A 144,179-nucleotide genomic window follows, 5' to 3' on the forward strand; every position below is an offset into this window, starting at 1 on the left:
TTATATATTAGCATAAAATTAAGAAATCATACATAACAAATCTCTTTGTACATCTAATGCCTAATGTTTAATTAAGTATATTATGATCATTGTAACGATCAGATAAATTCTTTAAATTCCAATTTCACATCAGATCAAAAAATATGTGTGCTATTCATCTTCATCGTCTTCACTTAGTAAATTAAATAATTTTTCAGTCTCATGCTCATCTGATAAAGTTGCAGTTGAAGTAGAGGGTTGAATGTCGTCTAAAAACTGATATTGCTGTTCAACGGGTTTTGTTGTAAAAGAATAACTTTTGTTGGTTCCAATGAGTTGTAGCACTTCCGGCGGTATTTCAAACGATGTACAATGTTTATTTTGTTTTTTTAACTGATCTCTCAACAAAATTAGTGCATTAATTGTGTTTAACGACATTCTGTTGCGTTGTTTTGTTTTTATAATGTTCATAGAACTGAATCCTCTCTCGACTTCGGCATTTGAATGTGGCAAGGATAGAATAGTGATTGCCAGTTTTGAAATCAAAGAAAAAGTATTCTCTCATTTTTGTACTGTAAAACTTCACTCCAAAATTGAACAGTGTTTGTAGTGTTATTCCACTTAATGAAGTTGATATTATGCCATTCTTGCAGCATACCATCTCTGAAATCGTCATTAAAACCCAATTCTTTGGCTACATCGGCTATTGCATTATTTTTATTTACTTTTAATGTTTCTTCAACATTTAACAACGACATTTTTTTCAGAATAGCGACATTACTTGGTAGTCTTTGTTGAATCTCCTTCATGAGTTTCAGACTAAATTCAATGCATCTCTTCTTCAAATCATTTTTATTTTCTTGCGGCAAACTTGACTGGGACAATTTCTGTTCAAATGCAAAGCCAAGGTGGGGACTAGCGTACATACATTCGTTCGGAACTATTGTCGTCAACAAATCAACAGTTGGAAAAACTATGTTTTTTCCTAGCGATTGCATGAGAAACACAAGAGTGTCGAGTAATTTTATGGGGTCATTGTCTTCACCTTCAAATGCTTTTTGTGCTATTTGTACGTCTTTTAAAGTATGCTTAAGGTGAAACATGTAAAGTTAACTTAAGTCGTCACAATACATCTGGTACAAAAGATCAGCTGTGTGGCAATTGTCTTGAACTCTTGAAAGTGAAAAATGTAGCTTTAGTTCTTCCCATTGCTCCAGAATCCTGCGTACAGCTGGTTCAATTGAAATCCAACGAGTTGCACAGACTTTCAAAATTTTTAGCGGCTGTTTCCCGCAATTTATCGTTTCATAAATTTTTTTATATTCTCCTTGCCTTTTGAGAGAAATCGAAAACCAATTGTAGGTTTCCCGTACAAGAAATTCTATGTGTCTGGGTATAGTATTTACTGACGCGTGTGAAGCCGCAGGTTGTAGAGAATGACTTACGCAACGAATCAATACCAAATGTGATAAGCCATATTCTCTCTTGAGCAGTTCGAAAAGACCATTATTTACTCCGACCATTACAGAGGCATTATCAGTACAAATTCCTACCATATTAGCGATTGGGATTTTAAGATTTTTCAAGGAATTCACAAGAACAGCAGATAGGTTTTGAGCGTCTGCAGTTTCCACTGAGGCAAGCTTGAGAAATGCTGATCTAATGGTTTGGTTTTTTATACTATAGTACCTTATTTCGATTCCTAGTGTTTTTGAAACTGACACATCTGTGGATTCATCTATTAGTACACTGTATTTTATAATGTTAGCACACTTTGTACGATGTAATTGCATGTTTTTAGCGCTTTCATCAGTGGAAAACAACTTTTTACACAGTACGCCCAAATGATCTACAGTTGAAATGGAGCAATGTTCAGCAATGAATAGAGAAAGGGCACCTTCCGCTCTGCTTGATATTCTAACCGTAGTTTTCGGAGCAATTTTCACAGGTAAAATGGTTTGTGTTTTTTTTTTTAATCCAATTTTTGTTTGTGCTTATTAATTAGATTTTAAATGTTTTTTAACATCACTTAGTTTAGCATAAAATTCTGTTACACATATTTGACATCTTGCTTTAGTTGAATCTCCAAAGACTGGTTTCAGCCATCCCTTGAATTCAGGCTGTGTTTCCCATACATCTCGATACTTTTGAACGTACTGCTTTTTTTTCAGAGGTAAATCCATATTTTGTATTTACTTAAAATGAATTAAAAAGGACGCTAGATGATAGTAAACAATCAACTGAGCCGATATCAATTCAATTGCTTCACGTACAGAAGATAATAAAATCCGGGGATTCCCCGACCGCATTGCTCTTATGTGATCAGTGGTAAAAATAATTTGGTTACTCATTACAATTGTGTGAAACAAGGTCGATAATTTATCGACGATAACACACCAATAGGTAGTGCGTTATTTTATCTATAGTCAGTAAATTGTTACTGGGTATGGAAGGTAAAGGGCATTCACGGGTAATCAAGTTGACAGAAAAGTATCTAAAACGGTTTTGATTTGCTCTTCAAAAGTCGCCAGATAAGTCGCTAAATCATTTTTGTCGTCAAAACTTTTTTTTTGGTCGCCAAGACTCAAGCAAAAGTCGTCACTTCTAGCGACAAAGTCGCTAAATTGGCAACACTGGCACCAACGAATGAGTGTAGGTATCGATAAAAATAAAAGCACATTTACAGGCGAATAGCCACCGGCAAGCGGCAAATCCGTGGCGACCACTCACAAATGCCAGCAAACAAGCGGAGGCACCCGCACACACATTCGCATGTAAGCATAAAAAATATGTGGATCAAACTAAAAATGATTTTTATAGCTGTTATATGTGCATGCGTATGTGTGTGTGAATATATGTGCTTATACGCCACAAAGTATGCAACCTTTACGAGCATTATTAAAGTTGGTAACCCGTAACTGCTTAAACGGATTGAATTGAATTGGTAGACGGCGTAGTGGTAGTGGTAGTAGTAGGAGTTGGAGTAGTAGGTAGAGGAGCTGCGTTGGCGTTTGGAACAACTAACTGGCTAACGGACAAACTCCAACTTCTCTTGAAGTTGCCTGAGTGCAAGTAAATACCCAAGTATGCATGTTGGGCACGTGTGTGGCCAAGAATGTGTGGCAAATGTCTGCTTGTTATGGCTTTCTCTTCTTTCGATTGCCTACTTTTGCTTCGTTGCTTTTGCAGTTCACAGTCTCAAGACATTTTTACGACCCTTGATGGCTCTTGCTTGACTACTTGTGGGCATGCTTAAGTGGTAACAGAGGAGATTAATAAATTAAATGCGCACAAAAGAGAGCAAAATTTATATTTTATATAAGTTATATACATTGTGGAGGTATAGTGAGAGATTATGGGTGAATGGAAAAACGAGTCGGTGGTGAGTAAATAGGTCAATGGTATACTTTTGTATTTTTTATTTTTTTTCTATTATTTTTGTTTTCTATTTATTCTGTTTTTTTTATTTTTTTATTTTTTATCACTTAGTTGAGGTGTATAAACATCTAATCCGATTTAGTGCTGTGTTAGACTTAGCGTAAAAAGTATGAGCATCAAAAAAAAGTGCATTGGAAAAATATTATCTCTACATTAATAAATATTATGGCAACCGCAAAGTGGCTTATCGTCCATTAGAAGCAGCCATTTGTTGATTTCGTAGATTAGAATTTGATCGTTATTTTTTCAATGTTACCTCTATAATAACAAATCTGACTGGAATCACTTTCGATATTTAGTATCTTCAACAATAAATTTAAAACTCCCACTACAAACAGAAATTGATATTGCTAAAGCTGTTGAACATTTAAACTGCTGCTTACAGCAGCGTGGAATTTGACCCGCCTTTCTCGTTGCCCAAACACGCACTACAAATTTCTCTCAGTATTAAAAGTAACTACGAGAAAAACGGATTGCACGAAAACAGTGGCAGTAAACTAGACATCCGGCAGATAAAAAAACTTATATACACTCACAAGGCATCTCAAAGAAGTTTTTGTTAATGAACGAAGCACACAACTTAATTGCTGTCTCAGTAGTCTTAACGCTACAGCAGATTCCGAGTATTCACTCTGGAAGACTGCTAGAAATATAAAAAGACCTATACTCCAGCTGCCTGCCCTTCGAATGGAAAATAATGAATGGGCTAAAAGCGACTCCGAAAGAGCAGCACTTAAAAAGAGTATTTACCCCACACACAATGGCCTCTTCATCCGTTACGTTAGAAGACGTAAATTCTGTACTAACACAAACCTATCTAATGGACCTATCCATACGTAAATTTTCTAAAATTGAAATAAAATCTGCACTAAAAATCTGAACACAAATAAATCTCCCGGCTACGATCTTATTACAGCTAAAGTACTCAAAGAGCTCCCACAAACAGGAGTTACTCTGTTAATGTATTTATTTAATGCAATTATTATATATTAACTGGAAATGTTCCTGCTCAATGGAAAGTGGCTCAAATTAAAATAGTCCCCAAACCTGGCAAAAAACCAGGTTCAGTTGAATCGTATCGTCCAATCAGCTTGCTACCGATCACTTCCAAACTTATGGAATGTCTTATTCTTAAGAGACTGTTTGCAATCAACGAAGAACGAAAAATAATACCCAATTATCAGTTCTGATTTCAAAGAGAACACAGCACAATACAACAAGTTCATCGAATTGTTGAATACATTCCTATTGCATTCGAACAAAAAAAATACTGTGAGGCAGCGTTCCTCGATATTACCTAAGCTTCTGGCAGGGTAAAACCAGCCTCCTTATCTTTTTTGTTCAAAATTAGCTTTATTCATCAACGTAACAACGCAATCATTCCACTGTCGCTCTTACATTTCAATACCACTTGTGTAGAACGATTTATCTTTTGCCCCAAGATAGGACTCAGCGACAACCTCTTCATTCGAGCTTTTGTTAGGACTGCGAAAATCTCTGGTAGCCGCTGGGAGCCTAAACTGGCGAATACGGTGGATTAAGGGACCAATTTGAAGTACAATTCATATAGTTTTGCCATTATTTTGATTGACTTCTGACTGATTTGTTTTTGGTCAATAGTGAACAAACGCGCCACCCACTTTGAACAGAACTTTCCCATAGTCAAATGCTCATACAATATAAAGCATGTTGATGTTCTTTTTGTTCTATTTGCGACGTCAGCTAACTCACGCAACTTCACTTTTTGATCACTCAAAACGATTTTGTGGGTTATTTTGATTTTTTTTTTTTGCGCACCGCCTCATTTTGACGTCCACTGCGTTATTCATCATCGATGTTTCTACGACCATGTTTGAAGTCAGCAAACCATCATTTTAGTACTGTTTCTGATGCAGCGGAGTTCGTATAATACTTTTTAAGCCATTGCTTCACTTAAACGGTATTTTTTCTCATCAAGAAGCAACGTAAAATTAAAACACGAAACTATTTTTGATCCATTGTTTTCAAAATAACAAAAGTAGCGTCACTCTTAGCACAATAACTCACGAACTATTGAGAAGAATATCATGAAATTTTAACAGCGGTCTTTTTAAGTTCAGTACTAACTGAAAAAGTAAAACTAGTAAAATTAGTGACACCTCTGTGTTAGGTCCGAAACTTTTCAGCCCATGTGGTACTCAATCCAATTGCTTTCCGCCAATTTCTACGATTTTTTATTATTTCCAAATGTATTTGGCAATAAATGGTGTATGAGCTAAATCTACTATTTGGGCCTCAGCGCCATCTAGCGAGTATATTTTTACTTCTCATGCAACTAGTACCTGTATCTCTTTATAGTGATTTAAATCCATCTTTTACTACGATTTTTAAAATTATTGGCGTCACAGCGCCACCTAGCGGGTATTTTGATTCTTCTCATATACCCAATACCCATTCTGAATATGAGCTTAATCGGACCTTAAATGGGATTTTAAAAACATTTCGACAGGTATTTTCCTTAAATCATCCAGCGGCCCTGACAAATCCAGTCACTGGCTTTAAGTCAGTATCAGCCACCGAATTAGAATTGGCTAAAAATTATATTCCTTGAAGCCGAGATGTGAAATAATTTAATTTTTCTTACAGTTTTTTTCCGGTCAAGTGTCGCCGATGAGTGCTCTGAAATACGGCAACTAACCATTTCTTAAGTTTCTTCAAATCTTTATATTTTCTTTTTATTTGTTTTTAGCAATAAAAAGTGCCTTAACTAAAAATATTACATCACATTTCAGAGCACAAATATTTAAAGAAGACAATTATCATTTTTCAAAATCTTTGGCTAAGCTACATCAGCGTATTTAGGTAGACTTCAACTGGGTGTTTGTTTTTTTGAGAAACGTTTAGGCTGTTAAGAAAAACTTTTTGATATTTGATATTTACAGTGGGGATAAAACTCTGCAAATACTACCAGTTTATCCTGCACAAGCATACCCAGCTACTTCAGCGATGGTAGACATTATACAAGTTTCTACATAAAACTTGTTATTTCACGGTGTACGCCCTACATGATTACCTATAGTGGTGCGCTCATTTAAGAACTGAGCCATCGGCCAGGAAAACAACAAAAACACACAATTTTTGTAAAACCAAAAAGGTGCTTGTGTGAGCTCAACACGTATGAGAAAATAAAACAATGTGCATGTGAGTGTACACATCATAAACATAAACACTGTAGTGTGAAATTAAAGAGAGAAAATGTCAGCACTTGTACTTCTACACGTATGAATGAGCGTGCCATGTTCATGGGCCTGACATTGTTGCTGCATCCGTAAGTAACTCAGGTATACGTGGCAGACAGCATTTAATGGAGAAAGAGCGGAAATGAAATGAGGGCGCACACAATGCAGGTGTCGCTCGCTTTTGTTGGTGGTGATACAAGGCCAAATGATAAGATTTTAAGTGCCACACTTGGAAAAGATGAAAAAAAATTAATACACAGACATAGGCCACTACACTACTAAAGCGCACAGAAATTAGTTAAGGAGAAAAAAATTAAAAAAGTAGAAAAGAAAATAAAAATAGAAATAAAATAAAATAATAAGAAAATAAAAATATACAATAAGAAAATAAAATATTAGGGAAATAAAAAAACATGCAAAAAATAAGATAAAATGAATAAGAATCTAATTAAAAAATGAAGTAAAATAAAGCAAATTAAAAATAAAATTCACAAAAAATAAGCTAAAAAAATTGCAAAATAAATTAAAAAAAGAACAAAATTGAATTAAAATTAAATTGTATTGTTGAGCTAAATAAACATTTTATCGAAATGGTTGAGACATGAAGCGAGCCACTTAAGGGGTCGTAGAACTGTATAAAATTCAAAAATCGATTTTTCTGCTTTTTGCTTAAGACATGCGCTGATACTCTGAACATGACACACTTAGAGGACTAAGGTGAAAAATTTGTACATATTTGAATTTTAAATATTTGTGTAGCGGCTCTCTGTCCGAAAGTATAAGTATAAGTATAAGTATAAGTATAAGTATAAGTATAAGTATAAGTATAAGTATAAGTATAAGTATAAGTATAAGTATAAGTATAAGTATAAGTATAAGTATAAGTATAAGTATAAGTATAAGTATAAGTATAAGTATAAGTATAAGTATAAGTATAAGTATAAGTATAAGTATAAGTATAAGTATAAGTATAAGTATAAGTATAAGTATAAGTATAAGTATAAGTATAAGTATAAGTATAAGTATAAGTATAAGTATAAGTATAAGTATAAGTATAAGTATAAGTATAAGTATAAGTATAAGTATAAGTATAAGTATAAGTATAAGTATAAGTATAAGTATAAGTTTCAGTTTACCACTACCCTCTTCAATACCACCTCGATTTCCAGCATTGGATGATACCAACTAAATTCAAAGTAGCACAAAGTTTTATGAAATATTATTAAATAAATTACCATTTCAATAGCAGCTAACATTTCATCGCTCAACGGTAACGCTCGACTCTCGCGCATGCGAAAAATTTGCATAGTAAAAACATATTTATTTTGCGTTCCAATAAATTGTATGCACATTTTAGCAGTCCGCGTCAGCGAGTTCATGAATCAAGGTCATTGCCGTTCTGGCGCCAATTTGGCTGCGAGAACTTGACCCGCCTACTCCAAGTTCACAACCTCACCACCACGAAGACGAACAAACTAACTACCAACAATTTGTCTCCACTGACAATTTGTCTCTTTTTTCCGCTTCGCCTCATTGAACATCAAGCACAAGCATTAGGCGCACAAACTTTGTTGCCGCAAAACGCATTTATATGCTGGACTAGTCACAAAGTTAATTAACGCACTAAATTTTTAGTGCCAATGACCGTTAAAGTGTAGCTTTACGCAACTATTACTTGGCTTTAAAGTGTTGCCATGAAACAAGTTTTCTGGCATATTTCACTTTGCAATTTTCTTGCTTAACATTCTTTTAGGTAACCATCATTTCGCCTTATGACCTTGAATTCGCTTTTGCTGCATGGCTGGCTTAACATCGCTCTGACGGCTACAAAGTTTTCGGCCATTATATTTATTAGCCATCTAGCACCTAGTAGCTCTCTTATTATGAGGCGAGTCAGATAAATGGTCACATTTAGTCTTGCTTGGCTGCGTCCTTGCCACCTTCTTGATCCTGTCATTATTGTGCTTATTATTTGGCTTTCAGAGAGGCACTTATCGTTGTTTGCTTTGTGAATTTTCTACTAAGTGTGGATGTAGTTCTTTGTGGTTGAGAAATGTAATTTTACTTACGCAATTCTCTCTTACTATATATCGGCAGTAAAATTAATTCAATATTTTATGCAGTTGATAATTTTAAGGTACGACAAGCGTTGGCGGCCTGAGTTTGCTTTGCTTGTGACTCTGCAAATTATCAACTGTCATTATGCATTGAGTATTACAATATTAATTGACGAGATCGGCCTTTCAGATCTTGCGAAACTTTTCAAATATGATACTGATTTTCTTGAGAATAGGTGGTTAGCTAATGTCAGAGTCCAGATTACTCCAACCAGAGTCGGGAAGGCTCAATGACTCCTGCTTTTTTTTATGGTCCGCTTAATATTTTAGCTTTATTTTCACTACTTGAACTCTAAATTCTAAATCATGTGATATGTCACACAAGTCGAGTTCAGATATGAGCACGGAGTACATAGGAATGGTTTTAGAAATACATTTTCAGAGCGACCCAGGTTTTTCTTTTTTTTACGAGAAAGCAGCATCGAAAGCCTAGCACCGTCAAGTACATATTTCGTCGGAAGACGGTTCGAGTATTAAACTCAACGTCGACTAAGGTTTTGATGCAATATATGATAAGTTGCATCTACCTGATGCCCACGTTAATATCATTTAAGGTCCTCGACTCATTTGAAATGGTGTTTTTTGGGTGTTTCTTTAAAAGCGTGTAAAACGGAAACGCAAATATATTTTTATTTTTGTTTTGAGTATTTCTTACTTCTTTTATCTTGATCTATTAATAAACATTATAAATAAAAAAAATTTTGTGGTCATACGAGGTTTGTTTAAAAAATTGTCTGTCTTCAAAAAATTGTCTTTTAAAAAATGGTATGTCGCTGGCGACACGGATTCTGGCATTCAAAGGTGTCTGAAATCAAAAAAACAACAAGATTCTTGTTCGGTATGAATGTCGTTATCCTGTGAACTACGATGTTAAAAAAAACTTTGACAAAATGGCCGACGTTCAAAGATGAAACCTCGTTTTTTTATCCTTTTTTTTAAAAAGGTTAAAGGTTAAAAAAAAATACTAAAACATTCAGTTTCCAAATGGTCGTAGTTCACACGATAACGACATCAATTATACGCCATTTAAATTTTATTTCATCGAAATTGGTTCAGTAGAACCGGCTATATCTGTGGCGCCAACACGCAAAACATGATTTCGCCTTAAAAGATTTTGGTTCAAAGCTCAATTCATGCTTTGTTTTGCCTCGAAAATTTTTGTTTTTCAAATGAGGCGACGGCCTTAAGGAGAACGCCACGCCTGCCGGGTCTAAGAGCGAGCGATGTGGATAATGAGGTATGCGAGAAAAGCCTGGGGTTCTGAAGAAAAATAACCTTGTTTCGCTTTTTTTGCAGACCAACTAAACTTCAGGAGGAGGATGGTTCCATGTGTAGAAGTCCACGCAAGTGGGGAAAGTTACTGATCGCCATTCACTTGGGAGTGGCGAGGACGATTCTTCTACATATGGTTCAAGCAGGTCACAACGTCCGAGATTAGCCCACGTATTCTCTGGGTAGCTTCGGAACACCCGTTCGGGAGTGAGCTAACGTGAGAAGGCGAAGCATTCCAGGATAGTTGGTTGTGCGCTGGGTTTGGGACCCGCCACTTAAAAATCCCTCCCAATGAAAAGAACTGCAAAGCCTCGGATGAGAACTGCCTTTACTGATGACGACTCCTGCAAAGAAATAAGGAATATAATTTGAGGGCATGCACCTGGAATGTCCTGTCCCTTAATGGGGAAGGTGCCTCTGCCCGGCTGGTTGATGTCCTCGTGAGAGTAAAGGCTGACATCACTGCCCTCCAAGAGATGCGATGGACGGGGCAAGGTAAGAAAACCATAGGACCTTGCGACGTCTACTAAAGCTGCCATGTAAAGGAGCGCAAATTCGGTGTCGGATTTGTTGTGGGAGAGAGACTTCGTCGCCAAGTACTGTCGTTCACTCCGGTGGACGAGCGTCTCGCAACAATCCGCATCAAAGCGCGATTTTTTAACATCTCGCTAATTTGCGCCCACGCCCCGACGGAAGAGAAGGACGATGCGACCAAGGATTCTTTATATGAGCGCTTGGAACGTTCCTATGAGCGCTGCCCCCGCCACGACATAAAAATCGTGCTTGGCGACTTCAACGCCAGGGTGGGCAAGGAGGGAGTTTTTGGTCCCACAGTCGGAAAATTCAGCCTACACAACGAAACATCCGGTAACGGACAGAGGCTGATCGACTTCGCCGGGGCCCGAAACATGGTAGTCTGCAGCACCAGATTCCAGCATAAAAAGATACACCAAGCTACCTGGCTGTCTCCTGATCGAAAAACGCGAAACCAGATCGATCATGTTGTGATAGATGGAAGACACGCTTCTAGTGTATTAGGTGTACGTACGATCCGAGGACCCAACATCGACTCGGATCATTACCTTGTTGCAGCCAAACTGCGCACACGCCTCTGTGCAGCAAAAAAACGTACATCTACCTACGCAAAAAATGTTCAACCTCGAAATGCTGCAATCATAACAGACAGCCAGAAGATTCGCCACTCGACTCTCACTCCTGCTCTCAGAGACCACTGCCCAACAAACCGGCATTTCTCGTTCCCTATGTACCGCCGCCGAAGAAGAAATCGGATACCGGCGAGCCCGAAAAAACAGTTCATACGACGAGGAATGTCGCTGTCGCTGAAAGAAAGGATGCCGCCTATAGAGCCACGCTGCGATCAGGCGCAACGCGAGCAATGTGGGATCGCTACAGAGAGCTAAAAAAGGAAGAGAGGCGTATTGTCCGAAAGGAGAAACGAGGGGCCGAAATGCGAAGAGCTTGAGATGCTGGCTTTAGACTTGGAAAGTCTACCATCGACCAAATATTTACAATACACCAAATTTTGGAAAAGACCCATGAAAGGAGAATCGACACACACCAAGTTACTTGTATGCCGCGATGTCTGAATTTGGTAACCCCACAAAACTAATACGGCTTTGCAAGATGACGTTGCTAAACACCAGCAGCGCCGTCAGAATTTGGAAGGACCTCTCCGAGCCGTTTGACACCAAACGAGGTTTCAGACAGGATGACTTGCTGTCGCGTGACTTTTTTAACCTGATGTTGGGGAGCATCGTACGAGCCGCAGAACTTAATCACTCAGGCACACTATTTTATAAGAGCGTACAATTGTTGGCGTATGCCGATGATATCGATATCAGCGGTCTTAACAATCCCGCTGTTAGTTCTGCATTCTTCAAACGGGATAAAGAGGCAAAGCGAATGGGTTTGGTGGTGAACGAGGACAAAACGAAGTACTTCCTGTCATCAAACAAACAGTCGGCGCACTCACGTATCGGCACCCACGTCACTGTTGGCAGTTATAATTTCGAGGTTGTAAAAAACTTCGTTTATCTAAAGTCCTCTCTCGACAAACAAAACTAGCACTCTACAAGACTCTCATCATGCCCGTCCTAACGTATGGCGCAGAAGCTTGGACGATGACAACATCCGATGAAGCGACGCTTGGAGTGTTTGAGAGAAAAATTGGGCGTAAGAAATATAAAAAGTCACTTTAAAAAGCTCACGAGCTACACTGGAAGTATGGACCTAAAAGAGAGAACTCTCTTTTGGTTGTACCCTCCCAGTAAGGATTTCGCCTAGCGTAGCCCCATAGTTTGGTGTCAGCAAACCTCTCTTAGCTCTTCACTTCTGAGCTTCTCCTTGATGGTGTGTTGTTCCATAACAAGGAAGGGCTCGGGTTCTATTAAAGGCGAGGCCGTAGCCACTCTCGCCATTGCGTCTGTTATTACGTTCCCAGTTATGTCAGTTCCCTGTGTCATGGAACCCAAATAAGCCGGATGCAATTGTGCATTCTTAGTAGATTAAGTTTCTCGGTACACTCAAGTACCAGTGAGAATGAATACCATTTGACTGACTGTCACTCAGAATGGCAGTTCGCTCATTTCGGACATTTCTGTCTAAGTTTATCTCTGCACATAGACAAATGGCATACATCGCCGACGATGCTTGAGTTTCTTTTCAAATGCAGATCTACTTCAGCTTAACTTATTGTTCAATTCAATTCTGAACTTCATTTCGAATTTGATCACCTTAGTGATATCATCTCTGGGTGAGTATCTGGATGAGTGGGAGCTGCAGCCTTAGCATTTCCATGTTTTTAGATGGCATTACTACAGCCATCTCCCGAAAAAATAATCGATTTCTTTTTTACATACTATGTATTATCAATTTTTATATATAAAACTAAAATGCCTTCATTGCATAAGTATTTTATTTCAAGTTATATCGTACTGCGACAAATTACCAACAATTGCGTTGCCAACTTTATATTCCAAATATTTTTCAAAAACTGAAATAAAAATCTTTTTTTTTTGCATATTTACGTCATAGTTATTAAAATCAAAATTTAAATTGTGAATAAAAATATAAATTCACTAATAATTTCTTTTCTATCTCTCTGTGCCTTTCTCTCTTTCTTGTTCGCTCTTAAACTTTCAGGGGCTTTGGCAAACAAGGATTTCAATGTCAAGGTGAGTTCAAAACATTTATTGCAAAATGTTCTACTTGAATGACAGACACAAGCGATTACGAACAAACAAAAAAGTCACACAATTGAAATAGTTTCCTTGCAGAGGCATGTGCAGCTATCACTTAAACTTTTACCCAACTATCGCTGACAGTCTAATGCAATACACGCACAGTATAGCACATAATGGACTTATGAATTGAGATCTATCCGAAACGCATTTACACACAAAATTACTTAGACTGATATATATATATAGTGTAAATTTGTATGTAGTAGTTGCTCGCAACAGTTTAGGACATGTCACAGCAAACTGACTTTACTTTAGAAACGCCTGCGGCAAAACTTTTGTCCACAGTTTAATATTGACGAAGGACAGCAGGCACTGCAGCGTTTTCAACTTTTTATGTATCACTAACTTTTTGTGTCGTTTCCCCCTCTTTCTTCTTCTCTTCTTCTATTTTTGCAGTTTGCTCCTATGTTGTGCACAAGCGCTGTCATGAGTACGTCACATTCATATGCCCGGGCAAGGATAAAGGAATCGATTCCGTAAGTTTTTCTAAAAAAATAAGAAAAGAAATTGAAAAGTACGAAAACGAAGAAACTGAAATATATATAATTTATTTATTTGAACTTTTTTTGAGAAGCATTTAATAAATTACTAAATATACTATTTTTATTACTATACATACTTTTTATTAATAATAATTTCTTTTAATATTAAGCAAATATTTTCGCAATCATGAGCGCATTTTTAATCACTTAGAATCAATTTTATTTAATGCGCATTTCATTAGAGGCATTTTTTAGAGTCTCTTAGAGTCAGTAATTGAAAAGCTGTAGTTTTATGAGGAAAAGTAATAACAAAAGATTTAGCGCCATTTATACAACCATTTTGTGAGTAAAAATTTTGTAGGTAGTCATTTGTTATAGCAGCATTAGATGTAAAAAAAGTTGGCATATATAAAATAAAATCTCTTCTTGTGCTGCACACGCCGCTTTTGAAACTCCCACACACACAATTATACACTTGCACGCATACATGCAACTTCACAACATATACTTGTAGTACTCAAACATAGCACAAACATATGTACATACATACATACATACCGCCAGCGTCAAAATAAAGTGTACACCACATATTTTATTAACAAGTTTTGTTAATTTATCTACATATTTTTTAGTATCACTTTTTTTATATACAAATATATTTCATACCACAACAAAAGCAATAGAACGAAAAAAGTTCAAATTTTATACAAAATTTGGAAATATTTGGCAAATTTCCATAAAAAATTTCCCCTTTCTAATAAGAATTTTCGGAATTTTTTTTTTTATTTTTCTGGGTATGCAATTGTATAATCCATTAAATTTATGACAGAATTACACACTAGGCTGCTCAATAAATTTTGCAGTTCGATAAGAAAAACTCAAACTTATGGTTTGAAATACACTTTATTATTCAGTATTGTCTCCCTGAACATCAATAGACTTGTTCCAATGTGATTCCAATTTATCAAATCCATCCCTGAAGTGAGACTCTAGAAGGACTGCAAAATATGCTTCCGTAGCTGTTATGACCTCAGCATTCGTTAAAAATGTTGTCCACGCATAGATTTTTCTTTTAGTCAGGAAACAGATGAAAGTCACTGAGGGCTAAGTCTGGTGAATACAGTGGATGCTTTAACAATTCGAACTTTAATTCATGGCCATTGTCAAAATGCTCTTGTGAGATGATGCATTATCCTAATGAAAAAAAAATTTAGAATTTTTTTCCTTTGCAAACTGAGTATTTTTTCTCAGACATTCTTTCTTTCAGTTAAACTAAATGCTGCAATAATACTCAGAATTTATTGTGTTACCAGTTGGCAAGTAATTCCGAAACGAAATTCCTTTCACATCTCAAAAAACTTACGCCAACACCTTCTTGGCCGATTTCTGGACACGAACGCGTTTCGGAGCTAATGTATCAGGTTCATACCACTCTTTAGCCTCTTGTTTGGGTTTAGGATCATAGAATCGATGGACAAAATGTAGCTGAGAAAGTAGCCTTCGAATGGTATTTTATTCCATTATTAGCGAATGCGGCTTCCATTGTGCACACAGCTTTCTGAAACCCAATAAAATCAAAACCAATCAAAATATTGCTTACACTGCCCAATGATATGTTTAGGGCTTCTACTAAATCTCTTAAAGTCGCAAGAAAGGCAAGTGGGATAATCAAAAAGCCGATAAATGATGTCTAAACCAATTCTGTGGTTTCTTTCTTTCACACAACAACCTTTTACTTCTACGACAATGTTTGAGAACACCTTTTTAATAGCCGACCTGAGCGCTGAACGTCTTCACTAACTCAGTATTTTGACAGAATAGACTAAAAAAAATAGACTACAGCACTTAGAAATTACTGTATTTTCCGACCAAAAGTACATAGTAACAAAATATACTACTTTCGTAAGCATCTGTGGGGTTTTTCTTTGCGTGTGAGTGACAAATTTAAATAAGGTGCATAAGTAAATTTCTTCATAATTAAAATTTTTTCCTAATTGACTTATTTGTGCAGCTCCATAACTAAGGTATCAATCGATTTTACTGTAACCGAGTGTTTGTAGTTCTGGGGGGAGCAAAGTTCTGCTAAGGAACACCACATTCCTCTTCCTCTTTCAACGTTTTTGAACTCGTATCATAATTTTTCCCCCACTCCCCAAAATGGTATTTCGACAAAGACGACGAAAATCAAACCTGTCACTCTTTGCAGATACATTGGCCTTTAAATAGTCACTTGCAGTTTTGCAATCTCCACGTGTGACAATTTGGTTTGTTAGCATAGACGTTGAGCTATTGTAGAGAAATTACAACGGACAGAAAATTTTTTTTTTTCAGACGAAATTTAACGTTCATTTTGAGCGGCTCTAACACACAAAATCGCAGGCTAAAACGAAATAAAGGTTTACTTCCCGCAATTTCTAAGTCAGTTGGACTATTTTTATGTATTATTCGAGAACTTTGCTCAAGATTTTCATCAAATGCTGAATAATAAGGCTGAGCCCTATTCTTAGACTGCGGGTACAGTAGTGACCACAACAGCCATGATGAATCAGCAGCTGACATTCGATGAAAATTTCTTTCTCATCGAAATTAAAATTTGGGGTTACTCATTTCGTCCACAGAGGCATAGTACTGGCTGTCAATAAAGATTTTTAGTCTGCAAAAGTTCTCATTCTCAAATTGATTTCATCACTCAAAACCAATATCCGCATTTGACTCACCCTGTACAAATAGCATTTTTGTAGTTTTCCATTTGCAGTCCTTAAAAACAGAATGACACTTGAATGCCTACTACACTCTACCAACAAGTAAGAATACACACACACACGAATGCAGCAGACAATATAAATATCAACACACACAAATGTAGTAATTCGTCGAGTGCAGCGCATGAGAAAGCGTCAGCTGCGTGCAAAGTATAGATAATGGAAACGCAAAACTTCGCCAGTGCATTTTTTTCTTTACCGCACATGGGTACACAAATACATTTTTGATCAAAATAATATATACCCAATATTTTGGCCAGTTAAAAAAATGGCGAGTGTTTGTTATATGCAGAAAATGCGGAACACCGTCAAGGGAAAAAAGTATCAAAAATCAACTGGAATTTTGAGCCATAGAACTGGGTAGGAAATTTTTCTTTTAAGGGGTTACATACGTCCAAAATGCGCTAAAAAACTATTTTTAGAAATGATAACAATAAAAATAAATTTAAAAAATTGTGTAAATTGTTTATTAGTACTCAAACTTTTCAAAAAAATTTATTTTAATTTTTCTTTACAAAAATTAGTATATAAAAAATCTCGTGGCCCAAAGTACAATGAAAAAAATGTTGCTACACGGGCTGCATCATTTCTCTTTGAAATGTTGATGGATCTGTAAAAAGTAAAAAAAATCTTGTCAAATAAGGTTTTAGTTCTAGTTTGACGAGCCGAATTTTTGAATTCCGAAAAATTTTGCAATTTACGGAACTTTAAAAAATGTATGCGTTTTACGTCATAAATGTCACACTTTAATTATGTGTATACATTTTTTTTAATAAAAATATCAAAAATCCGGCTTGACAGATTATAGAGAAAACGCTTACGAATATGCAAAAAAAACCGCATCAAAAAATATTAAAAAATGTATGAATTATCATGCAGACCGTGCCGGAAAAATTAGTTTCGAAAAAAACTAGTTTAAACGGCCACATGCCTCAGACGAAGGACAGGTACCTGTGCGCATCAAGCTCTCGTCGGGCAGTTACATTTTCTGCCATAACTTTGTGTCTACACTTTTTGCAAACGACTTGCAAAAAAATACGCCTAAAACTAAAAATAATAGTAATATGTAAAAAAATCGATTTTTTGAAAATTCTGGACGTATGGAACCCCTTAATTCTGATTAAAAAATTCTAATTCTTGTGAAACTTTTTCGCATTTTTATAAATCTCTCAGAGGGCTGGAAATTTTAATTTATATTATAATTGTTGTAGAATGAACTATATGTTTATAAAACATTATTGAAAATTACAAAAGCAAAAAAGAGGAAGTCAAAACTGTTAAAAATATTGCGCCTATTATTTCGATTATGGGTGTAAATATGTCTCTATGATACACACTTATACATTCACAATAACTGTAGGTGTTTATGTCTATATTTAAACGAGTTTTTGTTTTTGCAAAAGTTTTACTTTATTCTAAACAGTATTGCTTTTTCCACGCAGCACTTATTTAAATTATCATCATGAATTGCGAAGGTTTCTTGCACCCTTATAGCCTACCCACAGGCGCAACGGCATGTGAGTCGACGCGAAAAGATGCAGGGAGAAGAGAAAAACTTTCTAGAGAAAATAAAACGCAGTGAAGTTATAAAACGGAAATGGCATGGCTTTATTTTAGGAAGCAAATGATAGCAAAAACAAAAACATATTTACCTTGCCAGGTACAACTTTATCTTTCCAATGCCGCACTTTCGCCTGAATTCGTTCATAATCTTTTTTTATTTATTTTTTTTATTTCTTACTTGAACGCGCAGTCGCTTGGAAAATGCGCATGTGTAGTGAAATATATTCGCACACACGCACACATACCCAAACATGCAGGTGCAGTGCAAAAACGTGTTGCATGCCACACAGAAGTTGAAAATTTCGTTCACATTTGGTTTTTTTTGTTTTGTTTTAAATTTTATTTTTACGACTTTTGTTTCCACAAAAGTTGCGCCAGCGTTCAGCTAGCATGTGTGATGCGCACACCGTCACATACACATACATACATATGCACAAGTGATGCGTTGGATGGCGCTGCGGCGCGCACGTGCAATTTTCAATTGCATGACACAAACAGTTGCCGAACAAAGTCAAATGTGAAGCGGCAAGCAAGAAGGCGGAAGTTGAGTCAAGAACGGTTGACGTAACTTCTTTTATTTAATTTTTATTTTTATTTCCATTTTAGAGAAAACTATAGAGCAAGTCATTTTAGTCTGTACTTAAGCTTTTTTAAGGCGACAGCAAGTATAAAGTGACTTGCACAGCGTTAGATATTCGCCTGTCATCAGCAGTTTGCTGCCTCTTCTTTTTGTCTTCTCTCAAATTCTGCGCCAAAAATTTAACCAGAGGACTACCTGAGGGAATACATATATTTGTGTGTACTCGTATGTGGCTCACTAACAATAATGGTGTCACATTTTTTATACATAATTTTCTACTTTTGCGCAAGAATACATTAACTGATATACACTCGAATACATAAATGTGCGAGAAAAAACGAAGCATTTTCCACCTCCCTCATAAGTGTTTTCGCAGCCTTTAAAAGCGTTTTATGTTTCATTTGGAACTTGAACTAAATACATACAAGACAGCTCACTTGATTTAAACAGCTAACTGAGTATTGAAATAGTTTTTTAGAAATAAAAATGAATTTCCACATAGACTCTACATACTGTGAGCGTGAAAAGAAATCATACATCACATATTGATAAGTTTTGACTATTTGTTTATTTATTTTGTAATTTCTGTTTATTTCTGTTATAAAAATATAGGAAATACTACAACAAAAACCAAACCAAAGCTTCGAACTTTGTAGAAAATGTATAAGAATCCGAGTAATTTTCATCAAAACTTCAAACTTTTTGCTCAGAATTTTATTAAGAACTATAAGAAAATATTCGGGCATGCAATTTTATAGATCATTGAATTTTGGTACAATAAAGTGCAAGTTTCAACTGACTCAAAATTTGCGTTGATTTTTGAAAATTTTTTTATGGACGGAGTTAGGTGTTTTCTTCCATATAAAAAATGCAGAGTAGGTGTCAAGTGGAAAAAATGGACAAAACGCAACCGAAAAAACTCTGAAAAATCACTGTGATTTTCCTTTTACTTGCAACTTGTACTTTATTTTACTTAACTATAAATCTGGATACGTGAAATTTTCCTATAAATTTTGATTAGAATTTACCGAATTCTGCCGGAAGGTCTTAGTAAAAGTTTGAAATTGTGATGAAAATTTACCGAATTTTTAGAAATTTTATACAAAGCTCGAAACTTAGTTTATATTTGGTTCGCTTGAAATCAAAAGGTCGATGCAGGGCTTAATGCCAGCTGGGTTAACCTAACCAAACCTATAAACTGCCACATCAGGCAAAATAAACAAGAAATGAGAGGAGCTTGTGATTTTCCTTTTACTTGCAACTTGTACTTTATTCTACTAAACTATAAATCTGGATAGGTGAAATTTTCCTATAAATTTTGATTAAAATGTACCGAATTTTGCCGGAAGGTCTTAGTAAAAGTTGGAAATTGTGATGAAAATTTACCGAATTTTCCGAAATTTTATACAAAGCTCGAAACTTAGTTTATATTTGGTTTGCTAGAAATCAAAAGGTTGATGCGCGGCTTAATGCCAGCTGGGTTAACCTAACCTAACCTACAAACTGCCACATCAGACAAAATAAACAAGAAATGAGAGGAGCTTGTGATCAGTTAAACGTCTTTAATTTCTTTTTTTTCTTTTTTCAGAAGATTATTGATTTTAAATACTTCAGCTATAATGCTATAAAATTTAAGTAATTATTACACAATCGCAGAAATGTTTTGGAATTATTAAATTTTAGGGAATCCCATATTTTTTTCCCAAGCACCAACTTTTTTCTACTTTGAGCGCACAGTGATGACTTGAAAAGTGGAAAATTTACTATTCACACTACAACAAAAACCATATAGCTTAAAGTCTTGAACTTTGTACAACGCATATTGTATGAAAATTCGGCAAATTTTAGTCACCATTTCGAGTTTTTTAGCCAGCGTATTTAGGATATTTCGAATTTTTTGTGGGAATTTTTGAACGTTATTTCTATGCGAAGGGGAATTAAACTTTTTAGTTGACTTGTCGCATTACGTGGCACTCAATTAAATTTATGTTCTAGTATGCATTTTCTTTGTAAAATAATAATAGTAATAATAAATGGTTAATAAGTAAGAAATATAGGTGTAAAGAAAAATAATAGTCTAATAAAAATATACGAAAACAAAATTTACAAATTAAAAAAATAAAAAAAAAACTAAATAAATAAATTTTTAATTCTTTTTCATGATAATTTTATTTCATTTGAAAAATCACTCCTTCATATGAAAATGCGCTGGTGAAGTATAAGAAAAGCTTAAAAATGTAATCAGAAATAAAAAAATTAAAAGAGCACTCAAGCGCTCAATCAGCATTGAAAATTTATTTTAAAGGTTCTCATTAAAAATTTAAAACTGGTATAGAATAAGCCTCTAATAGTTTTTTTTTTTCAAACATACAATTATATACGCTAGCGGAAATTTTAGAATTAAACTGAAGAATATCTCCTATATATAAAGCAAAAATATTTCATACTTGGCCGCTCACTCATTCATCTTCAGCTTTTAATGTATCTTTTATTATAATTATAAGTATTTATTATTTCAAAAGAAATTCTTAAACTCACTCATGTGTTTTTTCTTCTTCTTCTTTTTGTATTCGTTTTCCATACTTTTTCACAACAACATCTACAACAATTCAACATCAAAATCATCAACTACAACATGCTGCATGCAACTTGCAACATATCTTACGTGTCTTGTGTCGTCTTGTGCGTCACCACCAATCATCAACCAACTCACCAACGATAACATAAAAAAAATTTCAAATCAACTCAAACATCAACATCGCCTCGAAAAATGAAAACAAAAACTGACTACTTCAAATCTGAACAAAATTGCATTGCCAATTTAATTTACAACAACTCCGCGCAAAAACGTCACTTCAATCAACTAAAATGAATTTCAAAAATAAAAATGAAACCCAAAAAACAAATTTAAAAAAAAATATTATAAAACAAACTTCAAATTGTAAAATTTAATACGTAAATGATGCCAAAAAATGTTTAAAAAATATTACAAAAAACGAAACTTAATTTACTATTGACCAAAAATCTCACAAATCTAAATATTTGGCATTCAAAAAAATTTCGTCATCATACATGCGCATAAAACTACAATAAACGTCGAAGCCACCTCCACGCAATTGCAAACAATGCACCATCTTCACAACAAAAACTACAACAAATGCAATGTTTCATATTAACAACGATAACATTTCATGATAACATAATAAAAAAAAAATTTAATTCAATTTAATTGATATAAAAAAACAAAAATATTTTAATAATTTAAAAAAATTATTATTTAAAAAAAAATTTTGAAAATTTGAAAAATTTATATTTAAACATTTTTAACATTTTTTCAAAATGTTTACTTAATTTGCACTGCGTGAAATACCACCAAAACCAAAAAAATGTATGATGACGCTTTATATAAAAAATTTGCAAATAATATTTTCGAAACGCAAACCCGCAAAACAAAACTAAAAATATTTAAAAAAATTGTAAAAATTATTATTTAAAAAAAAATTTCAAAAATTTTTACTTAATTTCCACTTCGTGTAATAACAAAACAAAAAATTCATGGCAACGCTTTATACACAAAATTTTTAAAATTATGTTTCCGCAAAAAATGTATAAAAAATTTAAAAAAATTATTCAAAAATATTCTTGTGATTTTCTAAAACTCTAAACAAAACAAAATTACACAAAAATAAATGTCCAATCTATTTAAAATAATTCAAATGAAATTCATCACATCCAAAAAAAAAACAAAAAAACAAAAAAAAATCAAAATCAAATTGTCAAATTTTAATATGAAACAAACAAACTATGATCACTTGCACATCACAGGATTCACCACAAACAGTGCATCATTTCGAACCATTCACATTTGGTGGGCCAACTTTTTGCGACCACTGTGGCTCGCTACTCTACGGCATCTATCATCAGGGTCTCAAATGCTCAGGTAAACGCACGCGAATTGGAAATGTGTGAATGAGGAAAAAAATAATAAATGTAAGGAGCGCCAAGCGAGAGTGGAAAAAATGTTGAAGTATTTAATTTAAAAAATAGGAAATATTTGGTAATATTTTGGGCATGAATGACATAATTTAGAGGGCAGTTTGCATATTCTAATCGGCGTTTAGATACAAGAGTCCCAGCAGAACTCTAAATATTCATACATTGAACTGTTAAATTGCATACTCGTTGTGTGATACATTTGAATTTTACAAATAGCAACTTTTCTGGGGCTAGAAATATATGGGAAACCATAGAAGGAGTGTGTAAAAGAACTCTTCTTAAATTTTTCCGCAACGATTCAAATGTATGCCGTCAAATGCAGGAGCGTTTATGTCTTAGCATAAGCTTTTGTGAATTTTAAAAATTTTTTTTTTTCAAAACAACAAAAAAATACTTACAGATTTACATTGAAAGCAGATAATATTTTTTCTGTCACAAAAATTTTCTTCACATAACGAAACGGAAAACTTCCACTTGATCTCAACTGGGCTTATTCATCGAGGTCGAAATGCCCTCGATGTGACTGCCACTATGTATGCGGTATATTACCGTTATCCTAAAGGTCAAATATATATAATTTAATATATCTTGGTGCTATAGTTGCAAAGCAAAGTTATATGCCGTACGACATGGTGTACCCCAAATTATTCGTACTATAAAAATTATTATACCATACAATTTGAGCAAAAAATCCTGCATACATGCCAAATTGAAATGACCACAGCTACATTACATATCTTATTCTCAATTTGAATTATTTGCCTCAATATTTCTAGAAGCATCATTATATTAAGTTGGTGAAAAAATAAATCCATAATATTTTCACACCTCACGCTTTTTCTGTAGATTTATTATGTTTATGCTCAATTAAGTACCACAATTAATTAGTTTACCACCAAGCATACCAAATAAGTGCCAGTATGGTTTTGATAACCGCACTTTTTACATACTCATATACAAGATTGGTATGTATAACATCAATGGCTGAGAGGTGTTCCATTGTCGAATGCAAAATGCGTGAAGGCGACGAAGTGGAAAGCGAAGCGAGAAAATTGCACCAAGTGCCTTAATGCCGCTTAACAACACGTGTGACCTTAGACTTACGCCCACATACGTACATATTCGCGCGCACATACGCGCATTAGCGCTAGCAGGATTTTATGCACAATCCCTTTTTTATGCGACAGAAAGGGGAGCATTTAAATTAAATTACAGACAAAAAGGGCAGCTTGTATGTGCGCACGTACTCGTCTGTACTTGGATACACCTATGAGCGATAGCCAGGTGCGCAAAGTAGGGCTGAGCTCATGAAAAATATTTTTCACTTTTTTCGAGGAAAACACGGCGAATTCATAAAAGCCCTTTGGAAGGGTTAAAACTGTATTTCAATTAAATAATTTTATTAGTTAAGAACTCGCAATAAACGAGTGGATTTATGCAAGGCTCTCATTCAGGATAGTCTCGGTGCACGTTAAGAAAATGAATTGCTCAATAATGTTATAGAAAAAATAAATATAAACCAAATTCCAGTGATCGTGAATTCGTAGGTTTGCCCCATTTTGATGAATTTTTTTGGTACTATAGAGTCACATGGATTTATTTTTGCTTGTTAAGAGGAGTTGGAGTCGAGCTATAGAAAAACTATTGTATGTTTAACTTTTTAAAAAACAATGTTTTTATAAGACTAATGCTAGAAGGCTGACGCTAATCTCGAAATATTAAAAAAAAATCGTATATGTCTATGGTTTCAGAATACACATGCACATGCACTTTTCAACAAAAATATACACGATAGGTGGCGCTGAGTGCGAAATGTTCAAAACAAATCGTATATAGGATAGGGCATGGTTCAGTGGAAATATTTTTGGCAAAACCAGGCTCACCAGATGGCACTGGAGCAAAATATTGCAAAAAATTCTGGCCCGATTGGGTTCATATTTCGAATATAATAAAAAATATTTTCGCAGAAAATTGAGCTGCTAATTGTTTTGCTGTGAACATGTTTTACCCACCTAAACAATAGTTGGGAAGCAAGAGTATCCTCTCGATGGCGCTGAGATTAAAATATTCCGCAAAATCGTATTTTGATAACTTGGCTTCATATTCAGGGCATATCTACATATAGAAATTATATAAAAATATGAAAGTTTATTTTTCCTAAAAAATGTAGTCCATGAGTGACGCTCTAAATACTCTCTAAAACTGTATTAGTGGTGCGATTTTTGTTATGTTCCGGTTGTACAAAAATATGTTACATAAGCAAAAATATTTTTAAAGATGATATGATTTGGGCAGCGAATAGTTAACGACATACCTCGGAGTGACTAGATTAGAGAGCGTCGTACCATAAACGCATGTTTAAAAAAATATTGTTCTCGTAGTATTCTATCTAACGTTATGGAATATATTTTACACCTGCTTGAAAAGAATCAGAAACAAACATAATCAAAGGTGTATAAGAGAAATTTTTTCTGAGACCTCTTCACGCATACACCACCGATCAAATCTGGTTATTGCGAAAAAAATTTGAATTTTGTTGCACACTGTAATTAATTTATTTGATTAATTTATGATATTTTTTAGACCCCTTCTAAAATATGTCGTTGAGAATTTTGCTATTCTCAAAAAAGGTGAATTTTGTTATACAGTGTTATTAATTTATTTAGTAATTTATTTATTTCTTAAGCCACTTCTAACATATACCGTTAAGAATTTAGTGGTTTTAAAAAACCATTGAGATTTGTTGCACAGTGTAATTAATTTATATTATTTCTTAACCCCTTTTTAAAATATACCGTTGTTCTTTTCGATAAAAAGTTGAGTTTTGATGCACAGCGTTTTTAATTTATTTATATTAATTAATTTATGTAATTTCTTAGACCCCAACGACATGATTTTGCTATTTTCTATAGAAATGAATTTTGTTGCAGATTGCAATTAATTAAATTAGTAATTTATATGATAATATTTCTTAAGCCCCTTCTAGTATACATATGCCGTTGAGAATTTTGTTGTTTTAAAAAAAGTTGAGTTTTGTTGCACAGTGTTATTAGATTATTTTACTAATTTGTATTATTTCTTAAACCCCTTGTAATATGAGTCGTTGAGAATTTTGTTGTTTTTAAAACAAAGTTGAGTTTTGTTGAGCAGTGTTATGGATTTATTTTAAAAATGTATATTATTTCTAAAAACCCTACTAACATATGTATTCCGTTGAGAAAATTTTGTTAATTTGAAAAAGTTGAATTTTGTTGCACAGTGTTATTTATTTATTGTATTAATGTCGATTATTTCTGGTGAATGATGGAACTTTCTAGCATCTTAAGATTAAATCATTTTATGCTTTTCATGTTTCTTTCTTTTTTTTCTCTTTTACTTTTTTGTTTTTTTGCGTTTTCTTTATTATATTATATTTACTTTCGCATAAAATCCAATGATTAAACATTTGCGTACACATGGCAACAACTGAAAGATAAGGCAATAAAAACAGCAAACAGCAAACGGCAAATAAAATCATTTGTTTCACAATTGTAAATTGTCAGCAGCAACGAGGCAAACAAGCAATGCGAGCGAGAGAGAAAGAGAGACTTTGTTTACACACATGGCATTGTGTCTGCGCAAGGATATGCTACGACTGACATAAATATGCATACAATAAATGCTAAAACAATGTCTGGCTTGTATACATAGCCGCTCGCTCCACTTCCTCTCCATTTTTTATTTCTTACCTACTGAACGCCGCCAGCTGCTTGGTCTACAAAACGGCGTCGAGCATCTATGCGCAAATGAATAACATACCAACTCTTGTAAAGACATGTACATACATACATATGCATAGAGGTATGTAAGTAACAACAAACATGAAAAGCAACAGTCGACCATGCAGCCAGTTAGCCAACCACTGAAGCAGTCATCCAAACTACCAACCATCCACTCAGCCAGTACCACCACCGGAGGGTGTCCACAGTTAATTAAAGCCAAATTTATGCGTACACAAGTACTATAAAAGCAGAAACAACATTTTACGACTACATTGAAATCGCTTGCTTACACATGCATTTACATAGAGAGAGGTGCATGAAGTGAGGCTTTTACTTACTTACCTACTCGCTTAAATACCTATGATTCGCGGCTACTTTTGCTTTGGCAACATTTTTTTTACATATTTAATTTGAGTTTAATTGCGGCTGTGAATGCAAATGACTGCGAAAATTCCGCAATGAAAAATTTGTACTAGGCATGTTACATGCAAACATATGTACACACATACATGGATTGGATATGTGGAAAAAGTTGGTGTGAAAGAGCAAAACTGGAATTGAATGCATGGTGCATTTGTTACTTTATGACTACTAAAGCGTGGAAATTTAAGAGCTTAGCAGAAATTGGTTTAATACCTTTAGTGGCATGCTAAGTTCTTGGGCTGGACAAAAATAATTATTTAACCCGCTGAAAGGCAGGTTTACATAGGTTTAACGAGCTTTTTGCAGGGTGAATTTTTGAACTGAATGATGTAGCAGAAAAATTTCATTCTGAGATAACTAAAGGGAGAAACAGTTCGACATATTTCTATTTGGAATTTATTTGGCCCGGACCCTCTCAGTTTGCTGTGTGCCATACCATAAACTTTGAACTATTTTTCTAGTCGGCGAGATTAGTAACTCGAAAAATCAAAATCTTAAAGAAAATATTTACAAAAATGCTTTTTCATTCAAAAATCTTAAAAGAAACTTTTTAAATAAAATATTAAACAAAAATTTCAAAAATCTTAATCTTAAAAAACAATTTGTATTTTCAAAACCCTTAAGAGAAGAATTAAAAAAAGTTTAAACATGATTGATTCGAAAGCTTAACTTTATAATAACAACTATTTATTTATATTCTGCCTTAATTTTTTAACAATTTTTGACCTTTTTTTTGAAAAAAAAAGCATCGTTTTCGCAAAAATCAATGAATCAAAGGTGTTTCTCTATAGCTATTCGCATTTATGCTTGAAACATTTTTTTTATGCTTCGTAAATTAAGAATTACAAAAATAGCCGGTAATCGTTCCTCCAAAACAAGTCTGCTGAATAGTCGTATTGCCGATAGTTTCCTTGATATCGGGTGTTCTTTTAACTGCATAAAAACTATCGATATCAATAACCATCACTTCATAGCTGAGAATGGCAAACTGCATTGACTTTTCTGTTCAATAAGGTTTTACAAGTCATCATGATCGATAACTGTTTGCTTTCAAATTTGTTATAATTCTGTTCTGAGGTAGTTGACTATGACTGATCGTTCATTTTGCTATTACTTCATTATAGGGCTCTTTGTCATTAAAATTTATTTTATACTTTTTAGTTCGATTGGCAATAAAAGCGTGTTTTTTAGTTTTTTCAAACTATTTTTTATTTTCTACTTTTTAGTTCGATTAGCAAAAAAGCGTGTTTTTTAGTTTTTTTTTAAACTATTTTTTATTATTATTATGAATGAAAATTATTGTTATCATTGCAGTCAGTGAATAAATGATTCGATACATTCGTGTTATATTTAATTCCTTTCTTATCGACTGTGAGTCTAAAGCTATGCAGTTATCGGCCGTGATAAAGAAGTAATCGGGATGAAGAACTTATTTCGTGGAGGGAGCCTGAGAAACGGCTACCCCACTCCATTGGCCAGTTTTTTTCGATTTTCGTGGTGTGGTGCACTATGAATTCCTTCCACCTGGCCAAACTGTCAATAAGGAATATTATTTGAGCGTTATGTGTCGTTTACGTGAAGCAATTCATCTAAAAAGACTAGAATTATGGGCCAACAACTCTTGGTTTTTGCATCACGATAATGCACCGTCTCACACTGTACTCGTTCTTCGTGACCATTTCGCCAAAAATTCCACGCATATCGTTCCGCAACCACCGTATTCGCCTGATTTGGCTCCGTGTGACTCCTGGCTATTCCCAAAACTCAAGAGACCACTCCGGGGAACGCGTTTCGAGGCGATTGAGGAGATAAAAGCTGAATCGAAGAAGGTGCTGATGGCTATACCGGAAATGGACTATTTGGCATGTTTCGGGGATTGGAAAAATCGTTGGCATAAGTGTATTTCATCGAGAGGGGATTATTTTGAAGGGGATGAAATTGATTTACAAGAATAAATAAAGATTTTTCATTTTACAACCAAATTCACCTTACTTTTTGCCCACAGGTAAAAAAAGAAAATATTAATCCTGGCAATCCTAATAAGGATTATGGAAAACTTTTATCAAATTATTGCATTGTCATCGGTCCTTGATAGGTGCGCAAAATTCCAAGTCGATCAGATATTTAGAGGCCAGTGAAAATTAAGCTCAAAGATTCCGTTACATGCATACATACATACATACATACATACATACATACAACCCGACCTAATAAAAGTGTGTTAAAAAACCTTCTCTCTTCAACATTTCTGTTTTTTATTATCATTTTAAGTTCTCAAGGTCTTAAAGAAACTTCCGATATTACCTGGCGAAATACGTTTATGTAGCTTAAAAAAAGTTCCATAGAGGACCTTTTTCAGAAGTCTGACTTATTTTAATGTGCCTACATTTTTTTGTATTTTAAATATAACACAATTTCAAGCCAAATGTGATTTCAGTAATTGGCCATTACGTTTTATTATTTATTTTCATTCTACCAATTATTGTTTATTCTAAAGGAAATAAGTATAATTTATTTTTCAATTAATTTCAACAAAAATTATAAAAAAATATTTCCTGAATCTCAATTCCCTAAAACATTTCACTAAAGCCGTCCAGTACACCTTAAAAACTCTTCATTGAATTCTCACCGCAGGCGCAGCCTTGATGAATTCCACACAAATTTTCGCCATAACCAAATTTGCTACTTTCCATTAGACTTCCAGTTGTTCCTCTTTCTTCGCTTGAATTTTTTCTTTCTTTTAAATTCTCAACGCTTATACCAAAAAAAACATACCTTATCTGCTGAGGCGGCTTTTGAAATGCTAAATTGCTATGCCATAAATATTGTCATACAAAAGCAAATACGCATATGTTCCTCCTGCAGCTGCAGATACTTATCTGCACATAGCTGTACACGTACACGTACACGTGTCAGCACTTTTTGGCGCTTGTTGGCATTTGCGCGAGATATGTGCGCTAGCAAACGAGCCAAATACTTATCCAGCGAGCGAAGATTGTAGTACGCAAAGCATTAGACGTGTATGTATATACATATATATGCAAGTATACCTTGGATATAACTTGGTAGCCGTGCATATATTTTATCTAATAAAAAAATTCTTTTGTATTCCTTCTTCACTTCGCCGACGTGAACGTGTTTGCATGAGTGTTCGTATGTGTGCATATATGATTGACGATATTCATACATTGCTTGCTGACTCCTGCTCTTCTTTTCAGAAAAGCAACAATTTTTTATATGGAAATTGCCTTTCCACTTTGGTTATCAGTCACTTCAGCCAACCCTTTTACCAAACGATTTGCGTGTTTTTGCCTAATTTGACGCTGCTTTTGAAATTCTGACATTCGTCAGTCCTAATGAATATTTATGAGCATATATTTTTGCAGGTGACGGCAGATGCACTAAGAAGATGAGAAGAAAATGTGTATATTATTTCGTGGTAAAAATTGTAAGAAAACTCTTTCTCAACCACTTTAATGGCCAAATTAGTGAATGCTGAGGTATAAGTTTGGAAGGAAAAACTTAAAATACCAGTAAAACTTTAAATACCCTGAAAACTTAAATTATGTATTAATTCTCATAGAAAAAATTTTAATTTTATGATAAAAAATTAGAAAAAAAATGCATGTGACACCAGAAAACGTTGAAGCTACGCTTGCATTTAATGAATTTCGTAAGATTTTCACAGTTATATGAAGAAAGACAGATAAACTAAGAAAAAGCAATAAATTCTATGCATTCAAAATACATCTTAACAAAATTTAGGTTTTATGAGAAAATACTTTCTAAAATGCTTATCATATTAGTAGGCTTGAACGTGTTCAGACGCTTTTGTGCGTTATGCTTTGCGTTCTTTAAATTTCACTAATCCAATTCGATCCTATAAAAGTCGGTGCTTGCTCATTAATCTAAAAACACTAGATATTAGTAGGACTATTCTCTGCATCACTTTCCTTTTCGTATAGATAAGTGGTTTCATTGGTTCCCCATTGCTACTCGAGAAAATCAGCGAAGCTTATGGAATCATGATTTTTTTTTGGTTAGGGATGGTATGAACTAATTATGCTTTCAATGCACAGATTTCTAGAAGTGTGAAGAATTGAATTCGCTTTTAAATCATACTGGCCTAGATTTCTCTTCAACAAAGAACCACTTCAAACGGTACTAAATGAATTGTTCAACTAAATCCTTAGTATTATCTAATAATCTTTCTCTGTAACTTATAATAAATGTTATTTTTTTCTTTAACTCATTACAATTTAAACTATTTAGTTATGAGATTCATTTTACTTTGATTAAATTATTTAGCATTAGTCTGTAAGAAATATTGCATTTTTCAGACTATTAATTGAAGAAATAAAATATAAAACAATTAATTTAATAAGATTGAAATCATAGTTTTAAAATTTCAATTTTTTTAATTAAATTAATTTAAAATTAAATTATTACTATTTTTTTTTAATTTTAACAATTAAAGCATGTACGAGTAATCAACAACACTGGACATGCAGCTCTATACAAAGCCATGCACTTATATGTACATACATATGAGTATGTACAAAAATAAAATATTTGTAACAACCAAATCACAGCACATAAAACAAACTAATTCCCAATCACTTTGCTTACTCATTTCCCTACAGAAGCAAATTTTATTCGTCAGCGCAGTCGCAGATATCCGATATGCCTACGCACTTGCGCTGTTTACATATTTAACATGACCACGCACTCACAACTTCGGTAAATCAGAATACAAATACAATTTTTATTTCTGGATATACTACACTTGTCGGTTCTATTCGTTTTACGAGTATTTATGTTATAGTTGCCGAATAGAGAAGCTACTGTTAATATTACATTTTCTACTAACAAAAATTGCATACTGTTAGTAACACAATTTTTCTAAGTTCTCTGAATAGTCGTCGATTCTGTTCGTTCCATTCGTTATATTCATTGTTTTACCAGTACAGCTACTGTTACTTTACATGCTCTGCAACGTCATGCTGTTAACTATACAATTTTTATAAGTTCTCTGAGCATAACATACTTGGCGGTTCTGTACGTTCTATTCATTGTTAATGAACAGAGATATTACTGTTACTGTTACATTCTCTACTAACAAAAATTGCATTCTGTGAATAACACAGTTGTTGCTGCCTAGTCGTCGGTTCTGTTCGTTCTAATCGTTATACTACTAGAGCTACAGTTACTGTTACATGCTCTGCTAATAAAAGCAGTCTGTTATCAACGATCATATAGATTTACAATTTGCAAAAATTTGCGACAATTTTAAAGAAGTTTTAACTTCAAAAATTTATTAAATTTATTAAATTTTTCAAGTATGAAATTGCAGAATTTTAAAAAAGTTTATAGCATTTTCAAATAGAAGCGATATAATATAGAATTGACTTCCCCAAATACAAAGCATACCAAGAACCATTTCGGAGGCATAATTTCACCTTTAAATTGGCATATGGTATAACCTAAGGTTACATCACCATCGTGATTTATGGTTCAATAAAAACATCTAGCGTGCATCACTTGAATAAAACGTATCATATAGAAAAAACACAAATCTTAAGGCGAAATTTAATTAAATTTCTAATATAATTTTCTTGTTACGCTCAGCTGACTGTTGAATAACTTTCTTATGTTTACCATAAAACATAATTTGTATTCAAAATTCCTTGATAGTTAAGAGACGATGACACAAATCGTGGCAATTGCAGTAGAACATAATTTTTTAATGATTTGATGAAGTTGCTAACTAAATCCTAAGTAGATAAGCTCAAGCTTCGATAAAAATCAGTAAATTTATTTATAACTAAACGTCTTGCACTTATTTAAGGCATATGCAAAGCAGATAAGTAAACGCAAATAAAAAAACGGAAAAATAATTCAACTGGAGGATCATGGATTTTTTTAATAAATTACCCATGAAGATATTTTCACCAACTTAGCAGACGATATTTAATAACCAGTAAATATATGCATTTAATGACAGTAATCAGCTCACTTAACTGTTTGGCTAACTTACAATAATTGTCAAGTTTAACGACTTAGCCAACTTCACTGCCTTTACCATAGGCCACTCAATTTACTTATACTTATGTCAGTGAGGCCGACAACTAGTAAATGGACAAAAGCTAAATGGCGTACAAAATGCTCATCAAATATTTATGGATGTAAATTTTTGTTGTTAAGCGCATGAAAATTTTATAGAAGTGTGTGCAAGTATAAGAAAAAAGCATATAAGTGTGGAAAAAAAATATATAACAAAATGACAGTCAACAAATTCCTCAACTCTCCAACTGGTTGCACATAAAACTAAACAGCAAAACACAAAATTACAAACCCAAAAGCAACAATTGAAGTCAGGTAGAAAAGCAAGAAGCGTATAAAGACTTGTCTACGAGCCTTCTAGGCAAACAAGATGTCGGGCCGACCAACTAACTGTCTGTGTGTTTGCCACTCAACGTTAGCTTTTCTAGTTGCCTTTGGCGTTGAATGTTTTATGAAACTGTATTGTTGAGTGCGCTTTATTAAGCTCAATTTACTAATATATGTATGTAAAAGTATACATTCAACGTATTTGTCTGCTGGTAAAATAGTGCAAACCGGACAGGAAACTGCGCTAGTACCAAACTGGTGCGATTCAGGTGAATTTAAAACCATGAGGTGGGTTCGCAGAACTTATATATTCCTTAAAGCAGCTCTTAAGTTTTGCATCGCCATGTGAGAGAGAGTGATTTTTGGAGTGAAAATTGTGCTCCACTTCATGCACCCTTTTTCATTAGTACGAAACTAGTGCCAAACAGGACAGATAAGAGCAACAACACTATGCGAAGCATCTCAATTAGTTAAAAATAGGAAAGAATATATACATAAATCAATATAAATCACTCGGTGGGGTACTGGCGTACCATGCAACAGTGCCAACGCTCGATTCATGGAGCACAAAAAAATATATAATTTTGTTTAATCAATATATATAAAAAACTGGTTTTAATGTTTAAAAATGTTAGTCTTTAAAATTAACATATATTAGTTTTAATATTAAAAAAAAATTTAATGTTTAATATTTAATATTTAAAAATATTAATGTTAAATATTTTATATTGAAAAATAATTATTTATATTTAATATTTAAAATATTGAAAATGTAAAAATGTTTGTCTTATAAATATTGTTTTTTGAAAAAATTGCACCAGTTCTGAACCAGGAGCTCCTTTCACGACTTCCGGGTTTACCTACAGGGCAAGTAAATGCGCATACGTGGCGTATGAGTAACCAACAGCGAAATTGTAAAACTCACTGACTATACCGACGTTAATATGGCAATTTGCTTCTTTTTTTTGCTTTTTCCGTTAACTTATTTATTATTTGGTATTTTTTCTGGTGCTTATTGGCAAATGAACATGTCAAAACTCAAAATTGCCATGTAATTATTGTAAGCTGAGTTGGCAATCATTTTTGTGGCATACAACTGCAATAAATGGAATGAAACAAGTGGAAGAAAATTTTAGCAGAAAAAACAAGGAATCCTATTTATATTTATACATTGATTTCCATTTGGTTTTCCATGTCATGCTTTCACAATTTTTATTTACGTATTTATATACAATTTTTATTTTTTTGGTGTTTTTGTTTACGATTCCCAAAAAATTAGAAAAGTATCTTAGAGCTCAATAAACCAGTTCAGGGCATCAAATGGATATCTTTACCCACCAAATTCCTTTTCTCTAGTATAAATGTACATCACTGAACTGAGTTCGGGTTCATACCCCACTTGTAGATGCTGAAGTACTAATTAACATCGCTAGATTTTCGAAGCATTTAAGTCAGCCTATCCAAGCTTAAGTATTTTTTCATTAACCACCAGTCGAAATTATCCTTAAATTCTGGTATTAGCAGTTTTAGTCGAGTTGCCATTGACTTTCAAGGCCAGCAAAGCAATATCACTAGCGGTCACAAATTTCGAGATAATTAACATCAATGCAAGAAATGGTTGGTAAAATAAAATAAGATCTTAAAGCCTTAAAATAAGGGGGCTGTTTTTATTTCAATGACCGCACCACTGTTAACTGTAAAACACGTTAATAAACTACTGACTTTTATAAAGTAAGCCTCAACTATAGTTTCTTTGGCTTATATTTAAAAAAAAAACGAGTCATAGCAGGTGCCAGAGCTAGAAATCTTCAGATTTTCCGCAAGATGAACAAGACTCAAATTCAAACTGAAAACAGTAGAATCCTTACAAGAGTCTGGGTCATTAAACTGGAAATAAGTACTACTTTATGCAGCAAAAAAGTAGTTTAATTTTTGACATAATCTCCTTTAGCTCGATGTACTTTATCCAGGTTAGGTAAGGTTGGAATGGTAGTCCAAGAAATGGGCACACTTCGACAAATATAAACGGATTAGTCCTTTGTGATACCATTGTGAAGGAGGTGGAGAGAACGAGGAAACCGATGGAATGAAAGGAGAGGGCGCGGAGAAGTGGTGGTGGGATTGTTGGGAGGATGGGTTTAGAGTGTGAGGATTATGAATGATGACTGTGCTGCATTTGCGTCAACCGCTTTGTGCTGCCAATGAAATTCACCACCCACGAGATTCGAGAGCTGATATTTTGTCACCCTAAGAAGCTCACGCGAGCGCCCCCGATCCACACGTGGCCAGAAGGATTTTGCAACCTTATAAGTCTGCGTTGGGCAACACTCGCTAGGTTGGCACGAAGCCCATCTTTCCAGGAGCAGACCGCAGGTAGTCAGGGGGATCCCAATTATCTCCCTTCGCGGAGAAATCACCTCACATGTTTCCCGCAATGTCGCTGTGGCCAGAAACCCAGATGAGGCTTATGTCAAATAATTCGGAAGCAGTCGAAAGTGAGGTCAAGCTTTCCCTGACCAGTTTCGAATGCTTACTGACCCGAGGGCCCTTATTGCCGCTTGGCTGTGGTAATAAAAATTTACTTTGTACTTTATTCAACGATTAACCAATTTTTTTATGCTCTCCAAGTAACAAAAATTCTTCAAGCTTTTCGAAGTAGACAATTGCTTCATGCACAGCACCTTCACTTAACCCAAATCTTCTACCGCTGAACGCTTGCCTTTAATATGGAAAAAAATGCCGCTGTCACATCTAAGCAAATGCTGAATGACTATCCTTTTTGAGATTTTGCAATGACGACTGCGGACTTGTCCGCTTGCATGTCGTCCGGATAAATAAACTTTTTTTTTGCCAATGTTTTTGCAAGCCATAGACTTTCTTATTATTATTTTTTTTTACATTTTTTTTTTCAAAATACTATATAATTCAAAAATCAATTCAAGAATCTTGCTTTTCAGACCGCTGTAAAGATATTTTTCTCAACAATTTCAGCAAATGGCATGCAATTTTACTTTTTAAGTTCATTAACTCACTATAACTGCAGATAAGCCCCCTGACTGCAGTTAAGCCCCCTTGTGTTCTCAGCAGAATTTATATGCACTCCCACTTCCAAGTAGTCTGCAGTTGATGGCAATTTAATGATGATGTGCGCTCACTCCCGTATTAAATTTCTTCACATAAATATTGTTGTTGTTTTCCTTTGTGCCTTTTTCCAGTTCAATCAGATTGCCATAGTAACTTTTTACAACTGCTTACACCTAAAAAGTTCAAAAGTGAAATACGACAGACGAATCACATAAATTTGATCTGAATCTGTTATTTTTTCTACGCAAATCAATAACAATTTGAATCAATTTAACAAACAGACGAAAAACTCTCAGTGACTGGCTGCAGTAGGCATTCATTCGTTCATGAGCACAAAAGCTGATGGAATAAATGAAATCAAATATTGTACAATTACTGTCAAATAATCAAAACAGAGGTGAAGATGAAATGATGGCAATCAATCGATAAGATGTAAGCGGTATTTAAGAAAATGTGAAAAGGCGCCGCTCAAAAGACACAGAATGAGTGGCGAGGGAAGAATTCTCGAAATATACATTTGGGATGTTAAAAAAGATGTAAGCTTAGAATATTGGAAATAAGTAGCTGGTAAAGGTTCAAAAATGTGATTTGTAAATTTCAATAGGGCAGTTCAACATTAAGTGCAAAAAACCTGGCATATTGGCAGATATAAATTACGATGGTAACAGAGTAAAAAAGCCCATCATAATTTGGCTCTATTCGAGAGGTGCGCAATCCAGTCGGTAGCTCACATGATAAAACTGCGAAAGCAGAGGTGGATTAGGCATACGCTTCGCAAGGACGCAAAGGAAATCTGTTGTCAAGCACTGGATTGGAATCTACAAGGTGCTCGCACGGTTGGCCGTCTTGGAGGAGAACTGTCCAGAAGGAAGTTGAAACGTCAGAAAAAGCTTGGAACGAATTCAAGTTTCTTGCAAAAAATAGAATCAGAGGTTTTTTACTGAGACCCTATGCACCAGTGGGCGAAACAGGAACCGATAATGGTGATAATTTGTTTATTCTGAATGAATATTCAGTTTATCCTGAATCGCCGTAATACTTTCATGATGAATTCATATCAAATGGTTTTTATAAAAGAAAATATTTAAAATTTGTAAAATAATTTCTCAGTTTCAATTTGAACATTTCACCGATATTATAACTCCGTCTATGGTGAAAGAATATTTGTTTTGATTATTATTTTATTATTATAAGAAAATCAAAAATTTTTTTGTGAGCCTGAAAACTAAATTTTTTGTAATTTTGAAGTTAAATATCCAAAATAAAAAAATAAGCATTATTTTTTAAAGTAGCAAAAAGATTACAAAAAAATGTATTTTCAATTTAAAAACATTACACAGACTTTCAAACATTAAACATGCAAATTAAATACTAAAAATCAAAAGAAGTTAAGCATTAAAAATTAGTACTTCAAAATTTTAAAAATTATAAGAAAAGAATTATTTTAAAATTGAAAATATTGCACAGATTTCCAGGAATTAGTACTTCAAACTTTTAAAAATTATAAGAAAGGAATTATTTTAAAATTGAAAATATTGCACAGATTTCCAGGCATAAGTTTGCAAATTAAATATTAAAAATTAAAAAAACGTAAGCTTTACGATTTTCAATTTTAAAGTTTTATAAATACACAAAATATTTAACTTTTTAATTTAGAATTAAAAAAAAGTTTCAAATTAAAAAAACAAGATGGCATTAACCTTCTAATTTAAAAATTTTAAACATTAAAACTGAAAATTGTGTTTTTAAATGAATGTCTAAAGCAATAGCATCACAAAATTAATTCCCAAATTTGAAATAAAATTATGATATTGAAAATGATGTACATTTGAAAAAAACAAAAAAAAAATACAGGTTTGAAATTTTGCAATTAAAAATTAAAAAAAAATTAGATTGGATATTCGTACATGAAAAAATTTTAGATTAAAAAAATGTTAATTTTCACACAATTAAAAAAAATTAAGTATTAAAAAATAAAATTTATTAATTAAAAATTAAAAACCACAAATTAACTTTTTGACTTGAATTTCAAAATTTGTATATATTAAAAAAAAATATTTTTAAATTTGTCAGCTAGGTGAAATGGTTGAAATACGACTCTGGCATTCCCTAAGTAGAACTAAAGTGCCATTTTAATACAATACAGGAAAAAATCTGCAGCCAGCCAGAGCTGTTGATGCCATGGAGCAGATTGATCGGATTTCTTTCGAAGAAAGGAGCACCCAGTGACCTGAATTGTCTAACTGCCAGACCCGGACATTTACAGAGAAAGTGCACAATAGTCTCCTTCTCTGAAAGGTCAGCTTCTGCAATGGGCGTTAAATGCTAAACCTGGCTCTTTCGCGTATATGCCGAGCATGCAGTTGCGGGTAATCACAGAGAATGGAATGCAAATTGAATGGCGTGGAGTTCCCAATACTTTTTGAGTTATCCGTCTATTGTCTCGTCTACTGAGGCCGCTGAGTTTTCAAAATAGCTTCATCTTTCCTGCGCTGTGCTGAGAAATAAGTTGTGCAATACCCCTTTAACAACAATTAAGGAGTTGCCAATGGCCGGCAGATGTCCAAGGCATCTACATTACAAATTAATCTTTAATTTTTGCTGTGCCACACAGGTCGTGAGGGCTTAAAAAATTATTTATTTGTTTTTATTAATTTACGACTGCGGACTTGTTCGCTTGCATGTCGCTCTGATAAATAAACTTTTTTTTTTTGCCAATGTTTTTGCAAGCCATAGACTTTCTTATTATTATTTTTTTATTACATTTTTTTTTTTTTCAAAATACTATATAATTCAAAAATCAATTCAAGAATCTCGCTTTTCAGACCGCTGTAAAGATATTTTTCTCAACAATTTCAGCAAATGGCATGCAATTTTACTTTTTAAGTTCATTAACTCACTATAACTGCAGATAAGCCCCCTGACTGCAGTTAAGCCCCCTTGTGTTCTCAGCAGAATTTATATGCACTCCCACATCCAAGTAGTCTGCAGTTGATGGCAATTTAATGATGATGTGCGCTCACTCCCGTATTAAATTTCTTCACATAAATATTGTTGTTGTTTTTCTTTGTGCCTTTTTCCAATTCAATCAGATTACCATAGTAACTTTTTACAACTGCTTACACCTAAAAAGTTCAAAAGTGAAATACGACAGACGAATCACATAAATTTTATCTGAATCTGTTATTTTTTCTACGCAAATCAACAACAATTTGAATCAATTCAACAAACAGGCGGAAAACTCTCAGTGACTGGCTGCAGTAGGCATTCATTCGTTCATGAGCACAAAAGCTGATGGAATAAATGAAATCAAATATTGTACAATTACTGTCAAATAATCAAAACAGAGGTGAAGATGAAATGATGGCAATCAATCGATAAGATGTAAGCGGTGTTTAAGAAAATGTGAAAAGGCGCCGCTCAAAAGACACAGAATGAGTGGCGAGGGAAGAATTCTCGAAATATACATTTGGGATGTTAAAAAAGATGTAAGCTTAGAATATTGGAAATAAGTAGCTGGTAAAGGTTCAAAAATGTGATTTGTAAATTTCAATAGGGCAGTTCAACATTAAGTGCAAAAAACCTGGCATATTGGCAGATATAAATTACGATGGTAACAGAGTAAAAAAGCCCATCATAATTTGGCTCTATTCGAGAGGTGCGCAATCCAGTCGGTAGCTCACATGATAAAACTGCGAAAGCAGAGTTGGATTAGGCATACGCTTCGCAAGGACGCAAAGGAAATCTGTTGTCAAGCACTGGATTGGAATCTACAAGGTGCTCGCACGGTTGGCCGTCTTGGAGGAGAACTGTCCAGAAGGAAGTTGAAACGTCAGAAAAAGCTTGGAACGAATTCAAGTTTCTTGCAAAAAATAGAATCAGAGGTTTTTTACTGAGACCCTATGCACCAGTGGGCGAAACAGGAACCGATAATGGTGATAATTTGTTTATTCTGAATGAATATTCAGTTTATCCTGAATCGCCGTAATACTTTCATGATGAATTCATATCAAATGGTTTTTATAAAAGAAAATATTTAAAATTTGTAAAATAATTTCTCAGTTTCAATTTGAACATTTCACCGATATTATAACTCCGTCTATGGTGAAAGAATATTTGTTTTGATTATTATTTTATTATTATAAGAAAATCAAAAATTTTTTTGTGAGCCTGAAAACTAAATTTTTTGTAATTTTGAAGTTAAATATCCAAAATAAAAAAATAAGCATTATTTTTTAAAGTAGCAAAAAGATTACAAAAAAATGTATTTTCAATTTAAAAACATTACACAGACTTTCAAACATTAAACATGCAAATTAAATACTAAAAATCAAAAGAAGTTAAGCATTAAAAATTAGTACTTCAAAATTTTAAAAATTATAAGAAAAGAATTATTTTAAAATTGAAAATATTGCACAGATTTCCAGGAATTAGTACTTCAAACTTTTAAAAATTATAAGAAAGGAATTATTTTAAAATTGAAAATATTGCACAGATTTCCAGGCATAAGTTTGCAAATTAAATATTAAAAATTAAAAAAACGTAAGCTTTACGATTTTCAATTTTAAAGTTTTATAAATACACAAAATATTTAACTTTTTAATTTAGAATTAAAAAAAAAGTTTCAAATTAAAAAAACAAGATGGCATTAACCTTCTAATTTAAAAATTTTAAACATTAAAACTGAAAATTGTGTTTTTAAATGAATGTCTAAAGCAATAGCATCACAAAATTAATTCCCAAATTTGAAATAAAATTATGATATTGAAAATGATGTACATTTGAAAAAAACAAAAAAAAAATACAGGTTTGAAATTTTGCAATTAAAAATTAAAAAAAAATTAGATTGGATATTCGTACATGAAAAAATTTTAGATTAAAAAAATGTTAATTTTCACACAATTAAAAAAAATTAAGTATTAAAAAATAAAATTTATTAATTAAAAATTAAAAACCACAAATTAACTTTTTGACTTGAATTTCAAAATTTGTATATATTAAAAAAAAATATTTTTAAATTTGTCAGCTAGGTGAAATGGTTGAAATACGACTCTGGCATTCCCTAAGTAGCACTAAAGTGCCATTTTAATACAATACAGGAAAAAATCTGCAGCCAGCCAGAGCTGTTGATGCCATGGAGCAGATTGATCGGATTTCTTTCGAAGAAAGGAGCACCCAGTGACCTGAATTGTCTAACTGCCAGACCCGGACATTTACAGAGAAAGTGCACAATAGTCTCCTTCTCTGAAAGGTCAGCTTCTGCAATGGGCGTTAAATGCTAAACCTGGCTCTTTCGCGTATATGCCGAGCATGCAGTTGCGGGTAATCACAGAGAATGGAATGCAAATTGAATGGCGTGGAGTTCCCAATACTTTTTGAGTTATCCGTCTATTGTCTCGTCTACTGAGGCCGCTGAGTTTTCAAAATAGCTTCATCTTTCCTGCGCTGTGCTGAGAAATAAGTTGTGCAATACCCCTTTAACAACAATTAAGGAGTTGCCAATGGCCGGCAGATGTCCAAGGCATCTACATTACAAATTAATCTTTAATTTTTGCTGTGCCACACAGGTCGTGAGGGCTTAAAAAATTATTTATTTGTTTTTATTAATTTATTAAGAAAAGTTTTAAATTTCTTGCTTATTTACTTTCTGTCATCAAATGCACAAGTAAAAAGAATTTTTTCAACCAACTTCATAGCCAACCAAGTTATAGGCTTAAATAGTAAAACTTAAAAAAAATAGCTGGTATTTAAATTATAAAATAAAAGTTATTCCAAATTTAGAAAGAACTTAAAGAAAGAACTTAACTCGAAAAACATTGGCTCAGTACGACTTGAAGTTTGGAGAGTTAAAGATATAAAATAGGAAATTTTAAAATAAAAGTATGTATATCTATAATATATATATATATACATATATATATATATTTTATATATATATATATATTTATTTAAATTTTTTTTAGATTTCTTATTGATATACTTCTTGCGATCTAAAATGCATACAAAGAGGACTTAACTCAAAAAAACTTTTTTGCTTGACTCAGTTTGACTTGGGCATCAAAATCATCACTTCTTGTCATCTAAAATACATATAAAAAGAACTTAAAAATAAAAAGTTTTGTTCACGCAGTATGACTTGAAGTATGACTTGAAAAATGAGGTCGCTTACGACACATACTGTCACAGTTGTAAACAACCGGAGAAAAAGGAAACAATATTCCATTTCCTCTGCGAATGTCCTGCCCTATGGAGGGACAGAATGTTAACCCTGGGCAAACCGCTGTTCGAGAGTCTTGAACAGCTATCTGGTTTAGATGTCAACAGCCTGATAAGGTTCCTGAACCGCACAGACTGGATATAGTCATTCTGTAAATAACTGGTTAACAAGCTGGTAACGAGGATGTGGCAACAAAATGGTGCGGAAGCGCTTTTTGGATTTTGAAAGAATCCCCACTAAAACCAATCAATCAAACCCATGACTTGAAGATTGGACAGTTAAAAATTAAAAATACATTAAACTTATCTTATGAAATTTATTTAAAAATTAAAAAAAATTATTAAAATTTAAATAATGAATTTCTAATTTATATTTTTCTTACTGAATACACATAAAAGGAATTTACTCAACTCAGCATTACTTGGAAATTGGATTAAAATTAAACAAAAACTGTATCTTATGAACTAAAAAATTATTCTGAATTCATAATAATTGCAAAAATGTTTCAAAAATATTAATTTGGCGTTACAAATTAAGAATTAAATATCAAAAAATGAAACAAAAATAAACAATAATATAATTAAAACCAAGACCAACTGGACTGAAGGGCAAAAATATATATTTTTTTATATTTCAATGAAGTGAAAAAATAATTTTTTTTATATTTTAGTATAGTGGAAAAATATTTTCAACAGGTTTAATTCTAAATTTAATTACAGCGCCGTATTGCGAAAACTAAAAAGTTATTCACGATGCATTTGTATTACTTAAAAACTCAGGGGAAATCCAAAAAATCGATAAAGTTCGGCCTTTATTCGGCCGCTGGAGCGCTTTAACACGCATCTTTCCACGCCAAGAAATGTAAATTTGAGTCAAACTAAATTTAAGCACTTAAACCTCTTTGACAGCTAATTTCAATACCCAAAGACCGCTAATTCCAACAATCGGCATTACAAACCAAAAATTTACACACCTGCCGTAGTTCTAGACCCTGCAAGCAGGGAAATTAGAAAACGAACAGACGTAAGGCGCACTTTAAGTTAAAAATAATTTAACGACTTGATTAGTGGAGCCCACTACATTGGTGAGCTGAGTAAATTGCGCTAGGTTATTAAATTAAAGATTTATAAAAAATATTTGTACATTATATGATTTTTTCTTTTTTTTGGATTACTCTGAATTTACTGAATTTTCAAGACGAATATTCGCCAGAAATTTATCAGACTGCAAACGAATTGCAAACAATTTCGTCTAAATAAACTTGAAAAGAAATTATCGAAGCAAAAAGCAGCATAATGCCAATTGAAAAAGTATGAATGAAAAATCAAATTTCAATTGAATTAATGGTTATTGAAATTTTCACGCTTATAGAAAAGCCGCGAGCAGCAGCAGGAACAACGAAAAGTGAAAAAAAAAATAACAAGAACTGTGATTGTAATTTCGAAAGAAAAATGTGCCAGAGTTAAAGGGGAAATTGGAAGAGCACGAAAGGCAATAACAACAAATAAAAAGGAAACTTTAACAAAATAGCAATAAAAGCAAGGAAAAGGTGAAGAAAAATATTGAAATGGAAAAAAGAAGAAGAAAGCAAAGTACGTTGAAATCGCACATGCAGCACAAAACTTTTCCAATATTAACTCAAAAGTGTAGCAGAAGAAGAGTATGAGCGTTAACTGAAACAGCAACAGCAACAAAATGTTGAAACAAAGCAACAGAAAATCGCTCAATTAAATGCCAAATCCACATGGAAGTAAAAGCCATGCGCGCAACAAAAATTAAAGCAACAAGTATTGTGTGTATGTATTTACATAAAATTCAAACAATAAAACTTAGTACAAAACTTCGAAAGAGTAACTTCAAACCACACAATGGAGGCAGCAACAACGACTCTGCGCTACTGAATTTGCACTCAATAACAAAGCGGCCAAACAACAGTGACAAAACGAACATTCAAATAAGACACAAAAGCATACCACTGGCGGTAGCATGAGCGCTTCCGTTTCGTGCAACGTGCAGGTGGCACAATGCCAACCAAGTATTTCAAACAATCAAGCCTTAGTGGAGCAGCAAAGGTAGCACAACAAGCAAAGGCAGCAACAAAGCCACCAAAGACCACAAGTGCGTTGAAGTCGCAATTTTGGCAACAAGAACATTCGTATACACGTACATATGTATGTATACACAGGCATAAAAGCACGGTCAAAATCTGTCTGTTCACTACTTTTAGAACATATTTCAAAATATTTATTTGCCTGTATACTGTCATTGCATTGTTCAAGTTTGAAAGCCACTGGCCTGGGGCTAATGTTTCAAGGATTTCGGCGCAGCTGTGCTGAGCAACTTCAAATTCGTACTGTATATTTTATTAATGCGTTAACGTAATGATTTATGTAGAGTTGGACCGCAACAAAAGTGGTTCGCAAGTGTCTGATAAAGGAAAGTTTGAAGTATAAGCCATTTTTGTTTTCTTTTTCTTCTTGTATAGCAGGGAGGTATAGGAAGTAGTTTCCAGTGTTAGAAGTGCTCAACTTGGCAGGATCATTGCTATTAGCTCGCTTTACACATTGTGCGATATTTTATTAGTTTATGTGTGTATGTACGTATTTTGGACATACGCCATGCCACAGTGGTCGCACAACCAGATCGAGAAACACAGTTGATTAACAAGCGGAGAAGTCAACAAAGCGATATCCCTACTGAACAACTCCAACCCGTACTAGTGTTCTTTTATTCGTCTGAGAAGACCCCTATGAAAATTCTCCAAGCAATATTTGTATGGAACATTTTAATCCTTGGCGGCCGCCGTAGCCGAATGGGTTGGTGCGCGACTACCATTCGGAATTCACAGAGAGAACGTTGGTTCGAATCTCGGCGAAACTCCAAAATTAAGAAAAACATTTTTCTAATAGCGGTCGCCCCTCGGCAGTCAATGGCGAGCCTCCGAGTGTATTTCTGCCATGAAAAAGCTCCTCATAAAAATATTTGTCGTTCGGAGTCGGCTTTAAACTGAAGGTCTCTCCATTTGTGGAATAACATCAAGACGCACACCACAAATAGGAGGAGGAGCTCGGCCAAACACCCAAAAAAGGTGTACGAGCCAATTATATTGTATATAATATATATATATATATATTTTAATCCTCCATCGACCCAAAGCACTTAATATTTTTCAAATTAAAAAAAAATAAAGGTCGAAATGACGCATACTTGCAAGAGATATTGAAGAGATATTAAATTTTATCGTTGACGTTTGAAGTCAATATCCATGGCGAATGAAATTTTATACTCGTTTTTTCAGATGACTTAGATCAACTTGAGACCAATTTTGTATAACTTCAATGCACTGCCGAAAAATTGTGATGCCTAGTAACAAAACGGCGAGAAGTCCATTATTCTACAGGTCGCCCTTTTTGTATTTGTTTTGCTTGTCTTTTTTCATCCCACTTAGGCGCAATAGGAGAGAAAACGAGATTGTTTTGAAATTTGGTTCTTTGATTTGCTTATGTTCCAGTTATAATTATAGTGTAAACTGGTACAAAGAAATTTGAATTTTTTGGTAGGAGCAGAAAACTGACAAAGTCATGGTCTAGCACGTTGAAAAAAGTTGCCAAACTTTTTGGTTATAAAAATCTTTATCTTGCACGTAAAAAGGGTTATAAAGCGATTTCTAAAATTTCATTGTAAATTCTATATGAACAGTAGAATTTCACGAGAATTTTGTGGAATATTTTAACTGATATACTTTTTAATTTTATGGTCGCTTTTTTAATCTTTTTGTGTTTTCGGAATACTTATCTACTTGGATGACCGTTACATATGCCCTAAAAGAAAAGTATAGGCTATTTCTCATACCCTCGGTGCGGATTCCAGCTAACCAGCCAGAGTTAGTTGTGAAGCTTTAAGTCAAGATTATTCGATGCTCTGGCACGGATGCGGTAAAGAGCTTAAACTTCTGAGCATTTATTACAATCAAATTTTTGAAGTGAAAACTTCTTTAGAATCGTTGGGAGTGATTTGAAGAAAAGTGAAACGAAAAAGCGACCTTCTTGGCTACGAAGCGTTATATTATATGTTGATATAAAAGTAGCGACGAACTAAATAAAAATAACTTTCATTTTTTCTTGTGATTCGAACCAAGGATTTTGGATCGGAAGCTCACATTGCTAGTCGCTCGGCTACCGCGCCATGTTGTCGTCGCTGGCCTAAAAGTTAATTAGTTACGAAGCGTTATATTATATGTTGATATAAATAATTTTTGTGAGCGTGGTTTATTAGGTTTATTATTTAAAATGTATTGACTAGGTAGTGTGGTTATCAGCTTAACATCTGATAGATCCTCCATCGGAGGACAACAAATGTTAAACTAATTTTTGGAAATGGGCGGAGTGTTTTAGGGGCTTGCTCTCCACCTCTGCCACGGGTTGGCCCGGTATTGCAGTACCGCCGGGATTTCAGCCTTGAATAAATACAAGAAGAAATATACTAATACATTTAGCTTTGGTGGGAAGAGACATAAATTTTTATATGAATACAAGTAGACGAAAATGGAAGAAATTTGTAAGTCTGTTTCTTCGGTCCGTTTGGGTATTTTTTTTGACAACATCGAAACCAAAGCATTTGTATCATATTTTATCTATCATAAGCCACTCGTACCATTTGTTGAAATTGAAAACATTGAGGATGAATAATGATAAAATGAAGAAAATAAAATAGGAACTTTATAGCAATATTATAATGAACCTATAATTATCTTGCTCCTAATGCTGCTTTCGTCTTATTCTCTCTCAGTTTGTTTTACGGAAGGTTTCACTTCTATCAAGTCTAACCGTTAGACTGGTATTTTTTTTTTTTTGTTCTTTTGTTTGTTGGAAGACTAGTTTTTCAGGTATTGATCTAAGCTCATGAAACGCAGTTTAGGTAAAGGCTTTAACTGAGATAAAAGAAAGGGGCATTGCCAAGTGCGCTACAATATTGCCTTCAGCCAAATGCCTACGCTGAGAGCGTATTTTTTAAGTTTTTTAGAGACTACTTTAAAAGTATATTTTTTTAGATTTTTTCGCAAAATTTTTTTGAAAATTTTGAAGAAAAAACAAGTATGTATTGTAAATAAAAAACAAAATTTTAATTTTTTTGGTTTTTTTTTAATTTTAAATTAAAGGTCGTTTTGAATTTCGTGGAAATTGTTTTAAACTTTTTCAAAGAAAACATTATTGTAATTAAATATCATTTTGAATTTTCTGGAAATTTAAAAAAAATTTTTTTTAAATAAAATTAAAGGAATTTTCGAGATCTCTGGAAATTATTTTTTGGAAATTTATTTATATATTGTAATATAAATTATATAAATTTATTGGAAATTTTTCGAAAAAACAAGTATGTAAATTAAAGATCATTTTTAATTTTTCGGAAATTGTTTTAAACTTTTCGAAAACAAAAAAAATTTTTTTGTAAATTAAAGAAGTTTTTGAACTTTTTGGAAATTCTTTGAAACTTTTTGAAAAAAAAAATTTTTGTAAATTATAGACCACTTTGAATTTTTTAAAATTTTTTTTTAATTTTTTTGTAAAGAAAATGTTTGTAAATTAAAGATCATTTTATATTTTTTTAAAATTATTGTAATCTTTTCGAAAAAACAAAATACTGTAAATTAATAATCAATTTGAAATTTTTGAAAATTGTTGTAAACTTTTCGAAAAAAACAAAATATTGTAAATAAAAATCATTTTGAATTTTTTGGAAATTTTTTCAAATTTTTTGTTAAGAAAATGTTTGTAAATTAAAGATTATTTCAAACTTTTTGGAAATTATTATTAAACTTTTTGAAAAAAAACAAGTTGCTGTAAATAAAGATCATTTTGAATTTTTGGAATTTTTTTTTAATTTTTTGAAAAAAACATTGTAAATTAAAATTCATTTGAATTTTTTAAACATTGTTTTAAACTTTTCGAAAAAACAAAAAATTGTAATATAAATTGAAAATCATTTTGAATTTTTTGGACATTTTTTTAAATAAAAAAAAAAATTTTTTTTGTAAGTTCAAGACATTATTCAAAAAGCTTGATTCAGACCAATTATAGGAACAGCATGCTTCTCTCAATATTATTACTATAAGAATACGAGGAATCCGCAAGACTGGTTACAAATCTGATATGCGGCAAAATTAATCAACGAACTGGAAGATTCATGATTTTTGCAATAATATTTGACACTTGTGAATCAGGCAGCTACAGTACTCAAACAGACAAAGCAAAGGAGTACGTAAAACTCAAAATTAATAAAAAAATTGCATCACTCAAAATCTTTTTTTTGTTGTTGATTTATTAAAAAGGCATTCAAAAATAAGATTATCTATTATTCAGTGAACTTTGTTGTAGAAAATAGGAGGAGAGGCAGATCTGTATGGATGTCTGCAGCGACAGCATATTTAAACTCATGACATCTCAGACAAGGTACTCTGCCCAGCACGTGTGGAGGAGGTTAAGACGGCAGACCACCTTCTGTGCGTCTACTCGGCCTTCGCTCAAATCAGGCTTGAAGTCTTTGGCACTCGCCACCTTGGCTTCTTGACACCAAAATATCAACTCAGATTTCTTCGGAGGCCGGGTAGATTTAAAGATAATTCAGAAGGGAATCCGGGTGCAGTACAATGGACATGGCGCTGAGAGTTGTACCTGCTTGTTGTCCCGACAAAAAAAAATTCGATTATCTATTACATTCAGATATCGCTAAACATATATTTACGCAGAAAACGTACAGCAAAAAGACCAATTTAAGTTGGCATTTAAGTTGCCTTTCTGTTACTGGTATTTAACACCTTTTTCGCAGTAATATATAAAACATCTACATACATCTACTTCTTTCAACTGATATATTTAATATACATAAGTATACACCCACACACATTCATTGCACTGAACACATTGTTACATAAGCAATTGTGTACTACATTAATAAAATAATATATGAAGTATATTCGGCCTATACTAAGTTGAAGGGTCAGTGCTCATTCATAAATGCTTCCAATGGCGCCTAATGCGGCAGACAAACACTTCAACTGGCACACCCACACACATGCAAGTCTGTAAGAAAGTAAGCATTTGGATTTATTATTCCTTTCGTTTTGTCCGTGACTTTTCTTTTACCTTCGCCTCGACGGCGAGGATATTTGCAATATGAAGATTAGTAGGCAATGAAGCGGTTATTGTAGGCGTACTGGCGAAAGTCAGCTCATCAGACGTTGAAAACGTTGGAAACGGTGTGGCAATGTCAATATCGATGAGGTCAACGTGCAGGCAGGCAGAAAACATATGAGAATGTGTACATGAATGTGTGCATGCAACATATAGTTCGCGATTTTTAATACACAAACACACATTAATTTATGTAGGTATGTGAAAGTATGCGCGCATGTTATGAATGTGAATTTTTGTATTTGTATGATATTTTTTTCTTGATTTTCCGGCGACACAAACTATTTATGGTACTTAAGGCTTGTGTCGTCGGCCAGGCAGACGGCTAACTACACATTTTCATACCAGCTCGCTCAGTATTTTTGCAATCATTCTTCCACTAAGCATAGTATTTACGATTTCAGGAATCTCTTTATGTGCGTATGTATGTATGTGTGTATGCCACAAACGTCTGGCTTTAATTATTGATGCGTGAATTCGTATTTTTTCGTTCTGAAAGTGGTTATTCATTTTCTTTACTTTCCTTACTTTTCAATATAAGCCTTCTTAAGGGAAAAATGTGCTTCCACTTTCGCTTTTTTATAAATGGCATTTAAGTTTCGTAGCAGCGTATTCCTCTTGCATTTTAAGAGTTGGTGAATATAAATTTTGTTTCTCTGTTTTTTTTATGATGTACACTAGACTACATCAAATCGTACAATCTTTGGTAAACTTATTGAAACTAAAATTAGAATTCCTTGGAAATAACGAATTCATCATTAAACCACTAAATATGGATTAGGATTAGTATAAATGGCTGCCCTTGCAAGGAGCCCACTTGGACAAATATTCAAAATTCGTCCGTTGTAAAGGGAAAGGTGAAGGAAACGAACTAGACAGGCGAAAAAAAGAAGAAGGGGCTTTGGAATTAGAAGATAACGACCAACAGGGGCTATTTACGTTCGTATTAGCCGCTTCAAGCTACTGAGGAATTTCCTCAGATGTGTAATATTTAAAGCAGGAATATCCGCAAGTGTGACCCCAGATGTCTAAAACCTTTCCCGATGAAAGCAAGGCAGCTGAGACGAAGATGCTGAGATGATTCCACTTCGTCCTCCAGACAGCTTCTGTAGAAGGGACTAAAAGCAATCCTAAGTCCCACCGCATGGACACCTTATGAACAATGTCCGGTAAGGATGTTTACCAATTTCGATAGATGCAGCTTTGTTACTCTTAGAAGTTCCCTTAGAAACACCTCCAATCTATCCGTGGCCAGAAGGATCTCACGGCATTGCACTTTTGCGCAATAGCCCCTCGCTGAGTTAACGCGAGGCCCATCTTTCCTGAAGCAGACCACAGGTCAATCTAATCTTCTCATTTTGCGTTAAAAACTATCTCCAGGGCCCTCTGTCTAGGCAGCTCATCATTCCAGCATTCCCCTATGCCGCTATGACTGGTGCCCGACTAATTTCGAGCGCACAAACAACGAACCCAAAGCTTTAATTCCCACTTGACTGTCGAAGTAGCTATTTACATTCCTTACAATAATTACAGAAGTGAGCAACCAATCCACTGCTTCATTAATTTCGGCTACCTTTGTTTGGAAACCACTATAGTGGTCCGGAAGCCTTAATTCTAGCTTGATGGGGAACTGCTCACAGAATACTCACCCACCAACTCTTCCGTCCCAATTCGAGCCATACGTAAACATCCACTCCTTCCTTGACGGAATTCAGTTCTTTCTTTTGTTTTATTTTTCTTTTAGTGATCCAACTATAATTTATTACACTGTACGACAAAAGCAATCCTTTTCAAAATAACAAAATTTTTGAATGCGGAATGGAAAAAAAGTGTTGACTTATTTCTAGTATTTAAGTTGAATTTTGAACTTTTGCGCGTTAAGAGACTCATAACAATATTGTATGGAAAATATTTTTGTTGTATATTTTAACCCGCTATATTCCTCATTTATGAGTATTTCTTGCCCTTTACTACAAAAGAGACAAAAAGCACCCATCTATTGAAGAGTTAGAGGATTGGAATGTTTCACAAAAATGTTTCTCGTTATTTTTCACTAAAATTGCAGGAGCGTCTGCATATGGGTGAAAGCTTTTATTCTAAAAATATTTATTCAAAAAATAAGTTGAAGTAATTGAAGTATTTTTTTATACAAAAAAAAAATGTTTATCAAAATAATCAAATACAACCGACTTTAAGTGTATTTCACACAAATTACCATTTCCATCAACATCAACTCTCAGTGGGCACCGTGGCGTATACGCAACATTAGAACAAATGTAATCTTACATTTTTCCCGCCATTAAAACAAAAACCATTGTAGATTTTCACTTATCACTTCAGCCATTTTTCAAACATCCATTCGTATGTCTGAATGTATATGTTTGTATATATGTCTATTTGTATGTATATGGGCAACTGTATTGGCAGCTATATGTGCGCATTGGTGCGCTTCTCTTAGTGCAAAGCGCGTGAATGGCGTTAATTTTCGCGTAGTATTTGTTACATCTGTATTTTAAATGTTAAAGTGAACATTTACATTAAAACATAAAAAACATTCAACCAGCTGACATGTTTTCCAAGGCAAAGAATAACGTAGAAAAGAAGTGAAAAAAGTAGAAAAATACGGTGGAAGTAAGAGGCAAGTAAAATATAAGAAGAAAGCATGCAAAATATGCGAGCTGCATGCATTTTTTTTTTTTCATTTTTATTTTTTAATTTTTGTTACTTGTAGGTAAAAAAAGTGCCAACAACTCTAGTATTTTCGAAGTTAAGTGCTTAGTAAGGAAATGCAAAGAAAATGTACAGAAAATTAGAGCTCAAAAAATGTGGCAGGAAAAAGTGGAAATGTTAACATAATCTAGTGAAAACGCACACTTAGTTTTCACGTCAGATGATGATAAGCAAACACTAAGAAAATACAACTTGAAAAGTATGTAGTCATAAGCACAGAAAAAAAATATGGTTTACTTCAAGAATACCTGAACTTAAAAATTACAAAGAAATATTTTTTATATATTTTTACACATTCAAGTAGTGCCTTCTTCACTTTCTCATTCATGCTCTCTTAGCGCTCATTGAACCTTCACCTCCACCTCCACCTGTTTTATATGCCATACCAACTAAATAAATTTAATTATTATTATTACTATTATTATTACTTTTTTTTTGCTTTTCCCCCATTTACTTATAGTACAACACCTGCCTTCTGACTATTAAGTACCTTCCAATGCATTTTTTTGTTCGTTTTCTCCCGCTAAGCTTTATGTTAATTTTCCATCAGTTTTCTCACCTATTCCCAGGCCCATCAGATGCCGCACAAATGGCAGCACATCTCCTTCCTGTCACCGATGTTTTGCGATCATTGCGGCTCGCTGTTGCATGGCATCACCCACAAAGGGCTCAAGTGTCGAGGTAAAGTGTGGCTGCCCCAGCCAAATATGCACGATGTTTAAAATTACTTGTGTGCAGCTGGCGGGCGCTGCTTTTTTCCTACTACAATATTTACTGTTTTGTGTTTTCTTTCGTTTGGTAGTTACTTAATTTCCACTTCTTTTCCTTTTATTTGTAATGCTTTTCTGCGTGCACTTTGTTCTTGTAGCTGTCTTGTTCTTCAATTTCATGATTTCTTGTTAAAACTTTCTTCTTCTTACTCTACTTAAACTATTCCTATTACTCTTTACTATGTACTTATTTTTCGCTACTCACAATCACTTTCTATTTGGTTGCTGTTCTTGTATTGACTACTTAACTACTTACTACTGTCTTGTCTACTACTTTTTCCTCTTTCCCACACTGCCACCGTTTCACTTAAAACTTTTACGCATTGTCATTCACACATTTCGTTTGTACTCAAGACATTATTCGATCGTCGATAAGTCTATTTAAAATTAAGGAAATTTTCAAAGTAGCACAATGCAATGAATTAGTGAGACTGACAGCGGCTCACAGCTTAGTTTAAGCGATTTATATTTTCATTATTTTAGGAATGATGCGCTGGTAATTTCCAGATCAGGTAAGCATTTAGTTTGTAGCTGACGGATAATCAAATATTTGAGCTTCGCTAAATAGATAATAAACGGTTGATTAGATTAACAGATGGACTTTATTTTTGCCACATACCTCATTAAGATACCAAATAATCGCCGTCAGGTGGTGCTGTGGTAGAAATGTTTGTAAAAAACGGGGGGGTATTAGATGCGCTGTTTAAGTAGTAAAACCCTCTCTCGACGAACAAAATTAATACTTTATAAGCCTCTTACGAGGGGTGCCTTTTATATTTCGGGATTAGAGAACAAAACCAAATTTTAATCAAAATATTCTCCATGAAGATCTATACACATTTTCATGCGTTTGAACCAATTGTCGAAGCACTTTTGCCACTCTGAATGAGATACCTCCAAACATGCATTCTGAATGCCGCAACCGCTTCTTCAGGTGTCGAAAAACGTTGACCTCTAAGTTTGTTTTTTACGTACGGGAATAAAAAGAAGTCATTCGGTGCCAAGTCGGGACTATACGGCGGATGACCCATTAATTCGATGTTTTGGGTGCTCAAAAATGCAGTTGTTTGAGCCGATGTGTGAGAGCTCGCATTGTCCTGCTGAAGAGTGATCCGTCTTTGGCGATTGGTTTTCCTAATTTCTTGGAAGACAACTGGCAAACAAATGGTTGTGTAACACTCATAATTTACTGTTCTGCGTTGTTCTGGTGGTACGGTTGCGACATGTCCAGTTTTTCCGAAAAAACAGGCGACCATTTGCTTGGAAGTGCTTCGTGCGCGAACAACTTTTGTTGGATTTGGCTCATCTTGAAACACCCATACAGTCGACTGCTGTTTACTTTCGCGCTCATACACGTAAATCCATCATTCATCACCTGTCACGATGTCATAGACGTGTTTCGAAGCCCCGCGATCGTATTTTTTGAGCATTTCCTTCGACCAATCGACACGAGCCTTTTTTTGAGCGATTGACAAATTGTGTGAGATCCAACGCGAACAAATTTTTTTGACAGTCAAATGTTTATGCAATATTGAATGTGTGCTGGTTCCACTAATGCCTAAGATTGTCTCAATCTCACGATAGGTCACATGACGATCTTGCAATATCAGTTCGCGCACAGCATCAATGGTTTTCGGAACAACAACTGATTTTGGACGACCTTCACGAAATTCGTCTTGAAGTGAACTACGACCACGATTGAATTCACCATACCATCGATAAACACTGGTCCTTGGTGGAGCTTCATCGCCAAAAAATGAGTTAAGTTCATCCATGCAATGTTGCTGAGTTAATCCACGTCGAAAGTTGTAAAAAATAGTCGCACGAAAATGTTCACGATTTGATTCCATTTTTGGACCGAGATGAATCTTTTAAGTTACTGTTAACAACACAAATAGCGCTGGTATTTCAAAACGTTCTGAGTACGTAAAAGCCAAAAAATGTTAAACTTTGCGATATAGCTGTCAGTTGCCAGATTGCAATACCAGGGTTGCCAAATCTCGACATATAAAAGGCATCCCTCGTATCATGGTCGCCCTTTGTATAACTACTTGAACAGTGAATAGATTGACGACGCGCTAGGAATTCTCTTTGGAAATTTGCTCGTTGGCAACAGCGAATATCGCGGATGTTGGAATATTGAGTTGCGTGAACTGTATGAGATCCGCTGGCTGGGTTATGTCGACCAAAGTGTTACAAGCGCTCCAGCTCTGAAAGTATCAACGCCTCGTCAGCTGGTGGTAGTAAAGGAATAGGGGAATGATTAAGCTGCACTTGCTAGGCCAACTAGCGCCGGTTAGAGCGAGAAAGAAACGACTAATACGTTTTGGTAAAGGTTAAGGAGTTTTCACGTTCATCAAGAAGAATAGAAATCAGTTCTAAGAGAAGAAATATATTAGCGGAAAATTTGCATCCGTTGTGATAAGAAAATTTCGAAATTTATATAAAAAAAATGTTTTTGGTGTGAAAAATTGTCTAGTACTGTGCATCTAAAGGGCTAAATAGCAAAAGGAAAAACTAAATATGTACTACATATGGAAGGTGTAGAACGCAACGTAACACATAACTCAGAAATCGGCAGCTATAGCTTTGTAATGGTCAATGACTTTAAGTATTTTGGAGTTATGCTGCTCGCACAGAAAGATACATCTATTTCCAGGATACAAACGACAAATAAGTCTTTCTTCGCGCAGGCAAAGTTGATGAAGTCGAGATTACTTTCTAGAACCAAGAAACTACGAATTTACAAACCTGTCATAAGACCTAAGAAAGAAAGATTCTTAGAAAAATATATGGGCCTGTACGACTTGAAGACGGTATTTACCGCATTCGGTAAAACGACGAGTTAGATAGATTTCTCAGGGGTCCAAATGTAATGAGATACATCAAAGCGCAAAGGATTCGATGGTATGATCACATTTTACGGGTATGGTCACATTTTATGAATGAGCAACGCTATATATATATGGTATATGATTGGCGCGTACACCCTTTTTGGATGTTTGGCCGAGCTCCTCCTCCTATTTGTGGCGTGCGTCTCGATGTTGTTCCACAAATGGAATTAGCAACTATAGAACTCTAAAAAAGATATTCGAAACGAATTCACAGGGCGACAGAAGAAGAGGTCTGCTGGGAAAACGATAGAGAGATGGCATAGAAGGCATATCTGATATCAAACACAAAGCTAACGATCGAGTGACGTGGAGGTAAATTGTAATGGAAGCAATGGTTTACGCCAGACTGGGATGCTATGATGATGATGATGTGTATCTAAAGGCATTGTGTTGCCATTTAGAAAGTGAAAAATTTGCTAAAGCTGCTTAGAGGAAAATTCAAAACTTGTTATTGTACAAAAAAGTCCTACAACAGACAAAATGTTTTTAGCAGCTGCTAAGAAAAACATTTCCTTAGAAATATAATTTTTGCTACAAATCATTTCCTAAAACCAAGTCATACATTACGACTAACTGATAAAATTGCAGCATTTCAAAAGAAGCGAAGAGCTCTCTATTCTTTTTAAAGGCTTTCTGCAGAAAAATCTACTCATGATTTGAAGCAATTGATTAATCCTACACTTATCGGCGTGAAATAGTATATAACGGGTGATCAATCATGAGGTGCTTTTTTCAATAGTTAAAAAAAAAACAAAAATGTAAATTATGTTCAAAACCTTTATTTATCATTTGAAAGGACATTCTTTGACATTTACTTTTTGAATATGACTTCATTTAAATGTTGGCCGCAACTACGCTTAAGGTGGTCCATTCTGAAGGTCCAATTTTCAATCACTCGTTCGAGCATTTCGACTGGTATGTCGTGTATAACACGCGTAATGTTGGCTTCCAGAGCTTCAATCGTAGCTGGTTTATTAGCATAGACCTTGGACTTCACGAATCCCCAAAGAAAAAAGTCCAAAGGTGTGATATCACAAGATCTTGGTGGCCAACTCACAGGTCCTAAACGTGAAATCAGCTGCTCTCCGAAATGACTTCTCAATAAAGTCATTGTTTCACGAGCTGTATGGCAAGTGGCTCCGTCTTGTTGAAACCAAATGTCGAAGAGATCATTAGATTCAATTTCAGGTAGCAAAAAGTCCGATATCATGGTGCTCGCTACATTCACAGTTACGTTGCGGCCATCATCATTTTTGAAAAAATATGGACCGATGATTCCACCAGCCCATAAACCACACCAGACCGTTGTTTTCTCTGGGTGTAAAGGTAGCTCTTGAACCCGTTCTGGTTGCTCTTCATCCCAAATACGGCAATTTTGCTTTTTGACGTAACCATTGAGCCAGAAATGCGCCTCATCGCTGAACAAAATTTTGCTCGAAAACAGCGGATCTTCTTCAATCTTTTCAAGAGCCCAATCAGCAAAACGGTGACGTGCAGGAAGGTCATTTGGCTTTAGTTCTTGTACGAGCTGTATTTTGTATGCTTTTAAATGAAGATCCTTCCGTAAAATTGACCAAGTTGTTCCATACGACAGTCCAAGTTGCTGAGAACGGTGCCGAATCGATTCATCGCGGTTTTCACGTACACTCTCTGCTACTGCCGCTATATTCTCAATGCTTCTTGCTGGACGTGGTCTATTCGGTCGAGAATTATCCACCAATGAATATTCGGATTCAAATTTGTTGATGGTATGTCGAATAGTGTTTAAGGCAGGCCGATTATGTTGACCATAATGCGGTCTAAGCGCACGAAAAACATTTGTCACAGAACGCTGATTTTCATAATACAGTTGAACAATTTGTACACGTTGTTGCGATGTGAGTCTTTCCATGATGAAATGCCAAACGCTGTTCAACAAATCCACGATGACAGTTTGCCACAACTCGCGCGCGATCTGTAAAAAAAACGCAAATGAAAAAAACTCCTCTTAATTGATCACCCGTTACTTTTCAGAACTTTTTTCAGTAAATTTTAATCTGTACGACTGGCTTAGAGATTTATTTCAATTGACTGTTCACTTCAGATTCAGTCACACTTTGAGTAGTCGAGTGGAGTTAGAACTATGTGCTTAAATTGCATACCTGACCATTTTTTATCATATTTTAAAGTTTTATGCAGTTTTTGATTTTTGAGAAACAAATAAGTCCCACTGTCGGTTCTAAGATACCGGAACGACCAGCCCAAGTTTTATCTTTTCTACAACCTGCCTTCAAAATTTTAAAGAAATGTTTTATGCTGCCACTATTTATCAACAATAAATTATCCTCGCAATATTGGTTGGGGCATGACTACCAATCGGATAACGTAGTTTCGAATCTCTGTACGTGAAACAAAATGAAAAAGTTTTTTTCTAATATTTAACGGCCGGCAATTGCAAAGTGTATTTCTGTTAGGAAAAGGCTTCTCATAAAAAATATCTGCCATTCGGAATCGGCTTAAAATTGTAGGTCCCTCTATTTGTGGAATAACATCAAAACGTGCGCCACAAATAGGAAAAGGAGCTGAACCAAACACCTAACAGAAGTGTACGCGCCAATTAATAATTTTTTTAATTTAATTTTATAATCTAATTTTTTTTAAATAAACATTTTTTTAATTCTACATAAAATTCTTCAACATATTTTGTACTTCAAGTGCAAAATTCCTCTAATTTTGTATGCCGATTCACCGCAAGAAGAAGTAAATTCTGACTTGACTAAAAAGCACCTCACATGTAAACTTTAAAAACGATGTATGACAGATTTTCTCCTTGGCTTCACTTAACCATATTCCGCACTTTTATAACTTCAAAAAAAAAAAACAGTGGAACAGGCCAGCAAGCGTTTACATTAAAGAACTTCTCCGTATGTACTCCTATCAAGCCGGGGGCGTATACGTGACATTTTACCCTTCAAATAACTTTAGAAACCTAACGAAGAGAATTCTATGTTTATGCCAAACCTGCGCCAACAAGTTGTTTAATATAATATAATATTATGTGCCGCCGGCAATTCCTTTTTCTCGCAATTGAGTAGCAATATTAATTTTATAATAGAATTTATTCCAAACTTTCTGAAAGTATATCAAATAAATTTTTCATGTCACCGAATATTCGCCAATTCACTAAGAAAATAGCTTAGAGCTGTTTTTAATAAATTACATGTATTTCATTCTACACTGAAAGGCAATAACTTGCAATTTGCCCGAAACATAGAAACCAACTGGTGCCACACGGCGTATGATAAATCACCAATTTTACATAGCATACGAAGCAAGTGAAATGAACAAATGGAAAAAATGTGGACTGCTTGCCACATATCGATTACTCAAAGGCAATTCTAAGCCATTTTTAGCTTTTTTTGTTAGTTGAAAAAACGTTTTCAAAACATATTATTACAAAATTAATCAAAAAACATAAGCAAGAAAACTAGAGACAGCTGACCCAAGTGAGCAAGCACACATTCAATTGTTGTGGAACGACCACAATTTGTTTACAAATGTTGCATTCAAATAATATTTCATGTAAATGCAAAGAAAAATCGGCAAACATGAGAGAAAATCGTCAACGTTACAAGGAAGAAATTGCGCAAAACTGACACTAAAAATACATACTCGCATAAATTTTTTTTTTATTTTTATACAACTATATTAAATATATTTTTGTAATGACAAAAACGCTGAAAATAGGCACAGAGGTTCGTTCAGAATTTGCCTGCACATTTGAGCACCGTCCTGAAAGTTGGCTAGGGGAATAACAAAAACGTATATTTTACAGCTGTAATGCGTTAAGCAAGTACTGAAAGGTATGTCAATGTGTGTACAGAAAGAAGAAACAAAGGGAAGCATACATTTGCATTTGTATTGGCTTATAGTTGTAGGTACAAGTAGATACCGTCACGTATGAGTGTTCATTGGGGTTCGCATTCAAACGCATGGGAATAGATTTGGAACCCTCCAGGCATTCGCTGTTCTCCGGTTCTGAGGACAATACAAATTCCGTTGCTGAACCCAGCAAAAAACCCTTAGCATGTGTTGAAAATTTAATAAGAAAATATGAAGGAAAATGAATGTGAGAAATTTTTCAAGTACAAGAATGTAACAATCGGATTTAGTCGCGCTTTAGGCAATTCTTTTTTTTAGTTTTAACGAAAGGATTTGCAAATGGCTCATGAACTTCATTTATTTTAGTGTAATAACTTCAAATTTTTGTTTAGTAAAATTTTTTTATTAGTCACCATTTACCAGTTTTTATGCCAGATTTTATAGCAGCTTAATTCACTATTTAATACAAATTTGTGTTAAGTTATGACAATTCTCCCTTTTACTGGACTTTTAGAAAGTTTATGTTATTATAACTTTTTATGCCAATTTTATACGATTTTCAATTTTATATCAGTATTCATATAAGTATATAGTCTAAGAGCTGGCTACATGAAAGTGCCCTCATCAGGTACATGGCTAATTTATATTGAAAATAATAGTATTAGTGTAGACGAATATAAAAATGAATGTCTGCCATTGCAAAACTGGGGCGCAAAGGGGGGATACGCAGTGAAAGGGGTGAATTTTGGGTGGAAAAAAATTCATAAGGTACAGGTATTCTATGTACGGGAAAAGTTTGGTTATATATTTGAGAAAATGTAAAAAAAATTGGCAGACATTTTGCGAGGGGCTAACTCGCCGGCAGACGGCGCTGAAGATTGCAAAAATTAATTTAAAAAAAATCATAAGGTACATGAATTCCAATTATTGTATTTTAAAGTTTAAACATTCCAAAAGCCATTTACAAAATGGCAGACAAAAAAGTGAGGGCTAAGGCCGCGGCAGACGACGTTAAAAAGTGCGCTACACGTCAACATTTTTAGTCACATTCGCAATCGGAATCTGATTCGGACGTGATATCTCCTTCGCTATCGCTATATTCATCTTCATTTGATTCGCTTTCTGCACAAAGCAAAATGATTTTTAGACATTTAATAGAATGGAATAGTTATATGTTCTGTGGATAAATATATTACCTTCGTTTGTTCCAGGATCAATAATATCTTGTATTGTACTAGGCAGCTGTGGTCCGTCAAACCATTTAAATGTATACTTTCCCTCTACTAATATCCATCCGCAAGTTTCTGGTCGTAAATATGATGGAATTTTCTTATGAGCATTTTTCCATATTGTAGCAATATATTTGGTCCTCAATAAATGCTGCGTTAATTCAGCCTGGCTAGGAGGCAAAGTGGATGAGTCAAAATGTACATACAACCCGACATAATAAAAGTGTGTTAATAAGGCGAATCGTGCATCATTTACGGAGCTCAACAACGGAAAGTTGTACAAATTACAGATAAACTTTTCAAGAATCTGGAAAATAGCGGTTTCGTCACAGTCTTCATGTCCAATTTGACCGAATGCTTTTTGTAAGTCTTTATTTTTTCTTTAAAATCTGTAAAGGACGTTGCTTTCCCTTGCGAAATAATGCGGGATTAAAATCGCAGCCAGTTAAAGCATGAAATCCTGGCAGAGATTGACACATTATCTCGCCTAACTTTTCATGCAACGTCGATACGTCAATTATTCGTTGCTTATTCCAAACCCCTGTTTGAATATAAACTTTGCTATTGTGTTGTACGTGAATCATATTAGCCAACATAATAATTAAAATATCCGTATCTGAGCATTTTATTAGAATGTTCGCTGTTGACTCGATATTACACGCATGATATACTATTTTTGAATCCGCCTCTTCATGTAAATCGAGAGTAAACTTATCATTTTTTGAAAATAATATGCTTTCATTCACAGCTTCATATTGATAACAGTTATCAAAATTGAGTAGCACTTTTTTATTTTGAAAGAATGGAATTAATAAATTAATTATAAACAACCATAATATTAACGTTGAAAAAAAAAAAATTGTTTATAAAATTCCCTAAAAATAAAAGTTATAAAATAATGAATTGTTGATGTGTAGCGCACTTTTTAACGTCGTCTGCCGCGGCCTTAGCCCTCACTTTTTTGTCTGCCATTTTGTAAATGACTTTTGGAATGTTTAAACTTTAAAATACAATAATTGGAATTCATGTACCTTATGATTTTTTTAAAATTAATTTTTGCAATCTTCAGCGCCGTCTGCCGGCGAGTTAGCCCCTCGCAAAATGTCAGCCAATTTTTTTTACATTTTCTCAAATATATAACCAAACTTTTCCCGTACATAGAATACCTGTACCTTATGAATTTTTTTCCACCCAAAATTCACCCCTTTCACTGCGTATCCCCCCTTTGCGCCCCAGTTTTGCAATGGCAGACATTCATTTTTATATTCGTCTACACTAATACTATTATTTTCAATATAAATTAGCCATGTACCTGATGAGGGCACTTTCATGTAGCCAGCTCTCCGTCTAATATAAAATATTTTATAATTAACTGAAACACTAATTCATGGTATAATATCGTTCATATTAGTAAACCGGTTTTTACAAATTTTACTTTCTCTACTTTTATACCAGTTTTATTGTGTTCTTAAAAGAGTTTAAAGTTACTTTAAACCGACAATTTCTGATGTCTCATTTTTACAAAGCTTCAGTGTCACTTATATTATTATGCATATTTAGACCAGGTTTTTTATTCATTTATACCAATTTTATTTATTCTCAATCACTTTTTACTAAACCCACCATCTATGGTTAAAAACTTCTTTCCTTGAAGCACAATTCACAGGTAAAAGTAATTACTCTAATTTAGACCAGATTTATAGGAGCTTCTACCAGTTTGAAAAATAATGATGTACCTAATTTCATCTTAGTTTTTATATTTTTTTTAGCAAAATACAATCTGATTAGCTCCTATTATTTCTAAATTTCTTTCCTTGAAGGTCAATTCACAGGTAAAAATACTTACTCTAATTTAGACTAGATTTGCACGAGTTTATACCAATAGTTATGTACCTAATTTCGCCGTAGTTATTATATTATTTTTTTATCAAAATACTTCTGATTTGCTCCCATTGTTATACAAATTTGTTTTTACTGGTACACCAACCTTTTACTATTCTTTTCCAACTATTCTACTGGTTCAAGGTATGATGTTTTGTATGTATTGATAGATACCTTGACAGTAGCGTCTTTTTACAATTCAAGCCTTTTGTCAACACATTTATAAACTGCGCACAACAATCTTAAGAGCTCAACAAATGGCGAAATGCTTCAAATGGCATGAATGCCAGGCAAAACTGGCAACAAACAAGAGGAATTTCTTGCACTGGCAAGTTCCCCCTAGCTGACTGGTGAGTTGTCACGCTGATAACCACAATACCCAACCTGTCTTCCTTGCGTGTCCTTTCTCAGCACTAATATTTGCATTGCCTATTTGCTTTCATTGTAGGGTGAGGTGATTTCGAAACATGCAAGCGACTGATGAGCCTCGTTTAGTTGGCGAGCAACAGCAGGCGCTGTGCTTTGTTGTTTGAAATTTCGGTTTGGTGACATACCCGTTAGCATAGCGATGTTGTGTTGTTGGCGGTTAGTTAAGGGGTTTATTTGTTGGTAGAGTCTTTCAATTTAGTTGCTTTGTTTGTGTGGCATGCCCGTCGGGTGGCATCTGTTGGTTTGGTGGGTTAGTAAGTTGCCCCAAGCATTTTGGTCAAGGGGATCTGCTCATTTTTGCACTTTGCCACTCAAACTCCTGCCTACCTAACTACATGTGTACATATATGGTTCATCGGGTGCTTCAGTTTGCCTCACACAAAGCAGGGTTAAATAAAGAAACACTGTTGCTCATTCTGATCTTTCCCTTCACTCACAAACAACCTCATCATCGTTACAAGTCGTGGCATTATATGACGAGCCTAATTTTGCGCATGGCTAGAAAATTTCGCTAATATGACCTATATGCCAACAAATATGCGCATACGTCGATGTGTGGGTGTGTAACGATTCATTTTAAATATAGCCAGCAGGCAAAAAGGCAACAAAGACTTAGTAAAGTCATAAAAACCCATAGAGCAATGATGTGAGTTTGGGCAAAAATAGATATACAGTTGTATGATACATAAGTAGGTTCAGTGGGAAAGTAAGAGAGTAGGGGCGATGATGGTACGTTGATTTGATTGGTTTTTCTATTGAGTTAAGTCAATATCAAAGTGGGGTCCTTCGATTTGCATGCTGGTCATAGGTATGTTGATACAGGCATAAGTGAATATTTATTATACTTAAGTATTGGTTTTATTTATAAATATTTATATACTCATAAATATTTAATATTAAGTTTATGGTAATAAAGGCCAAGAGATGTGGTTTGAAGTACGAGTAAATTCAAATTATGTGTATGTAATATTCAGCCATTTTAAATCTTGACCAAGCTCTTCAGATTCGCAACAATTTCAAGTTCAGTGGTTAGGGCCTTCTTCTATTTATAATTTAGGAGGAGTTTTTCTCAGAATGCGCATTTAGAATGTATGAAACCATAATGTAATGCTTGTTGCCTATATATATGTAGTATTCGGTTTTTTACTTAAAAGTATAAAAAACTGATATAAAAACCATAAAATGTTATGCAAAAGTTTTTAGAAATTGTAATGGATGGAAGGGGGAAAAAAGTATATAAGCCACCATGAAAACTAGTAAATGTTGTATTTTGATATTGGCATAAAACCCGCATTCAAACTGGTATAAAACTTGTATAGGTTTTAATCCGCAACTGGTATAAGGGAATTTAGCAACTTTACAACAAAGTTTAAGTAGTGTTTGAGTGACCTTAAAACTGGTATATGTTTAATTTTAAACTGGCACGAACGTGAAAATTTGGTATAAAAATATATCCAACTTCACTTAAAAATTATGTAATGTAGTTTTAATCAGCGTGAAAAGTGCTATGCGTTTGATTTGTCAGCTGGTATAAAATTTATCCGGTATAAAGCAGCTTGACTTGAAAATTATTTAATTTATTTTAAAACGGAATGAACGCTGGTAAATGTTTCACTTTACAACTGGTATAAATAATAAACATCATAGAAAAAATGTGACTGTACTTGAAAACTATGTTATTTGTGATTTGATATAAAGATTTGGGATTGGTATAAAATTACAAATCTGGTATACAGCAACTTGACTTGAAAATTATTTCATTTACTTGAAACCGGTACTAAAACTGATAATTTTTATTTTAAAACCGGTTCATTGGTATAAAATTACAAATCTGGATAAAGCAATTTGACTTGGAAATTATTTAATAGGACTATGAACAAGTTCGTGCGGTTTTTTTTCGAAATTTGAAACTTTATTGACGTAAAATGGTTACAAATTTAATATTCAAAGTATTGTCCATCGCTTGCTACTACTTTTTCCCATCTTTCTGGCAATTCACGGATTCCCTTTGTGAAAAATTCGGTCGGTTTTGCCGCAATCCACGAATCGATCCATTTTTTGACTTCATCGTAATTACGGAAGTGCTGGTCAGCCAGGCCATGTTGCATCGATCGGAAGAGATAGTAATCGGATGGCGCAAGGTCTGGACTATACGGCGGGTGGGGTAGGACATCCCATTTGAGCGTTTCTAAGTATGTTTTGACCACTTGTGCAACATGTGGCCGAGCATTGTCATGTTGCAAAATAACTTTGTCGTGTCTATCGGCGTATTGCGGCCGTTTTTCTCGCAGTGCTCGGCTCAAACGCATCAATTGTCGTCGGTAGACATCCCCCGTAATCGTTTCATTCGGTTTCAGTAGCTCATAATACACAACACCCAGCTGGTCCCACCAGATACACAGCATAACCTTCAGGCCATGAATATTCTGCGCCGACGTCGATGTTGAAGCATGGCCAGGGTATCCATACGTTGCCCGACGTTTTGGATTGTCGTAATGGACCCACTTTTCATCGCCAGTCACAATTCGATGCAAAAAACCCTTTCTTTTGTGCCGTTGAAGCAGTTGTTCGCATGCCATAAAACGGCGTTCAACGTCTCTTGGCTTCAATTCATACGGCACCCAATGGCCTACCTTTCGGATCATTTCCATGGCTTTTAAACGTTTGGAAATGGTTGATTGATCAACTCCCAAAGTTTTTGCAACCTCTTCTTGCGTTTGAGCCGGATCTTGATCGAGCAATTCCTCCAATTCGGTATCCATGAACTTTGGCGGCGCACCCTCGCGTTCTTCGTCTTCCAAGCCAAAATCACCACTTTTAAAGCGTGCAAACCACTTCTGGCACGTTCGCTCAGCTAGAGCATGCTCACCATAAACTTCCACCAAGATACGATGACTTTCGGCTGCTTTTTTCTTCATATTAAAAAATTCCCCGCAAAAACACATTATTTGGCACGAAATTCGACATTTTCAAATGTGGTAAAAATATTGTTGTTTACGCTTCAAATAAAAAACTTATACTGACGTTTGTGCCTTACGACAGTAGCTCTCCAATGAATGTTTGGAAATGTGGATCGATGGAATAATAATCAAGTTACGCCATCTGTTGTAAAACCGCAACTTATTCATAGTCCTATTAATTTACTTTAAACCGACACTAAAACTGATAGTTTTGTCTTAAAACTGGTATAAAATATCGAGCATCAGCAGAAAATATGTAATTGTATTTAAAAAGTATGTAAATGCATCATGAAAGCTGGTATATGTGTTTTTTGAAATTGGTATAAAACTCAAAATTTGGTATAAAACTCAAAATTTGGTATAAAATATTAAACAATAGCAAAAAATACGTAAGTGTGCTTGAAAACTATGTAAGTGCAGCATGAAAGCTGATAAATGTGTTTTCGAAACTGGTATAAAAACCCAAATTTGGTATAAATTATCGAACATTATCGAAAAATTTGTGACTGTACTTGAAAACTATTTAAATTTATTTGAATCAGCGTGAGAACTAGTATATACATTATTTTTAAACTGGTATAAAAGCCCAAATTTGATATAAAGTATCGAATATTATCAGAAAATACATCACTGTTCATACTTGCAAACTATGTAAATGCAGAATGAAGGCTGGTGTATGTGTTTTTTGAAACTGGTATAAAAATCTAAATTCGGTATAAACCAATTATGCACCTGCATTTGCAGATCAAGTAACTTTATAATTTTAATAACGATTGTTAAATCTGATACATAAATATACCTGCACCTAAAGTAACCCCTCTTTTTAATTACCCAGAAATGCGTATTTCCTCAAGTCACTGAATTATTTCCTAAATGGGTAAATAATTGAAATTTTGTAATCAAAAATCTTTCAGAAAACTAGTCTAAAACTTATAATTTTATTCACTGCAGAACACCAAAGATATAAGATAGTAAGCATTGAATAAAAGTCTTTTTTTAAATCTCTTAAATTGTGTAAAAACTGGTCGGTGTTTTTACATGAATATACCTGATTATGTAATTAAATATGTATATTACAAGTGTCAAAGCTGTATGCAAAGTTATTGAAAACTGATGTGAGCTTAATAAATAGTGAGTTTTGTTTTCATCAAAACTTTATCAGAAATTTAAAAATACAAACTGGTATAAAATCGGGTATAATTTTTAATAAATCATAATAGTTCAACCAAAAATGTTGAACTATATTTCCGCGCTTGCACTGATATATAACTGGTATAAATTTTGCAAGAAAACTGGTATGAAAATGAATTAAACAATTTATTACTCAATTTTTCATAATTTTTATAAAGGAGTATGATGCAGAATTAGGATAATGCAGAATTTCGTTCTTTTTTTGTTTTTTGTGAAATTGAATAAAAATGAATAAATAATTGGCGCGTACACTTCTGTTAGAAATTTGGCCGAGCGCCTCCTTCTTTTTGTGGTGTGCGTTAAAAGAGTATAAATTCAATAATCGTTGTTGAGCTTTCAACTATTGCATTAAAAAAACAATGGAATCAATTATATATAATTATCTTTAGCGGTCGCCGTAGCTGAATGAGTTTGTGAGTAACCAGCATTTGGTAGGGATACAACAGCAGATTCTTTCATTTAAGGAACAGCATTCAGACCAGCACCACTAATTGTAGGATGAGCTCTAGCTAATACCTAGCAAAGGGTGTACCTGCCAATTATTTATGCATACATAATAAGAATAGGAATTTGAAAATTGAAATCAGTTTGAAAATTTATTATTATTTCTTTTAAACTCATAACTCTATTAAACCCAACAGTCTAACCCTTTGCTTAAATTTCGCACTATACACGTCTTTGATCTACTCTCCAACAACTAATTTTGTATTACTATTTACTCTTATTATACCACATTTTTTACGACCACTTCCTTGCATTATGCATCCGATGGTATTCTGCTTAGTCGCGTGAAAAGCCATTCGTTTGATGGACTTTACGTAGCATCTCAACGCTGTCCATTATGTGCACGCTATTTAGCAACTATTTATGCTGCCACTACTTTGTGCCTTTTGTGACAGAATTTTCTCTCAACGCACTCTTCTTCTCAACGCAATAGCGGTCATTCTGGCAAGTTTGCATTCTGATAATAACTATACACAAAGTGTTTTTCATAGTTGCCAGTGATGTGGCTCGAGCGGCATAGAATGCGCATTAGACACGCTCTAATAACTTCAGCTAAAAGCTACTGAAAGAAAATATATTTTTTTATACATTTAATTTTATTTCTTTTCTTCTGTTGGGTTGATAATAAAAAGTCGGATGAGAATACATGAATGCACAGCTGTAGTGCAAGGCATTTAAAACAAGGTAAAACTGATTTTTATGTAGTCTGAATATGTGCGCGACCTGTTGCAAATCCTCCGTACACATATGACTTTGCAAAACAGAGCTACTACTAACACATTCATGTTGGCTGAGTACGCATAGCGTGGGCTTTCATTGAGCTTTCAATTTCCGCACGAAATTCCAATTCATTGCACGGCAACTAATCAAATCGCAATGAATTGAAACAAGCAGACAATTGAATTGCAAGGCAACGAGCCAGAGCAAAAGCTCGTTTCGGTTTGGCTTGCCTTAGCGGATGGCAAAAGCGTGTTACATGTCCAAAGAATTGTTGCTGCTCATGTCGGTTGCAACGATAGCAACAACCCCACTTGTGGACTGAAATAAATACTATTGCAATAATGCCACAAATACATAGCACAATAACAGCAATATCTTTGCAGCAAACAAATTTCACTTATAATATCGGCATTTCCTCCCCAACCAACCAACTTTACTAGAATTATAATTTCCGTTTGCCATTTAGTTTATTTGCTATTGATTTATAATATATTTATGATGGCATAAACCAGCTGGTTGAGTGTTAAATACAGAAGCGCGATGCAATCGTCAGTCTAATTTACTGCATTTCGGTTTAATTTCCGCGTTGAGTGAAAATTATTGGAGAGTTTGCCGATTGCAAATTGATTGGTAATCATGTCAAGCTGGGAATTCAATATGGAAAAATTATCAGGGGGAAATTAAATGCCTTTAAACTCAGGTTGTTTTGCAATTAATATATTTTCTACCTTTCTGCCTCTAATAAAGAGCAGAATCTGTGGTTGAGAGAAGTTTTTCGCTATTTTTTCGAGAATTCTGAAGCTACCACAGTTTCATTAGGAAAACGCTTCCAAAAAGCCTATCAAACTAAAGAAAACAGCACTGCATGCTATACCAAATCATCTGCTGCACCTATACCTATGAATCTAGATTATACGAGCAAGCTAAGCTATTTGACAAACAAAAACACAAGAAACAAAAAAGATATTCGCAGAAATCTTACCTTAAAGTGAATTGACTATCTTAAAAAACTATAAAGCTGTGACCTGTTTGAACTTAGAGCTGCTTTCTCAGAATAAGGTACGTTTAGTGCGCTGACTAGAGCGTTAAAAAAGTTAACGTGATTAAAAAAATTTACGAAAAGGTGTTAAAGGTGTCACTTTAAAATTCACTTGGACGGTAGTATGAACTTTTGAAGCCATATTTCAGTAAATAACAGTACGAGTAACTGTAGTTCATATTGTTTTCCCAAAACAAACAACGAACTCCCAGCAGCTTGAATGAAAATTTATAGGTAAGACTAATAAAACTTAAGACCTTTGCATCAAAACATTTTATTATTCAACCTACGAGTGAGTGTTCAAGAATCACCCTAGAATTGCAATGTTTCCAAGTATTGCATTTTCTCTGTTCGAGTAGGTGTGCGTCTTTTTATTTATTGTGTACATATTGTGTACTTGCGTTATTGTGTGCGTGCGGATTTTTGTTTTTATGTTCTTTTCTGGTATTACTTTTACACTTTTCTTGGCGCTCTGCTTTGTCCGAATGAAGTTTAATTTCATTGCAGCTACAAGTTGCAAACAAAAAAGTTTGTAGTCTCCATGTCAAGCACAGTAATATTATAGTATTTGTAATTACTATTTTTTTCAATAATTTTTTTTTACAACTTTTACACACCTACGCATCTATGCTGCAGCATGCGACATGAATGTTCATGCCCGGTGCAAGGAGAATGTGCCGAGCTTATGCGGTTGCGATCATACCGAACGACGAGGGCGCATCAATTTGGAGTTGAATGTGAAGGAGAATTTGTTGACCGTGCAAAGTAAGTACTTTACATAAAAACTTATAGTACGCTAGAATATTTAGATTGGATGACAAAATATGTTACTATTTCTGCTCGGAATGGCAGAAGTATGTTGAAGTTTTGTGCAAAATATAAGCAAAAATTATGTTCCTCAGCGGAATAGGGTATTGGTTACCACACTGGTTATTGGTTCATTTTGGTTTTGTTGGATTGTCTGAAAATTTTTTATTTGAAAAAATAGAGCTAATTCATTTCAGTCTTTTAAAAAAATTTAGTTTTAATTTTTCAATTAAATTACAACAATTTTTTAATTAAATTTATTTAAATTTGAACCCACTTTTGAAGCGTTTTAATGTTTCAATTAAATAAAAATAAAAATTAAAACGCTTCAAAAGTGGATAAAAATTTAAATGAAATAATTAATAATTAAGTAAGAAAAAATAAATATGTATAAAACGCTTCAAAAGTGCGCTAGTTTAATTATTTAAATCCGGTACACATTTTTAGGTGTTTCTGAATTTGTTTAAATGAGAATACAAATTTCGCTTTTAATTTTCAAAACTTCTAAAAATAAAATATTTTCATTTTAATTTCATTATTATTTTTTTTTGTTTTTTCAAATGTGTATACAAATTTAATTTTTAGTTTTCGAAATTTTGAAAAAAATTGGTTTATTATTATTTAATTCAACTTTTGTACAAAAATTAAAAACTTCAAATAGCTCCTTTTGTAAATATTTGAATGAGCTTTTAATTTTCTTGAGTTGAGGCTGAGCTTTCTTTTCAGCCTTTAAAGCACTTCCTGTTAATGCAATTGACAAATTTCCCAAGCTCTAAATTTTGTAGTGAATAAAATATTCCTTTTAGAAGTTTTATTAAAATTTCCTCCGCAAATATGTATGTGCCCTTGCTTACAAGCACCTTAAAGCTTTGCGCTTCTAAGCTTGAGGCTTTTTCTGGGAAAAAAAGTTTATTTTTCTATTTTATTTTATTTTTGTTTATCGAAAAAGAGTTCCGTTTCATTTTGTTTGGCATTTCTGAATAAAAATTTTAATTTTAAAGTGCTCACTTTCATTACTATTTGCTTAGGTTTCTTTGGCAGTACTAAATTTATTCATATAAAAAATTATCAAATTCAAGTTTTGTAAAAAGCTCAAACTGCAAAAATCAGTAGCTTTTTAAATTACTAAAATTTTTTATTAAAGAAAAATATTTTTAAGTTTTCTTAAAAACCCAGACTATAATTATCTGAATTTCTTTTAAATACCTCGTAATTTCTAATTTCTAACTTCGGCCGCCATACCCGAATGGGTTGGTGCGTGACTACCATTCGGAATTCACAGAGAGATCCTAGGTTCGGATCTCGGTGAAACACCAAAATTAAGAAACAAAATTTCGTCCCTCTGCAGGCAATGGCAAACCTCCGAGTGTATTTCTGCCATGAAAAATCTCCTCATAAAAATATTTGCCGTTCGGAGTCGGCTTCAAATTGTAGGTCCTTTCATTTGTGGAACAACATCAATACGCACACCACAAATAGGAGGAGGAGCTCGCCCAAACACCCAAAAAGGGTGTACGCGCCAATTATATATATATAAATTCTAATTGCAAAATTTCTTAATTTTCATTCTACAAATGTTACCATTTTAAATTTCAAATAAATGTTTACAAAAAATTTGGAGTCTATGGAAGTTACTGAAACTATTTGTTCAAAAATTTTTTGTATACCAAAATTGATTCACCTCAATTTATGATATGGTTTTTCAATCAAAAAATTTATTTTAATTAATCCTGGGAGAATTAAATTTTCTTAGTCTAGTTTCAATTATTCATCGCATAAAATATATTTTTGCACAAAAACAATATATTATTTTTTCAACTTCAGTCAAAGAAGGCCGCAATCTCATTCCAATGGATCCAAATGGTCTCAGCGATCCATATGTCAAAGTCAAACTAATTCCAGATGAGCACGAAAAGTCAAAGAAAAAGACGCGCACCATTAAGGCATGTCTGAATCCTGTGTGGAACGAGACCATCAAATAGTGAGTAATTATTTAATAATAAAAACTATTTTTTAAATATGGAAATTTTTTTAATATTATGCACTACCTTTGAATTATGTTATAAATTATTATCAAATAATTATTTGAAACCCTGAAAGCTTACGCTGCTAATGTGAAAGCTGTTTTGCTTGAAGCGAAAACTTTTGAAAATGAAGACAAGCTTTTGGTAGGACAATAATGTAAAAAACTCATTTATAATTCTTTTATTTGAAGTTTAAAAATTTTGCTGAAAATTACGTTTATTAATGCTTTGAGAGCAATCTAGTTAATTTAATATTTTTCAATGGCATATTATCAAACTCATTTGAAAATATAGATATTATTTTTAACACGATTTCACTTTTCGAAAGCTTTAAATTAAACTGAAAGTATATAAAAATTTCACACTACCTGTTTAAACTCCATCTTTCAAAAGTTCAAGTGAAATGAGACTTTTAAGAAGTTATGCGATTTACATACGATTTCTAAAAGAAGTCTTCATACGCAATCTAAGAGAAAAAGTTAAATTAATATTTAGTTTGTTTTAAAGTAAAAGCTTTCTCAGCTGCTGTGGGGCTTTCTTAATTTATTTTTTATCTCTACTTTGTTCTCGTACTACTTGTTCTTTTCTATTCATATTTTTTGTACAATTTACATTTTTTTCTTTTTGTACTATTAGTGATCTCAAACCAGAAGACAAAGATCGTCGTGTACTGATCGAGGTGTGGGATTGGGATCGTACATCGCGCAATGATTTTATGGGCGCGTTATCCTTTGGCATATCCGAAATTTTTAAGGTGAGTAAACAGATAAGGCAGGAATTTCTTTATTGGGTCTTTTATTGCAATATTTTCTTTTTTTTCGAGTTGGAGTTAGTAGTTTTGCATGAGATGATATGGAATCCTTATGAATTTATTGCGAAATTTTCTCAAGGTTCTGATGTTTGTTCGTCCTCAACCTTTTGCATTGTTGCTTACGTTTACAGCGGCCTATAGCTTTGAATGAGATTCTGTAACGGAATCGAAACAAAGTTAATTTTATTAAAAAACACCGGTATGATTTTTTGCGAGACCAAGCAGCAATTTGTCCTGCGCACTTATGCTGTCCAACTTCTATTGAAATACATCGCTAGCCTCAACGCATACGCAGCCTCATATAGCTGTAATAAGTGGCGTGATATTTTTCTCTATGTACACTAAACCGGTTTTTAATACATAGATGTACATAAAGGTAAAGGATGTGGCGCGTGGTTACATGCATATAGAGGTAAAGGGTGTGGCGCGTGGTTACATGCACATAAAGGTAAAGGGTGTGACGCGTGGTTACTGTACATTCTCCCCTCCGCTGGAGGACTCCGGTCCTACTGAGATTGGAAGCAGGGCCAGTTTATGAATGGGTCGCATGTACTCTCCCTTTGATGTTTTCACCGTCACGACTCTGATCTTGTTATCTGCGCTGGGATGTAGTTTAATGACTTTTGCGAGCACCCACTGTGACTGCGGTACATTTGCCTCTCTGAGAATAACAATGTCTCCTAGTTTGAAATTCCGCTCATCTTTTCGCCATTTATGTCTTTGTTGTAAACTCGTGAGATACTCAGAGTGCCATCTATTCCAAAAACCCTGTGCCATATGTTTCACTTTGTCCCACTGCTTCAAGGGACTTGTATTTACAGCAGGATCGACAGGCGCCTCAGTTCTTGCGGTGAATGGATGACCGATTAAAAAATGAGCTGGAGTAAGTGCATCAATTTCCCCATCGTTACTGGGACAAATCGGCCTGGAATTAAGAACTGCCTCAATTCGAGTGAGTAACGTATAAAATCGTTCATAAGTTAAAACAGTCTGGCCAATTACGCGCTTTAGATGGGTTTTGACTGATTTGACGCCACTTTCCCAGAGGCCACCGAAATGGGGTAAGGATGGTGGTATAAAATGCCAAGAAATATTATTGCGCGCAAAATAATCAGCTATGTCGGAACTGTTATTCTGTTTGCTCACGATATAGTGGATTTCGTCGAGGCTCCGCTTCGCTCCCAAAAAGTTAGTCGCATTATCTGACCATATCTCCATCGGTTTGCCACGGCGTGATATAAATCGATCTAAAGCGCCGATGTATGATTGGGTCGTTAAGTCTCCGACTAACTCTAGATGAATAGCCTTTGTTATGAAGCAAACGAACAACGCAATGTAACCCTTTACCCGTCGAGGTATCTTGCCAATCTCTACTTTAAGAAGAAAAGGTCCTGCATAATCACAACCCACTTTACTGAAAGCTCGCTGAAACCGTACTCGCTCCATGGGTAAGTCAGCCATCAATTGATGTTGCTTAGTTTTTCGTAACTTGAAGCAGGTAATACAATCATGCACAATACGTCGTGCGATGTTGCGTGCACCCAGAATCCAATACTGCTGCCTTATTATAAAAATCAAGTGATTCACGCCGACATGTAGATGCGTTAAGTGCATATATTTAACAATCATTTCGGTGACTATATGCTTCGCTGATAATATTACGGGATGTTTAATGCTGAATGTCGCTGATGAATTTCCTATACGACCTCCCACTCTCAGTACTCCAGCGCTGTCTAAAAATGGTGTGAGGCTTGAAAGCTTACTTTTACTTGCGACTGCTCTGTGATCTTTCAACGCAGAAATTTCAGCTGCAAACAACTCCTCTTGCACAGCACGAATTATAAAGTTAGTAGCATCTTGCAATTCATTGGAACTCATAAATGAGCTAAATTTTTGTTTCTGTAAGGAACCTATGAATCTCAAGCAATAGGCTGCGGCACGCACCAATCGAGACCAGATAGACATGTGTTGTAACAAGGAGCCAAGGACGACATGATGTTCTGTTGATATAAGAAAAAGTTTAGTAATACGTTGAATTTTATTCTTACGCTCTTCCAAGTTGTATTGAGGTATATTCACTAGCGAATGTGTTTGTGGCCAAAACTGTTTTGCCTTAGCAAGCCAACTTGGACCGTTCCACCAGATAGTTAAGGATTTCAACTCTAAAGGCAAGACCCCTCGTGACCCAGGATCCGCTGGATTGTCTGCAGACCTAACATGATTCCACTGAGATCTTGTATAAGATGTTAAAATTTCAGATGTTCTGTTTGCCACGTACACTGACCACCGCCTTGGGAAGGCTGAAAGCCAATGTAAAACAATTGAGGAGTCTGTCCACATATAGATATTAGTACTGTCGACCTCAAATGCCTTTTTAACTTCGTTCATTAGTCGGCAAAGAAGTACGGCGCCACATAGCTCAAGTCGTGGTAATGACACCGTTTTAAGGGGAGCTACGCGGCTTTTCGAAGCAACGAGCTGCGTGGAGATGCTACCATTGTAATCTGATCGACAATATACAACTGCTGCATATGCATTTTGCGACGCGTCGCAGAAACCGTGGAGTTCATTGTGACCAAGTTTAATTATCGCCCTTCTGGCAATTTTTAGTGTGTTCAGCAGTTCAAGTGTGCTCCTCAGATTAATCCAACGAGTAGCTATTTCGGCGGGTACCTCATCTGTCCATTCCAGTTTGACTAACCACAATTCTTGAAAAAGCATTTTAATCAGAACCGTTGTGGGGGTCAAAAACCCGAGGGGGTCGAATATACGAGCAGCATCAGATAATATTGATTGTTTTGTTACCCTAGCTGTTGTGGATACGCAGAACTCAAATACATCGTTAGTTGGATTCCATTTCAATCCTAGCAGCTTCAATGGTTTCGCGAGCTCAAATGACATTGGAGACATTTCGCGCATATTTTCTGGAAGCGATTGTATTAGTTCAAAGCAGTTGCTACTCCACTTTCGTAGATTCATTCCAGCAGTTTTCAAAAGAGCTATTAATTCATTATGTATTTTAAAAAGTTCAGCTACAGTTTCTGCCCCAGTCATCACGTCATCCATATAAAAATCCCTTAAAATTACCTGTGACGCTAATGGGTAAGCGGCGATTGATGTACGAGCAAGTTCAATTAAGACTCTTACTGCCAAGTAAGGTGCACATGTTGTGCCATACGTCACTGTCTTCAATCTGTAATGTTCGACTGGCTGATTAGGAGCGTTACGCCATAAAATACGTTGAAAATCTCTGTGGTAGTCATGCACCCAAATCATACGATACATTTTCTCTACATCACCAGACATAATAAATCGATGTCTACGAAATCTCAAAATAACGGAAAATAACTCACGCAAAAGCGATGGTCCAGGAAGCAAAGCTTCATTAAGTGACGAATGATTACCCATGCTTGCAGACCCATCAAACACTACGCGAAGCTTTGTTGTTGTACTCTCGGCTTTGATTACAGGGTGATGTGGTAAGTAGCAACATTCGGTCGATGGCTTTTTGATTTCGGCTTCCGGCACTCGTTCCATATGTTGCAATGCAAGATATTCTGCCATGAAGTTGGTATATTGTTCTTTCAATTTGGAATTACCTGCAAGTCTTCTTTCTGTTGCATTTAGTCGCTTTAGTGCGAGTTCGGCGGACTTGCCAAAGTTGTTCGATTTTGATTTGAATGGAAGCTCAACAATGAATTTACCACCATCAGCCCTCGTATGTGTATTTAAAAATGACTTTTCTGCTTTGTCCTCTTCCTCTGTATACGGTAGTATACATTGAATTTCCTCTGTTTCCCAAAACTGTGAAAGTGCTTTATCGATATCGAAATTGTTGAAGAATACGCCTACGCTTCTTTTATTTACACGGCAAGTAAGGTCTCCGCCCACTATCCACCCAAGTGTTGTCGAGAATGCTTTCAAATTTGGGCTTTTGTCGTTGATCTTCTCACCCTTCAAAATTTCAAAGAATTTTTCGCTCCCTAAAAGAATGTCAATGGGCGAAGGAATATAAAATGTCGGATCAGCCAGATCAAGTGATAGAAATGATGAGTATTGTGCTTTATCAAGACGCTGCACCGGGACGGATGAAGAAATTGTTGGCATAATCAGAGCTTCGACATTGAATGAGTCACCATCCACCATGGAGGTTATATGAAGGGAGACCCAGCCATGGGAAACACCTGTAGCTATGTTGTTCAAGCCATGTATTGGTATTCTTGAGTGCTGACGGCGTAAACCCAAACGCTGCACGCAATTTTCGGAGATTATTGTTTTTTCCGAGCCGCTGTCTAATAACATGCGACACTGCTGTTGTTCACCATAACAATCAGTAACCTCACACACCGCTGTAGGAAGGAGGGTGTTGATTTCTGGCAATGCGTTGAAGTTGACGGTCACCGCTTGCTCATCACGGTCTCGTTGTAGTGATGCCTCTGTAGTGTCTTGATGAAGGAGACTATGATGACGTTTGCGACAGATGCGGCAAGAGAATTTAGAGCGGCAATTGGCTGATATGTGTCCCACTCTTAGGCAGTTGAAGCAAATACGTTTACTGGCCACAAGGTCCCGTCGTTCCTTAACATCCAATCTAGAAAACGCGCTGCACTGAGGTAACTCGTGAGTATCATTGCACTTCACACAAGGCATTGACCTGGTTACTGTTGTTTGATGAGCCTTCACTGAGACTATGCGTTGGCGAGTAGGTGATGTTGTTGTCAGTACAGCAGACTCCAAGGCGAGACATGTGGTATCTAGAAAACTAAGGAACTCATTAATGGTAGGAAAATCAATATTAGATTTATGTAATTTAGTCCACTCTCTAGTGGTAGCTGGATCAAGCTTGGATAGTAAAAGATGTATAAGCCAGATATCGCGTTTCTCTGCCTCCTCTCCTAAGGCGCGTAATCCACGCAAAACTTCATCTGCGCCATCGTATATCTTACGCAAATTAATCGACGATTGACTAGTAGTAGTTGCCAAATTTATAAATTTAGTAATATGCGTGTTAGCAATAACACCTAATTTGTTGTATCGAGAACATAGCTTACTCCAAGCCTCTGAGTAATTTTCGTTTGTTTCAGGAATATGCCCAACTAGTTCATATGCTGCTTCAGCCAAATAACTTTTTAACAGCTGGAACTTCTGGCAGGCAGTGTACACTGTGTTATTGTGAACTGCGCTGACAAAAGAGTCATGGAATGCTTTCCATTCCGTAAGTTCACCACCAAATGCTTTTATTTTTAGCTTTGGCAAAAAACTTATATTAGGACTAGACACTTGTCTTGCCAAATTTTGCAGGATGCCAGTTTGTGATGATAAAATACTCGTTACTGCAGCATCTTGACGAGTTGACTCAAATGTAGCTGATGTAGCTGCCGTTAATCGAGAGTTTTCAGCTATGTGTAACCGTAGTTTGCTTTTTATGCAGAGCATTCGCTCTTCAAATTCTTCCCAGTCTGCCTTGATCTCAACATGCATCCCTTCCTCGTCGTCGCTCTTCTCGATCATTACCCGAACAATGTCCTTGTATTCCACCCAAATCTCCTCCAGACGTTCCAAGCGACACTCCCAATCTTCAATGGGTTGATCGATGCCATTGCTATTCACAAACGTGCAAATGCGTGTAACAGCTCCCTTCAGCAATGCACGTTTAGACCTCAGTTTTTGCATGTTGATTTACTGCAACTTAACCCGAACAGCGTGCGTTTTGCAGAACATATACTAAGAAACTCGTAAAAAAACTCTGAATTTTATTATCTCGCGTCTGATCCGGCTCGAAGGACCAAAAATATGTAACGGAATCGAAACAAAGTTAATTTTATTAAAAAACACCGGTATGATTTTTTGCGAGACCAAGCAGCAATTTGTCCTGCGCACTTATGCTGTCCAACTTCTATTGAAATACATCGCTAGCCTCAACGCATACGCAGCCTCATATAGCTGTAATAAGTGGCGTGATATTTTTCTCTATGTACACTAAACCGGTTTTTAATACATAGATGTACATAAAGGTAAAGGATGTGGCGCGTGGTTACATGCATATAGAGGTAAAGGGTGTGGCGCGTGGTTACATGCACATAAAGGTAAAGGGTGTGACGCGTGGTTACTGTACAGATTCTATAGAATTTGTATTGCTTTTATTCTTTAAATTTTTATCCAAACCTCTTTTAAATTATTTTCGGCTTGATTAGAAATATTTTATAGGCAGGTTCAGATAAAAATTATGGTGTAGCTTTAAAACTGAGCTGAAAATAATGAACATCTGCTTCGCGCTATGTTTCCGCTTTATTTTTTTTCTCTATGCCAGTTCTTTAGTAGACTAGGTTTGGCCTTTTTGGCTGCCACTTTCCTCGGAATGCAGATAAGCACACTTAGACCAACCATTTCTGTGTGGAAAGGTGCTAACAGGCAAGCGGTTTTTAATTAAATTCCTTTAATTTCCCTTGTTTTGTAACCGCAGAGTTTCTTTTAAGAATCTTTGAAGATTCCGAATGTCTATTAGCTCCAAGTCTACTCTAAGAATTCAAAGAAATACTTGCTAAGATGGAGATGTCGCATATTCGTGTTTTTGTTAGAGCGAGACAGTGGAAAAGATAGGTTACAATGCTTCTCGTCTTCTGCAAAGCTCTGCAGCTATGGCAAAATTCATTTGTGGGGAAGTCTATTCGGCTGATGTGGGTGCCGAAGAGTATTTTCCAATCTTAGTGCTCAGTATAGCACGAATGCGGAATGGTCAAGTAAAAATATCACTTCAGGTCTTATTTTTGGAATCTTGCCTAGCTCTGACTTATTATCCAGGCCGTGGATATTCCGGATTTGAATAAAAGCTAGCCCGAGCAGGAGCTTGCACGAAAAAAGAACTACTGCACTATACACAGAGTTTGTTAACTATACCATGGCTCCCTTCCTTACTACTGCATCGGCGCCATAGTTCTGAGTGATATTCCTGTGTGCCACATTCGTAGTATAATTCACAGGCAGCGCTTTTAAGAAGCTCTTGCACTCAAAAGCTATCTAAAAGTAGTGTCGCAAAATAGTATCGCAAAGCATAGATTTAATTGCAGTTCGGCTGTTAAGCTAAATTATGAGAACTTTCTCCCTGCTCAGCCTAAAGGAGTCTACAATGATGGGGGCTCAGAGAGAGCTCTTTTGACTAAATTCCTCTTCCAATCATATTGTTTACCTTCGCGACAAGTCTAGATTGTGGTAGAAACCTTTAATTCAGAAATTCTTGTGGAGAACATATTCGAGAAAAAATTTTGATAGGCCAGCTCACCTAAGTCAAGCGGCATAGCGTATATGCTTACGAATTTTGACGTATAAAAACGTAAAAAAACTCCCTTCACTCGGAAGTTGCGTTCAATCTGGTTGCGTTTGAAATAGAAGAACGGATGAGCGCAAAAGAAAAGGCTCTGAGCTTGACCTTCAGCGAGTGGTAGAGGGCATAAGCATTCCTTTAAACGAACTATACACTGCGTTTGCGATTACACAAGCGTAATCGCGGAAACCAAGAGAAGGTAGTCTATGACTACTAACTGCAGGGTCTCCAAAGCGCTCTGGCCGAAACTGAATCTGAAAAGGACAAACTGGCTTCTTGGATTAACTACCAGCGTCCTCACAGGTGTTATAACGAGCCAGTGCCAGTAGAATGGGTGCACTTCACAATGACTTCTGCAGAACCTGTGAAGATGAAGAAGAAATGGAATCGGTACAACACTTCCTCTGGGAATGTCCTGTACTTCAAAGAAACCGTTCCTAATATCTTCGCGTTTATTTTCTTTGAAGAATTCAAAAATGCCTCACTGAAGGGAATAGGTACCTTTTTAAAAAGATATAAATGGCTTAAGCTTAGTTAGTGGTTAAGGTTAGTTAGCGGATGGAAATGATATGCAGTGGTCTTAGACAAGCAGCCTGACTAACCTAACCTAACCTAGTTGCGTTGTAGTTACCCTGGGGCTTGTCAAGCTCGGTGTGGTGTAACGAAGTGAAGCTGCAACAAACAGGGGCACCCCCATTTCGCCGTTTCTATTTTGCTTCGAAATGTCATTATTACTAATGGGCTATCAGATAGTGCCTGCTTAGAAGAGGATGGATCTGATAGCCAGATTCTATGCACAGCTGCTGACTTTATCTTTTCGAAGACTTTCCTGGAACGATCTCTCATTTTTCGTTCCACTTTAACTTCGTAGCGAGAATCACGTCGAGGTATTTGACTTCGGTAGAAAGTTTGAGCTGAACTACATTCGAAGAGGGTGACTTGATTTTGATTGAGTTGGCACTGAATCGACTTTTTGGGTTCAAAATTATTGCCCTAAATCACCGGAATAAAGTAAATCCATTGGAACTTGGTAAGGAATTCAAGAATTAACAGAAAAAGGAAGAGCAACTGTATCGCTTAGCTTTTCAACCCAAATTGGAATGCAGAACAGGGCTGATAGATATTTACATGCGGTGTTCTCAGCCTACAACTCAGTCGAGTACAATGTTTAACTTTAGTCCCTTCTTGCTGTATAGAATGTTCGTTTTTTTTTCTTTTCCTTTTTCAAACAACACTTAAAATTTTCCAGAATCCCGCCAATGGTTGGTTCAAATTACTCACACAAGAGGAGGGTGAATACTACAACGTGCCATGCGCTGATGCCACGCAGGATCTGCTTAAACTTAAAAGTCAAATGCGGGTAAATTGCAAGAAAAATAAACAAGCAGCCAATTCGAATAAGAAAAATTGATATATGTATTATTGCTTACATTTATATTTTTTGTATTATATCGCATTTCATAGAAATCATCGCAGAAGAAACCGCTGGTGATGCGCAGCGATACAAATACACAGACACAATCCAAAAAGGATATGATACGTGCTACAGATTTTAATTTTATCAAAGTGCTGGGCAAAGGTTCATTTGGAAAGGTAGGAGGAGAAAAGAATGGAAGTAAAGTAGAATGGAATAAATTTCTTGATATTGTTATTGTTGGATATAAAAGGAAATGTCGGTGCCGAAATACTGTATGTGTATGTGTGGAGGGCTCATATATGCTCTATATATTATTTATTGCTATGTATGTATGTAAACACATACAAGTTTATAATTCAATCTAGTTTTTTGCAACAATATTACATTTTTCGTTTTTTTTTTGTTTGGGTTTTTTTTTCTTATTTCTACCCTCAGGTCATGTTGGCCGAACGCAAAGGCACCGAAGATCTCTACGCCATCAAAATACTCAAAAAGGATGTCATCATACAGGATAATGATGTCGAGTGTACAATGATTGAGAAGCGCGTACTGGCGTTGGGCGAGAAGCCACCATTCCTGGTGCAGTTGCACTCGTGCTTCCAAACGTTAGACCGCCTCTTCTTTGTCATGGAGTACGTCAATGGTGGTGATTTGATGTTTCAAATACAACAATTCGGAAAATTCAAGGAGCCAGTCGCTGTGTAAGTATTGAGAAAGCAAATAGCAAAAGGAAATACTTAATTTTCCATGCACACGCACACGCAAACACTCACACACAGCTGACCATTTCTGTGTATTTACTGACCTCTGTTAAGCGACTTTTGTGCGTATGAATTGACTTTTTTGAAGTGGCCAATCTCAGCAGTCTATTATTTACACTCATTTTTTGGTACTCACATACTTTTAATTTAACTAGTTTTTTTTTCTCGAATTTATATTTACTTTTTCTTATCTACTTTCCTATTAGCTTCTACGCCGCTGAAATTGCCGCCGGCCTCTTTTTTCTACACAGCAAAGGCATTTTGTATCGTGATTTGAAATTGGACAATGTCCTATTGGATGCGGATGGTCATGTTAAAATTGCCGACTTTGGTATGTGCAAGGAGAATATTATTGGCGATAAGACAACAAAGACATTTTGCGGCACACCCGACTACATAGCACCCGAGGTGAGTAAACTCGATATACTCGTATAAATACTTAGCGAGCAGAACGAAAGTTTATAGGCGTTTGTTGTATTGTGACTTGTAGCTACCGAAATGGGTAGCAAATTTCGATTTCACTTCAAAGATAAACAAAATTTACCCTAAGTGCGCTTGAAAGAAAATATCAGAGTGAGTTGCTCTGGTGACACTAATTAGTTCCGACCGACCCATGTTTGGCAATATGTGGATTTGTGCGAGGTGCGAGTGAGTGACTAAAGGCAGGCCGTATTTGTATTTAATCTGCAAAAGAATTTAGTTGAAAAATGTGACCTAAATGCGCACAAGGTGGGTGAGACTAGTGGGCCATTTGTGTGAAAGTATAATTTAAAATGATAATGGGTTTACAAAGGATTTTGTGATTAAGTAAAATTCTTGTCTAAACTCCAATTTGATAAGGGTTAGAGTATTCTGTTATTACTTTTAGGGTAGAATATGCCACGTGTTTCAAAATAAACTGCTTCACCAGAACTTGATTTCATTCATCATTCAGAGTTTGCCTGTAATTCTTAACCGGTTTATTATAGATTTGATGTACCCCCGGCGACAAAAAGATAGAACATCAATATATTGAACAGTTTTCACCACTTTTCTTCTTCTTTTTTGAATTATTATATTTTTATATAATAAAAGCCAAGGTGAATCTATTAAAGGTGGTATCGCAAATCAGCTGCCTTATTTTTTCCTTTCGCCGTCTCCAAGTGCACAGAATAAAATAAGAATAAAACATGACTTAAGCAAAATTTAAATTAAAAAAAACAATAGTAAAAGTTATAGCTTTTTATGTGGAGCCCGTTTCTCCAGCAGCCCCTTACAGTGATCATTACAAGTCCTTGGAGATTCAACTAAAATCAATCGGACAAGGGAAATCAGTTTTATTAATAGATAACTTTGTGCCTGATCGATGTTTTGCTTTTAATTAAGAATATGGCGGTCTTAGGAAATATTTTTCTGATTTTCCAGAAAAAACCGGCAATTAATTGTTAAAAAAAATCAAAATTTTTGAAAACAAATCCTTCGATCAGGCACGAGTTTTTTATGTTTTCCAGAAGCAGTATAAATTTTATTGAAATCTACCAAGCGGTTTTTAAGTTACAGTGATCACCAGTTCAAAAAACATAGTTTTGAGAAAAACGCCTTTAAAGTTTTGCTAACGATTTATGTAGAGCCCGAGCGCCCTTTGTTAATTGTTGAATAACTCGAAAAGTATTTGTCGGATTCACTTTACATTTTTTCACAATTTTTTTAGGGTATTATACTTTAAGAAAATTAAAAAAAAAATCAATTTTTTGAAAATTCTGACTACCCCAACCCCTTAAAATTTACTGATATTTTTTTTTATAATTTCTTCGTTTTGCGATGTTGCGCATTTTCTCCATATAAAAATCATTTTTAATTAAAATTTCTAGATAGGTTTTTTGGTAAGCAACTTTAAAGCTTATTAAATTTTAGTACAATAAAGCGCAAGCTTGTAGTTGATAAAAATTCCCGTTGATTTTTTATATATTTTTTTTCTAGGCTATGTTGTGCATCCTTTCTATATAAAAAAATTAATACCTTTTTAAAAAAAACTAAAAACAAAACAATCGAGGGTTGTTTTCTAATATTTCTGTGAAATAAAGAAATATATTTTAAAGTTACAAAAGTAATGAGGGTTAAAAAAAAAGAAAAATTATGAAAATGTAGCAAAATATTGATGTGATGTCATTTGTTGCGAGCTGAAAGTAGTTAACCAAACAGATAAGAGGGAGTTATACAAAACTCCTAAGTAACAAATAAAAACAACTACTAATCCATGTATGTCGCCTGGTGTCAAAAAGTCTATGTGTGGCTTCAAGCCGGCCAGCCTCTGGATAACAATAGGAAAGCCTAGATTACTTTCAGTTTCAGTATTAGATTAGTTTGTCGCAGAGCTAGTCTCGAATATTTAAAATAAGTCACATTTAGAACTTTTTCTACTCTGGTTCAAGGAAAAGTTCAGCTGACGGTTAGACATAAAGAGTTTTAGAAATGGCAAGAAATATTCGAATAGCGATATTTCTTCTCGCCAAGATCTGCAGCTGAATACTGGACTCACTGGCGGCCGCCATAGCCGAGAGGTTAGCGCGTGGCTACCATTCGGTAGGGTTCCGATTCGAGTTTCACTGTAGGCATGAAACACGAAGTGATTGGAAAAATTTTTTCTAGCAGCGGTCTAAGAAGGTAATAGCAAACCTGCTAGTATATTTCCAACCTGAAAAATCATAGAATTGTAGGTCCCTCCATTCCAATTCTCAAATTCATACAAGACAAAATGGCGCGCGTACCCAGTATACGTTTGCAATTTACCGTTTCATAAGCCTTTTGAGAAGTCCAGACTTGTGCTCGCCAAATGAAATTGCAAGTGTTTAAGCAAGCGCGAATTGCTGCTTATTTAACACCACTCACTCATACATATTTTTCTAAATTTCTACTCCCTTTTAGTTCAATACCTTCTTTGTGACTAAAATTCATTACAAAAGTTTACCCGTTTTTCTTTTATTACTCTCTTTAATATAATAATTTGTATATTTTCATCGTCCCTCAACAGATCATCCTGTATCAGCCCTATGGTAAATCGGTTGATTGGTGGGCCTATGGCGTTTTACTTTACGAAATGCTCGTCGGTCAGCCGCCTTTCGATGGTGAAGATGAAGAGGAATTGTTTGCTGCCATCACCGATCACAATGTCTCCTATCCGAAGAGTCTAAGCAAGGAGGCAAAGGAGGCGTGCAAAGGGGTGAGTTGAATTTATTTAAAATTAAATTTTCTGAATTAACACCAGCCTTTATTTTGTGCAAGAAGAAGCTGGCACACGCAAGTGTACGGCCTTAAGCTGTCGAATGCTCTTTTATGCATTTTTTTTTTTTCTGAAGTCTGTTGCTGAAGCTGGGCATCCTTAATAATGCACACATGTGTTGTTGGGCATAAATTAATTTTAAATGTCCTGCAAAGTTACGCAAACACACAGGCGTAAATAAATAATGCATTATACAGACACAATATAAAATTTACACATGAGAAGTGTGTACCAGATATTCATTGCCCTTTGTTTTATATCCTCTTTGTATACTTTTCAGTTCATTAAAATTTAAGTCCCAAATTTGCATGTTATGGATATAGAGAATTTGCAAGGTTAAGCGTAGGTTTAGTAGTTGTTAAGTATAATATTTGTGTGTGTGTTTTTTTGTTTTTGTTTTTGTGTTTTTTTTTCGTTATATGTATATAGATTAAGAAATTATTGGCCACAAATTTAATGCTGATGCAAAATTTAGTTTCGAAATAATTCACGCGTCGCTTGGTCATAGATTAAGCGGCTTACTGTATGAAAAGAGAATGACCATAATCCAGAGAATTTCTAACTAGTTTTTTGGTATACAATTTTTTTCAAAACGAAACAGAAAATTTAAACAATCAAATTACATTAATTTTAATAAAATTTTACGGCCGCAATTTGAAAACAAAAAGCATTTCTTCGGCAACACGATAATAATAACTCACTCGAGAAAAATGCAAAAAAGTAAAATGTATACTAATCGCGGTCATTTATTTATTTGCAAATAATTTTGTTTGCAGTGAAAGAAATAATATTTTTAAATAGCAAATTTTTTTGAAAAACACTAAATATTTTAAAATAAATAGACTTAATAACTCCTAAAATTCCATAATTATAAACACAAAGTTTAGAGATAAGATAACTTAACCCTGTGAAGGCTCTACCGCATATATATGTATATTATTTAAACACAAACACATTTTGTTGGGGGTATACTTTTTACCTTGGTTATTATTTTACATATAAAAACTAAGAAAAACTAAAATAAAAAATAATAAAATAATATATTAATATAAATAAAATAAAATATTTAAATAGTTCACAAGGTGCCATACAATCGTAATTTCATAAAAATATCTTTAAAAAATATTGAGCTTCTGAGTCTCCCTGTGAGTTGTAAATCACATGTAGTCACACAAAAGCAGGTATTCGCTAAAATGTTAATAACTAAAACTTAAGTCGAAAAAAACAAAATTGTATCCGATTTGTACCGAAATCGCAAAATCCCTGGATAAAAATTCGAATAAAAGTTAAATATTTTACCGGCATTTATTTATCCATTACAATCCTTTATTATTTCAAATGCGATGAGCCAAATTGAGCAATTTCAATCCATGCGTGCTTAGTGTGCTAAATATCCACCGTGGTGTTCATTTGGGAATTCCTAAATCATACAAATGGAAGCAAGGTGCCCAGAAACGGTGCACATATCCCTTACTTTCGAACGCTATAATGTTCAATCCACAGTCGTCGACTACCACTCGCGCTGAACAGAGGTGTTGTTTTTTTTTCTCTGGTGTTCTTTAGTGCTTTTCGCAATCACAAATTGACACGAGTTTACCTAGTCTATTTTTTCACTTAAATAAAACTAAGTTCGTGTTTTGATTCGGAGTGGCAAAATCCAAAAGTATACAGTGCTACACCTAAAACATTCGACATGGCCCCTGGACCTCCCAATTTAGGTACTAATCGGTTTTCGTTACTAGCCGATAGCACCACCAACAAAAAGAATAAAAAATCCAAAGACAAAAAGAATAAGTCTCTAACGACTAACTTGCAAGACCTTTTCCCTGGCCTTCCTAGTGTTAAAAAACCTAACCCCAAGTTCGTAGTCCTCGAGGCAACTGACAAAAATAAGCCATTGAGTCAGTATTCGTGCTTTGCAGTTGACAAATCCATACGTGCAGTAAGCAGAGAAATTCAATCCATTTCTGAGATACGTGACGGCAACATCCTGTTATTAGTCAATAACAAGAGCGTGGCAGAAAGATTCCTTGGCTTAAAAGAGCTTCCTGGTATATGCAGCATAAAAGCAAAATACCATGAAAATCTTAACTTTAATAAGGGCACCGTGTTCGCGCCTTTTCTCAATAATGTCAATGAAAGTGAAATCGTAAGTGAGCTAAGCGCACAAGGTGTAGTGGCGGCCTATAAGTTTCAAAAGAAGATTACCAATGATAAACTAGTTCCATCCGGGGTCGTTTTATTAACATTCGACCTATTTCACCTTCCTGACAAGATTGACATTGCTTGGAGAAACGTCCGCATAAGGCAATATATCCCCAACCCAATGCGCTGCAAGAACTGCCAGCTGCTGGGGCACACAGCAAAATTTTGCAAACGCTCGCCAGCATGTGTTAATTGTAATTTCCCACCCCACCAGCCGGATAACTGCACTCGCATTCTTTGCGCTAACTGCTTAGCAGATCACCCATCTTCATCGAACAAGTGTCCTAAATTTATTCAAGCAAAAGACATACAAAAAATTAAAACAACCAATAAATGTACCATGAGGGAAGCTATTAAAATATACCAGAGCTCTACTCCCTCCCTCCCTGAAAACGCGCTTTCCTTTTCAACAGTTCTTTCTATGGAAAACTGTCAGCCAAATAATCCAGAAATAACACCTTCCAATCCACATCCACAATTAACTCAACATCAATTGTACAATAATGCAGAAAAAACTCTTCCCGCATCCGATTTAACTCTAAATAACTTAACCACTCCATTCATAGCCCCAGCATTCACTCATTCAACAGAAGATCTCCCAATAAATATCTCTTCACTTTCGAATTTCGCTCAAACCCAAGAAACATCCATTATCAATTTTGCTAACACAGACTCTCACTCTTCTCTTATTCATTCCCCAAATTTTACTACCACAGATTTTAGCTCAACTTCAAACTTCTCTTCCGATCACCTACAAACAAATAACACAAATCTCCCAACGGTTAAAACTAAATACAGCTTCCTACCTCTCGCTGATGACACTACAATGTCATCAGAAGATGATTAACGAAATAAATCTCTTAGCATAACAAGTAATGCAACCAACAGTTAAAAAAAAAAAACAATAAGCCAAGCAAATACTCTCTTAACTCTCATATAGCAACAATATCAATAACACACACATAATTTACTCATTTTTTCTTTTACAGTCTCAATATGCTATCTATTCTGCAATGGAATATGAATGGCTACTTTAATAATTATATTGACTTGGAAATTTTAATCAAAAATCATAACCCCTCCGTCATCCTATTAAATGAAACTCACCTTGCACACAACGTCACTCCTCACTTCCCAAAAGCTTATGTTGGTCATTTTTATAATCATCCACACATTACGTCTAACAAACAGGGCATTGGCATCCTTGTCAAAAGAAACCTACCTCACCTATCCTCTCTCCCCCAATCCAATATTTCTTCTCTAGCCATTGAACTACAAACATCCAACAAAATCACAATAGTGTGCGGTTATTCCCCTCCGAATCAATCGATTTGCGCAACAGATTTTAACAATTTAATTCCTTCCTCTACCCACCCCTTTATCGTAGCGGGAGATTTTAATGCTTGGAGCCCTCTCTGGGGGTCTGTTTCCTCCAACTCAAAAGGTCGAGCAATTGAAGATTCCGTTCTAGTTTCTAACGTCGTTATCCTAAATGATGGATCTCCCACCCACTTTTCCACTCATTCATCCTTTACACATATTGACCTTACCCTTTGTTCTGCATCCCTCTCTTCCAAAGTATCATGGATTTGTATTGACGATCTTAGTGATCATTTTCCTATCCTCTCCAAAATCCAATTATCCCGCCCCCAAACCCTTTTCAAACCCAGAATCTATTTCAAAACTAACCGAGCGGACTGGTCCAAATTTGAGTCTGCTTGCGAAACTCTCTCTTGTTCTTTCCCTATTTCATCTAACATCAACCAAGAAACTTCAAACATCCAAAAAATAATCCGTTCCTCAGCAAATGAATCCATCCCACTTTCTACAACAAAGCCGATCAAGCCTGCTCCTTTGTGGTGGAACAGCGATCTTTCAACATTAAGAACTAAGAAGCAGAACGCCTGGCATGATTTCAAGCGCAGTCGGACCCAATCAAACCTTATCTTGTATAAAAAATGCAATGCCCTTTTTCGGCGCAGTGCCAAAAAGTCTAAGATCCACTGCTTCCAAAAATTTACCAGCAGTATTTCTTCTTCATCCGACTCAAAAAGGATATGGGCTGACATAAAAAAACTTACTGGTTTTTCCTCCCACTCTTCTATTACTTCCCTTAAGTCATCCCAAGGCAATCTACTATATCCCCATGATATAGCCTTAGAGTTAGACGTCCACTTCTCTAATGCCTCTTCTGATTCCAACTTTCCTCCCGAATTTTCCGCTTGCAAACTTTCCCAACTCCAATCTAATCGTCCCATTCCTTCAAGATTATCTTCTTCTTCTAAGCAATTGGATGCTGATTTATCTCTACAGGAACTCCATTTCGCTCTCTTAGCTGTTAAAGGTAGAACCCCTGGATTTGATAAAATATCCTATCCCATTATAAAACATCTCCCTTTGTCTCTTCTACTTCGCCTCCTCAATCATTACAACAACATCTTCTCAACCGGTAATTATCCCATCTTTCCTATTCTCTCGTAAGCTTAGTGTTCTTATATCCAACGTCCGATCCCCTATCTTTCCCCTAGACAATGGCACCCCGCAAGGTTCACCCCTATCCGTTATCCTCTTCACTATAGCTTTTGATGAGCTTAGTACAATTTTTTCCCATTTCCCACCTAATGTATGCAGATGATGTGCTTATATTTTCTAAAATTCCTAACCTAAATATCGTTATGGCTACCTTCACAGACATCCTATCCCGCATTTCCTCATGGTCCCTTTCTTCAGGCGTTTCAATCTCTCCAAATAAAACTAAACTACTACATATTTGTAAGAAACAAAACTGTAATATACCTACGTCTACATTTAACAATACAAATATTACTTGTACAGATAGTCATAAGTTTCTAGGTATAGTATTAGATTCTAAGTATTCCTTTAAACATCACTGTAAATACGTTAGAGATAAACTATTTCTTAAGTTAAACATTGTGAAATATTTATCTTGCAAACGCTCGCTTATCAACTCTGAATTGCTAGTCAACGTTACAAAGGCGCTCCTCTTATCCTCTATCAACTATGGCGTAGAAATATATGGCCAACATGCTAAAAATAACATCAAGCTCCTAGCGTCTCCTTACCATACTGCTGTCCGACGATCTTTACGTGCATTTCCTACTTCTCCAATAAAAAACATCTTGGCAGAATCAGGTCTACCATCACTAATCGACAATGTGGAGGACAATATAAGGAAACTTTATCCTAAGCTTGCTCTCACTTCTAATGCTTTGCTACAAAAATGCTTTCACTCGGCAGCTATGCGTGTACGGACTCCTAAGATAGCTTCATCAATTTCCAAATGCGCCTCTTTTGCAAAAGACAATGGACTGCCCTTAAGACTATTATCGATGAGACATGGCCATCACCCGCCATGGGTGCTGAAAAAATCATCTTTTATAAACGACTTAAGTTATATGCAAAAATCTAATACGACATCGGCAGAGTATTGCGCACATTTTTTAGAAATTTCATCTCGCTTTAAAAGCACTAGTTGGCAGCTAATCTTCACCGATGGTTCCAAAGCGAATTACACTTCCTTTGCTGTCGTGAAAGAGAATGGAGAGCCTATATCGTATGGACTACTACTTCCGTTTTGTTCAATTTTCACCGCTGAAGCAACAGCAGTTCTCTACGCCATGCAGTATTCGTCAAAATCGAAGTGGAAATACATTATATGCACAGACAGTATGTCCTGTTTTCAGGCCATAAAGGAATATAATAACTCCAACCTCATTATTGGAACCATAAGAAATATCCTGATTTCTCACCCTCATAATATCAAAATCATGTGGGTACCGGGGCATTCATGCATCAACGGCAATACAATCGCTGATAATACTGCCAAGGATATGAGCATTACTCCTACGATCACATCAAATCTTTTATGTAAAAATGATGTTTATCGACTTATAAAGCAGCATAGGCAAACCAAACTAGTAGCTGACTGGTTTCACTATAGCCACCATTACTCCAGGATTAATCCTAATCGTACTAAACCAACTTATCTATCATCACTCCCATCTAACTATACTACGCCATATACTCGCCACGCACTCACAGTGTAATCACCAATGCATATCTACTGCAAGGGAGGCAACCAAGCCTGTGTCCATTTTGTAATACTCCAGTCAGTATCCTGCACTTGTTAGCCTTTTGCCCTGGACTAGATAGACAAAGACAGCAGAATTTTGACGGTCATGATGCACTATCGCTATTAAGTAACCCTTCCGATTCCAACATTTCGAAAATCTATAAATTTCTGAAGGACTCTGATCTTCTACGACGTATATAAACCAGGAATTCTTCACCAGCCAGCTGAAAGCCTCCGTTGCTAGCGCTGCGTTATCTTTTTGTTTATTTGGCAATTCTATTGTTATTTAAGCTTTTAAAAAATAAAAAATAAAAAATAAATTTTCAATCCGCCAATATATATGTATGTATGCATTTTTTTTTCATTTACAAAGTAACTAAAATATGCGTGCCCATGGTTTGTGAAAGCAATTAAGCAGTAAAATCTATCTCAATAATTTTAAAGATTTTATTAAACTCAATACGGACTCTAGTAATAGGAGCATTTCACAGCATAAAGAGATTTTGAGAGACCAACATAGAAAAACTCTGAGCTAGGAAGAGTTTTTCCTGGAATGTTAAAGAAAATACTCTCAAGAAGCACGGAGCAGTCAACAGCACCACGGATTAAACGAATGCAATTTATGAATATCTAATGTTCGAAGGCCTAATAAAAAGTTTAATTTTCGAGATATTGAAAGATATTTTGTTATAATAAACGATGAAAGATTATTAAGGCTCACAATGAATTTGAGTTAGATGAAAATGCTTTTATAAACAAAAAATATCAAAAATCAACGCAAATTTTGAGCCACTTTAAACTTTCAATTGGCACTCTCTAGTGTCCCAAAACTGTTAAACTGCACACTTGAAAATTTTCGCAAATTCTCGGTTATACTAAGGGGTTAGAATTAAAAAAAAATCAATTTTTTTTAATGCCCATATATTTAAGAATACACACAGAAAATTGAATATCTTTCCGGTGAATATTTTCTAAGTTACACGCAAATTTGAAAAGGCGTTTCAGAGTGCTTGAAAGTACAAGGCCGGAGGGGCAGCGCTTACTTGGAACTTTAAACGCGTTTTTCTCAAAATGGTATTTTGAAAGTCGGTGACCAACATTTCTCGAAAACGGCTTAACCGATTAGTCTAAAATTTTAACTCGAACTTCTTAAATATATTTTTTAGTAATCAATCGAAGATTTTTCTCACCGATAAATATTTTTTTTTGTAAACAATTTAAGGCCGAAATTTTGACCAAAAATCGATTTTTTTTTTTTGAGAAACCGCCATTTTGTCAAAAAAATTTATTTTGCTTATTCCTTCGATTAATTACTATATTTAACATTACTTTAACGAAATTTGTCCGTTTTTTAATTTCAGAGGATCCTTATTTCTTATTACTTTACCAAATCATATTACCTTATGATAGACGGTTTATAGGATACTTTCAAATTTCTCACTAGCTCCTTCCTCTAAGTATTTCCTGTGGTTATATAAAGGTTTTTTCATACCCTGATGCCACCGCAACATTTCGAAGAGAGCTTCTGATACTAATCGGTACTTGAAACTCTACTAGGTTTCCAGATAGAAACTCTGAAAGACATATGAAACTCATATTACTAGGCAAAACCATGCAGACTCTGGGGCCACATCTGAAGGCCCATATTACCTGCGCGTTTGTTACGGTCAAACCTCTAATCTGCAGGGACTTGCATTATACTCAGCTTATACCTGATTCCCTATTATTTTATGTGCCCCAAAAAGTGCTGGCAACTACACCTACCTAGCTGCGTTTTATCCCTTTTTATATAATTCACTTTTTTACCATTTTCTCCTTGCAGTTCCTCACCAAACAGCCTACCAAACGGCTTGGCTGTGGGCCCACCGGTGAAGCGGATGTGCGCATTCATCCATTCTTCCGACGAATCGATTGGGAGAAAATTGAGAATCGTGAAGTGCAGCCACCATTTAAGCCGAAGATTGTGAGTAAACTCAACCAAAAGCATATAAATGGAAATTTTTTAAAATATACATATTTAATTATTATTATTTTTTATTTATTTCCCTCAATTTTTTTTTTCATATGCTCTCATCAACTGCTGCTGCACACTTGTGTCAAATTAATATGCAAATACTTTTAATGTATGCGTAATTAAAATTCTCACGCACATGAACACATACACTTACATGCGTACAGAAACATCGTAAGGATGTCTCGAACTTCGATAAGCAATTCACGTCGGAGAAAACGGATCTGACACCAACGGATAAAGTATTCATGATGAATTTGGATCAAACGGAATTTGTTGGCTTCTCCTACGTGAATTCGGACTATGCAGTGCCTGTTTAAGTACAGTTAAAATAAACAAACATACATGCCAGCATTTGGTAAGCGCAGCAGCGTGGGAGTGGCACAGGAACTGATAGATGAAGGGTACAAGAGAGAAAGAGAGGTACGGAACGCCGCATGAAAGAAGCAAAGAAGGGAAGCAGGAAATGAAGCGTCTACTTGCTGCGATGTTGTTGGATGTGTGAGTGTTCGTATAGATGGTTTTTTTTTCAACCGCACTGTGCGAACGTGTGAACAGCTTGCCATTATAAACATTTTCAGAAGAATTTTCCAAAAAAAAAGCGAAGAAGCACACACACGCGCACATACTCTCAGGAGAGTACGCATACTTGCAGGCGTGTGTGTGCGTTTGTGTGAATATTGAGTAGCAATTTAAAGCGTCATTGCAGGAAATTTGGAAATCCATACTGCAAATGGAAAATCTGAGAAAAAATGTGAAATACAAATTTTTTTCGAACGTTTTTAGTCCTTTTTTTCTGCTTTAAAGTTGAAAAAAATGCTACATAGAAAGATTGAAGAAAAGACAAGTAAAATATATATACTTTAAAAATCTTTTTGTTCAAACTCTATTAACTATTTTTTATTGAAAGTTATTGTGCGTTTACAAAACTTACTGTTTTTTAATTTATTTTTCAAAGAAAAACTTTATGGAAAGCATTACTGTCGTTTTGAAAGCAAATGTATTATACCTGCGTAATATCACACTCTCTAATATTATACCCTCGTAATATTACACTGTGTGACAAAAAAATTAAAAATTAAATATACTTTTATGGAGACCTAGCACAACTTGTGGGTATAGAAAAACTAAAAAAAATGGTATAGGAGAAATTTCCAATACACCCCAAAATCTCTTTTTATGGCCATAAAACCGTTTTTCAATAGGTTGATGTGAAGAATCACTCCTAACTTCGCCAATTTCCACCCAATTACGAATTTGTTTTTTTAGTTCGAATGAACAAAAACAAACCTTTTTGACAGTGTGTTGACAATTTTTCTGAAATGACAACTGACGAGACTGTAGTCGGAAGTATTTGGAATTATTTTATTTTTTCTCTATTTTTTTCAACTTTGACATAATTTTTACGATATTATCCGATATTGAGGATTTTTTTAGTAAGCTACTGTTATAGAAAATCTAATTTTGCGTCGAATGAGCTATATTTGACTGTAATTGAATTAAAATTCATAGAGTTGTGTGAGTTTTTCGATTGTTTTTTTTTACTAATTTGGTATGTAGGTATAACTGACGCTGAATAGGAATTATGGCGTATTTTGATGCGTTATTATAGATACATAATATTTATTGGAGTATATATGTATACATAAGAGTACACTGTACTGCATACAACAGAACTGGTTAGAACTTTCAAAAATGTCTGACATATTATCACGCATTTCTTTTTCAATAGAAATATGAAAAAGCTCCCAAGTGTACCTAAGTTCACACTGTACAGTGCAGTCTGTTATTATAATTTACCCTTATTAAAACGTCAAACTTTTATTGTTTTGCTTAAATTTATGAAAAAGAAATGTGCAATAATCGCAAAAAGTTTTGTTCCATATGTGGTTTGTTGGTGGATCAAAAGCATCGTTTGAAGTTACAGAATAATAAAGCTCTGGTTGATGGCTACATCGATTTCTTTAAGCTTACATATATTACTTCTGATAGCTGGTATGAACCGGAATTTGCTTGTACTGAGTGTTCATTGAAATTCAAGAGATATAAATCAAAATGTTGCCAAAAAAGTCGAATTTCCTTATATTCTCCGATGCATCATCAGCCTTATCATAAACCAGATGACTGTTATTTTTTTAAAACGGACGTAAACGGTCATCATTATAAAAAGTATGCTGATGTTGCAACTGTTAAGAAACCCTTGCTGATTATTGCTGGTTTTCTAACAAACGGAACAGAGTCTAGCAAACATTTTTGAAATCAAGATTAGCCTCTCCAGACATCTTTTAAAATTTTAAACCTGTACTGTTCTATTCCGGTTAAGTAATATTATGTCCTTTTTTTCTGTTAGGAGTTCCTGCACAGTACCGCACCGTACCATACCGTACAGTGCTGCACTGTACATCAAGACACACACCACAAATAGGAGGAGGAGCTCGGCCAAACACCTAACAGAAGTGCACGCGCCAATTACTTATTTTTTTATTTTTTATACGTACATACAAAATTAGTAAAAAAAATAAAATCTTAAAACTCACACAATTCTATGAATTTTCATCCAATTACAATAAAATATAGCTTATTCAACGCAAAATTAAATTTACTATATTATAATAATAATTTACTAAAAAAATCCTCAATATCGGATAATATCGTAAAAATGATGTCGAAGTTGAAAAAATGGAGAAAAAATAAAAAAATTCCAAATACTTCCGTCTACAGCCTCGTCAGTTACCATTCCAGAAAAATTGTCAACACACTGTCAGAAAGGCTTGTGTTTGTTCTTTAGTAGTAAAAAAAATTTGAAATCGGTCGGAAATTGGCGAAGTTAGGAGTGATTGTTGACATCAACCTCCTGAAAAACGATTTTTTGGCCATAAGACGAGATTTTGGTGTGTATTGGAAATTTCTCCTATACCATTTTTCTTAGTTTTTCTATACCTACAAGTTGTGCTAGGTCTCCATAAAAGTATAATATCACTGTCGCACAGTGTAATAATGATAATCATAAAATGTGTACAATTACTTTTGTAAGGTACTATTTTTCGAAATATTAATACACCACTTTTATCAAAAAGTTCCCCGATATATTCAGAAAATTCAAAAGTATTCAAAATATCTTGAAAGTTTTCTCCATCACCTGCAACGCACTTATGCCAGCGTTTGATCTAGCTCTCGAAACATATCTGGTACTTTGTTTTCGGTATACCCATCAGATCCCACCCGGATCCATAAATAATGTTCAAGTGTTCTGCCAGCTCTCTGATGGTTATATAAAGGGTTTTTCAATAAGGGCGGGTAGATGTTGAAATGTAATAAAATGGCGTTTGCTGTGTGGCACGTAGCGCCGTCCTGCTAGAACCACATGTCGTCTAGGTCCGTATGGTTCAATATGGGCCATAAGAAATTGGAAGGGCCACCACGTCTACCGAAAAATGGGCGCAATGCGCGCAACGTTTGCGTTAATGAACACTCATTTTGATAATAAAGTTTTATCATTTGAACGTGCTGTTCAATCGTATAACTTGCCATGATGATTTGGCATAAACAACTGAATAATAAACAAAAGATTTGACAGATGTCGCCAAAACAAAATGGCTGCCACAAGGCACCAAAATCGACCCGCTCCAATTGAAAAACCGTTTATATGAATCAAATAGATTAAGCTTTCGGTCTGTCTTGGTTGTGAATCTAACCTCTAAACTTAAAGTCCAAGCTTCCAGGTCTTTCGAAGCAGCGGACCTTAGATTAAAACTTGAATTTTGAGAGTAGTAAGAAAAAAGATAGAATTGGGGAAAAGCAATTGAAAAAATAACCTTAAAAGTTTGAAACTTGAAATTATAAGTGCGATAGCTTTACATTACATCAAGAAAGATTCCAAACGAGTTTTGCAGTTCTTAACCTCAGAGGTGTACATACTTTGAGCTGCATACCAATTTGGGGTTAACATATCAAGCCCTCATATTTCGAGCACAGAGTTTTGAAGCTTAGCACCGAATGGATTCAAACTTGTGATACTCAATATTGCAGACTTAACCTTCAGATATTTAGTTTGGTATTTCAGGAACCCGAAATTAAATTACAAATATTAAGTGTTAAAGTAGTAAAGTTGCTCACTTTGAAAGAAATGCTTTCGAGTTTTAAGTTTCTAAGCTTAATTCATACGAGCCAAGTTTACTAGAAGATTTTATTGAAATTTTTTAGCGCTTCGATCCGAAAAGCTTGAAAAGTGTTCACGCTTGGAGAGTTTTTTGCATTTTTTAATAAAGATGCCTGTAGGGAAATTTAAACTTTTTTGCATAAGTTTTGGTCTAATAAATTTTTAAAATTATTCTAGTGATATCACCTTTAATAGATTCGCTTTGGTTATCAGTGCATAAAACTATCTCTTAAAATTTCTTGCTGGACAGATATCCTTTAAGCTTTGTGCTCCCAGTTGGATATACTTTTACCTTCATTTATTCTTCCAGTGACCTCACACCGCAAGATCGCGATAAACGTCTACTGATTGAGGTTTGGGATTGGAATCGTACTTTACGTAATGACTTCATGGTCTCATTTTCATTCAGCTTGGAAGAGATACAGAAGGTCAGCTGAAAAGGAAATAAAACTGCTAAACGGGTAATATTTTTCTAAGTATATCTTATTTACCAACCAGGAACCCATCGACGGCTGGTACAAGTTTCTTTCTCAAGTTGAGGGCGAGTACTACAACATACCGTGCTCGGATCCGGTCAACGACATAGCGCGCTTGCCCGATGAAGTGCGAGTGTGTGGAGTGTTTAAAGTGCTTTCCTAGACAATTTTTCTAATTCCTACTTTATTCACGCCTTACATTTAGATGGACAAAAAAACCGATAATAGGCGCCGCATGGATAACAAAGATATGCCACACAATATGAGCAAACGCGATATGATACGTGCAGCAGATTTCAATTTCATCAAAGTACTTGGCAAGGGTTCGTTCGGCAAAGTGCTGCTGGCCGAGCGCCGTGGTACCGATGAGCTGTATGCGGTGAAAGTGCTGCGCAAGGATGTCATCATACAGACCGACGACATGGAATTGCCTATGACTGAGTAGCAGGTGTTGGCGTTGTCGGGCAAGCCGCCATTTTTGGTCTCATTACACTCGTGCTTTCAGACTATGGTGAGTGTGCATGGTTTGTTTGTAAATAGCTACAAGGGAGGGGTGGTTGTGAATACTAAAAGTGTGCATTTTTATAATATCTTTGTCAGGATCGTCTATTCTTTGTCATGGAGTACTGCAAAGGCGGTGATCTTATGTACCACATGCAGGTCTATGGACGTTTCAAGGAATCAGTGGCGGTGTAAATGAATTTTTATATATTTTTGATCTTTTCTGACCTTTTGTTTTTTCATCCACTAGCTTCTATGCCGCCGAGATTGCTATTGCTTTATTCTTTTTACATGAGCATCACATTATCTATCGCGACCTTAAGTTGGAAAATGTGCTGCTGGATGGTGAGGGACATGTCAAGTTTGCTGATTTTGGTCTCAGCAAGGATGGTATTGCCGATCGTGACACTACGAGAACCTTCTGCGGCACGAATGTGTATATGGCACCCGAGGTGGGACTGGCACATTTCTTTTACAATTTTCTTCAACCCAAATGCAAATCATTGCAGATTCTCGCCTATGAAACCTACAGCCACACCATTGATTGATTGGTGGTCTTATGGTGTGTTACTCTTTGAAATGTTAGCCGGACAAAATCCCTTCGAGGCCGATGATGAGGAGAACACATTTAAAAATATCAAAGAGAAAAAAGCAGTATTTCCGAAACACTTCTCTCAGGAGGCAATGGACGTGTTGACGAGCGTAAGTGGGGCAGTGCACAGTTTACAGCTTTCTACAATAGAACATAAAAGCCCAATAATCGCTTAGGTGCTGGCCGCTATGCTCGTTCAGAGATTACCACACATCCATTCTTCAGGAATATAGATTGGGACAAGGTTGAGGCGAAGGAAATGGAGCCGCCTATTGTACCGAAAATTGTAAGTGATCGCATTGAAAGGCCCTTCGTGGGAAATTTGGGTGTTAACACAGTGATATTCTTTGATTTTAGAAACATCGCAAGGATATCTCGAACTTCGATAAAGCTTTCGTTGGCGAAAAAACATATTTGACACCAACCGATAAATTATTCATGATGAATTTGGATCAGAGTGACTCCATAGGCTTCTCTTATATGAATCCGGAGTTTATCACTATTATCTAAAATGCATATAAAATGCTTAAAGTACTAAATTTAGAGAACTCTGTAATATGAAATACAAAAATATATTGGAAAAATTAGCAGAAAAAGCAGAAAAAAGTTCACTGTTATTAATAATACTTGTTTTTTTTTTTCATTAATAAATTGCGAAAGTGTCGGTGGCATGTTAATGAGTGACATTCCTTTCACAGCTTTTCAGTTTTGCACTAAATTCTTTTTGTTGCCCAGTAAAGTCAACAACCTTTTAAAAGCTTTTTTTGGTGACCACAATAAGTTTTAAACAAGTAAACATTTTTTTAGTAGCAATGTGGGATCGCTACAGAGAGCTGAAAAAGGAAGAGAGACGTATTATCCGACAGAAGAAACGAGAGGCCGAAATACGTGAGTGCGAAGAGCTTGAGATGCTGGCCAATAGGAACAACGCCCGAAAATTTTACCAGAAAGTTCGGCGGCTTACAGAAGGTTTTAAGACCGGGGCGTTGTCCTGTAAGAACAAAGACGGCGATCTGGTGACTGACGTACAGAGCAATCGTAAATTATGGAGGGAACACTTCTCGAACCTATTAAACGGTGACAGCTGCGCATGTCATAGAGAATGTGAAGATCCCGATACCCCAATCGTTGACGACGGAATTGTCGTTCCGTTACCCGACCATGACGAGGTGAGAATAGCAATATCACGGCTAAAGAACAACAAAGCCGGGGGCAATTGAGCAGTAAAGTCCTCTCTCGACGAACAAAACTAACACTCTACAAGACTCTCATCATGCCCGTCCTAACGTATGGCGCAGAAGCTTGGACGATGACAGCGACGAAGCGACGCTTGGAGTGTTCCAGAGAAAGATTCTGCGTAAGATTTTTGGACCTTTGCACGTTGGCAACGGCGAATATCGTAGACGATGGAACGATGAGCTGTATGAGCTTTACGACGACATCGACATAGCGCAGCGAATAAAGATCCAGCGGCTTCGTTGGCTGGGTCATGTCGTCCGAATGGATACAAACGCTCCGGCTTTGAAAGTACTCGATGCGGTACCAGCTGGTGGTAGCAGAGGAAGAGGAAGGCCTCCTCTGCGTTGGAAAGATCAGGTGGAGAAGGACTTGGCTTCACTTGGTGTGTCGAACTGGCGCCGGTTAGCACGAGAAAGAAACGACTGGCGCGCTTTGTTAAACTCGGCCAAAATCGCGTAAGCGGTTATCGTGCCAATTAAGAAGAAGAAGAAACATTTTTTTAGAACAAACGTAGGAAAGCTAAAACATGAACAGTAACGCTAAAATGACCTATGGTCTTGCTTTATGGCCAGTGGTGAAGTGATTTGAAGCCAATTTAATCATTTTACGATGTTTTCGAATGGAAAATATATTGACAAATTTGATGCAAACAGTTTGCACAGACATTTTTATTGTAAAAGAAATAGGGAAATTCGTTGAATGTTCACTATTTTTTATAAAAGTAGCGCTCATCGTTTAACGAAAGCCAGTTTCAAAAATTATACAAAAAAGCGCAAAGTCTTTTTTATATGGAGAAAATGCGCAACGCAGTCAAGAGGGGGGAAAAATATGAAAAATCAATTGCGGGTCTCAGCAACTTCAAACTTGCACTAAAATTTAACAAAATATAAGGTGGCACAAAATTAATCACCCTATCGGAAAATTTATAATATCTGCAAGTGTCGTCGTATGTCAATCATATTTGACATTTGTGAGCTATGTTAGACTGCTGCAGTATGGTACAAGCAGAGAAGCAATGGAGCTAGTAAAGATCAAAATAAAGATTACCATCACTCAAAATCATTGTTTTTACATAGAAAATAGTTGCTAAAAAACAAAATTGGATGAGTAATTTGATTAAAATTACGTCTAAAACTAGAAAGCAAAAAACTTTCTAGAAACCCTTATCAAAAGCTGTGGAATTGAGATTTTGCATAAAATCTGACAATGGGATTCATGTGGCTTTTGTTAGAGAATAAATTATACTTGTATATAAGAACTGTTTAAAAACCATTAAATAATGTAGAAGTTTGTATACAAAAATAGAGAGAGAAATTTAAGATAACTGCTTGCCCTTGCTCGCCCTGCCTGCTTGAGCTATGGCCCAAGTTATTGTTTGTGTATTAGCTGCATGTATGAACTTGTAGCTGCATTGGGGGAAAATGCAAGAAATGCGAACTTCACAAATGCAATGCCAAAACCGCAGCAGAGCATGGCTTGGCCTGCACTGGTATGCAAATTCAATATCGGTTTGTGGGTTTGTAAGTCAACTGGGCAAATTGTTGAAGACAATATTGATAGTTGGTGAGGGCTACAACTGCCAAAGTCATCAGACTGCAGTGAGCTAATATAAATTTTGGGAATTGTGGAAGTGTGTAAATGCTTTCATATACACATACAAGTATATGTATGTATTTGTTTATCTCCATATATGTGTTATCTGTACATATATGGATGTGGTGTGGATAAGAGTGCGTGCTCGCTTGTCCATTGAAGGCACAGCCTTGCTTTGCTTACATTGGGAAAATCTTTCAATGTCAATTCGCAACAAGTTGTAGGGAGTTAAATGAAAGTTATTTATTAATGGAATTCGGAGACAAGTTTTGGTATACAATACAGGTCGGTATATTAATTAAAAAATATTCTTTATATATTATATAAAAATTACTACTCACTCTTAGTAGACGAGACATTCGGCTAACAAGCGCCGCCCTCTTTGTACGTTGTTTGATTAGACATTCCCGATTTCACAGAATCTTGATCACAAATGCACGAAATCTTTTTTATATGGAGAAGATGCGCAACACAGTCAAGAAGGGGAAATATATAAAAAATCAAAGTCATTTCTCAGCAACTTCAAACTTACACTTACACTTACACTTACACTTACACTAAAATTTAACAAATTACAAGGCGGCTCATAATGAATCACCCTATCCGAAGATTTATATATTTTGCAATTGGCGTCGTACGCCACTGATATTTCATACTTGTGAATAAGACAGCTGCAGTACAAAGCGAACAAGCAAAGGAGCGCGTGGAGGTCAAAATACAGATTGGCATCACTCAAAATACTTTTTTTTTACTTAGTAAGTTAAAAAGCTATCCAAAACTAAATGGGATGATTAATTTTGCGCCACCTTGTTTGTGGTTAAAGAGTCAAATGACGCTCAAACGCTTTACTTCTTAAAAACAAAAATTGAAGTTTTCAGCTCCATTAATATAAAGAGCCTAATGAAATTGATTTTAGGGGCAAATTAGTTATTGAAGATAGGGGAAATTTTAGACCATCTGCCAACCATCGCAAGAGAGGTGAAACCTAAGTGAATGCCATTAGGGACGATTGATTCTATAATCCAAACTATACCTTTTCTTCTTGATACAATTTTTACTATTTGGGAATTTTTAAGGTTAGGTTTCGCAAAATTTTAATGCGACAAGTTTATGTAGGTAAGTATTTTTATTAAAAATAAATAAATATAAAAAAATAATAATTATGAATCTTTTTTATCAGCAGGTGATTTTAGTAGTACTCAAAAAAAAAAAAAAAAAAAAAAAGCCATTATGAGGAATGGATATAAGCAGGAATTTTTAATAGTGTAGAATAGTGCAGGAGGAACCATTTCTTTGCTGAAAATAAATTTTTAGTGCAACAACCGTTTTTAGTGCAAAAAGCCTCCTAACAATATTTTGTTTCCAGTGATAAATATAATTTTAGCATGAAACGTTTTTAGACAATTTTTTTAGTACAGATTTTTTATTTTTAGTACAAAAACTGGTTTTAGTACAAAAAGCCTCCTAACGATATTTTGTTTCTAGTGAGAAGTATAATCTTAGTACGAAACTATTTTAGTACAAAAGTTTGTTTAATAAAATTTTTTATTTTAAGCACAACAAGCCTCCTGACGATATTTTGTTTCTAGTCAGAAATATAATTTTGGTACGAAGCGCTTTTAGTACAAACGTTTTTTAGTACATATTTTTATTTTTAGTACAACAGCCGTTTTTAGTACAAAAAGCCTCCTAACAATATATTGTTTCTCGTGATAAATATAATTTTAGCACGAAACGTTTTTAGACAATTTTTTTAGTACAGATTTTTTATTTTTAGTAAAAAAACTGGTTTTACTACAAAAAGCCTCCTAACAATATTTTGTTTCTAGTGAGAAGTATAATCTTAGTACAAAACTATTTTAGTACAAAAGTTTGTTTAATAAAATTTTTTATTTTAAGCACAACAAGCCTCCTGACGATATTTTGTTTCTAGTCAGAAATATAATTTTGGTACGAAGCGCTTTTAGTACAAACGTTTTTTAGTACATATTTTTATTTTTAGTACAACAGCCGTTTTTAGTACAAAAAGACTCCTTACAATATTTTGTTTCTAGCGAGAAGTATAATTTTAGTACGAAACTATTTCAGCACAAACTTTTTTTAAGTACAGAATTTTTTGGGTTTTAGTACAAGCAGCTTCCTAACAATATCTTGTTTCTAGTGAGAAATATAATTTTAGTACGAAACTATATTAGTACAAAAGTTGTTTTAATACAGACTTTTTATTTTTAGTACAACATTATACTTCAAACTTGTTCTTAATTTGTCTTGATAAAAAACGCATTTTAAATTTGAAGTACTAAAGCAGTTTTAAGCAGTTGCTGCTTCTAAGGTAACTTTAAAATTTCAAAATCAATGGCTACTTTTGTTTCTTAATTACGCATCAAAAGCTTAATGGGGATATAAAAATTACTGCTTATCGCATTAATCTAAAACTTCAACTCTATAACTAGCAGCCTATGCAAAAGGCAAACATTTTAATTCACTTTCATCACGGCACTTTAAAGTGCAAAGTACTCACAAAAATTACATTATGCTGTGGAAATATTTAAATACTTTTAGAATTATGTCCTCCTACATCTACCGGTTTAAGTAAGTTTCCACCGAACAATTCTGTACAATAAAAAGCACTCATAAAACCCGTAGTGTATAAAAATAAAACTCCAGTCCACTTTTTTTTTCAAAAAGGAAATTGAAAATTTTGCTGCCCACTCAAGTGTTCAACACCAGCAAATTAATAGTTAGATCGTGCGCTAACGAGTGAATAAGTATGTATGTGTGTAAGTATATGCGATATAACTGGTTATTGGCAACAGCGCGAATTCTTCCTAATAGATGTGATGCCCTGAATACACAGCCACTGGCATATGCAAATAAATTTGTATAATGGTTATGGACACATTTTTATGGAAGGCTGTGTGTGAATCCTATTTGTAGCGGTGTATGTGTTTAGTCCGGATGTTAGGCTGTTGTAAAAGTGTGCAAAAATGTCAACGAAGTGGAAAACGGACACTATCGACTGAACTGAAATGGAAATTATGTTTGTGTGTGGGTGTATGATATGTACTGTGTAAATGGTTAAAAATATATATTTTAAATTTAATGTAGAATAGTTTTCTATTTAAAACATATATGGAAGAAGAGAATTAAAATTTTTTCACCTGAGTATATAATATAATAAGTACATAAGAATTTAGATTTACATAATCATTTAATTGTCTTTTCGTAACATTTTTACTAAATAAAAAATGACTTAGGCTGATGGAAATCTTTACTTGGACCTCCAGCGCTCGATTGTTTGTCTGTTTGTATATTGCAGCTGCCAAGTTCATAAGTGTCAAATATGATTGACATACGACGTCATTTGCAAAAATTATAACAACAAAATCACATTTGATTAAGATCCTAACATTTTTGTATACAATTAAAATTCTTTCAACAAACTAGAGTTTTTAAACAAATTAAAAAATTTTTGACAAAAACTAAATTTTAGAACGAAGAAGAAATTTTAGTACAAATTTCCCTTTTTAGTACTTAGTTAAATATTGGAATAAAGTAAAGTTTAAGTGCCGCATTTTCATCATTAATTACAGTATATGAGTATGCTTAAATTTTTAGTAAAATCATGAATATTAAGCTTAATCGCATAGCTGCTATCGGGAGAAATCCTTTGTTTTGATCGTTGCTTAGTTTCTGGTGTGCAATGATGAATCCACGTTTCATTCACAACCTTTCATGATTCGACGCAAAAATTCTTTCGGATCTCACTTAAATTGTTCCAAACACTGCTTTGGAGTTAACAGCCGCATCCGCTTACGGTTCCTTGTGAGCAATCCTGGCACCCAACGGGCAGACAATTTTTTCACCCCCAACTTATCATGTAAAATATTTATTGCCGTTCAATACCTACTCTGTTACTCCTCTGTTTACCACCTCTGTTACTTCGCGCACTTTCGTTTGTCGATCATCGAGAATTATGTCGTGGACTTTTTGAATGATTTCCTCGGTAACCACGTTTGCCGGGCGTCTTGGTTGCTTCTCAACAAAATCGGATGTTCGCTCACGTTGAAATTCATTGAACCACTATCTAATTGTTGTCATAGATGGCGAAGCGTCCCCAGAGACAGTATCCAATTTTGATTTGATCCCCTCACATTTTTGCTCAACCAAAATCAAAAAGTGAATTACCGAACGATACTGCTTTTTTCCATCTTAGCAAAAATCACGAAAAATGTCTTACACGAATAGCTTCCAATTCCAAACCAACCTATCAGTCAATCTGAAATTTGTTTTGCTGTCGTTTGATGGATGACAGCAAACTTAGCATCGTTTTCCAATTTTCCGCAGGAATGCCCTCTGTCATCAAACACGGGTATTCGAACAATATGTTTCTAACTTAAAATTAATATTTTAGAATGGATTTGAAGTTTATGTGCTAAATTTTTATATTTCAAGTTTTAGACATTAAAGAATATTTTTAGAGCAAATTAAACAAAATTTTTACCAAAATTAAATTTTAGAACAAGGTTTACAATTTTAATATGTCTAAGCACATGTTTTGTTTTTTAGTGCAAGAGTAAATAATTAATACAAAATCAAATTTAATCAAAAGTTTAGTGCTAAATTATCATTATTAAGTTTTCGAACTAAATTATTATTACCAAATGTTATTACAAAATTTTAGTACTCAATTTTAGTACTAAATTTAATTTTAATTTTTTTAGTATATACATCAAATGCGAATTTTTAGCTTAATTATAAAACGAAAAATTTGGATCAGAATACAAAATTTTATATAAGTAATATACATTTGGTTGCCATTACTTTATTTTAAAATTAAATTTTTTATGGATTTAATTTTTTTCCTAAATTAACATTTAGAGAACAAACCGCAGTTTTAGAGCGAATTTAATTATTTTTTATTAACAGAGGCTTAGAGCGAATAGTTTTAATGGGAATTAAAATTTTGAGTACTAATATAATCAGCATCATAGCATCACAGTTCGGGGTGAACCATTGTTTGCGTTACAATTCGCCTCCCCGTCACTCGGTCATCAGCTTTTCGTTTGATACCAGATATGCCCATAGCTTCTAAGTCGCCTTCAATGTCATCCCTCCATCATTTTTTCGGCCGGTCACTTCTTCTGTCCCCTTGTAGGTTGTCGTTGTACCGAATGCCGTTTTTAAGTCGTACAGGTCCATATATTTAATTAGAACCCTTCTTTTAAAACAATTTAACTCATCGGCTTCATTGGATTTCAGCACTCAGACTTGGTCTTATGACAATTTTGTATGATATATTCGTAGTTTCTGGTTTCGTGATCTCGACTTCACTAGTTTGGTATGTGCGAAGTAAAATTTATTTTTACCTAAATTCATTGACTACTTCAAAGCTATAGCTGCCGATTTGAAAGTTATGTGTTAGTACTAAAATAGTACTAGTAATTGTAAAGTCGAAAATACACCAAAAGAAAAAATAAAATTGTATCGAATTTTTATTAAAAAATATGCAGGAATCTAATATACATATCTTTACTTTAAAATTATAGATTTATTACAAATATAAAATTTTGGAACGAAGTGAAACTTAAATTATGAATTAGCGCAAATTTTTGTTTCTCTAGTTGTTAAAAAACAAATTTCTAGTACTAAATAAATTCTAATGACTAGACATTTACTTTTGAAATTTTCTTTTAAGAACTAAATTAAATATAACATGAAAGTGGCACTTTAACGACGAAATCAAATGCCTAATACTAAATTATCAATACTAAATTTTATAACTATTAGGCGCGCAATTAAGTTCTCGCTATTTTTTTGATGAAAATACAACTTTATTCTGAAAAAATGATTACAAGTGAATCATTGAAAGTATTGCCCATCGCTGGCTCCTAAGTTTTCCCATCTTTCTTGTAGATACCGCCGCGGTAAAACTGTTCATATTTTGAGGCCCTCCGCGGATCAAGCCATTTTTTGATGTCTTCGTATGAATGGAACTGCTTGTCAGCTAGTCCATGTTCCATCGATCGGAACAGGTGATAATCGGACGGCGCAATATCTGGAGAATCTGGCGGGTGGGTTAGAATTTCCCATTTCAGTGTTGCCAGGTAGGTTTTAATGGGTTTGGCAACGTGAGGCCGAGCGTTGTTATGCTATAGAATCACTTTTTCATGCCTCTCTGCACCAATTAAAGTCGATACCGAAGCCCAGTAATGGTTTCGATTGGTTTTAACTGTTCATAATAGATAACACCAACTTTGGCTCACCAAATACATAGCATAATCCTCGCAGCGTGAATATTCGGCCGAGGTGGCGACGTAGAAGCATGACCGGGCAGTCCCCATGACTTTCTTTTGTTTGGATTGCTGTAATGAATCAATTTTTCATCACCCGTCACGATACGATGAAGAAACCACTTCCTTTTTTGCCGCTGGAGCAGTTGTTCACAGGCGAAAAAACGACGTTCAATATCCCTTGGTTTTAACTTAATAAGGAACCCAACTCCCCTGTTTCTGAATCATTCCCAATGCATGCAATCACTTGGAAATGGATTGGCGGGAAACTCTTAATACTCAAGCAAGCACTTCTTGCGTTTGACACAGATCCTCATTGAGCAATGCCTCCAATTCAGCGTCTTCGAACGTTTTTGGATTTCCTTCACGCGGACGGCTGTTAACATTAAAATGACCGTCGGCACCAATCTCGCCACGTTGTTTCACTTAAAGCAGCATCTTCATAAACTTTATGTGGCTTTCGATGCGCTTCAGCCTTTTTCGAATTGAAGAGGATAATGAAAGAGGAAAATCAACACTTCCCGCAAATAACGATTATTCGGCACGAAATCAGATATCTTCACAAAACCAACAGTATATGATAACAAAACCAAATCACTAATGTTTCGATGTAGTTTGTTTACCATATGTCTAAGCTTGGTTTATGACATTTAGGTTATGTTAGAATCGACTAGCATACACTGCTGGCGGCATCTATTGACATGCAGCGGGAATAATTTTTAGGTCAGTTAAATTTTTAGTACAGCTGGCATTTTTGTGACTGAATTTAAATTCTTGTACTAAGGTATGCATTTTAGCTTGGAATTAAATTTTTAGTACAGGGCTCAGATTTTTAGGCTGAATTTAACTTTCTGTACTAAGTTATGAGTTGAATAAAATGTTTAGTACAAATCTGCATTTTTTATACTTAACCAAATTCTAGATACAGAACTAAGCAAAAAATATATATTTTTTACGCACTTTAATGAAATACTAAAACAATTCTATTGGCATCAATTCTATAACATCGGCTTGACCTGCTAAAGAAGAATATGTCTTTTAAACTGCTAAATATTTTTTTGAAAATCAAGCATAGGCAAGCATTTACGGTGTTCGGATTGTTGTTTCTTCATCGCCTGAAATGAGACCCGATAAAGGGCTTGGATATAAAAGTCGAGGCGCATGGTAAAACACTTTATTGGCTAAAATCGCCAGCTGGTGATTTCCACTGTGGAAATGAAACATCAGAAAGCACATCTAGGTACCCGTACCTTGAAAAAAGCTCTTTATTAAAAACATCTCAGAAAATCGAAAGCGGCAAAAAAAAAAATATAGGTACTTCATATTGTGGACGCAAAGAAAAGGCCTATACAAATTACAAAAAAGGTTTGACTATCTTTCTCATTATTTTCTTATACCATAGTTCCATCCAACAACCCACTGTATCCTCAAACAAATTGTCCATTCAAACTCAAAAAACGAGCGAAGCGAAGAAAGATATGACCAGATACACCAGCTGATGACCAGCAGTGACAACAAATTGGGGCTCATGGGTGGAAAAATGCCGAGTATACTTGAGTACATAGCGAAGCATATTCACGCTAGCAGATGCGGCTGAATCTGTGTAGGTGTTTGGAGATTCTAATGGTCTTGCTGGCAAATGACACAGGCGGCTGGCTGACAATGCAGTTCCAGCTATACTTGTAGAAACACCACCTAAAACTGTTAACGATGCTAAAGCAATTTTTTGTGACAAACGAGAAAGTCACAAAGTATGCAATGACAAGAAGTTTTCTAAATGAGCGGTAGGGGAGCAGATATGAAAAGATATCATCCTTTATGCGGTGTTCGAGCAAACAATATTTGGATGTGCTTGGTGTGTGAATAAATATTGCAAGTAAAGGCGAACATAAAATATATTTTTACAGGGTAAATAAATATATGCGAATGCAAAATATATTTAAAAGGTGCTGCTGCTCTTTTTATGCCACTCTACTTAAATTCAAATAAATTTTCGTTTGAGTGGGTTTGAGTTTGCTGCTTGCCTACTTTAAGGCACATGAACGCTGTATATATATCATAGCTTTTGTCAGATACTTGTTTATTCTACTGTTTTTTTGTTTTTATTTTTGCCTCACACTTCAGTGCTTTGTCTGCGCTTATTGGCCTGGAAAATTATGCGATAAAGTTCACAGTAGAATTTTTTTAAATTCCTTATTTTTTATATGCGACAAATATTTGCAGCCATTCTCTGGCTTTTATTACTGCTTTTACCATCAATCGAAAAGCTATAAAAGTGTGAAAAAAAAAAAAAAAATTGTGAATAAATAAGTGAAAAAGCCGCCGTTTATTTGCAGAGATCGCCGATAAAGATCTGTAATGAAGTATGCGCGAACATCGTGAAATAATGCGCTTATCACAGATTCCTTGTCATACTTTTGGGTACGCACTTTCTTCGAATGATGACAAATGGCTAAACACCACATTTTCTTCCCCAATTTAGTGAATGGAAGATGAATATTTGTCACAATTTGTTTATTGTAAATTATTATGCGTCAAAACAATTTGGCTGTAATTTACTTTTGTGCTCTGCACTCTAAAATTATGCTATGCAAATTTGTTGTTGCAAGTGCGTTGGGACTTAAAATGAATATTTTCAATGTTGCCTTATTTGCTCTATTTTTTTACCTGTGAGTTGTTATAGGCGAGCTTTAAGATTTTCTCGCCGTCAAATATGATAATTTTTAGTTAGTTTCCATTTTCTTTTATTCTTAGCGTAAAATGAATTTTTAAGTAAATATTTGCAGTGCGAAAGCCAAAGAAATATTTGTGGTACACAAATTCTATACGTGGCTGATTTAAGGCTACTTTACAAAAAGAATTTAAGTGTAAAAAATTGTACAAAACAAAACAAAAGATGTTGTTCAAAATTTAGCCCATAAAGCAATAATTAAAGCTGATGTCTAATTTTCACCCTCTTTCCGCCATCGTCAGCTTCTTCGTTATGTCTTCTTGGAAAAGCTGCTTTCTATTTCAGATGGCCCGAAGTTGAACAGAAGAGTTGGTGGCGAGTATTCTGCGAAAGACTCCCCTCTAAGCTCAGATTTAGGATTCCGGACCACTGTAGTATTTTCCAAGCGAAAGTAGCCGCAATTAAAGAAGCAGTGGATTGTTTCCTTACTCTGACAGCCGAGCGGCAATCAGGGCTCGTTGTTTGAGCGTTCGAAATTAGTCGGGAATGCCTGACTTCTCTCTCGATTGTATCCGAGTACTTCGATATTCGGTTCATTTAGGTTCCCAATCACAGTGGTATAGAGGAAAAAATGCTGAGCTGATGAGCTGGCTAGACAAGGGGCCCTGGAGACGGTTTTACTGCGAAATGAGAGGATTGAGGTGCCCTTGACAACCTGTGGTCTGCTCTTGGGAAGATGGGCCTGGTGTCAACTCAGCAAGCGCTGGACTAGTGCGCAAACGTGCAAAGTCGCGATATCCTTCTGGCCACGGTTAGATCGAGGACGCTCGAGGGAACTTTTAAAACCAAAAAAGCCGTTGCTCTCGAATTTGCTAGGTATTCTTATGAACATTGTCCGTTAGGTATCCATGCGGTGAGGCTTGGGATTACTTCAAGGCCTTTCATCATTTCAGCATCTTCTTCTCAGCTGCGCTGCTCTCGTCGGGCAAACATTTATAAATGTCACACATCTGGTGAAATTCAGCAGTAGCTTTAAGCGGTTAATACGAACGTAAACCGCCACCGTTGGCCATCATCCTCTACTCCAAAATCTCTTGTTGTTGTAGCAGCAAACACATTCCTCATACATGTACGGGAAGTGTTGTTGGAGTGACAATTCTTGGCCGGTATAAAGTAAAGCCGGGTAGTTCCGGTAACGTAGAACCGACTGTAGTGGGGACTTCGACACATATTCTTGTTTGCGTTTCCCTTATTATGACCAATAAAAAATGTAAGAAATGTAAATCCGTGTCGCTCCAGTAACGTAGAACCGACTGTCGGAACCCTTCTTCCTGTCTGGTTCTTTCCCTTTTCATTTCCCCTCCCCTTCCACTGTTTGGTACCAAAACGGACAAATTTTTAATATTTGTCCAAGTGGGCCTCTCGCAGTCATTTATCCAAACGTAAGTAAGAGTAACAGTAAGGCCTGTCTTGTCAGTATTTCAACCAATGTTTTTTATACCTGCCTTGGACTGGATAGAATAAAATTGGTTCGATACTTCCCATATAGACTTGCTTCCAGAGTTAGTTCCTCGTCTACTTCTGTATTCAAAACTGAGAGTGAGTGAGATATGTTTCACGTACTCATCCTAGGCAAGCGGGTGCCTCCCTTAGCAACCTCTCTCATTTCTTTCTATTTCCTTGTGCCCTGGAGAAGATTGTTTGATTTTTGAAGTTGTTTGCGCGAGTGTCTAGTGGAGTGAATCCCAACGCTAATTCAGCTGCTTTGGTTACAGCTTAGATCTCAGCTTGAAATATGTTACAGTGACTGCCTATCAGCCCATAAGCAAAAAAAAAAAAAAATAAATAAATAAATAAAAAATAACGGATTCTAAGACCGCATTAGCTCCCTTTACATAGTCACTCATTTAACTAAGACATTCACGACCATCTGAACCAGTCCAATTTCTTTTAAGAAGGGTTGACTTCTTAAGCACCAAAGGTTTTGGGTCTGGTGAGGACTTGAGTTTTAAACATTTTCTTTAAACAGCAGTGATACAGTAGAGACCCCGGTATGCCATAAAAATGCTGAGTCAAATAAACTAAATTTTGGGTAGTAGATTACGGATATGCTTTCCGTGTTTCTGGATAAGATAATTTTCTTAAAATATTTTGGCTTTCGGTTTTCATGTCTAACACGCCCATTATCTCGGCTATGGTGTAATTAATGCTAACTTAAGACGCTGAATCGTTGGCAAAAGCGACAGAGCCTACCTCATGTGGAAGACGTTTGCGAAAGTAGGATGCAGTGTTGCAAGTACAGGGTTGCCCATATACGACGGACCCATCTGTCAGCTCTGTATCTTTTGACAGAGACGTCAGATTAATGACATACCGCTTTGGAAGCGTCAGTCCAAGCAGATTTTTACTATGCCACGCGAGCGCTCCCAAATTGTTGAAATTTACATTCAACAAAAGAAGTCAATTGTGAAAACTCAACGTGCGTATAAAAAATTAAATAATGTCAAAAGTGCGCCTTCTAAGAACACCATTAAACGTTTGTACGAAAGCTTTTCGACTGGTGATGCTTTTTCTAATCCAAAGAGGCCAAATCAAAACCGACCAAGGCGATCGGATGAGAATATTGCTCTTGTACGGGCCAGTGTGGAGACGTCGCCATGACATCCCAATATCGCCATTCTCAGCAGTTGGGCATTGCTCGGACCACTTTACAACGAATTATCCGCATTGATTTGCATTTATTCCCGTATAAGATTCAATTGACGCAAAGATTGTTGCCTGCAGACAAGCCTCGTCGATTGGAATGGGCCCAAAGATTAAAAAAAAACACGGGGACCGTCGAATATGGGCAACCCAGTACAAACTATGCATTTCCAAAAAATTATGAATGCCCGAAATATCCACTAAAAATTACCAACAAAATTATACATTTCTGCATGTTTCCAAATTATCAAATTCGCAAAACTTATTTGCGGTTTTAACCAAAAACTAGCTTAAAAGCGATGTAACTATGAGAGAAATTGAAATGTGCACTAACATATCTACATGCATGCATCCACATACAACTGGGCGCAAAACTCACTAGCGGCGCAACCTCAGGATATTATGCAACATGGCTTCGTAATCATTTTCAGGCGAAATGTGACGCATACTCGTACATACATAAATTAGCACACATCAAAGGCTGGCTTACCGTTTAGCTATTAACCATGAGCCACCAGCACCAACCAGCTATGGATTTATACATAGAATTCCGGGTATTCGCTGAAATAGCGTTTTAACTGATTTTACCAACAATCCATCATAACCTTTGATACCGAAACTGCTAAATGTATGCAGTTTGCCTACATATGCACATACAAACATATGTACATACATACAAATATACGAGGGAAATTGCATGTTTTTGAGTGATTATGGCAAGCGTATATGTGTAAGTCTCATGTAAGTAAGTTGTGGTATTCACTGTTATGCTCCCCAATCATTTGGGTCGACAGCTGTTGACAGCTTGTCATGTTGCCTGCCGCTGGTCAGAAAACTCAATGTATCAGCAGCTTTTGTTGTTGAGGCGTAAAATGCTTTTATTGGAGCTGCTGGTCTTGCTTTTATTGCTGCAGTTGTTGTTTTCGTCACTTCTAGCCCTGTAGCTAATGACAACTGTAAGAGTAAAGAAGCCTTTGATGCTTGGCCAAATCCACTCAAAATTGCGGGTTATGACAGCTGGACTTTTTCATTGGAAAATTTGCTTTGCCAATTAAAATGCCGAAATTACGCAATGGGAATTTCGTTTGTAGCAGTTGAGGTTTAACTTAAACGATTTAAATGGACGAATGAATGAAAAGAGAATATTTTTAAAGGAAAATGCTATGCCAAGGAGTAAACAAATTGTAGTAAATATGTGCAATAATGTATGTATGGAGGAAGTACATTGTGGCCTCCGTATTGACGTGGTTTTTTAACCTTTCATCATGGGCTTTTGCTATCTTTTTTATCGTGTCTGCCACCGAGTCAATATTTAGGTAGCGTTCAAGATCGGAGCTACGGATATACCACGGAGCACCGACTGCACATTTAATAATTTTGTTTTGGAGCCTTTGTATAGATTGAATGTTACTTTGGCTGGAGCAGTCCCATAACTGTGCGCCGTAGGACCATACAGGCTTCAGAATTTGTTTGTATACAATCATTTTATTATTGGTGGATAGTGCTGATTCCTTTCCCATAAACCAATACATATTTCTGTATTTTAATTCTATTTCTTCTTTCTTTTTCTTTACATGGGCTTTCCATCTCAGCTTGGCATCTAGAGTCATGCCCAGATACTTTGCAGTATTTGAGTATGGAACCTGTCTACCATTTAAATATATTGGAACATATTTGATTTTGTTTTGGGTGAAATTTATATGCACAGACTTGCTTTCATTTAATTTAATATGCCATTTATTGGTCCAGTCATATATTTCATTTATGGCTAATTGTAATTGTGATGTCGATGTGTTTTCCGTCTTTCCTATCGAAAGAATAGCTGTATCGTCGGCAAAAGTAGCTGTTACGCAGTTTGAATTGCATGGCACATCGCATGTAAAGAGCAAATACAATAAAGGGCCAAGTACGCTTCCCTGGGGAACCCCTGCTTTGATTGGTTTGAGACATGAATATGAATCTTCTTGTTTTACTCTGAAGTAACGGTCGGATAAATACGAATGTAGGATGGTGGAGTACTGCTTGGGTAGCAACGCATTTATTTTCTTCTGTAGCCCGTAGTGGCATACTTTGTCGAACGCCTTGGATATATCAAGGAATACCGCAGAGCAGGTTTTTCTTTCCTCAAAAGCATTTTCTATTATTCGCACTATCCTATGTACTTGATTGATAGTTGAATGCTTCGTGCGGAATCCAAATTGGTGCGTCGGTATAATTTTTTTGTTTTCTATTATTATGTTGATCCTTTTGATTAACAATTTTTCCGCCAGTTTCGATAGTATTGGAAGAAGGGAGATAGGCCTGTATGATGTTACATCGTGAGTATCTTTACCTGGCTTATTAAACATAACGACTTCCACTGTTTTCCAATATATTGGAAAATATTTTAGCTTAAATGTGGTGTTGACGATATTCGTCAATACAGTAATAATATTGTTCGGGAGCTGTTTCAATATTTCAGCAGTAATGAGGTCGTAGCCTGGCGATTTTTTTATCTTTAGATATGAAATGTCTTCTAATATTTCGTCTTGTGAAACCGGAGGGATCTCATGAATAGCATTGCTATCGCCGTCGTGATCCATATCATCAGCCATTACCGATCCATATGGTGTGAACGTCTCCTCGAGGTAGTTTGCGAATGTATCTGCTTTTTGTTTATTTGTTTTGGCCCACTTATCGCCATGTATCTTGATGGGTGCGTTCTGAGATAACGGTTGTTTTAATTTTTTAGTACATTTCCACAGTGAATAATTTGTCTTGAGTTCATTTGTTAATTCTTGCAGGTATTTTGTGAATGAACTGTTTTTGTACGCTTTAATTTCGTCGCTAAGTTTTTTGGTTATTTTATTTAGCTGAGCTTTGTCAAGAGGTGATCTTGTTTGATGCCATCTTCTTCGTATTTTCCGTTTCTTCAATACCATTTCCTTTATTTCTTTGGTATACTTGTGACCTGAGATGGTTTTCCTTATAGTTGGTGTACTCTGCCAAGCTGCGCGTTGAATGTTATTTGTCAATCGAAGTACTTCGTCATCGAGTTGATCCTTTGTGTTGATTATCGGCAGGTGGTCATCTGGGCCTTTCAAAATATGTTTAAAGTAATCCCAATCTGTAAGGTGGTTAGTCAGTTTAAATGGATGTTGTATTGTCGTTACATTTTCGTGCAGTGTTAGATAAATAGGAGAGTGATCTGATGACATATCCATGCCATTCTCAATGTTTACATAAGCGGTTGATACTTTTTTAGCGATGAAAAAATCAATTAAGTCCGGTGTTTTAAGTGGATCTGTTAGCCAGTATGTTGGGCTGCTCGTCGATATAGCAATGCATCCTGTCTTCTTAAGTGCATCGTAAAGTTCTCTTCCTTTGGTTGTTGTGAGTTGCGATCCCCAGTGAGTGAGCTTGGCATTGAAGTCGCCGCCCATTATAAATCTATTCTTGTGGCTGTTTATCAGTTCAATATATTGGGCGCATTTGATTGTATGTCGTTGAGGGCTATATACCGCGGAAATTGATATTTCAGTTTTGGCGTATATCGTAACAGTTGTTACCTGGAATTCTTCCGTTAATGTTTTTTGGTCTTCGTGATGTTTCAAGTTTCTTTTGATGATAATTGCACTCCCTCCTCTTGCACGGTTGCTAGGGTGGATAGTGTGATAAACATTGTAATTTTTAATTTTTATTGATGACTCCTTTGTGAAGTGTGTCTCTGCAATCAAACATACATCCACCTTTTGAGAATCTAAAATAAATTCCAGCTCTTTTTGATGCTTTAAAAGCCCGTTTGCGTTCCAGAGCATTACTTTCAGGAAGTTTGCCATTATGACTTATTTTGCAGATATTTTTCGACGTTTTGCAGTCTTTTTTTCGAGTACCAAATTGAATTCATGTTGTTTTGTTAGTTTCTCTAGGATCAGTTTCAAAATGTTATCTTCCTCAATTTTGTTAGCCTTCAATGTTTCTGCAAATGTAAGCACCTTTGGTGCCGTATCTGATGCTAGCAGAGTTTGCTGTTTATTTTCTGTTTCAGGTAGCCCATCTTTATTATCGGCTTCAGCTACTTCTTTGTTTGGGTGTAAAGTTCCGGTAATACCTTTATGTTTGTTAGTCTGATTGTCACGTATCTTTTGTAGCTCTTTTGCTACAATACAACCTCTGTAACTAGCCGGATGGGCTTCTCCACAATTGCAACATTTCGGTTGATGTTCCTCCGGTTTTGTGCAGAGAGAAGTTTACTAAACTAAAAGAAAATTAAGACTCAAATCAAAATCAAAATTAAAAAACTAAATTAAAAAAATAAACCCATAATAGTATATTTTTAATTTTTTCATTTCTAATACAATTACGAATAAATTAAACCAGAGAAATAAGCAAATGGGCTTGTGCTCTCAGAAGTTTTATTAATAAAGGGTGGTTAAATTTCAAGGGCCGATGTTGAATGTGAACCACACCTAAACGCCAAGTTTTTTCTGCATTTCATTTGACATTTTGAACTATGAAAAGATACACAATCGAGGAACGCGTTAAGTTATTCAGGTCTATTATGAAAACGGGCGTTCAAATCAAAATGCATATCGCGCACTTCGTGATTTTTTCGGTCAATTTAATCGTCCAAATGTGCGTACAATCGGAAAAATTGTGCAAAGGTTTGCGCAAACCGGGTCTGTAGGAGATGTGAAAATACCAGTGCATGCTCGTACAGCTCGTACTGCAAAAAATATTGCTGCTGTTCGCGATAGTGTGGTTGAAGTCTTGACCCTTTCAAGCGTCGTCAATGGTCAGAATGGTGGCAGAAAATGGCAACAGTGAATGACCAATTTTCGAAGAAAACATCTTCAGTGATGAGGCACATTTTCACCTCAGTGGATTCGTTAATAAGCAGAATTGCCGCATTTGGGCGAATAATAATCCAAGAGTGATTGCCGAAAAACCAATGCACCCACAAAGAGTGACTGTTTGGTGCGGTTTATGGGCCGGCGGCGTCATTGGGCAGTATATTTCCCAAAATGAGGCCGGTCAGGCAGTTACTGTGAATAGTGTTCGCTATCGTGAGATGATAACGAACTTTTTATGGCCCGAATTGGAAGATATGAATGTGGACGATATGTGGTTTCAACAGGACGGTGCCAGTTGTCACACAGCTAACGAAACATTGGCTCTTTTGCGCGAAAACTTTTATGGCCGAATAATCTCACGTCGCGGCGATGTCATAATCAACACCGGCCCTTAAAACTTAACCACCCTTTATTTAAAATTAAGTTAAAATTAAAAAATAATAAATAAAAAAAATTATTTTATTTAAATTTCTGAATCCGTCCTGAACTGAAATATATTTCACGTGATATAATTGTAGGTTTTAGAACATAATTAAGGCACAGCTTACGTTTTAAGCATACAAAAATATAAAAAATTTTGGAAAAAAACTTTGAAACAAAAATTTAATTTTTTTTCGAAAAAGTTTTTTTTAAACAAAAATTTAATTTTGGTTCGAAAAATCTTTTTAGTACAAATAGCTATTCTTTAGAAAACAAATTTTTAGTACATGTTGTTTTTTCAGTAAAAAATAAGTTTTAGACAAGTATTAAGTTTTAGTACAAAATCTTTGGTACAAACCAATTTTTTATCTATTTATAAAACTTGCAAATTATTTTATGAGTAGTTGCATTTCAAAATGAAGCTAAACTAGAGAAATATTTTAATCCACATGAAGAAACTTTTAGTAGTTGGAAGAATTTGTGTATGGGCTACTAAACTTATTCTAATAAATTATTGGGTTGGCAACTAAGTAATTACGGATTTCACCCATAGATAAAACACATTTTGTTATTTGATAGTTGGCAATTCAGCATTTAATCAGTAAAAAAATGTTTTTTGATCGGTTGGGTAGTTTTCGTTTGGCGTCCGTTGAAAAATGGAAAATCTAAGGGAACATTTTCGTCATATTTTGCTTTTTCATTTCCGCAAAGGGAAAACCGCATCGCAAGCTCATAAAAATTTAAGAGCTGTTTATGGTGATGAAGTTTTAAAAGAACGGCAGTGTCAAAATTGGTGTGCCAAATTTCGTTTTGGTGATTTTTTGACTCAAAGGAGAGAAACGCACTGGTCGTCCAGTTGAAGTTGATGGCGCCCTAATCAAAGCAATACTCGATTCGCATCGCCACAGTACAACACGTGGGATTTCATAGAAGCTACATGTATCACATACATGCATTGAAAATAACTTAACACAACGTGGGTGTGTTGAAAAACTCGATACATGGGTTCCTCACGAACTGAAGGAAACGTATTTAACAGCTGCGATTTTCTAAAGAAACGTAACGAAAATGATTCATTTTTAAAACAATTGATAACTAGCGATGAAAATGGGAGCTTGTTTGGGATATTTTGCCACATCCACCATATAGTCCTGACTTTGCGCTATCTGATCACTTTTTGTTTTGATCTTTACAAAACTCATTAAATGGTAAAAATTTGAATGATGATGATGATGTCAAATCGTACCTGATTCAGTTTTTTGATAATAAAAACCATGAGTTTTATGAACTTGGGATTATGATGCTGCCTGAAGGATAGCAAATGGTCATTGATCAAAATGGGCAATACATTACAGAAAAAAGTTATTTAGGTCCGTGAAAAAACTGTTTCTGATTTTCTAAAAAAATCCGCAATTACTTATTTGCCAACACAATATTTTTTTGCATTTCAGTAGTAATGTTTACGGTAGGTTACAAAAGTTTTACCACTAAACCTAAATTTTAGTACGTGGGGAAGTAGTTAGCGCAAGAAGCAAATTTTATCACAAATTAAATAAGTTTTTAAGCACAAAGTTTTTAGCAAATAGTTTAAATTACTAATAAAATGAAGTGAAATAAATTTTTTACCAAAAAAAGGAGCAACATTTTGAGTATACCATTAGACTTCTAGTTATAATGGAATATGTGCTACTATTCAAATGTTTTAGTATGAAATTAAGTTAAGATTTTAGTACTAACTGAATACATATTTCAGTACAAAATTAAATTTTTCGTTAAAATATTTAGTACGCAATTGGAATTTTAGTACTAATTAAATCCTTGCTAGTATCCTAATTTCTCAATATAAAATTAAAATTTTCGAATAAATAAATAATTAATGTTTGCTAATATCTTAATTTCTCAGTATAAAATTTAATTTTTCGCACGAAGTTAAAACTTTAGTACATATTTTAGTACACATTTTAGTACCCATTTTTAGTACTAAATTGATAATATTTACTTGTGTCCTGCTCCTTCAGTATAAAGTTATGTTTTTCGTAAAAAGGATAATACTTTTAGTATGGAACCAGAGTTTTAGTACTAATTTAATGTTTATTAATGTCCTAATATTTCAGTACAAAGTCGAATGTTTCGTACGTACCCAAAACTTTTGGTGCAAAATTATAAATTTAGTACTAAATTCTATATACGTCCATATGGCTTCCTTGCAATAACATCGAATATTTCTAATTATTCCCTTAATTAACTCCAAAATATCAAATTTCTTAACATTTTCCTACAAAGTTAAATGTTACGTACAAGTTCAATTTTTGGGATTTAAATTGGATGTTTAGTACGAGTGGTCACTCCAAGGAAACTTATTAGCATTCGAATGCACCCCTTTTTGTATTAAATTCATTTTTAAATTTAAACCATATTTCTAGAGAAAAATTCATTTTTCGGGTTGAATTTTTTGAACATAGTATTTTAGCATGAACGCAAAATTTGATTATGTTATCAAAATTTGAATGCAAAAAAGAAAATGTTTTTTTTAAAAAACAAGTCAAAATAATTCGTACAAAATATTTATACAAGCTTAAGCAACAGCCCAGACCCGTGTACGTTAGAAGAGTCTTGTCGAGGCCCAATGCTCCCGTGCGCAGTGGACAAGAAAAAAAAGATTAGTAAAAAACCAAGTTGCTTAAAGGAAGTTAAGTACTAAATAAGTTTAGTACTAAGTAAAGTGCGACATTAGTTCGTCCCAGTTTCCTGCAACTAACAAAAAAAGATAAATAAGGGTTTTAATCAAGAAGGAACGCACTCACAACTTCTAATAAATACTTTTTGAAACTTTCGGCCTATTGTTATTCAAGCAGTTTTGTATACTTAGACTCAAATGTTTGATTAAACCACACATTTTTTGTAAATATTATATAATGTAAAATTTGCTTTTTAAATCGGCTATAAAAAAAAACTAATCAATATTTTTTCAAACTTGTTTTTTATTTTGGAGATTGAACATTGTCATTTATGAATGAAAAATAATATCATTCAAATGACTGCCACGACTGGCTTTACAGTAGGCAATTCGATCAACCCAATTTTGAAGCACATTTTCGATTGTTTGGGCTCCAATTTCATGAATGGCAACTTCGATTTCGTGTTTTAAACATCAATCGTCTCTGGATGGTTCGCATAGCATTTGACCTTAACGGCTCCTCACAAAAAATGGTCCAACAGGCTTAAATCACAGCTCCGAGGCGGCCAATTGATATCGGAATTTCGGTTGATTATTTGGTTTTCAAAAACGGTAGCCAAAAGTTCGAGAGTAACTTTGCCAGTTCGACAAGTTGCACCATCCTGTTGCAACCAAATGTCGTCCATGTCATCCTCTTCAATTTTTGGAAACAACTCGTTGAGCATGTCACGGTAACGCTCGGCATTTACTGTAACCGCGGCTCCTCGCTCATTTTCGAAAAAAAATGGCCCGATGATGCCGCCAGACCAAAAACCGCACCAAACGGTGACTCGTTGTGGATCCATTTGCTTCTCTACTGTAACGTGTGGATTTTCTGAGCCCCAAATCCGACAAATTTGCTTATTGACGTAGCCACCGATGTGAAAATGAGCTTCATCAGAAAATAAGAAGAAGACTCACCACTTTGGAAATAGGTGTTCACGATGTTCCAATTTTGTTCAAGCGTATAGCGTCCCATTTCGTAAATGTCAAACCTTTAAGTAAATTATGAACACATTTGACATGTCATTTGTGTTACCATTCTCAAAAAAATAGGTGGTTCCAAAAGCAAACGCTATATGGACATACTTTTTTTAATTTCGTTAGTCAGACATAGAATTAAAAATATAAAACATAAATTATAAATAAATGAAATACTAAATTACTAAATGGTGGCTGAGAATTGATTCAAAATGCATGTTATATAGCTGCGGAAAAAGCCAGATTAAAGTGAGCGGAGAATGCAGTGAGTGACCAGCATTTGCATTTACAAAACAATTTTTTCGATTGACAAATAGTCTCTAGAAGATTTAATTAATGATTAACACGCATTCAAGGAAATACAGAACATCCATAAGTCTTTTGAAAAATGTGCTATATCGAATTCGGATTTCTACAATTTTGCAAATACCTACCCTGTTGTTTTTAGTTTGCTCCCCTTTGTTTTCAACTGAAAACTTTTCCCCAGCATTCATCAATAAAAAAGGCATTACACAAATTACAAGTTATAGTTGATGGCAAGACTGTGTTAGTTAATGTAAGCAACTACGGAAAAACACAAAAACGCGAGCGCGCATAATCAGCCAACCAAACGCATCTCCCCCAACAAGCACCACACTGGCGCACAAGGTTGACATGACGTATACGTAACGCTCGAAGCATTTGAAACCTTAGTAAACAGTTGGGAGTAAGTGCAAGTCAATACAACTAAGCACAGCACTTAGTTGGGAACAAACGGTACAATCAGAGCCCGCGGAAATGTGAGGCGAGATGTGGAGTTGGTGTGGAGGTCTGGAAACAAAAATACAGGAATCAATTTCACCTTGAACGACAGCTCGTTGCACGCATCATTAAAAACTTTACAGCGCACACAGGGAAAGTTGACTGTTGCGGCAGTGAAGCAACATGTGCTGGGGGCAGCAGCAGTAGAAGATGAAGATGAAGAAAAAAATAGCCACAAGCAATTTGGAGATGTTATTAGTTGCGGTAGAGAGTTAAGTAAAGGTAAAGCGGCTAAGTAGGAGTAGGCAACTGATGGAGGAGCACAAGTTGTGCAGCGCAAAACAAGCTTTGGTAAATCGAACAGCGGGGCTGCTGTTTTGACAGTTATAAATTAAACGCTATGTTAAGGAAGTAGAAAGGGGAGAGAAGCAAACGGTATGGCAAGAAAAGCGAGCTGTAGCGGTGTTAAATTAGCGAAGCAGGATATAGCTGATGTAAGACGAAGAGCAGAAAAACTTTTGCACTCTACAAAAGGCAACTGCATTACAAGTTTTTGAGGCAGCATTAATGTCAGCCCCTGATGGTATGCAACAGTTGTTTAAGATTTTTTGTTTGTTTCTTCTCCTTTTTTTGAAGAGAAAGAAAAGCAATTAAATGAAAAAAGAAGTTGCTTGGCAACTTAAGGTCATTTTATTACCGAATGCAAGCTTGGGATAATTCTTCGATTGTAGGCACAATTGGCATTTTCACTAAGGGAACAATGCAGTGGATCAGGAAAAAACGAAATACAACTACATATGGGGGAAGAAGTACTATAATTTAGTTTGTTTTTTGGGTGGTGCAGTGACTCAGAAAAATAATCAGAGAATACTACATATAAAAGAAAAAAATTATTTTTTAAAGACGCGGTTCTTCAGAAATGGAATCAAATAATATCACACAGGTTAAAAGAAGTATTTAATATTTTGTCAGAAGCCTTTTAATATTATTTTAATCATAATCAACAGTGAGACCCAATAAAATTCTCTATGAGCATTTAAGTGATAATTGTATTTTTTTTAGTAATAGTTTTCTACATGTCTCTTAAGATTTCAGACTCCTATTCAACACAAAAAAAAGCAAAAACGTACATAATTGAATTACAGTGAAACCGCCCTTAGGCGGACAATCAGCTTTAATGAGCTTTTGTCCGTCCAAAACAGGTGTCCACTTTAAAGAGGGTAACTTCTTCCACTACATACGATTAGGTATCGAAAAAAAACTGCACTCAAGAGAGCTATCTGGCTAATAAAGGTGTCCGCTAAGACAGGTTACACTGTATTTAAAATTTTTTACTCTATTAACTGTATTTTTGGGTTTTGTTTACTCCATATAAGGTATGATTTAGCTTTTCGCTACTAGATCTTCACTTAGATTTGAAGGAGTTCTTATAATTTTCTCATTAACTAAATTAAATATGTTTTTAAATACCATTTTAGGAATAAATTTTGAATTTTGTAAACCCATCCCGCCCAATTGATCAGCCCAAGTGCATGTAACTCTATTTGAAATTTCGTCTTTTCAATGTAGTTACATTTATGATGAAATATTCGAGTCCGTCTTTCATCAATTTACATATATATTTTATATATAGGTGGCGCAAAATTAATCACCCTATTGGAAGGTTTATAATTTTTGCAAATGACCTGGTATGTCACTCATATCTGCCACTTCTGGGCATCTGCAATACACAAACAAACAACCAATGAAGAGCGTAGAGGCAAATAAAGATTTCCATCACTAGAAATCTATTTTTTTATTTAGTTAAAAAGTTATTCGAAAATAAAATTAATGATGATTAATTTTTTTTTTTTTTGTTTTTGTTTTTGGCGGTGAGGTTGGGGTAGAAATGCCTTCGCACCATATATCCTCCAAAAAATTTGCGACGGCATTCCATTTTTCTTCGTCCATCACCATTTCTCCGATAATTTCTTCAGGTTTAAATACACCAATAACTCATTGCAGACCTGTTCTCTCTACGTTCTTCCTCTCGCATTTAAAGAAGGTGTGCTCCGCATCATCATACTCAGTATCTCCATAAATACAGTTTGGTTGGCTCACTTTTCCCATTCGCCACAAATACTTGTGAAAGGACCCATGTCCGGGCAAAAACTGTGTGAGGTAATAGTTAACCTCACCGTGCTTTCTTTCTACCCACTTTTTTAGATCGGGTATTAGTCTCGCTGTCCATCTACAAAACCGCTCAAAGTTCCATCTTGCCTGCCAAAGTGTGAGCGTTTGAACTCTAATATCGGAGAAGCGTGGTACTGGGATTCCTGTGTTTTTTGCCTCCCATCTCCGTTTGCGCTCTTGTGCTAGAATATCTATATGGATGGTTCCGCTGATAACTAACACCGCTGCTTCAGATACTGTTCTGTATGACGAAGCCACTCTGAGAGCGCAGGTGCATTGCACAGATTGCAGAGTTTTCCGCCGGCAGTGCACCCTTAGCGAATCTGCCCATATTTCGCATCCGTATAAGAGAATCGAGTTCGTCGTATCCATTAAAAGTTTTCGCTTGTTCTGCGTTGGGCCTACAAGGTTTGCCATGAGCTTACTTAACATGCCACTTACTTTGCAAGCTCTTGTGGCAGCATGGTTTATGTGCGCCCAGTAAGTTAGCTTTGTGTCTAATTCCACTCCTAGGTGCTTGACCACTCTTTTTGTCGACAAAGTGGCATCGAGTACTTGTATGTCTACTGCTAATGGGATACGTCTGTTCGTTAGAAGGATTAGCTCTGTGGCCAGCTTTAATCCATGGCCTTTTAGCCATGTCTGAACTCGGATCATCACCTGATTTAACTTCCTTTTGCCTTCGTCAGAGTTTTGGGCGATTATTACGGCTGCAATGTCATCTGGGTATCCCACTAAATGCACATCCTCAGGCATCTCTGTTCGAAGGATTTCATCGTAGCTTATATTCCCAAGTTCAGGTCCGAGTATTGATTCTTGGGCCGCACCTGCTGTTTTTTTTTAGCCTTACACCCTTCTCGCATTTCGATTAAGAGCACGCGATTGCTAAGATAGCTATGATGATTAATTTTGCGCCGCCTTGTATAACCTTCAGTTCTTAAATGAAGTGCACAAAGTCTTCTAGCTTATCTTCTAAGCTTATAGCTGCTGCTCACCTCTTTTTCTGAAAAGTCCCACTGGAAACTGCTTACCTCCCAATATTCGTAGTTCTTCTGCATATTGCGCAGGATTCATCTGGCATTTTTTTATTTTTTTTTTTTTTTCAAAAAAAAGTATACATTTTTTTATTTCATATATTCGAATCTAAAATCGGCTGAATTTTTCTTTTAAAGAAACGAAATTACGAGTTTTAAAAGTAAAGTTGAATATTATATATTATAATAAATATAATAAAACTAAATAAAAAAATTGCTGAACGATAAAATTGTTTGTATTTAACACTATTTTTTCATACACTTTGGGTTGTGGTTATTCTTTTTTACATACCTGACATCCTAAGCGATGAATTCTCCTGGGGCTCCCTTGAGGCAAAACATTCAAATCGTGAATCGACTGTCCATAAGTGACCAGATTGAAGAAGACAATCGACCAAGAGCGGCCAGAATTGGTGAACAGGAAAGTGTTGTGTAATAAAATAATCAATAATATTTCAATGGAAGATGCTGAATACTACCAAAGTATACCAGTTTGATCAACAAGCCCAATAACATATTGAGTGGCCCACATAACATCTTATCAAGTGAAGGCTATCGACTGATTTCTACTTAGAAATATTATAAACAACATTAAGGTTTCTCTATGACTTTTGTTTTATTAAAAGATATAAAATACTTGGCGTTTCACAAATCACTTCAGTGATAGGTATTCTATATCGACTTCCATAGTACAGCTGATCCCATTGGTGCATGGAACTAAACATTTACCTACAAATTAAACACTTCAAAGGCTGAATAATCAACGTACGCTAAAAAGTTCATCGTCCTATTTTTCATACATCTACCTGCATTGGCCTTCCACCTGGTGTGGACCACTCGCCGTCAATCAAAACGTTTAACATTTGTTAGCCAAAAATTTGGTGTGCCAAGTATTTAATAATAAAAAAATTTAACTTAATTAGTATCTTGCTAATGGACGTGGCATGTCATTGCGGCGGAGCGGGTGTATCTTATCAGACTTTTCAATTTTCATCTATTTTGGCACAGTAATTACGTTCAAATGCCAGCGGCTTTTAAACAGAAACAAAATTGGCACAATCAGAAAAATCACCCAAAAAAACAAAAAAAAAAAAAAAACAGAAAAACTTTCTAAACAGCAGGACCAAAAATCGCTGGCAGCATTTTCATGACAACCATGACAACCAATTCAACAGCAATTTCAATATTGATGAATGACGCCGTAAAGTATGCTACTTAAATGTATGCTCTCGAGATGATTTTTGACTTTTAGTCACATATGGAATGCTTGAAATGACTATAATTATGATGGGTGAGTAATGCGAGAAAATTTTAGAAACTGAGAAGCCCAAAGAAAAGGGCGTGATAAGTGTATTTTAATAATGTGCATTAAATTTAATTTCAAAATTAATTGGAAGGTAGGTAAAATAAGTAATAGATTCCATCTAGGGCTAGCGAGGCCATTTGCACTGGCTTGTTCCGGTAGAACTAGTCTAGCAGCCAGATTTGAGATGTCGCATTCTGCTTATTAAGGTTTCCTGGTGCATGCATGTTTTTTAAGCTTTACATACCTGTAATCTCCCTTTTAATTGGTTGGGAATTCCCGATTTCGCCAAACAAAATGCTTTACCTAACATCTTTAAGCCTTTCGTTTGTCAAATACAATTACAATTTCCACTGCCATTTAAATTGCAATAAAAATTACAATTATAATTAAAATTATAATTACAATTAATGTTTAAAATAATAATTGAAGTACAAATTACAATCACAATTGTAATTATAATGACATTTGTTGTTAAAAGTACAATTCATTTTAATCATGATTACTATTGCAAATTTAATTATAACAAAATTCGACCATTGACCGGTTACAATTATAAATACAATAAGAAATACGATTACAGTTTGTATTACTATTACGATTAAAACCAAAACTTTAATTACAACTAAAATAGATTTACAATGACAATTGAAATGAAAATAACAGTTAGAATAATATTTGTAATTACAATTACAATTAACATTATAATTACAATTCCAATTACACAATGGAATACAACTAAAATTACTGTTAAAATTACAATTGTAATTACAATTGTAATTATACTTACAACTACAATTATAATTACGATTACAATTACAAGTGCAATTATAATAACATTTGTAATGTCTACTATTATTACATCTCAAATTTTAGTTCTTGTCATAATTACAAGTACTATTACAATTACAATTATAATTACGATTACAATTACAAGTACAATTATAATTACAATTGTAATGACTATTATTACAACTAAAATTATAATTCTAGTCATAATTACAAGTATCATTACATTTACAATTATAATTACATTTAAGTTAGCATTAGAATTCAAGTTAAAGTTATAGTTTCAGTTCCATTATAATTGCTGGTATACTTCAATTATAATTACAGTCACAATCACATTACAAATAAATTTACAATTGAAACTACAATTATTATTACAATTATAATGACAAGTATAATCATAATTACGACTACAATTACAATTGTAATTACTACAATATTATCATTACAACTAAAATTACAATTCTAGTTATAATTTCAAGTACAATCACAATAACAGTTACATTGCAATTATAATTACTGTTACTTAAAGTACCATTAGAATTAAAATTAAAGTTACAATTACAGTCACAGTCCCATTGAAATTAAAATTACAGCTAAAATTACAACTAGGATTACAATTATAAATACAATGAGAATTTAAATAAGTTTTGGAATTAAAATTATAATTACAATTACAATTACAATTACAATTACAATTACAAATACAATTACCTTAAAGTTAAATGACAATTTTAATTACAATTGCAATTACATCAAAGTTGCATTTTAAATAAAATCAAAATTACAACGACAACTTAATCAACAATTACAACGATTGTAATTATATTTATTACTAATCATGATTACAATTGCCATTGCAATTACAATCATAATTACTTATATTACAATTATAATTATATTTATGATTCCAATTCCAATTACCATTCACATAAGCACGAACTTCTGCATTAACATTTTTTTACCCATTGCTTTTACAATACCATTAATTGTATTTTCATAACATTACTCTTTCCTGACTACTGAGTTGAAAACAAAAATCATTTTTCTTTGTTTTTTATTAAATTATCCACTGGAGTAAACTATAATAAACTCGTCAACAGAATAAATCCGAATTACTCATATGCCCCAGTGAACTCATAAAAAGTGCAATGCTGGTAATGGCTAAAGAATTTTTTACCGTTTTTTCCGTTTGCCTGCACAAATATGCAAATCTGCAAGCTACAATCAATACATACACACAAAGTCATACAGCTATGAAATTGCTGCCTCAAAGCGACAGTTGTCGCTGCTGCCATTTGCCGCTTGCTGCTTCACAATTATGTGGTCACATTGAAAATGACGCTTTAAAGTGACACTAATTTGCAAAATCGACCAGCGAATCAGTAGCGGCGAGGTTAACGGGCAATGGCAAACACATACACACTCATACATATGTGGAATGATATAAATATTAAGCATATATGTATATGCGGGCGGTTTTAGTTGGGTGAATTTGTGCATGGAAATGAAATGCATCGCTAGTTGACTCAGCAATCGGGCAAATTCAAGCAGAGCAGAAATAATGGGTGGTATGGCCATAAGCTATTTGCCACGAGCCGCAAAATGAAATGCATATTAATTGTGAATTAGCATATGATAAGTTGCACAAAAGCTCTTTGTGACCATCTGGCGATTGTTGGTGCGTATGTGTGTAAAATGTTGGCATACAATTTTCTTAAGAAGCCATGTGCAGCGGAAGTGAAGTGAAAGTCTGAGCTGATCAGTGTGGAGTGAAATGGAATGGAAAAGCAATTTGATGAATAATTTTATTAATGAAATAAATTAATAAATAAGTAAGAAAAAAAATTAACAAAAACAAAAACAATAAAAACATAGATAAATAGAAAATAAATAAATTATTATAAAATTAGATAAATAGAAAATAACATATAAGTAAATAAATAAATAAATAAATAAATAAATAAATAGAAAGGGAATAAATATTGTTGTTAACTACTTAGAAGGTAATATCCTGCCACAATATATATTATAAGCTTCAGTTAGCTTCACTTAGCTTAACTTTCCATTTTAATCTCCTTTGCAATCTCAGCTTCAATCTGGGCGCCATTTCAAAAAAATCCCATTTTATAAAAACTACCATCCATAAAGGCCACAACATCGCTGATGTGCTAACCTGCAATTCAAGCTCAGCTCTAAAGTTAATTGCTATTTCAACTTCAATTTTAACCTCTACCCCAAGCTCCACTTCAAACTCTACCGTAATCCTTGGTCGGACACCTTTTTTAAAACCTTCGATTGGGCACCCGGGTCTGGCCTTTTTTCGACCTATTCGAGGAACATTTTTAAAACATTTTATCCATTAAACGAGAGAAAATCTAATTTTAGGAAGCTACCTGGACGCAGAAAGGTCTGGCCAAACCTGAGTGCCCAACGTAGAGATAACCTTCATTAAATCATCTTTTGCATCAAAAGTATCATAGTGTTGGCAGGTTCTTTGTTTGAAAAAAAAGCGAAATAAAAGCACTGTATTTTCGACAAGAAAACTATAACCTCTAAAAATTATCTGTTTTAAGAAAATGACGAAACAAAGAATTATGACAACAAAAAATGTATTTAAATTAAAATAACATAAAAAGTTTAGGTTAAACTGGTTGCCTTGCAGTCACGCATAGACCGATTCGGTTCAAAGCGAATCAAGCATTTAAGTTATACTAAAATAGTAGTCTTTATAAACTGGAATATTTATATAATATTTTATTTTAATAATTTTTTAATATTTTTATTAGGTGCGCAACTAAGTTCCCGCTAGCAGTGTGTGCTAGTCGATTTTAACATAACTGAAACGTCATAAACCAAGCTTAGACATATGGTAAACAAACTGCTTCGACACAATAGTGATTTGGTTTTGTTATCATATACTTTTGGTTTTGTGAAAATGTCTGATTTTGTGCCGAATAATCGTCATTTGCGGGAAGTGTTGATTTTCCTCTTTCATTCGAAAAAATGGCGGCTGAAGTGCATAGAGAGCTGCAAAAAGTTTATGGAGATGCTGCCTTAAGTGAAACAACGTGCCGATATTGGTTTCGTCGCTTCAAAGACGGTGATTTTAATGTTAACGACCGTCCGCATGAAGGAAAGCCAAAAACCTTCGAAAACGCTGAATTGGAGGCATTGCTCAATGAGGTTCCATGTCAAACGCAAGAAGAGCTTGCTTCAGTATTAGGAGTTACCTGCCAATCCATTTCCAAGCGATTTCATGATTTGGGAATGATTCAGAAACAGGGGACTTGGGTTTCTTATGAGTTAAAACCAACTTTTTTTCGACGTTTCGCCTATGAACAACTGCTCCAGCGGCAAAAAAGGAAGTGGTTTCTTCATCGTATCGTGACGGGTGATGAAAAATTGATTCATTACAGCAATCCAAAGAAAAGAAAGTCATGGGGGCTGCCCGGTCATGCTTCTACGTCGTCGCTTCGGCCAAATATTCACACGAAGATTATGTTACGTATTTGGTGGGACCAAGTTGGTATTATTTATTATAAACTGTTAGAACTAAGCGAAACCATCACTGGGGATCAGTATCGATTTCAATTGATGCGATTGAGCCGAGCACGGCGCGAGAAGCGGCCGCAATATGCGGAGAGGCATGAAAAAGTGATTCTACGCTCGGCCTAACGTTGCCAAACCCGTTAAAACCTACCTGGAAACATTGAAATGGGAAATCCTACTCCACGTGCCATATTCTTCAGATATTGCGCCGTCCGATTATCACCTGTTCCGATTGATGGCACATGGTCTAGCTGACCAGCAGTTCCATTCATATGAAGACATCAAAAAATGGCTTGATCCGTGGAAGGCCTCAAAAGATGAACAGTTTTACCGCGACGGTATACAAGACCTACTAGAAAGATTGGAAAAAGTAGCACCCAACGATGGGCAATACTTTCAGTGATTCATTTGTAACGATTTTTGCAGAATGAAGTTGTATTTTCATCAGAAAACAGGGATAACTTAGTTGCGCACCTAATATATACAACCAGTTTCATTGCTGTTGGTAAATTGCGTTGTTCTTTTTTATTAATTTGATTCGATTGCTCTAATTTGGTACAATCTCAAGGTGTTTGGTAATTTTTAGTATACAGTTTACTGTAGAGTGCTGAAATTTCTAATTTACTGATTATTTTAATTTAGGAAAATATTCTCCCCATATATGCTGTGGCGATTGAATGAATTGACGAAACGAAGTGCAGCTTTTTCGTTATCAAAAATTAAATCTCAAAATATCTCAATATCAGTGTCGAACGTTAATTTTAGATAAGGAAGATTGATATGACGGAGTTCGTGCCATTCCCATCAACTGTCTGTAATTATTTATTACATCTTTAGAGGACAATGAATGAAAGACATTTGAAATTCAGGACAATTTCGAATATTTGTACTACGAGGCAACTAAAAAAAAACCATTAGGGTATTCAATATACTACATTTGACATATCTGACAATATTTTTGAGCGATATCGGTGATTTTTATGACAAGATTTGAACTTTGTTCATATAAATGGTCAGGCTAGGATAAATAGTGATGCCATACAGGGAAAAACAGAGCAGAGGAAAAAGAACCAAACAGGATGAAAAAGGAAGAAGGGGCTTTCAATTAGAGGATGACGACCAATGGTGGCTAATTACATTTGTGTTAACCCCTTCAAGCTATTAATGAAAATCACCAGGAGTGTAATATTTAATCCTACTTGCAGGTGCAGAAAAGAGCAAGAGCCCAAATGTCTGAAGCTTAGCTCGACGAGAGCAAGAGAACTGAGAAGAAGGTGCTGAGATGATTCCACTTCATCCTTCAGACAGCTTCAGCAGAAAGTTCTTGAAGTATGCACAATTCTCACCGCATGGACAATACCCGGCAAAGACACCCACCAAATTGAAAAGCTGCGGCTTTATTAGCCATAGAAGTTTTCTCAAGTTTCCCTGATCTACCCGTGGCTATAAAGATCTCGCCAGCTATCGCTGAGTTGACGCGAGACTCATCTTTTCAGAAGTATATTAGGTAATACGTTATCAAGGTGGTTCTAATACATTTTGCCTTGACCCACTCTCTAGAGTCCATTGTATAGCCAGCTCTCATGCCAGCAGTTTCCTGCTATGCAATTGTAACCGGAATGATGAGTCAAAATGAGCCTAATACCGAAGTATTCGGATGCAGTCGAGAGAGAGATTAGGCATTTCACGACTCATTTCGAACGCTCAAACAACGAACCCAGGAGCCCAATTGCTGACTGTCCTTGATAAATTTTTTCCTTTGGACTACTTAGCTACTATCCTCAGCGAAATAAGCTTAAATACTCGATTTAATAATCAATCGATTAATTATCAAAGTTGCTGAAAACTTTTCTGGCTCCTGCATAATTACGCTTTAACTTAAACCACGACTTTCTTGTTCGGTACAATTTCCCTCTATTTTCACTTGAAATTTTACTAGAAATCGCAACCAAAGTACACTTAAACTTTGACTCCAAAATTAAATGAAATCAAATATCCACCTAAAGTTGCACCAAAGGGCATTTCATTAAATCATTTCATTATTCAATTAATTTGTATGTATTTCATATTCCATATTTCATTTTCATATTTGATTTATTCTTAAAATTTGAGTCAGGAAACCCAACAGTGAGCAGTATTGAATGGCTTCGCCACAGCTCATCTATTAATATTCAGCCCCTCATTATTCGTAATCCTATTACAAATACGAAAATGCATAGCTTTCTCCTCAGTCATTATGATCTTAATGAAATTACCGCAATTAAACCGTTTCGGTATTGTAGTAATGTTGGTATTGTAGTAGTTAGTTGTTGCTTTTGGAGGCCCATTAAAATGTAATTAACTCAACACACAGCTGCTTGCTTAATTTGTATGCATGAGATGGATGTACCAGCGTTCCGATGAGTTGAGCGTTGACAATCCCACGGTCAGGCGTTGCCTGAAAATATGCAAAATGACTAAATTGTGGAAGGAAATTATATAAAAATATTCATTAAAAATGCCGTTTATAATTTATAAATTAGATTATAAGATTACTTAAAGGAATCTGTTGCATTTTTCGTTGAGTTGTCTAAAGTTGTTTAAGCGAAAAAATCTTGCATGCTTTTATAACGAAAATGCTCGCAAGTGATTCAGGAATATGATAAGATAGTAAAATGGCGCACATTTCAAAAATATATATTTTTTAATGTTGCAGTGGAAAACGATGTATGTATATATTTAGGGGCTGAAATAAAATGTGTGAAAAGCTAAAAATAGAAAGCCACATTTGATATATGAATCTGCATTAATGAGACAATCCTAGTGCTAGGCGATAGACGAAGATATCAAACATTATTTTTTTACATAAAATTAGATTTCGATTCCTTGGATTATGGACTTATAGATAAAAAATTTAGAAATAAGAGTTTTTAGAGACTTACATAGATAAAGGGTGGTTAAGTATTAAGGGCCGGTGTTGATTTTGAATAAAATAAAATTTTTTTAAGAAATTATTGTCATTTCTTTTTATTATGATAATATTGGTATGGCTCAATTACGTGTGAAACAAAATATCGGCCAAATGGTCGCAGTGGCCTCGGCGGCACACCTACATCCCATGGTCCAAATTTTCGATGACGCTGATGCATAATTGAGGTTCTATGCAGTTAATGTGCCCAATTATCTCATCCTTTAGCTCTTGAATTGTTGCTGGCTTATCGACGTACACCTTTTCTTTCAAATAACCTCAAAGAAAGAAGTCCAACGGTGTCAAATCACATGATCTTGGCGGTCAATTGACATCGCCGCGACGTGAGATTATTCGGCGCAAAAGAGCCATTGTTTCGTTAGCAGTGTGACAAATGTCACCGTCCTGTTGAAACCACATATCGTCCACATCCATATCTTCCAATTCGGGCCATAAAAAGTTCGTTATCGTCTTAGGATAGCGAACAATATTCACAGTAACTGCCTGACCGGCCTCATTTTGGAAGAAATTCGGCCCAATGATGCCGCCGGCCCATAAACCGCACCAAACAGTCACTCTTTGTGGGTGCATTGATTTTCCGGCATTCCCTCTTCCCAATTCAAATGCGGCAATTCTACTTATTGACGAGTCCACTGAGGGAAAAATGTGCCTCATCACTGAAGATGATTTTCTTCACGAAGTGCGCGATATGCATTTAGATTTGAGCGCCCGATTTCATAATATGCCTAAGTAACTTTAACGCGTTGCTCGATTATGTATCTTTCCATGGTTCAAATTTAATTAGTCTGAAATTGCAAAATGTCAAATAAAATACAGAAAAAAATTTGACGTTTAGGTGTGGTTTACATTCAACATCGGCCCTTGAAATTTAACCACCCTTTATATAAACCTGGAAAAGATTTTTTGTAGAATTGCATAGGGTGTTTTTTTTAATAACTTGAGAACTTAAAATGATAACACAAAACAGAAATCTTGTTGGAATTTTTTTCGATTATAATCTAGTAAATAATTCCATGGCATTTATTTTTTGCAGATGATACCCGGCATGTATCCGCCGTAGCTACAAGTACCATTACAAAAAAAGTAGGACAAATTAGCCTAAAGCCTCCTCAGTACCTATTTGCCATGGCTAAATTCTTTCAGTCAAAGCTGTATAACTCCTTCAGCTTTCTTCTGATTCGCTTGAAATTTTCAACACAAATCTACGGAAGCGTTAATATTTTTAAAGTTCATTTTCAGCCCAATTTTTTTTGCTAGTTTTCCCAATAAATCTGAATACTAAATCTTAGAGCGCCCAAACAGCGAAAATGCGAAGGAAGCGATGATACTTTGGCTTCCATTCTTGCACCACCTGTAGTTTATAGACACATAAGCCAATATCCTTACAAAAATTTTTCCACGTAATCGAAGGACGAAAGTCAACCAGTTGGGAACGACGACGAATCGACATTTCGGCGTCTTTTTAAATATTTCGCTCTATGAATTTTACGAACAAATATTTTTTTTTCAAAATAAATTTCTTCTATTTTACAATAACCAGATATTTATTCGTTTATTCAGTCTACAAATAATTCTTACAGACTATATTAGACAAATTTTTAATTATTAATTAAAGATTATAAACAATTGCTGCCTAAAATTATATAAACTTAGTCTAAAGTCGAGGCTAGGATAATTATTGCAGAATCGAATGCATCTCACCATTGGTTCATTGAGGGCATAGTTAGTTCTATACCGTTGGTCTACAAATAAACGAACCTGCCTTAAATCATGGTGCTTTGTTTGAAATGTAATTAGACTCTGTAGCTCACGACAATTTATATTGAAATTTAAAAGATTATACACGAAGAGAATCGAAAAGTAGATTCGTCTGTCTTCAAGGCTTTGCAGTCCAATCAATTTGCGTCTGCCTATATAACTAGGGAGCCCTTTAGGCCAGCGCAGCTTACACAACGCATATTTGCCCAAGTCTTTGATTTCCTCTTTCCTTATAAGTATAATATCGTTCAAAAAGTAATTAAAGATGAATGGATTGGGTTTCTTCTTGTATGAAACCACGCAGCATTTGTCGGTATTCAAGTGTAGGTGGTTCATGGTACACCAATCTTGAAGATGTTTGAGATCCTTTTGAAGATTGGAACAATCTTCAATACAGTTGATTTGTAAAAATAGCTTTACATCATCTGCAAACATTAAGCATTTTACATATTGAAATATTTTAGGTAAGTCGTTTATGAATATTAAGAAAAGAATTGGCCCACAGTGAGTCCCTTGGGGTATTCCGGACCAAGCATTAATTAATAATGTAGATTTAGACGATGCTATTTTAACGAATAATTTCCTTCCCGTAAGGTAGCTTAAAAAGAATTTTAAAAGTGTTCCCTTAATACCGCATGCACTCAACTTCTTAATGAGAATAGAATGGTCGACTTTATCGAATGCCTTTGAGAAATCCGTGTAAACTACATCTAGTTGTGCGCGATTTACAAAAGCGTTAATAATATTATTTGTGACTAGTGCCAAATTAGTACAAGTGGATTTTAAGGGGACAAAGCCATGCTGGTACTCGCAGATAAGATCACTAATACGACTTAACATTTTAACTTTGAGAATAGAATCAAATAATTTCGAAATGGTGCTTTGTTTAACTATTGGGCGATAGTTGCATACCTCATTTCGGCTTCCTGACTTATAAATTGGCGTGATTGAGCATATTTTCCAAGCATCTAAGAAAATCGATTTGTTTAGACATTTATTGAAGAGAATTGAGATCGGTTTCGCTATTGAGGTGGAGACGAGTTTAAAAAATACGGGGCAGAAACCTTCGTGATCGGTAGATGAGCTGTTATTCAGTTTTGAAGCTGCTTGTACAACATCATTGGTTGAAACAGTAAAGTCATTTGGAAACATTGTTCTGGTGTTAAATGGTTGATGATGGCTTTATAAACTTTACTGCACAGAATCATCAACGTATCGATAGTTCTCATTCAATTAAAAACTACCCGATCAATATCAGATATTTTTTAGTTTGTGTGATATATTCGCGCCTTATGGTAAAATTTTAAATTTTATTTCCAAGCATGTCAATATAAGAAAAAATCCACACTTTAAAGTTCTTGTGTGTATGCAGCTGAAGCCTACTTTAATTAGAATACAATAAGTTTCCAAACATTTTACCAGGCAACATAAACTTTTTGAGAATTTAGAAACATTCAACAGTTGGTCATAATTTTAGTATTTGAAAAAAAGCTTAAAAGTTTGTTAATTTCTGGTTGCCTGAAAGTCTAATAGTTATACACAAGGAGCCGAAAAATAATAAACCTATCCGAAAATTTATAATATTTGTGAATCACTTCCTACGTCAATCATGTTTGGCCTAACAAAGAAAACACTTTACTTTTATTCAAGCTTTAATCATCAACGTAATTTCCAACAAGAAAAACGTCATCATTCCAACGCCGCTCTAACATTTCAATACCTCTTTTGTAGATAACCTCTTCATTCGAGCGAAATTTCTTGCCGGCGAGCATTTTTTAGATCTGCAAATCGCTGGGAGCCAAACCTGGTAACTACGTTGGATGTGGGAGCAATTCGTGGTTGAATTCATGTAGTTTTGTCATCATCAACACTTCCTGTTGTTGGTCAACAGTGAGCAAACGCGGCACTCACTTTGAACAGAGCTTTTTCATAGTCAAAGGCTCATGCAATATAAAGCCTACACATTCTAACTCACGATGTCAACTAACTCACGCAACTTCACTTTTCGATCACTCAAAACGATTTTGTGGATCTTTGATGTTTTCTGGTGTTACCGCCTCATTTGGACGTTCACTGCGTTGTGCATCATCGGATCATCGGTGTATCTACGACCACATTTGGAGTCAGCAAACCATCGCTTTATTGTTTTCTGTTGTCTGTGGAGTCCCCATTACATTTTTCAAGCCATTGCTTCGCTTGAACGATATGTTTCCCCATCAAGAGCAATCAAATTAAAACACGACGTTTTTTTTCAGTTAGAACTAACTAAAAACGGGGTGAATGCAATAAAACGAGTGGCATCTATGTGTTAAGGCCGTGATATTTTAGCCCATGTGTTATGTATAGCACACGCCTTTATTGGCAAGAAAGCTGTGGTTTCTTTGAAAGGCATGCCACTATTTTCCCTATAATTTCAAGTATCGAGGTTGCTTAAGCGTAATTGCACTAGTTTGGTACCCTTCAACGGTTTTTATAGTACAACAAGTATTGGAAGCTTTAGTTTTGAGCCAAAAATTAATTGAATAACTGAATTAAACTGAAAAAAGTAATTAAATTCCAGGGAATTGCTTAGTAAAATTTCTTTCAAAGAAACTGTTCAGCTTGTTGGTTAAGCAAATTAATTACGGCAGGCGTTTTGTGCTAATAACACATCGAATAACCGAAGAAAAACATTTTTACAGCTTAATCTATCGATTATTATTTATTATTATTAGATTAGCATGACCGCTTGTGCTTCGTTCTTAGAGTACAAAGCTATACGGTGAAAGTTATTGGCAGTGCGAGGTAAACAGATTGTCATGGGGTACTACGCAAAAATGCATATTTTCACACATTTTTAAATAAAATAGTTGTTGCTGTTGCTGGTCAATTTTAATTAAACAGTTCCAATATGACGTTCCGATAACTAATTAGAGAGTTCACTACAATGAAAAGTATGTAAGTTAATATGCAGATTCGCAGTTTTCAATACCTTTAATACAAAAGCATTGCATACTGATAGGTGCTCTTGATTACTCTCAATTAGTGTGTAGCCGCAATTGTTGTTTTGCGGCTAAGGTTATTGACATGAAAAGCAGAGCGCAGAATGCTATTTGAGCTAACAAAGAGTGCGAGCACCAGCAGTGCGAGCACCAGCAGTGCGAGAAAGTAGAAGAGAGCGTGATGAAAGAGCGTCAAAAAATTTCTTAGCTGTGGTCGCTATGAACAAATAAGAGCAAGATGAATTCTATCACCTACTGGCACTGCTTTATAGTGTGCGTTATCAGAGTATAAGCACACCACGCTCTCAGAGGAGCTCTTTTGAGTAGGTCAGTAGTGAAATTCTTCACCTCGCTAGCTGTAAATATTTAAATTTGCACTTAAGGATTGGCGTGCATTGGCTTAAGGTCAGCCTTAGGCTGAGGTGGGTGTTTGATGTGTTTGAAAATGCAAACAGCCGTTCACGTTTGGCTAAATGGCATCAGGTGTGCACAAAATTCACCATATCATTTTACAGTTTTTCTTGGATAAAGACAAGAATGCAAGCCAGGCCATTGAAATTGTGAGTGGTGTATATGGTGCCGATACTGTAAGAGCTAATTATGTGCAATTTTGGTTTTAGCGATTCCATTTAGGCGTATTTCATGTTAAAGAAAATGTCGATAAAATCAAAGCAATAAGCGAAGTCGACCAACATTTTAGTAGCCGTAGCATCGCCCAGTAGGTAAAGATCGACCATAAAAGAATTTTAAATCATTTGCATGCAAGTTTTAGCTAAAAATAATGGTATTCTTCATCTCCAAACTAATATTAAGAATTGAAATAAAAAAATGTTTAAATTTAGAATATTTTAGTTTAGGTTCGGCAATGCCTACAGATCACCTTTATTATTTCAGATTTTTTCTTTTCGAACGAACCGCTTTATCTGATAGCATCACGAAAAAGAGAAAGATGCAGAGAATTTTACAATAATGACTGACCGGTGCTGCCAAACCTTGAACCTATAGGGAAAATATAAGAATTGTCAAGTCGTCGGTTGATGGTGCCGCCATCTGGTTGTTAGCTCTATTTCCATACTAAATCGCCACAGCAGCAAAAATATTTATATATATTTTTTTTGTTTTTGGTATAATTTTTTTTTTGACATTTGTTATTGAAAGCAGAGCTGCAAGATAGCCAACTAGGAAAATGGGACTAGCTTAAGTTTTGGATTCCAAAACGTGTTTGTTGGCTGAGGAAACCTCGAAGTACTGGACAGAGCTCCGGCATGGCATCACAATAAACATCATCGGCGATCCACGATTCACAAATGTACATATTGTTTGGATGATGAAGATTATGCAGAACATTTTCTCTGACGCTGTCTGACATTCGCCAATCTTAGATGATATATTTTTGGATTGAATGTACTAAAAATGCACGCTCTTTATTCTCTTTCTCTCGACAAATTTCTAGGACTCCTAAAAATAGAAATTTGCTGAGGAGTAAAAAATACCCACTCCACCATTTTCTTCTACCCTTTTAAATCCTATCTGTTGGCCGTAAATGCAATGGGAAATATTTTCTAAGCGCTTGGTAAAATTTTTGGCCAACAACAACTCCATTACATGCCGTTCCATTTTTTCACTTTTACCTCTATATTTTACCTTAAAAACGTGTTTTAACACATAAAAATCACTTGTCTAAATACTTGTTTTTGGACTAATTTCAGCTTAAATTTGACAGGTTACCAACACACTGACGCCACCACCCAAATGTTTAGTCCAATTTGATCTCCTGCATTGCCTCCTTTGCATAGTTCATGATTCTCATGATTGCTCTGCTTCTTCTTCAACAAACTTGCCTTTTTTTGGTCTCATCGAAGTGGGTTGCCACATTTTTCTATTTACTCATATTGGTCAGCCAACCAGCTAAATTTCAATTGATATTCATTCGGTATTGTTCTTTGTATTTTTGTTTGAACATTCATTTGTTTTTCTGCATTTGAGTTGCTCTTCTTCGCATGTAAATGGTCGGATATTATGCTTGAAGAGGCGTTGAATGTGTTTTGAATGTAAATTTAGCTACTTTCTAAATACGGTTATAGACTTGTTGTACTTGTGTGAGTGTGCACACTTTGGTGAGTATGTTGGTACACAAGCTAACATAGTTGTAGAATTTCAATTAATTTGTTGATATTTACATAGCGTTGAAATGCGATAGTGGCAGAGAAGATCAAATTGCAAGAAAAAACTGAGGACGATAGTGCAATTTCAATAGAAAGGAAGATAAATTAAAGGCATTTACTTGAATAATTATAAGTATTAATAGTGGAGGGCTGAATAAAGAGTTAGAAATTAGAGTAGAGTCGCAGAGAAAGGGATTTCCAAAGGTTGATGGGAAGAGTAAATTCTTAATTTTTTTTTTAGAATTGGGAAAGCCCTTCAGGAATGGTAATCAACGCTGCTAGCTCGAAGATAGACAATGGAATTTGAGTGGAATTGGACCCGAATAAATTGGGGATCTGCCCGTAGTGTAGTCATACCTGTAATGTCTGTTGTACAAATGTCCTGTCCCTTGAAACAAATAGCGCACCTCAACATTCACAATGGACAACTTGAAGGCCTTGGCAACATATCTGAACTATGAATGTGGCTAGAAATGGTGATACTTATAAAGAAATTGGAAACAATATAAACTAAATTTAATTATTGTTCGCAGTAAAAAATTTTTAATATAAAAATAATTATTGTATGATCGCTAACATACGAAATCGAATAAACAAATACGTTTTAGGTACTGGTTGGCTGAAGCCACGCAGAGACTAGTTTGGTCCAGAGCGATACCAGATCAGAGACCAAAATTTGAGTGGTGCATACTTTCGCTAAGCAAAAAAGGACTCTGATCTGGTATCGCTCTGGACCAAACTAGTCTCTGCGTGGCTTCAGCCAGTCAGTATAACGCGCGTACTGTTCGCGAATTTTAGAAGTCATTCGAGCTCCAGTTCAGCCATAGATTCTAGTCTTTCAAAACTGAGAGCTCCCAGGTAGCATATTCTAGCTTTCGAGAGAGCCGG

The 144,179-nt window shown here is 35.1% G+C and overlaps 1 protein-coding gene and 2 pseudogenes across 1 annotated transcript; all 3 read left to right on the plus strand.

The window, feature by feature from the left end:
* The first annotated feature begins 13,687 nt into the window (after nt 1-13,687).
* On the plus strand, nt 13,688-99,405 carry LOC129243794 (protein kinase C, brain isozyme-like). Its single transcript, XM_054881107.1, has 13 exons — nt 13,688-13,763; nt 22,500-22,614; nt 70,580-70,708; nt 72,575-72,731; nt 73,411-73,528; nt 82,156-82,266; nt 82,371-82,499; nt 82,759-83,024; nt 83,291-83,492; nt 86,095-86,283; nt 94,464-94,604; nt 94,820-95,153; nt 99,310-99,405. Exons 3-12 carry the CDS (start codon nt 70,588-70,590, stop codon nt 94,970-94,972), a joined length of 1,587 nt encoding a protein of 528 aa, XP_054737082.1. The 5' UTR covers nt 13,688-13,763; nt 22,500-22,614; nt 70,580-70,587; the 3' UTR covers nt 94,973-95,153; nt 99,310-99,405.
* On the plus strand, nt 46,825-47,010 carry LOC129246516 (U2 spliceosomal RNA; annotated as a pseudogene).
* A 284-nt stretch (nt 99,406-99,689) lies between the features above and the next one.
* LOC129244334 (protein kinase C, eye isozyme-like) lies at nt 99,690-100,890 on the plus strand (annotated as a pseudogene).
* The last annotated feature ends 43,289 nt before the right edge of the window (nt 100,891-144,179 follow it).

This window comes from Anastrepha obliqua, chromosome 4 (assembly GCF_027943255.1).
Source record: "Anastrepha obliqua isolate idAnaObli1 chromosome 4, idAnaObli1_1.0, whole genome shotgun sequence".
NCBI lineage: Eukaryota > Metazoa > Arthropoda > Insecta > Diptera > Tephritidae > Anastrepha > Anastrepha obliqua.

Excerpts from the sequence above, each read along its gene's own strand:
- LOC129243794 (XM_054881107.1), top strand. The coding sequence starts at position 70,588 with ATGAATGTTCATGCCCGGTGCAAGGAGAATGTGCCGAGCTTATGCGGT. Across the intron at positions 83,493-86,094 it reads CCGACTACATAGCACCCGAG|ATCATCCTGTATCAGCCCTA; the intron begins GTGAGTAAACTC and ends GTCCCTCAACAG. Across the intron at positions 94,605-94,819 it reads CACCATTTAAGCCGAAGATT|AAACATCGTAAGGATGTCTC; the intron begins GTGAGTAAACTC and ends ACATGCGTACAG.